Here is a 139,874-nt window from a genome sequence, read left to right as displayed (position 1 = left end):
GTACGTAATGATTTACTCTCCTGTTTTCATTGGACATAAAAGCTGAAAAAAAAAGAATTGTATTATGCTTTTTTTTCTGTTTCCACTTTTATTTGTATCCACAAATTGAAAATAGACATGAAAAAACAGATCTCGAAACACGTTTCCTTATCTAAACCTAAATATGACTGTGCCCTGATGCACAGTCATATAAAAAAAATCAACCGTGATGCTGTGATTGGTAGCAAAAGACACAATTAAATTAATTAGTATAATTTTTTTTAAGCTCTTATCATGTGTATTAAATGTTCGGCTTGGTATATCTCAAATATGTGTCATAGAAAGTATTTCCTATTAGCACCCCTCTCTCTTCTCATCCAGTAAAACATACAAAAATATATTCAATGGACTGAAGCGACCTGGACAAAATTTGGGTGAAACAATGATCAATGATCAATATGTATATCTTTTTTTAAAAACATGCTTGAAGGTGAGCTGCTTTAAGTAGTTTCACTCTGACCATAACTCCATACCTAGTCCTCAATGTGCACTGGGCACGACTCCTCGTCTGTCCGTCCGAAAGAAGGCGAAAGAGGGAAAAGAGACAGAGGAGAGAAAGAAAAAAAAAAGGAAGGAAAAGATCCAGGAAAAGACAGCAGAAGATGTGAAGAATGACAGGGTGAAAAATGAGGAGAGAAACAAGAGAGATGTGAACAGAAGACTTTTACGCCACACAAAGAGAAAACATATCACAACATCCACCGTCAAACAGCAAAGGAGTGAAACGGGTTTGAGGACGAGTTGGGGAATCAGGGTTTGAGAGAGGAGGAGACTTATAATTGACACCGAGCTAAAGGACGGGAAGGAAGTCTGAACCCAACTTTACCCAAATCTGTCGCGTTTGTGTTAAATTAACCCTCGGGAGTCCTTCTGCTATACGTCCTCTGCTTTATGTAGAGGAAAGGGGGAAAACTGAAAAGGCATAATATGTCTCCTTTAAGTTAGAGAACCATAATCAACATGGACTCCAGAGTATCAAATAACCTACATTTTTGCTGTGAATGAAGAACAAAACTGAGACCTTCAGCTCTCATCACAGTGACCCACTGAGCGTGGAGGAGGAAGAGGAGGAGGAGGAGGAGAGGAGGAGGAAGATGGCGGGGTGTACGAATGAGGAGCAGATGTTTGGCAAAGCGGCTCGGAGCTGGCAGACACTGAACATGAACTCTGGGGTGGACCAGATCCATTCTCTCACACACACACACACACACCCGCACACACACACACACACACATACACAAACACACACACCAGGGCTTCAGCTAAAAGGGAGAGGGGGAGACGGTGCGTAGCTAACCGGTACTGAAAAAGCAATGAAGCACCACAACACCAAAGGGGAGGAATGAACAGAAGAAGGACGGCTCCAGATCTCCATGCTGGGCAGAGATGCTACAAAATCTCCTAACTACTAAAAGTTTCAGAAACTACTAAAAGTTTCAGAAAAAGTTTGTAATGTGTCAGAGATTCTTCTGACTGTCGACTCATGCACTCCCTTCCCCCTCCTCGGTTCCTCAGCTCTCATCTGTCCATGTTCGAGAGGTTGCCACTCACCGGCGAATCGGCTGTCGGGAGCCTGCTCATTATCCAACCCCAAAGAGGGCGTGTCACAGAGGGCGACGCCCTGATTGTTATTGGCCATTTCTGGACACCTGCTCCGCCCACCTGCAAGCGAGGGGCAAAGGTCAAACAAGAGCAGCCAGGCACAGCAGGGGGGAGAGGGGGGAGTGGGGCAGGCAGGGTGGGGGGAGCGGGTGAGGGAGGGTGGAGGGTGGAGGTTGGCCATGCTGGAACAGGAGGGGTAAAATAATAAATGATGAAATATTTCTGCAGTTATCTGTGTGAGCTAAATAAACGGAGGTTTAAAGGGAGATTGGCTCAGTGTCGCCAAAGTGTTTTCCCTGAAAACTTGATCCCTCACTGTGTGGACTGAAGAGTGCCGTTTCGTTTTGTTCATAAATTCTGAGAAATGTATGATTTCATGATCCATAGATTCTCATACTGGAGGGCAACACAAGACCAGGGAGCCACATGTGGAGAGTTGAAACAATCTGCGTCATGAGGGAACAATAAGCAATCAGGGCGTTCTGATGCTGCTTTAGAGGAAATAATCAGACAGAACGAGTTGTACAAAATGTACAAAAACGGTTTGTTTACAGGGAAGAAAATAAACCGTTTCACTGTCAACACAGCAGGAGATTAAAAGAAAAAACCAGAGTGTCTGGTTTTTAATGTCATTTATTACCTGTCTGACAATCAAACAAGGAATATTTTTACCGGGTACTGGTAAATTTAAAAAAAAAAACCATTTTTGTCAGTGCTTTTCACCTGTATATCAGAATAATGTACTTAATTAATCATCAAAGATATGGAGTTGACTGGACATCAGAAAATGGATGGATGGATGGACGGACCCTTTCAAAATAATTAATGTAAGGAAAGTATGAATTTTATTTATGGCGAGGGTCTACAGTATTTGTCGACAAAATCAATACAGAAAATATTTAAGGTTTTGAAAATTAAATGTAAAATGTTTCATTACATTTGGGGGTTTTCTTTGAGGAAATAATAATAATAATTTAAAAAAAATTTCAGTTAAAATAGCACATACTGTAATATAAGAGTAATTTACATCATAATGATTATTTAATTCCCCAAATTTACCAATTTGTTTGCTGTTACAACAGTGTGTAACACACTGGGGCCAAATGATAATCAGATTTTTGGTGTCTGGTTTCTCATTAATAATCTGATAAATGTGACAGAAATATTAACTTGCCTGTTCCAGCATGGCCGGTTGATGAACACTGACATGTTCAATATGCGCAAGTGCCTCGTGCCTGCAGCAACAACGTGTGTGTGCAATTATACTGTATACGTGTGAGTGTGTGTGTGGAGCTAATGAGGAGGAACTGACAGAGATGACTGAATGATTGGCAGCCCAGCACAGAGACACAGACAGAAGCCGTCTGACAGCGCCGGTGCAGATGCTACACGTGAGGAGTGCAAACAGACATCCCAGAGTGCGTGTGCATATTCGCAGTGTGTCGGGCCGCACGGGTCCGACAGCCCGCCTCCTAAACAACTGACAGGTTCATCAGTAACTCACGGCTACTCAGAGATTGTTTCAGTCTGGCCCGAGGTGTTAAAACAAGCGCGCGAACACACACACACACACACACACACACACACACACACACACACACACACACACACACACACACACACACACACACACACACACACACACACACACACACACACACACACACACACACACACACACACACACACACACACACACACACACACACACAAAAAATCGCTCTCACGCAAGCACACACACTGCACAGAGAAAGTCATTTACTCTAATATGTTTCAAACTGGTGTCTAATGGAAAGAGGCATTGTTGTGTTGCTTCGAGCCTACTGGTCATGGACTCACTTTCACAACACTTATTCTCCATCTCTCCACCTCTACGCACACACAAACACACACACACACACATTAGAAGCTTTCAGCAACAGCGCAGATGGAGCACGAAGCAGCTTCATGACGCAGAAGTTTAAAGCAGCGGATACGGACTGCAGTGTGCTAAAGAAAAAAAAACTGACACACTTCATATTCATATACACAAACACTCGTACCGTACACACGACCATTAAAATTTACGTGCGCATCATGCAAATGCTAAAAGTCAGCCAGCCAGGTGTGCCGCAGAACCTCATGTATGACATCACACAGTCTGGTCAGCGCATCCTTAATGGATCAAATTTGGTCTGGAATTACTTTCAGTCTTTTCAATATTTCTTCAAATTTATTTAAGTGATTCTTCAGCAAAAGGTTCTGTTGCGCACAAATGTACGAGAAGCCGTTCACTCCAGCTGGGACGCTGCATGTTTTGGTGGTTTCAGCCGTTATCACGTGCATTTTGAAAGGGACTGCCCCATCTAGAGGAAGATGTCTGACATGGGGTTCCCTTTGTTTTTAAAAACGATTACCATTACTCCGCCGTCGTTCAAAAAAGATTAACTGACGGCGGCAATATATTAGATCGCCTACTCAGTCCACAAATGGCCTGAGAGGTCAACAAATGTAAAAGGTGAGGTGAGAGGTCAGGGGTGACAGGTGAAGTAAGGTCACCATAGTTACCTTTCCCATTAGACGGGGAAGAGCAGTCCTCTTCTGTCACATCGTTTCCCTGGAGAAAAGGGGTTTTAAAATTAAAGTGAGCATCAACTACACCATGTTCAGCAAACGTCAGTGTTGCGTAGTCACCTCTGAGTCCTGCTCCTCTGCCACTGAGTAATTTTGTTCCTTTGGCTCCTTGGAAAACTCCTGAATGAAAGAAACAAAGAGAGACAGAAGAGAAAGAAGAGGGACACACGCCAATGATGAAATGACACGTTCATGTCAAGTGACAGGATGATGCAGGCAGTTTCTCTCCCCTCTATATTCTCACCCCGTCTTGCTGCAACGGTCCTCGCCTCTCCATGGGTGTGTCCTGGTTCTCCTCGCCCTCCGCGTCGCCTCCCCCCTCCTGCCCGCCGGGCTCGCCTTCGGCCCCGGCCAGGTAGGACCCTGACATGGAGGACATGGTGTCAGTGCTGATGTGGGAGTGCTGCGAGTGGGACGAGGCCATGGACATCACTGACTGGGCCAGGCTGCTGCTCACTGGGTCTGACAGACAGACGGAGACACAAATCACGCTCGGGCTCGGGGGGTCGGGAGACTTTCTTTTTTGGTTGTCAGCCGAGATTTCCATCATTTTGAAAAATACAGTGATCACTGATCTCATAAAATTATCAACAGCAGAACAGTTGAATACATCATTGTACTTTCTGTGGGATACTGATACTTCCGTATCATATAAAAAAATTATAATTGTAATATTTAATAGTATAATAAAGTTCCACAGTTGGGAAAATATATTTATTCCCTAAGATTGACACTGCTTTCACAAAGAATGGAGCCTGGAGGTTGCTAGCTTAGCTGAGTTCAGAAAGCCACCAACCAGCTCCTCTGAAGCTCACAAATGAACATGTTGTAGCGTGTTTGTATAATCTATAAATAAACTGTACTGGGCAGAGTTATGTGCTGTAACTGTTTCTTGGCTAACGACAGACGAGCTGGAGGTTTGTTATCATGGTGAGGTTTCCAGATTTGTTATCATTGTTGTCCTGTCTAGTAATCTGAGCGACAGCCAAAGAACCTGCGCAGGAATATTAGACGGATGGAAAAACTGTAGCACAAATGCAACTACACCAAAATGAAATCTGTCATTTGTACATTTTTTACAAGATACACATGAGAGAACAATACTGAATGTTTCCTTCGATCACGACAGGTTTTTAGGATCTATTTCAATTTCTTTTTTAATTTCAGTTGCTTACTGTTTATAACAAATATTATTTCCAAACTGATTTCTACACAAGGGGGAGACTTGGCTACACTAAGGATTGTGTGATTAAACGAAGATAAAGAAGTTCGGTTATTGTTTCATTGAGCCTTTCGTTCCAGCTGAAACAACAGTCCTCTCTTCCTGTTTTGTGCCGAGGCTCAATCCAGCGGTCCTCCCATAAAATATGATCCATTGGCACCGACAGAAAATGCTTAGATGGTACCAGTGTATGATTTATTTATGTTAAAATGCTCCATGCGGCACCTGGAGCCCTTTCTGCTTTGCATCCTTGCTGAACAACACTTGGAGGAAAATGTTTTTGCCTGAATGGACAACGCTGCTTAATCTGACATTTTAAATTCATTTTATAAAAGATAAGATAAGTTAAGATAAGATATAAATAATTTGACCCTGAACGAAATTCTTGTGCCAGATTTAGCAGTAGAAAGGGTAAAAAGTATATTTTAAAAAACTGTATAAGAATTGAAGTAAACACAAAAATAAGTAAAGTAAAATATCAGATATTAGAGTGAAGTGAAACAAGGAGAAACTAACAGCATGTGAGCTGAAGTAAGGAATTACAATACTGACATATTTTCAAATATATTCTGCAGTTGAAGTCATAAATAGTGAGAATCATGAGCCCATGATTCTTCTTCTCTTCTAGCAAATCTCTCGTCAGGAGGACCAAGTGTTTCATTTCTCGCAGCTCACAAGACTTTTTGCCGGATTTCTATTTATTTAACCACGCAACTCTTTTGCCCCGGTCGTTTGCGTGGGAGGAAAAAATATATATTTTATAGGCCGATCTGACCAGAGGAGAATCCAGACAACCTGAAACTGGTCTGAATACCTTCTGAAGGCACCGTGAAAAGTGACTCAGGCACTTAATCAGGCATAAGACTGACATCTAAAATTAGCATCTCTTTCATGTAATAAGACGCCGGTCTGAAAGAGGCTTGTACTGTGATCTTTTGTAAGAACAAAGCCAACCATCGTGGGAAGGACATTTCTGCATTGTGAGGAAATTTTGGGACTGTGTGAAGGTTAAGATTTGGTTTTACGGCTATGGTAAGAATATGTTTTAAGTTGTGGTTGGGCCTGGACATTTATTCGTTATGGGAAATGTCAGCATCACGTGCCAAGGAATGCATTATGTTTCGATCGGACGGGAAGACGAGCTGGATCGAGTGCGTACCTTCAGGGGAGGTGATGGTGGAGGAGAGCGGGGTTCCTGTGCAGGACGACTGGTCGATGGCTCCAGACGAGGAGAGAGTCAGGTTCTCGCTGTCTGGAGTCACTCCACACTGAAACACAAGAAGGGCAGCAGAGGGAGAGAGGAGCTCACAACAGCACATCTTCCTTCACACACACAAACATGTACACATGCATTGCCTTTCTGTTTCACTCACACACACACACACACAGACACACAGACACACACACAAACCTCCTGCTGGTCCACAGCGAGTTTGTGGCGACAGGCCTCCGATTCACTGCACGACTTCTCGTCTTCCTCCTCGGGAAGCACAGAGGAATTCTGGGAAAGTGACCTGAAATAAACAAAACGATGGACAAGAATAGCTGGAGTGGGTTCGATGTACTTGAATGAAATAAACACTTGAATAAGAGCAAAGATGAACGATTAGGACAAATCTCAGGGGAATTAAAATGTGAGACGACAGTACATTTGAGTATTTTTGTAATTAGCATTCATTATTTTGTTTTGCTTGTCAATAATATAGATGTGAGTGTTTAAGAGATAATGCAGTTTATTTATCTTATAAATAAGTCTACTATTTATTTCAAAAGAAAAAAAATGTAATAATATTTTTGAAGGAACCTCTGACTTCCCTGAAATTTTGCAGGGTATGTGAGAATGCCAATGTTGCTTTGAACATTTTGATCGACTTTTTCTGACAGCCCCCTAGTAAAGTTTCCGAAAAATGTCACTGAGCCCATGTGAGAATACAGCAGGAAAATTCACCGCGAACGAGTGGGCGTGTTGATGACCGTAAATAAAAACTTTGCTTTACACAGGGGAATTATCGTCATGTCCTGCCTCCTGCACGCTCTACCCAGACGCCACAGAATGTTCTGGAAATGTTCCTGCTGTTGTGGACGCGTCTGACTCAGACAATCTCCTGCTGTGTTCCTTCAAAATGTCCAGACCCAATTTTCCAGAGTTCATGTATGAAAAAAGCTCACGAAATAAAATCCCAGAGAAGTAGAGATGAAAGAAATACATTCCTATGATTAGTCACATCGATGTCCCCCAGACCTCAGCTATTCTAAGAAGAAAAAAAAAGAACTGTCACTGATACTGGTTATCTGGCCCGAGGCCTGAGAGGCAGACTCACTTTGAACCACTCTTCTTGAGTTTGAGGCCCTGACTGGAGTTGGAGTGGTCCAGAGGGGAGAGGGAGCGCGCCGGCGTCGGGTGGGTCTCGTTGCTGTACGGCGGCAGCGCTCCGGAGACGTGGCTGGGGCCGGAGTGGAGAGGAGGGGGAACCACCGAGGACGTGTTGAGAGGCCCGTTCAACGCCTCCAGGAGAGACACTACTTCGTAGCCCGGAGGGATGTGCTCCGACGCCTGTACACGGAGTTAATGACACATAGGGTGTGAGTTTTCCGGGGGGACAGTGGATGATCATTTCATAAATATTGAGTTTTGTCGTCGGTTCTATCTCACCGAGTGTTCCTCCGAGTCTGAGGTCTGCGAAGTGATGACGGGGTTAAAGCTGGTAGGTGACAGAGGACTAAGTTTCTTCCTCATTGCCCGGATCTGCAGCAGAGCTCTGAACGCTGCGAAAACAAGATGAAAGCAAAAGAGAATATGATACATATATCTAATAATAACTGCACTGCCAGTCATATTAAAACTTCAGGGGGGAAAAAATGATATATGTCAAGGACAATTACTATTTTTGAAAAGGCCAAGGGGGAAAATGAAAAACTAATTCCAAAACTATCAATATTAGGGAAGCAAACAACACAGAGGCAATGATTTGACACCTTTAAGTCATCATTTATTTCTGCCGTTTTAAAACACCATGGGGAATTTTGTCAAAGCAGTGGTATGTGGGGAAATATCTGTTAATAACTGTCAGATGTTGCCAGCTCAACAAAAAAAGATCAGAGGCGTGCGGGAGGTTTTTGGTCAAACGTTTTCATTCCTTTACCGAGATTGTTGCTGTAAACAGATTGAAACATGATTCAGTGACCTTCTTAGCTACTATCAATGGCTGCTTCAGTCACATTGCATTGGACAGGACCTGAAACATTTAACATCAGTGAAAAGAAGCAGGAGGCAAAGAACAAATAACAAAGTAACCCTATGATGCAAACTGCAGTCTGTGTTTCTCTCTCTCTCTCTCTCTCTCTCTCTCTCTCCATCAGCTTCAGTCTCTTTGTCTCGCTCTCTGTTTGTGTCCGTAAAAAACAATGACGCAGGTTCTGCAGCTGCTTTCCCCAGACGTCAAATTCCAGCAAGTCAACGGTGATGAGTTCAGTTGGCTATTGATTTAAATTTCCATTCCCTCCTCCCATATTTCATGCTCGTGTACAAGGCGCATACATATTGCATGAGATCGAATGTGCAATTTTCCTCTATTGTACCAGTGTTAAAGTTCCGTGTGCTCCAATAGTAAATAGTGATGAATATAATTAAACTGTTAGGTGCTTTTAAAAGGGTTGAAAAAGGGTTGTAATATCTGCCTCCAAGGAACTCACAACTAGCTGCTGCCTTTGAAATTAAAACTGCAAACTGAATGATGTTTCTAATTAAACGACAACACACCTGAGTCTTGTTTGACTCCTCTGTTGCCAGCTGATGATCCAATTTGTGATCGTCTGTTTTTCCATTATAATGAAATTGGCGTTTTAACAAAGCGTTAAACGTGCTGTGAGCCCTTGTGTGCGGCAGCTTCCATCCGTTTAAATGTTTGATGAGGGAAAAGCACTTTAAGAAGACTCTCTGTCGTTGATGGGAGACTCACGCAGTCTGCAGATGGGGCAGCAGTTGGCCTGGTAGCGCAGCGTGTCTGCACAGGCGTTGCAGAGACACAGGTGTCTGCACGGCAGGATGAGGGTGTCCCTCACATCCGACAGACACACCACACACTCCGCGCTGTTGTCGCTGATCTCATCGTCAGCGACCTGGAGACGGAAAAGAAAAAAAATTGAGAACAAAGAGAATCTTGAAGTCGACACAAACACAAAATTATTTCACTACACAGACGTGCCGCTTTCTGATGCCCTCAAAGGAAGAGAAGACAGAGAGAAAAAAATCTCTTGTGTCATCTAGTATTTACCTTTGATTCTTGGCTGTTGTATTTGTTCTCTATCCCATAGATCTCCTGCAGTAGATAACTCACTCCATCCACCTGGGGAAAGGGAACATGTGGAAGCATTAAAGGCAGCAGGGAAAGCAGGCCTCTTTTTAGTGCATAAAACAAAATTGTTGCACAAAGGGAGGAAGGAAGGGAGAATGTGTTCACCACTTGTTTCTGCTTCAGAGGCTTCACACAGTAGCTCCCGTCCATGTGCTGCCAGAGAAAACAACATTTTCACATTAGAAATGTATTCTCAAATTTCATTAACTAACATGAACTACGGTTTGAATGTTTGACTAAATGTTGCCACCAAAGACTTGACTGTTTACAGTGATATAAAAGTGCGAAAAGCAGAAAATATCAACATTTTAGAGGCGGATACCAGCAAATACTTGCCATTTTGGCAGAAAAGGTGACTCAAACGATAATTTTAATGATCAAACTGATGGCTGAAAACACCCCTGGCAACATCCATATACAAATGCATATCCCTGCCACAGATAGTGTCTCTCTTACCTTTTCAAATGTGGCCAGGAGTATGTGGGAGTGTCCCAAATGTTCTGCAGAGATTAAAGACAGCGGACACATATTTGTTTAAAACCCTGCAGTCGTACATTCACCGCTACATCAATCTGATATGCACGGCAGTGACTCGCCTTCTCCCTCGTCCACCACAGCCTGCACCACCATCGGGAAAACCTCCTTGTCCATGTCGAACAGCAGCTGAACGAGGAAACAGTGAAGATTATTAACACAGTAGATAATTAGTCTGTGTGTCCTTGTATATAAGCTGGTTTCACACCACAGTGCAGGCTCACTCAGACTTGAGCCCCAGTATTCAGCCTACACACACGGACGACGACAACGACGACGACAGCCTACCTCCTCATCGGCCCATTCGCTGAGGTTGACAGTGTGTGAGGGCAGACAGAACTGCTGGCAAACGCCCCTCTTGAAGTGCACCGTCTCAGACTGCAGAGAGCTGTCCTGTGGCAGGTAACTGCAGAAAACACACACACAAACAAGGTCAATCAATGCGGTGTGCATTATGTGCATTATCCTTTATGCACACTGTACAGGATATGGGTGAACCATAGATCAGTCGGCTTATCTGTATCAGAGACAGCTACGCCAGTCCACGTTGGCGTTACATATGAGTGTCTGCATGAGTATTTATAGAACTCTTTTCTCTTCTGTACTGTACAGCCTGTATTTTTATTTTTAAAATAAGGACCAAAGGGAGCAGATGTCCCTCTTTTTTTATATCAACTAAAACATGTTTTTTCTCTCCTGGTACTGATTCAAATATCAGCTTGTGGACTCCAACGATACAGATTTTCAAATCCTCAACCGCTCTCTTTTTCTCCAGTTTAAAATCGACATACTTCAAATATAGAAAGGATCGACAACAAAAACATCACAAGGTGATTTTCCTTGGCATCATCATCAGAGTACTCCCATAACGTTGGTGGAGTCACAAAATCGATGCGGCAGAATGAGTCCTTTTTTTGACCACACATTATCCTCCTCAACGTGTCAGAACCTGATGTCTACATTACCCAGAATGCAACTCGATAATGTAGCTTGGAGCCTCAAACAGATGAGAGGAGCAGGCAACAGAGGTCTAGTAACCTCACATCTGTCTAACTCTCAACCAATTTTTTTTTTCATTTTCAAAAAATGCTAATTCTTCTGATTGAAACTAATGATATTCACTTCAATAAAAAAAAAAAACTATAGATTTTGACCAAAGTGCTCGGTTGTTTGATCTTATCAACCATGTGAACACTTACACTGGCACGCCATTGTGAAACTCCTCTATGGCCTGGTAGTAGATGGTGATGGCGACCTGTGTGTCAGCGTCGAAGGTGAACTCTACGTTGTAACAGGCCCTGTTCTTCCCCGTCGCCTCATCGCCCGGCAGCTTCAGGTCCTCGCTGCAGCTGGAGAGAGGATGACGGAGAACAGAGGCTGAGATGTTGAGAATGACTTAACATGTTTTTTTGTTTTTTTGTGTCTTCTGACTTCATGGTTCTGTTTTTAGCTTGAATGGTGTAGTTGGATTATGCCTGAAGATATTAAAAAGTCCAATTACAAGAAAAAAATGTGTATGATTTGTGCGATGGCACTATCCCTTCAATTACTTCTCGTGACTTATTCCCCAAAAATAGCTCTGGGAGTATAACATTAGGCACCGATGGTGAAATGAGGGGTTACGTGTATGATTGGGTGGATAAAGGTGCGTACCGTACGAGCCGCAGAGTGTCTTTGCGGATGTTTATAAGGCTTCGTAACGTCTTCACTGGTTCCTGAGGTGGAGGGGCCGCGTACGGGAACTGAAAAAACAAAGAGAATACAACAAATTATAGTTAGAAAATAAGGTATATGGATCTGAAGAGTAGTAGTATTCAGCTTTCCTCAACCGCCCCCAACATTCCTATCTTTACCACAGGGAATTCGGGGGTTACAAGATGACCATGGCTGCTCCTGGTTTAACCTTAACACAAAAGCGTCGTCAGCACCAGCCAGATCCGTGCTGACAAGTGCTGAGCTGTGGCAAAAAAAATAATGAAAAAAGAATCTGCTCAGACTGTGTCTTTCCAGGGATAGGGCTGACACTTCAGACACTGTTTGGCACATTTCTGCACACAAAGGCACCACAAGAGTGTAGAGCACAAGTCCAGGGTCAAACGGAGTCGGCCTACGTTTCAGGAGGTTCACCACACCAGGAGAGTTTTCATAATATCACCTCACAGACGTGGGATTGGATCAACTTTTCTGCTTTCTCGTCGACCGACCCCACCTCTCGCGATTAAAAAACAACATTTAAAATCCTGGCGCAAAACACTGACACACAACCTTTTAGAAAACCCGACCCGATCTGCGGTTCGCTCCTCAGCACTCTTTTTTCTTTTCTTTTTTTTTTCGTAGTGCGTTTGAAGCCAGAAGCTGCTGACTGAGCGTGAAAGGGAGAGCCGAGCTGGTTCGAGGATCTCTGGAGGAGAAACATGCAGGATGTGGTCGGATACCTCCGCACTACAACCCCTCATCTGTGTGTGCATGAGGGTGTTTGTGTGGCTCTTGAATGGCACCATATTCAGTATTATTACACATCTGGGCTCAGCAGGAGTCGCGCCTGTAAAGCACACAAACAAACACACACACACGGAGTAACAGATGCTGAAAAGAGCCACTCATTGGAAAACTCACCAGCGACACGAACAGTAGGTCTTACATTATGAAATCGCCCTGCATGTCCTCACACACATGCTCAGACTAAAATAAAAATATTCCACTGTTTTTCTTTTCAAACATAGGTGAGCCTCTTCCTAAGGAATTCTCAAGTTTCTTTTTAATCGTGAAAAATCGTACAGAGGCGGAAAAAAATATTTTTGAACGGCAGTTAACAAGCTAAATTAGCAACGTTCACTAATTCATGCTAAAGAAAAGCTTTGTCCCAAAATCATAACACAGTACACTAGACACCAACGGTCACACTTTAGAAGATAGCACAACTAATTTTACTTTTTACTAACATAGATTAAACTGCAATGTTTCTCATAGGATTTATTTCTTATGCGCTTCCCAACATTTTCCTTGAGCTGTTTTACCGCCATTAACTTTTATTTAACCTAGCTGTTTGCAGCTCCCTCAATTTCCTTTGTACGTACGCATTTTGTCCGGAATGACGATAATTTTATTCTGTCACTTTTCCGGAATGAACACTGGAATATTGGCGCTAGAGGAAGTTATATTTACATCCAGAAAAGGGGCATAAATTAAATGTAAGCACCAAATTTCACGACAATCCCTCTCTGAAAGCCAAAAATGTTAACTTCAGGAAAAGTCAATAAAGAGAGCAAATGTCATCCTCTCTGGGCCACGAATGTACAAACTTTCAAGACAATCAATCCAATAATAATTAGTTGATGAGTTTAGATTTAAAATTGGAAGATGTGAGATAGTTGAGATATCATCGTCTAAACCAAAATAGCCAAACCACTAGCATGGCTAAAAAAATAAAAAAAATCCATCTTGGATAACCCCGTGCTTTCAGACAGGAGTTTCTGAAAATCCCCAAACATAGCCCCAGCCATTATCATATTTGTCGAGCGGCGCAGGAGGCCGAGAACACAACAATTGTGGTGAGGTTTATGATTCCAGGGCACCATCTGCTCCGAAACCACCCAACATTATAATGCTGGTAAAGCTTCAGTCGCACACATACGAGAAGAAAAAAAACAACAACAAAAAAAAACATCATCACTAGCTGAATTCTGTGTCCACGGGAGGATTATAAACACCCACATAATCAGGGGGGGGGGGAAACTGCACTCCTAATTTTAGCCCCAGTCTAGACAGAATCAGCAAAGTGACAGAGATTAGGACAGAGAGAGATGGAGAGGAGTCTCTTCATATCTGCTTCACTTGATCAAATATTTTAACTCCCCCCTGTTCTGTGTGTGTGTGTGTGTGTGTGTGTGTGTGTGTGTGTGTGTGTCAAAGTCTCCATTTTCTCTCTGGACGTTTTTTCGATCTGCAGCTCTCATTAGCTCGACCTTCAGGCTCTTGATGAGGCTGAACGGACCCCCCCCCCCCCGGAGGAACCGTCCCTTTTAAACATCTCTGCATGGAAAGCCTGCAGACCGCCATTACATTTTTAATTAGTTTGACGGGATGAGACGTTGAAATAAATTTCAATCAGTGACAGTCTGAAAGCCCCGTTAATTGCCATTGCATGAGTCAAGGCTGCTGAAAGGTATCCGATCCTGTTTAATGACATAAGGAGACAGCTACAATTTCTGATGCTGAAACATTAGCGTGTTAATCGATTAGCTGGTCGACCAAAGGCCAAAAATGCGCTGTTTTTGTTTCTCAAGTGTGAGAATTTGCTGCTTTTCTGTTTTATATCATTGTAAATTATTATATTATTATAATATATTTGGGGTTTGGACATTAACGTGGCATTTAACACCATTTTCAAAACAATTACTTAAAAAAATAATCAACAAATATGTCAACAGTGAAAACAATTACCAGCTGAGAACCTTTCCTAGTTTTCCCAATTTTTATACTTATTCTAATTATATCAATCTAATTCTGAGACTTTATCCTTGTACTACAAAAGTTAACAAAAAGATTCAAACTTTTAATCTCAACTTTTAGGTCAACATGGGCAAATGCTTAGAGAACATGAAAATTTTTAACCTCTACAGTTTTCTTGACAACATGGCAAACCACATCCGCTGAGGAAGATCATGTGATGTGACAGAAAGCTCCAGAACAATCACTCACCGACGCATGCAGTGAGTTTCTTTGTGCTTTGTCTTTAACATTTGATCTGTAGCTGTTGGTGTGTGTGAGAATACCTACCGCTACAGGTCTGGTCCCCAGGAAATTAAGGTCTGTGTTTTCCCCGAACAGGTAACCCTCCGGGTGAGTGGAGTCAAACTTCTCTCCCCCCATGATGAAATGGCTGGCGAAGTAACTCCCTGCACAAAGAGAGATTCCCTTTGAAAACTCAAACTCAGAACACATGACTTTACAAGAAGAAACAAAACTGGAAAAACTGAAAACGGCATATTTGGCACAAAGCACCAAACAGCAGTGAAATATTCTTCAGACACTTTTTTTCTTAAACAAATAAAAAATGATTACAATTTTTTATTATTTTTCTATATTTTATCACTATCCATCACATTTAAGTATATTATTTGGTCTTTATAACTCTGGTTCTGGATATGAATTTTCAGTTACCCGAACCATAAAGCAAAATAAAAATGGCAATTCTGTAAAATAAATGAGAACTGCTGAAATTATTTTATTCTTTTATCCCTTATCAAAAGGAAAATAACATTTTAGGCCCCAAAAACTATTTTTAAAAAGTGGTAAAAAAAATAGGGGAGATATTTTGGCACAATTGCAGTCATTCCGTTTCAAGTCGCAAAGCCCATGCATCTGAACACGGCGCTGGCATGAAATGTTCCCATTTCTGTTTAATATTTGAGCCATTTAGCTGGCAATGTTCGTCAGCACTGAAACAGCCAAAGAATCTGAAACTGCTTGATCTCAAAGGCCAAGAACAAAACCGAGGGAGCTTTACAGGAATTTTGTCGAGTGCAGGCGGCAGATGAGACTAAATCTGGTGGGAATATTCAGAGCTGAAATGAAGGTCGGTATACTTTGAAGTTGGGCTGTTGTTGTTGAGCTGAGGCGCGTCCACCTGTTTACAGAGAGTTTGAGTTAAATGACAACAAGACTAAATAGATGTTCTGCCTCTTAATCACAGGGTGGGATAATATCATAAGACTGTAATCGTGGTTTGGAGAGTATTTAAATACATGCTGGACAGTCGGGTCACATTTCTGCCGGGAGGTCATCTATTCCGGCCTCGCTGATCCGGATCACAATCCACTTTCAATCACCTTTATTAATTCTGGAATATGCAGGGGTTAGGATGCTCTCGACCTTGAAGCTATTCACTCCGAAGGAGAGAAAAAAAATCCCTAATGGGGCAAATCATGTTCTAAAAAAAAGCTCCAATGACAAAGCTCTCTCTCTCTCTCTCTCTCTCTCTCTTCTCTCTCCTCTCTCTCTCCATTACCTTATTATTATTTACAGCAGGTGGGAGAAGAGAGCTGGGTCAAAGCTTTGTCACCAGATCCCACAGACAGGAACTGGGGCTGACGGATTGGTTTCACCGGCAGCCATCGCCGCCACCACCACCACTTTCATTCCCACCACCACCACCACCACCTTCCTTCCTTCCCTCCCTCAGGCTGCAACCATTCCAAATTCATACACCCTGTGACCAATACTGGATATAGTATAGAGGAGTGCTACTGGCAGCCACAAGTCAACCATTTTTCTCCCTTCAGTATATAATGTAACTATTTAGTAAATCTAAAATATCACTGCCATATTGGTATAGTACAATAAAACACTAATCAAATAACCTTATTTCTATTTCTAGATCTCCTTTTGTGGGGGGTTTTAATTTACTTTGTGACTGTGCTTTTGATTGAATTGGCCTGTGACCTGGCTGATAGCCGGTACGGGTTATCGGATGAAAACAAAACCCTTTTTATTTTAACTATAAACTGAAAAAACAATTCATCTCAAATCCATCATAGTGGCTTAAAAAGCTGTACAAGAACTGTGCCGTAATGATAAACAATATACATTTTTGTTCTGTTTTATAATCATTGTGAATATCTTTTCTGCAATTTGATTTGATTTTTAACTTTATCTCCGTATTTTAAATTGAAAAAAACTGAAAGGATTATGGGATGAATCATTGGTTTCAGTCCTATTTTTACAGATTAAAAAACAAACATATTACTTTCATGGTTACAGCATCTACGATTGATGGGTCTTTTCATTTGCCTCCACTTGGGATCCATCATAACTTATTTATTTTACAGGGCCAGACTGTGTGGCAGGCAGAGCAGCCACGAATCCATTAAGTCCAGATGCAAGCAAGAAGATAAGAGTTGAACCCAGTTCAGCAAATAGATGAAAATATTATAACGCATATAGGGAGTAGGGATGGCGTGGACAGCATGGTGGGATGCAGCTGAATGGCCCCTGTGTGTTGCTGTTAGTGGATGCAAAGCTGCAGTGGCAGAAATACATGCCAGTACATGATGGTATAATGTGTGAATGTGTCAAAGGGACGTTCAGACCCAAGCGGGTCTGGACCCCCCTCTCCCTCTACAGGTAGATATACCCCAGGTGAGAGGCCGAAATGCCCTGAAGGCCTGGCAGCAGCCACGAGGAGGAGGATGAGGAGGAGGAGGATGACGGGGATGAGGATGAGGACGAGGATGATGCCCATGTGTTTATTGCACAAAAACGCAGCGGTGAGTTGGAGCCATGTAGCGGACATCCTGGCCGACCTGTTGTTCGGCGACTTACCAGATTTCGGTGGATAGCGGTACACGGAGCTGGACGGGATGTCCACTTCTTCCACGCCGATGTTCTGTCGGCTCGTTAAAGCTCCCATTTCCACGCAGGTACAGAGCAACACGGGTCAACGGACATGTAGTGTTGTCGCTGCTGTTGCTGTTCTGCTCCTTATTCTTCCCGATCATTTAATCCACTTCGTGCCGCACACTGTCCGTTGTGTACGCCGGGTCCCGAGCCCCTCTCCTGTACGCGACCGTCCCCCGGGGATTAGCCGTCTTTCCTCTGGGGGGGGGCTGCTTATCTCTCCGACGGTTCGGCTCCTTTTTCTAATTTATATCTGAGGCAGAAAACAGCCGTTAACGACGGCGAGGCGCTCTCATGTCGACCGAAGAGAAATGCCCCCCGTCGCCCGCCTTGGCTTTTTACTTCTTTCTCTTCTACTTTACGGGCGCGTGTGTTGCGCGAACAGACAACAGCGGTGAGCTCGTTGACATCTCTCCGGTCTCCCCCGCTGCTGGCCCGCTGGACGTCGGTCGCTCGTGTGTCCTCGGCGGTCGTCGCTTCTGGATCCTGTCAAAGAGGGTCTGAGGCTCCCTGTGACGTCAGCCAGGCGCAAATCCGGACCGTGGTTTTTGCGCAGTCCCCCTCTCTCTCTCTCTCTCTCTCTCTCTGCCTCTCTCTCTCCCCCTCTCTCTCTCAATAGTAAATCTATGCTCTCTCTCCCTCTCTCTCATTTGTAAACCCTATGCTCCCTCTCTCTCTCTTTCTCTCTCTCTCTTTCTCTCTCTCTCTCTCTCTCTCAATAGTAAACCTATGCTCTCTCTCTCTCTCTCTCTCTCTCTCCCTATAGTTAACCTACGCTCTCTCTCTCAAATTCGTGAAGCGTTCCTCTCTATTTATTCTGTACATTCATTTATTTGATTTTTGTTTTTTTGTTTTTCAATTTATTTGTAGAGGACCGTGATGTTCTCTGGTAAATTTAATAAAAGTTGTTTTTAAAAAATCAAAAAAAATCTCTCTCTCTCTCTCCCTCCCTCTCTCTCTCTCTCTCAATAGTAAACCTATGCTCTCTCTCTGTCTCTCTCAATTCAATTTTTCAATTTAATTCAAAAAGCTTTATTGGCATGAAAAGTTTTAAAAAACGAGGTTGCCAAAGCATAAACAGACGATTGTACTAATATGTGGACGGAACACAACAAACAGTAACACAAACCTTAACACAACATTAAGATTGATTATATTCATTATATATATATACAGTATGAACAGTGTGTGTGTGTGTGTGTGTGTGTGTGTGTGTGTGTGTGTCGTTCATTCACTGTCCCTTAGGTTGTGGCATATTAAAACATATTGCGCAGCAACATTTGCTCTGTCTCCTTTTCCCATGAGTTTCTTTAATTTTGAGACGTCGTTGAGTTTTTTTATGAAATTTGAAGTCACAGACACGCAAATTCGTGAAGCGTTCCTCCTCTCTCAATGGTAAAGCTATGCTCTCTCTCTCTCTCAGCCACAGTGTCGACCAACCCGCTGACTGCAGTCCAGAGAAAATTTATATCCACTAAACATGAGAGAAAGTGCCTTAAAATGTTTTTAAAGGCTAGCAAATAAAATTTAAATAAATAAATTAGAAGCTAACTTTTATTTTTTTTGCAGTATTTCCACATATATCAAACCACGAGAGTTGTACTACGAGATGCAGCATTTTTTTAAAGAGCAAAACAACTGTTAACTCTTGATAAATGATGTGGTAAAATATAAATTTAATTATGATAATAAGGATAGAATAACGGCGCTACATTGTTGTCGATGCGACTCCCCGCCCACAGGGGGCAGTGTCGTGGTTGACGTGAAGGAGGTGAGCCGCCCCCCGCCGCCAATCAGAGGAGGCCAACACGGGCGCAAAGAAAGGGGAAAGGGAAGCGCCGTTGCCGCCATTTCATGTGAAAGCAGCGCGGTAGTAACTGCGTGCAGGCCCAAACAATTACGAAGAACGCGTGTAGAAATTGAATTTAAATACGCTGACGGGAGATTTTTGAAGCGAACGTGACCGTTTCGACATAGTGTAGGAGGAAGCAGTTCGCGTTTCAACTGGCTGGTGCTGTTGCTAGGGAGGAGGAGGAGAAGAAGATGAGTTACGGAAGGCCGCCGCCCGACGTCGAGGGGATGACCTCCCTCAAAGTGGACAACCTGACCTACCGAACGTCGCCGGAGACCTTGCGCCGGGTGTTCGAGAAGTACGGCCGCGTGGGAGACGTGTACATCCCGCGGGACCGGTACACGAAGGAGAGCCGCGGCTTCGCCTTTGTGCGGTTCCTCGACAAGCGCGACGCCGAGGACGCCATGGACGCCATGGACGGCGCGCTGCTCGACGGCCGCGAGCTTCGGGTGCAGATGGCCCGCTACGGACGACCACCAGACTCCATGTACAGCCGGAGAGGCGCCGCGCCACGCAGATACGGAGGGTACGTGCGGGGGAGTTCTTTCAACCAGAACCAAACGAAAGTGGTTTGAAAACTCTACCATGTTGCTTTAATTCATTATGTAACTTAGTAGGCTGCACTTGTTCAGATGCGCCATTTTGGTTTCTCGTTAACATATTAGAGAGGGTTGTGCTTCCAGTGTTGTTCAATTGATCTCTTTGTCCCCACAGCCGCTCAGACAGCCCCCGTCGCCGCAGACGAAGCCGCAGCCGCTCAAAGAGCAGGAGCCGGTCCCGGTCCAGGAGCCGCCACCACTACAGCCGCTCCAGGTCCCGCTCGTACTCCAGGTCAAGGTCGAAGTCCAAGTCCAAGTCGAGGACCCCCAGGCGGAGCAAGTCCAAGTCCCCCTCCAGGTCTCGCTCCCGCTCAAGGTCAAAGTCGAGGAGTAAAACTCCGCCTTCCAACAGGGGATCCAAGTCCAGGTCCAGGTCCAAGAGTAGGCCTAAGTCACCAGAGGACACCGGAGCTGAGCCGTAACCCACACGTGGACGCAGAATGACGGTATTCAGGGGGAAAGGGTGGATTTATTATTCTTACCTGTTATTACCCGGATTACTTCAAGTAAGATTAGATTACTTGTGGTAATCACCGTGGTATTCTGCAGCCTTGATGCTACATTACAGACATGTGCACAAAAGCACCAAAGTCTGCAGAATCCTTAATGTTGTTGTTTGGTTTTTTTGAAATTACAAATAGACTGGGGCTGATGTAGACGATGCTAGTTTGCTGTGTGTGTGTGCTTTACCTTGAATGTTCCGTCAAGCTAAAACACACACAGGGAGATTTGGCTTAATGTGATTACCACCTATAGCACGCATTTCAAATTGGGATACTGAGTGTGTATGGGAGGGGTTGGGACGTGGGGTGCTAAACTCAAAACGTTCACCTAAATGTGGAATTCTTTCCTCCAAGCTGCGGAGTCCTGTTTGCAAAGAGAGGAGGAGGAGGAGATGGGGGTGTGGCAGTGTGAGAGCAGTTAGTGTGTGACCCGCCCATGTGACCTGCCTTGTTGCTGAGAGCGATGGCAGTTGCAAAGGAGCAGGTCACCCAGGCAACGGTGGTTGCTATGGAGCAGGTCGTCATGGCGGTGGTTCGGGCTGTCAGTTGGTGTATGAGGTGGTGTGGTGAGGTACGTTCACGGGGATCACAGGCCAGATGCACTGAGCACTGTTCCCGCTCGTGCCTGTGGTTTCCACCGCTTCTCACAAAGGGAACGGACCCCCGAGGTTTGTTTTTCAAATATGCCCAAGTGTCGGAGACTTGTTAGAATTAATTTTTGGGGAGTGTGGGGCCAAGAAAGGTGTTAAAAAAAAAAAGACTACTAGAAATGTAAGCTATATTAAAAAATGGATGCACCAAAAAAGAAATCTGTTAGATAAATGTTAGTTTCTCAGGGGAAAAGATGAGACTGTATAAATATCCAGGGCAGCTGCAGAGGTTGAAATGTTCTTTTGTTTTTTTCTCTTGTCAACTGTCTTGTTTCTTTCCTTCCAGATCTCTGATGACGGAGTCTTTGCGGGGGACATCAGGAAGTCTCACATTGAGCAAGTGGACTCCCACTATTACCACTGAATGCAGACTGAAAGGTTAATTGGAGCTTGGTCTAAAATGTATTAAATGTTTAATTTGACTCAAACAAATGATGTAACTTTGATGTCATCACCTGTTAAGTTGAGCATATTGAAAGGGATTTGTAAGATGTTTTCCCCAGGTTCAAATTGTGTTTTGTTTTTTGTTTTTTAATTTGATTGAATTTGTACTTGTTAATAAATTCTTTTCATTATAAGTATATTTCTTTTATTGAAACCCCATGTTTAAAACTCTTTCCAGGTGGACTTGATGTAGAAAAGGGTCATGTTGGATGATACCGTCATGTTATATCACTTGTTGGTTAAAAAAAAAATTCTGTACAGTAACAGATGCAAAACTAAAAAAAAAAATCACAGTGCCACTTATTCTGTGACTTGCTAATCCGGCAGCATTGTGTTTTTCTTTTCTGTCAAATCTCTTCTGTCTGGTTTAAATTTTTTCCTATGACTCTAACCCTCTTTCTTGTGTATCTTTTGTGCACTAGGCGCAGTTGTGTAGCAGTTGAGTAATGCTGGTTAGCTGTTAAGATGCGGTGCAGTGCGGTGGTGACATGGTGTGGCGTGTTGCGGTGCTGAGTGCCCGGCGCTGTTCCGGCGCTCGACCCTCCGCTGCTGTTTGCCGGTTTGTAAGCTCACAGGTGTGGCAGATCATCCATCCTCTTCTTGTCTTGTGACCTCTCCTTCCCTCCCATGTACTGTACAGATTCTCTTCTTCCTTTTTCTCTTTCCTCCCTCCGTTCCTCCTTCCCCCACTCTGTGGTTGATCCACTGTTGAAAACTGGCCATGCTCGCTTTTTGAAATAGAGTCCAGTGTGGCTCCTAGTGAAGGGTTAAAAAAGCAGTTCCGACTGCTTAATAAATAATTTGTTTGTCTGTATATCATTCTTCAGTGAACCTTTCAAAATTCTTGTTATTGCTTCAGGTGAATGCTAATAAACATTTTTGTTGTAAATAAGTTGCCAGTGTGATTATTTGTGCTATTATGCACATTTTAAATATTGTGGTATTTGTTGTATAATTCTCAACTGTTTGGCTTTAATGTGACTACATTTGTCATCAGTATAAACTGTAAAGTCACCTGTTGCATGTCTTGTGCCGTGGCCTGAATTCAAAACTCTGAAGTATTGGAGGTTTTATTGTTGCATGTAACAGTATAGGAAAATGTAAGCAGTACACTACACTTTTGATGTTCACCAAGTTGTATAGCCTCACTTTGAGAAGCCATACTGACTTTTTTCAGAGGGAAGAGAAGGTGGTGAGGATTTTTTCTTTTTTAATTAAAATCAATTTAAACTACTGTAGTTGTAAGTACTACAAGATGGTGCTCACGGTTAAGTAATGTCAGCACTGTCGAACAAATTGGTGATTAATCAAACTGCCACAATCGATACACAAATTAAGGATCAATTAATACATTTTATAAAGAACTGACTAGGAAACTTCTATATAATTTTTAACAGATGTAGAAGCCTTGATGGTATTCCTCTGCCTACACAATGAGTATTTCAAATAGCATGAGAGAAAAAATGATGCCAATATATCATGTTTTAATTCAAGTGTTTATAATTGTAGGTATGCTTTTATTAATGAAATGTAATTCATAGTCTATAACATTGAAATTATTATTAAACCGCGTGTAATGTTCTAAGTCACTATCACTTGTATTTGAGATGCTAATGTTAGCGTTGCTTAGCTAGCTTCTCGTTAGCTAGTTACACCGCCTGGCAGGTAGAGGGTGTGGTTAGATGATTAGTATCAACTTACATGTAATAAATAGTTTGTTGCTTTAATATTAATGTGTAAAACAAACAAAAGTTAGAAAACAAAGGTTTAGTTTGAGCATTGATCTGTTTTGGATTCATGAGCAGCTACTGCAACCAGGAGGCGGTTGCCAGGTTGGTCAAACAAGCAGGTAAAATAATAATAAATATATCAGGAACGTTTTACAAACATTCTGTTGATTAAACTCTTTGCTTTTGGTCGTTCACTGTCCCCTTTGAGGCCCCAGGGCTCAGACAGGTGAGTCCTCGGCGTGACTGACGACACCTTTTCCCCTCATCATGCTGGTCAAACCCTGGTCGACTCCCAACGGCCCCGGGCTGGTCACAACCCCGTTTTAATCCCCCACTTTAGCGCCGCTCACTCGCCTCTTGATGGGATTAACCGCGAGCCGAGCACGTTGCAGCGTGCCGTGCCAGCCCACCTGACCTGCCCCGACAGTCTGGGGACAGATCGAGCGGCAGCGGCGAGAGGAGGGGCGGGGGGGGGGGTGGACCCGGAGGATGTGACGTCCAGCTCGGCCAGGGAGATGTGGCAACCACATCCCTTAAACGCCGCTCGTTAGCGCTGATGTCCGGTGGCGGATTACGTCAGGGATGAGGCGCTGAGTGGCTGAGAGCAGTCGACTCGCTCCCTCTCTCCGTCTCCGCACAGACAGATAGAGAACAGCCCCACAGCCATGGATCTAACTCTGGCGCTGTCTGCCGTCATATTCACGCTGCTCGCCATCGTGGTGGCGACGTCGCTCTTCGGCGGCTCGTCGCCGGTGGCGGACTTCGCACACGCGCGCGGCTATTTCGCGCAGCGCGGATTGGACGAGCCGGGGCCGAAGCAGAACGGCCACGCGCCCGAGGAGAAGGAGGCGGCGGCGACGACGACGACGGCGACGATGATGAAGAAGAAGAGGACGAAGAAGGCGGCGGAGGAGGGCGACTGGTGCGAGATCAGCGGCAGCTCACACGACCACTGGGACGTGGTGAAATCCGTGCTCTCAGTAAGTCCGTCTGCGACCGGACTGTCTCACCTGAGTGTCACGGCTCAGATCACTTCTGACAGGAGCTGCATGTTCGTGTTGCTGCTCCGAGCCGCAACAAGACGGTGTCCGAAGACATAAGTCTGCACTAATCTGCCTGTACCTGCCGCGCAGGTGCTGTTCACAGGTCAAAGGTGCAAGAAGTGCGCAAATCCTTTATTTAGACAAAGACAGTGATATAATGAAGAATGGGGGGGGGGGGGGGGGGGGGGGGGGATAACATGCACTCAAATTTTGAATTCACTAATGGAATTAAGGAGGAGGCAAGAAAATAAAAAAGTGGTATAATATTCTTTTTTATGTGACATTTTACTGAAAACCTGAATGTGCAAACTACATGATAAATTGGATTTGAATACTCTAACACACATTAACATGTGAAGAGGAGGCAAGAGAGGAAACATTTAAATGAAAACCAAACTAACTTGATACAACTGCATGATGACTTGGATTTTCATTGGTATAATGGAAAAAACACCTTAACAAGTAAAGATAATTGCAATAAATTTGGAATTTGCAGCAATGTGTTGTCACAAAAATTCAGACAATATATATTCAATATTGGGTAGAAATCTGCATTTCTATGATGAAATTACTGTAGGAAATATTTGGAGGAAATATTGGGGGGCAGGACATCAACGGCATTCATCTGTCATTACTGTCTTCTGTTGTGTCTTTTCAGCCTTTTCTGGACAACAGCTCATATCAAAAACTTTCATAGGCACTCTGCAATATAGCTGCTAAGTTTGAAGTCGATCGGATGAGTGGTCGAGAAAATGAAAAGCGTAGACAGACAGAGAGACAGAGGTTTCTCTATTTATTGGTCAGAGAAGTAACTCAATTTGAAAAAGGGCACTTTGACACCCAGGAGTGAATGGATAACCGGCAGGATGATCCACCTCCACGTACCCTACTCCTTGGCCTGTTTTTAGTCTGTCTGACATTTAGAGGGTCATCCAGTCTAATAAAGCAGCACAGGGGATAAAGTATGAGTGGTTAACCTTGTGTGACCTGTGTGAAGTGTAGGCCCTGATCAACACCCAGGAGCTTTGATGAATACAGGTTAACACACAGAGTTAAATTGATTTGTTTGGAGCTAAACATCTGTGCGGCTGCTTCCTGTCTGCGAGGAGGCACACACATACACAGAGAGGTACAAAAAAAAAAGCATTATTTTGGGTGAAGACCTGTGTTGCGGTCTCGTCTGACCCCTTTATTCCCCGACAGGAGGAGGCACATCCTCAGCTCCACAACGCAGAGCAGGAAACGGCAGCCGAAAACTCCCGCTCCACCACGTCCAGCCCGTCCGTCCCCTCGCCGGGATCTGGGAATATGAGTTTAGAGGCAGACTCGTCCTCCGAGGCCCCGTCGGGGAAGGGCCGCAGGTCGTTCATCGGGCTCTCTGAGAAGGAGATCCTAAAGTGTGCTTTCTCTTACCCCCAGACTGAGGGAGCCGCAGAGAGCCCGGAGGTCAACGGTGAGCACTTTTACCCACTTTGAAAGAGTTGTGAGTGAGATATTGAGATACAGAGATGTATGTATTTTTTGCGATGTTCTAATCTGTGTTTATTCTGTTTTATCAGATAACGCCTTGAAGTACGTTCCGGGAAAGTCGCGGTCCCACCACTTGCAAATGATGATGTCCAAAGAGGAGCTGGAGGAGGAGCAGAGGTCAGTAAAGGCTGCACGTACATGTGCATCTTTCTGATAAGACAGTCTCTATAAAGGGTTTATAGTCTTTTAATAAGAATAACTCACTAAGCTCTATAAATTATTCAGAAAGACCCCATTCAGCCGTTGGAGACTTTACGCCAAATGAACTGAAGAAATAGTTCAGAAAGACACAAGTGTTGTGCTGGAAACCCAATGGTTGTTACTAATGGATTATAACTAACCTTTAAAGAATGTGTACATTAATAATTACAGATATTAAAAAAAAAAGGTCCTGAAAAGTGTTATCCAAATATGTCACAATATATGAAATTCCAACTTTACTCATGCTTCGAGCATTCCCTAATTCGCTCAATTAGGCTTTGGCAAAATATTATTTACCAAGTATTTATTTAAAAAATCGAATGTCTTTACGAGTGTTCTGCCTCCTGTCCAGTGTGGACGCGTCTCCTTAGTCACCTCTAAACCTTCCCCCAACCCCCCTCCTTCACGCGTGTTTGTGAACAGTTGGTGTTTCTGTTCCATCACCTTCCACATTCACCCCTCGGCTTTAGGCTAGACTGAGTAAGGCCAGATTGAGTCTCTGCCAGGCATTAGCCAGAAAGGATGAGTGACGCGAGACTCAAAGCGCTCGGTGGCTGCTGCTGCTGCTGCCGGTTCAAAAATAATGAGATGTAAAAGGAACAGAAGGAGTAATGCGCCTGCGCGTCCCTGCTCTTATCATTGCAGGATACACTCCAACTGTGACTTTTAACTGTCTTTAAGCCTGAAAAGGGAGCAGATACGTGGTAAAGTATGAGTTCTTCTCACCCGCTTTGTCCCAGGGGAGTCACTTTCGGGCCCTTGTATGAAAACTACTTCCAAGCTGTTTGTTTTTTCAGGCCAATTTGCATCAGGCCCCTCATCAGCTCTTTATCCTCAAGTGGCCATGAAGCGACCGATGTAGCTGTGGGTGCTGCTTCTACCCGACCCCCACTCATCCACCTCCCCGCCCGCCGCCTCGTCATATTCCACATTAGATGTGTGATTCTCAAGTGTCACAGAGCAGGTGTTGATTGGTCATCACCTCCGACAAACAAAGTTGGAGGTGATGTTAATCCTCTCTGCACTATTCAGCAACAAGCAGGAGGTGTTTTTGAATCAACAACTGGGACCTGCTGCTGCTGACCAAGCAGAAGCTGGATGTTGAGGGCGAAATTCCAGTTTGTGCATTGAGGAGAAATGTTAAAACCTCCAATTTAACGTGCCTGCATGAGGAGGTATGATGACAAATTTCAAATACAGAACGGTAGCACTCACTTACGTGCAGCTCTTGTATAAGCTTCCACTGGAAGTCACAGCTCGTTTTGTTTTTCCAGTTCAAAATTATCATTTTTTAGGTCTGAATTGCTTTGAGAAATACTTTAGCTCATTCAATTTTTGGTTGAATGTTGTTTTAGAAGATTGATTTGTGTCTCATATCTATCTATTACATATGATTCACCCATAAAATGTAAATAAAAAATGGACGATGCGTCGCCACTTCCTCCCCAATGTGCAAAAAATTAAGCCCAAATATCGATACGGACGCCTCCATCTTGGTGACATGACAGTTCACCATGTTTTTATAGTTATCAAGTAACAAATTATAAAATATAGATCAAGGTGATAAGAATATAAGTTCCTAAAATGACAAAAAAATTATTAGACGTTCTTTGTTCTCTTTTGTTTTTGTCTGTGTACCATCTCCTAACATGGAGGGGGTGGGGTTTATGACTTATATTGCAACCAGCCACCAGGGGGCGATCCAGATATTTTTGGAGATGTTATGACGTCCATCTCGTCTTTGGATCCAAAATGGAACTTCCGTTTTCCACAAATTTTTATGGATTTGGAAAGATGGCTTATATACATTTATTTGCACTACCTGTTGTGTGTGTTTGTCAGAAAGACTTTTACGTTCTAAACATTGTCAAAGTGATCAACAAATTAGCAGGAATTTTTATTAACCAATATGTCTTTTTGGTATTTGTTTTCCCAGGGTGCAGCGGGAGCAGTTGGCCGCCATCTTCCAGCTGCTGAGTGACAACAAGGAGACGTTCGGCGAAACGTCAGAGGGAGACATGGAGGAGCAGCTCAGACTCTACTCCATCTGAGCCTTCTCCTCTCGGACTCTTTGTGCTCGACCTCGCTCTTCTTTTACCTGTGAGCGCTACTGAAGGACCAGTCCAATAAACCAAATACTCCAATACACCTGATCACAGTATTCAACACCTCTCTACAATCCACTCAACTGATACTCTCATTTGTGGATTAATTATGACATGCTTTTTGTTTTTGTTTTTGTTTTCGTGTACAGTTTTTTTATTTTATTTTATTTTTTCATGTTATTCAAACTGCAGTCCACAGGAAATGAAGACCAAAGGAAACAAAAAAACAGCTGGACCTTTTCCAGCAAGAGTTTATAGCTGACAAAGGACTAAAAGGGAATATTATTATGTCTACTAGTCTAATTATAATAATGTTAATTTAATACAATTTTGTAAAATTCTATGTCATCTTCATTCAATGTTTCACAGGTGTAAATCTCCCTGTATAACGTCCACTCTGTTGTGTAATAAACGACATTATATGTACTATTGCGATTGTGTGTGAGTATCTCTGTATCAGGAAAAGTTCATTAGCCCTGCCCCAATCACTATTGTTTGACAAGTTGTCTTTTCCACCTTGACTTAAGGAAGGAAAGAACATTGACAAAAAAATACACAACAGTGAAATAATAAGACTATATCAAGGAACGGACTCAACTGCATACTTTTATGTTTTGTAACAGTAAAAATGTCTCAGTTTAACCTTTGTAATTAGGTTCTAGACTTCTCTTTTTTGTGATGAGAAAATGGCCGCTACAGTGTGAAGTTGTTGAAAGTTTTGTAAATAAATGAAGACTCGATTTATGATGTTAAAAATATTTATTTAATTTCTATCACGCTTTATAGCATTCTGGACAATCCAATATAAAATAGTTAAAAATAATCTCCATCTCAAATAACTACAGCAATATAAAAACTGCTTGTATGTATGTAATGACATAATATAGTATCACAGGGGCCATTGACTTTTCCTTTTATATATATTTATATACTATTACTTAAGTTACACTCAACGCAGGGCTTTTACTTGTAATGGAAAATATTCATACTTTTTTAAACTAAGTTTTTCCTTGTTTTATTTTTAGTGATAATCATGTGTGGAATCACCACATGGGGGCGTTGTTCAGAATGAGTGTGTGTGTGTGTGTGTGTGTGTGTGTGTGTGTTTGTGTGTGTGTGTGAGGGGGCGGAGACATTGGAACGTTAACACTATTTATCTAAACTCATGGACATTAATACAACAGGAAATAAATCCGACAGTCGAAGCAGCAGCGCCTCTTCATGTCGAGTATATTCCACCGTTACATTTTACGATGCGACAACGAGGCAACTTTACAAAAACGTGCTTCGAGAGAAAACCCATATCCCAGCATGCACTGCGCCGCAACATTGAAGAACTTAAACCGTAAATAAAAGCACGATTTTCGCATCAAAAGTCGTCAGAGTTCACAACAACACGGTATTTTAATGTTATATCACACAAGTCGTACTAATTGTGGTGGAGTGACTTTGTAAACCGGCACCTAAAGTTGTGCCGTCGTCCTTCATATAGCTCGATGTTCCAGATTGAAGTCAGATCACTCTTGTTTCTCTTCAGATCGTATGAATCTTTCGCCTTTTACTAAAGATTTCCGTGGAGAGGAACAATAAGAGTTTTACCCAATTTTTTGATGCCCTGCGCAAGCGGGGCTTCCTTTACCTGTGAAATATAAAAATCAAATATGACTCTAAGAAGTATAAATCACCGTCACCGGGTGCACAACATTACTCTGATGCGGAAGTGCATAAATAATCCTTTGCTCTATATACCCTGGAATATCCAGCAGAGGGCGCCGTCAGTTTCTACAGAAGGCACTAACGGCGGTAAAAATTTTCTGGAGGAGTTTAATAAGTCAATAAGTCTTCTTCAATACAGCAATAGCAATGATGTTCATTTAGAAAAATGATGGTCCAACTAAGGGTCAAATAGACGATAGAGCACAGTATATATTGGAGGAATATTTAAATGATTGACAGCTAGTACCGTCCAATAGGTGTATGGTAGATTGATATTATAGACATATAGATAGAAAGATTTGTTATTTAACACCTGGTGCAGTAGTTTGAGTTGTATTTGGTGAGTCCTTGATTTTGAATCATGGCTTTTGTAAAGTTTTCAGCGAGGAGCTGAACATTTTTTAGAAAAAGTTGAATTTTGTGATTTTTCAGCTCATAATTAATAAAATAAACAACTGCAGTGTGAAATTGTTCTCTTTGGCCTGTGACACGTTTTAAACCTGTTTTCAGTGTCGAGTGTGATGTGGCTCTTTACATTTGAATGTTTACATCTGTATCTCAGATTGTGATTCAGATCGTTAACAGAAAAAAACAGTAGAAGAAGAAATGGAATCTTTAAGATTAAAGCCAACTTCAAAGGGATGCATCCATCATCAGCTCTCATGTGTATGTAGGACTACAGCTCTCCAGTAAAATCATTTATAGTCAAACCAGTGACTAACAACGTATCTAGGTTACTTAAATCCTGATACTATTAGAACATTCTACACCACGCCCAGAAGAAAGTAAAAACAGTAAGGAGGAAAAAGGTTCAGATGAGCCACATGACGGACTTTTGATGAGCTTTGTTCATGAAACTCTATTTGAATGCAACTGATGAATTTCAGCCTGAACTTGAATGCTGAAAACCTGAAAGCTAAACAGGACTCTCTCAGTCAAATGATGGCATAGAAGTTTTGTGTGAACAGGGACAAAACACAAATTCTCAAAGAAAAACTGGATTGAGCAAGAACTTCTTTCCGAGAACACATCCAAAGATATGACACTGACCTGCTCACAGTGAGGCAGTTGCCTGTCAATCTACAGCGTCATTTTGAGAAGCTGCAGATCCTCACAAATTCTTCCCCTGATCCCAAACCCATGCAGCATGAAGTGTCTGAGCAGATTCCCACAAAGCAAAAGGCTTCAAAGAGTCCAAGACTTTCAGGGACTGAGTAAACCACAGATATGGGAGAAGCCAAAGGACCCTGCACCCAGCAGCACCTCATTACAAGAGGATGGACAAAGGTATGAAGCTGATAGGCTCACCTTGACACACCAGGTTCACAACCTGCCCACGATGTTGTGCCAACCCAACAGGCTTTCGAACTCCCAAGCCACTGCAGGACAACTGATCAGTAACATACAGGACATCCCTGATAAGTCCTCTTTTAGACACTATTGTCCACGCCTGGAAATGTTGGTAAATGGGGTCAAAATCCTGTTTATGCTGGATACAGGTGCTAAAGTAACTCTTCTTAGCTACTCCCTTTTCCGAACAAGCTTTAACGATATTCAATTGAGAGACACAACTGAAATACCCTGGCTTAAAATTAGAGGAAGCAATGGACTCACTTTACCATTCCAAGGGTATGTAGTGCTAGATTTTCAGATTGGAGACATTGAATTGAAGGGGAAAGGAGTCTTGATAGTTAAGGATGTCTGCTTCGGCACCCAATATGGTTTGCTAGGGATGAATGTCATATCAGAAATCTGGAAGTTTGTTTCTAGTGTTGACAACCTTGAAGGTGAGCTTGACAATCTGCAGTCCCTTACGAATGCTCTCCCTGATCCCAAACACGTGGAGACTGAGGTCCCTGAGGAGCACCTCACAAAGCGAAAGGATTCAACCTGGAAGAGGGTCCGACACTTTCTGGGACTGAGGAAACCACAGAGATGGGAGAAGCCAAAGGACCCTGCAGCCAGCAGCACCTCATACCAAGAGGATAACCAAGGGTATGAAGGTCAGAGGCCCAGCATGAGACAGTGTGTTGACATCCTGCCCACCACGACATGTAAAACCCGTACGTTTTTGTTCTCCTCGGCCACTGCAGGGCCACTAGCCAGTGATGCAAAGAATGTCCCTGATAAGCCCTCTTTTGTAGGTTTCCATCCAATGGTGGAAATGGTGGTAAACAGGGTTAGAATTCCATTTATGCTGGATACCGGTTCTCCAGTAACTCTTCTTAGCCACTCCCTTTTCCAACAAAGCTTTCAGGATATTCAAATGAAGGACATATCTGACATAACCTGGCTTAAACTTGAAGCAGCCAACGGGCTCGAAATCCCATACCAAGGGTATGTAGTGCTAGATTTTCAGATTGGAGGTATTGAAATTATGGGGAAAGCAGTGTTGATAGTTAAGGATGAGGACTGTTGTCGCACCCAACGTGGTGTGCTAGGGATGAATGTCTTATCAGACATTTTGAAGCCGGTTTCTACTCTTGAGAAACTTTTGCGTGATCTTGACAAGCTGCAGTCCCTTCAGAATAGCCCCCCCTGATCCCAAACCCATGCACAACGAGGTCCCTGAGGAGATCCACACAAAGCCAAATGATTCAGGTTCCGACACTTTCTGGGACCGATGAAATCAGAGATGGAGGAAGCCAAATGACCCTCAACACCACAACTGAAACTGATCTGACTTTTCCTAATGTATTTATGTTACTACTACATGTCACTTACTTAGTTTTTCATCATTGACAACATCATTACATCAAGTGTCGGTACTGTTATTGCTTAGAAATAAATATGTAAAAAGGAAATTTAATATTAAGAAAGAATACATAAAGAATTTGTTATCTAAAACCTGGTGCACTAGTTTGACTTTTTTTTTTGTGAATCCTTGATTTTTAATCCAGGTTTTTGTAAATTTGTCAATGAGGAGCGTAACTTTTACTAGAAAATGTGCATTTTGTGATTTTCAGCTCATATTAATAAAAAACAAACAACTGCAGTGTGAAACCGTTCTGTTTGGCCTGTCCGTCAATTTGAGATCAATAAACCTTTAAACCTGTTTTCAGTGTTGAGAGTGACAACTTTTCACGTTTTACAATTGAATGTTTACATTTGAAATGTCAGTCTGTGATTTAGATGAGAAGAAAAAGTGGAATCTTTAAGATCAAAGCCAACTTCAAAAGGATTCCATCCACCATTGTGACATCATCAACTCTCATGTGTATGTGGGACTGCAGCTCTCCAGTAAAATCATTCAAACCCTTCCACCTTTTGACAAAACATCATGAGGAAGAAAACATTTTTGATCTGATAAGACAAACGACCCTTTTGTGGGACGCATAAAAGGAACTTCTCATCTGCTCAGCGACTTACAACTTAACACATCTAAATTACTTAAATCCTGATACTACCAAAACATTCTACACCATTCCCAAAATAAAGAAAAACAGTAAAGAGAACAAAGGTTCAGATGAGCCGCATGAAGGACTTTTGATGAGCTGTGTTTATAAAACTACATTGTGTACAACTGACAAAATTCAGTGAACTTGACAGTGAAAACAGACAGTGTGTCACAAAAAACCTGAGGGGTTAAACAGGACGCTGTCGGTCAAAAGATGGTGGAGGAGTTTCAGGCGGAGAGGGGGGAAAAGCAGATTCTCCAAAAAGAACAGGAGAAAGTTGGAACGTCTAACCAAGAGGACTGCCCAAGGTATGAAGTCAATATCCTCACAGTGAGGCAGAGGCCGGACCACCTACGGCGTGAGCTTGAGAAGCGGGAGATCACCACAAATGGTTCCCCTGATCCCAAACCTATGCAGAATGAAGTGTCTGAGGAGATTCCCACAAAGCAAAAGGATTCATCCTGGGAAAGAGTCAAACACTTTCAGGGATTAAGGAGACCACAGAGATGGGAGAAGTCAAAGGACCCTGCACCCAGCAGCACCTCATACCAAGAGGACAGCCAAAGGTATGAAGCTGATAGGCTCACCATGAAGCAGCGGGTTAACAACCTGCCTACGATGACGTGCCAACATGGTGGGATACCGACCTCCCCGGCAACTGAAGGGCGACTGACCAGTAACGTGCAAGATGTGCCTGATGGGCACTCCTTTTTAGGCAACTGTCCACGCCTGGAAATGGTGGTAAATGGGGTTAAAATCCCATTTATACTGGATACAGGTGCCAAAGTAACTCTTCTTAGCCACTCCCTTTTCCGTAAAAGCTTTAAGGATATTCAAATGAGAGACAGAACTGAAATACCCTGGCTCAAAATTAAAGCAGCCAATGGGCTCACAGTCCCATACCAAGGGTATGTGGTGCTAGATTTTCAGGCTGGGGACATTGAAATTATGGGGAAAGGAGTGTTGATAGTTAAGAATGACTGCTTTGGCACCCGTTATGGTTTGCTAGGGATGAATGTCATATTAGAAATCTGGAAATCTGTTTCTAGTGTTGACAACCTTGAGTGTGAGCTTGACAATCTGCAGTCCCTTACGAATGCCCTCCCTGATCCCAAACCCATGGAGACTGAGGAACCTGAGGAGATCCACACACATGCCTCCCCTGATCCCAAACCCATGCAGAAGGAGGTCCCTGAGGAGATCCCCACAAAGCAAAAGGATTTAACCTGGAAGAGGATCCGACACTTTCTGGGACTGAGGAAACCACAGAGATGGAAGAAGCCAAAGTGTTCAACGGCCCCAGCCACTGCAGGAAGACTGACCGCTGATGTAAAGAATGTCCCTAGTAAGCCCTCTTTTGTAGGTCCCTATACAATGGTGGAAATGGTGGTAAATGGGGTTAAAATCCCGTTTATGCTGGATACAGGTTCTCCAGTAACTCTTCTTAATCACTCCCTTTTCCGAAAAAGCTTTAAGGATATTCAAATGAGAGACAAAACTGAAATACCCTTTCGTAAAGTTAAAGCAGCCAATGGGCTCAAAACCCCAACTCAAGGGTATGTAGTGCTAGATTTTCAAAATGGAGACTTTGAATTCATGGGGAGGGCAGTGTTGATAGTTGAGGACGAGGACTGTTGTAGCACCCAATATGGTGTGCTAGGGATGAACGTCGTAGCGGAAATCTTCAAGCCTGTTTCGACTCTTGGGAAACTTTTGCGTGATCTTGACAAGCTGCAGTCCCCCACGAATGTTCCCCCGGCTCCAAAACCCATGGTGACCGAGGTGCAGGAGGAGATTCCACAAAAAGCAACAGACTTTAACCTGGAACAGAATCCGACTCTTTCAGGGTCTTTGACACAACAGCTGACACTGTTACAACATTTCCCTTTCTGTCACTAACACATCTAACTAACTTGGTTTTCTCTCTCCGTAGTTTGTATTATTCCTCTCTCTCTCTCTCTCTCTCTCTCTCTCTCTCTCTCCCTCCCTCTCTCTCTCTCTCTCTCTCTCTGTACTCTTTCTGAACGCATCTCTGACTCCAGATCTACCTTGAGATAATTTATGTTGTGATGATGTGAGGGTTTACGCCGGGTTCTCCAGTTTCCTCATGTATTCTTAAAAAAACAATTCTATTTGATATAATACTTAATGCTAATATTAACCGGTGCCATCATTATCATTGACAACATCATTACATCTATAAGTTTTAGTAGCATTATTGGCATCATAAGAATCAGTCTGACATTGTGTCATTCTTGTTAAAGACGACAGTGACACATCTGTTCCTGGTCTCTCTCTCCTCTCACCCCCTCTTTATTCCTTACCCTCCTTTTCCACTCACCTCTCCTCTCTCCCCCATTTCTCTTCTCTCACCTACAACTAAATCTGGTTTCTCTGTAATATTGTAAGGGTCACAACCTAACTCACTCAGCCAGGCTTACGTTGGTTTGCCACATTTTCCTTGCATATTAAACAAACAACAAAAAAATTAAATTTAAATATTTAATTCAAACATCTGCTTTAAGTTCTTTTCAGAGTCTGAGAGCCTTACCTCATCAGGCAGGTAGTTCCAAAGACGAGGGGCCCTAACGGTGAAAGCACGGATAGAAATCCCCAATAGAAATATCAGTGGGGGGGATTTAGATTTATGATGGGGTACAAGTGAATACAACTTAGAATGGACATAAAATAATAGAATCAACCGAAGATGTGGATTTTCAGTTAAAACAAATCGAAATATTACAAAAAAATATTGTTGTGACTTGTTTATTTACCGATTGAAACATTTTTTACGTGTGCCTTTCTGCTTTTGGTCCACTATGGAGTGACCACTGCCATTGACCCTTGTGTATTTTAGCTCTTTCTAATACACAAAATATATGTATATATATGTGTGTGTATATATATATATATATATATATATATATATATTTGTGCAGTCGAATATAAAATAGTTATAAACGTATCAAATAACTACAGTAATAAAAAACTGTGAGTATGTAATGACATCATATATAGTATCAAAGGTAATTTTGAAGTACTTAAACTTATATACTTTATCTTTACTTACACTGTCAATGCAGGGCTTTGACTTGTAATGGAGAATATTCATTTATTCATTTATCATAAATTCAGGACGTGGCCCCGACACCACAATATGTTTTTGGTTTTTTTAACTATTATTTTTTCTTAGTTTATTCTAACCAGTGATAATCATGTGTGGAATCTGCAGTCACCATCATCACCACATGGGGCGTGGTTCTGCATGTTGCAGCAGGACTTAGAAGACGTGTGTGTGTGAGGGGGCGGAGACATTGGAACGTTAACAGTATTTATTTAAACTGTTGGACATTAATACAACAGGAAATAAAACCGTCAGTCGAAGCAGCAGCGCCTCTTAACGTAGAGTTCATTCCACCGTTACATTTTACGATACGACAGCGAGGCAACTTTACAAAAACGTGCTTCGAGAGAAAACCCAACTCCCAGCATGCACTGCGCCGCAAAATAAAGGAACTAAAACCGAAAATAATAGCACGATTTTCGCATCAAAAGTCGTCAGAGTTCACAACAACACGGTATTTTAATGTTATATCACACAAGTCGTACTAATTGTGGTGGAGTGACTTTGTAAACCGGCACCTAAAGTTGTGCCGTCGTCCTTCATTTAACTCGATACTTCAGAATGAAGTCAGATCACTCTTGTTTCTCTTCAGATCGTATAAATCTTTCGCCTTTTACTAAAGATTTCCGTGGAGAGGAACAATAAGAGTTTTACCCAATTTTTTGATGCCCTGCGCAAGCGGGGCTTCCTGTACCTGTGAAAAATGAATAAAAATCGAAAGACAACAATACTGTAAGTTTTAGTCTCGATGTATGAAACTAGGGGTCATATTCTATGGTCGACAGAAGAGTTGCATTACTGTAGGTTCAACATATGAGCGGGTGCCTGTGAATTTGATGGAGATATAGATAAATAGACCACAGATGTGGATTTACTGGCTCTAAACCTTTATTTATTTATTTATTTAAAACTGTTTTATTAAAAAAAACAACTTTCAAAAGTGCAAAAATCCAAACAAGCCTTTGTCAATTGTCAATGAGAACTTGCACTTTTCCATTCCTGATCAGACCTCTATTTTATTTTATTGTATAATTTTAACTATATATACGATATAATATATTTAATTCAATTATTTGAAATTCTCAGTCGTTTTATTCTTCATTTATAAGTTAAAAAAGATTGTATCAGGCTGTTTTGGTTGGTACACAATAAAGATATGAGAAGAAAAAAGAAAAAAAACCTACTGTGTCCGGAACGTGAAGCCAATGCGGAAGTGCCTAAAGCCTGTATCTTCTGGAATGACCAGCAGAGGGCGCGGCAAAGGGATGCAAAAATAAGTCAGTTTCTCCAGAAGCCTTTTTGTGAAAGACTCTCACTTCCTGTAAACATTTTCCTGGGGACTTTACAGATCAATCTCTAGTTTCAAGTCTAATTTAATACCACATGATATTCATTTAGTAAATTATGGTTCAATTTAGAGTTTAAAAAAATAGACGAAAAAGCACCATCGGCAATGGGGCAAATGTCTATATCTATCTAACTATTTTATTGTGTTTTATTAAATAATTTTCCTGTTGGTCAACTAATAATTTAAGCAACGTCTTTATAATGAGCACTTTATTTAACTTAGTTTTTCACACTTAAAGTACATTTTGTGGTAATGTATGTTTATTTATTCGGGATTCCGGGAAGCTCTTATTTATTTCTAGCTCGCTTCCTTTTATCTCGTTAGTAACTGTTTTGATCATAAAAGTGATAAATCCAATCCCTGACCAGTATTAATATACTGCAGGCTTATGTCTACAGATTGCTCCTTTAACGTCAGAGGGAATATGACAGGATTATTACAGTTATATTTTCCTGCAAAACACACACACACACACACACACACACACACACACACACACACACACACACTCTGTGTGTTGTCCCACAGGAACATGATGAGCGGCCCGGGCCATTAACAGATGCAGTAAGCCCTTTAAGTATGAATCCCGGCCCTTCCTCCCAGGTTCATCCCTCAGCTCCTCCCGGTTAAAACGTGACACACATCAGTTGTGTGACAGGTCACGTGACGGCCATAGCGTTGATCCGGCAGGAGGGGGGGGGGGGAGTAGGAGGAGGAGATGGGGGAGGGGGGTGATGTTGCCGAGAAAAGTGCGTCAGGTCCGACGGAGACAGTCTGAATTATACAGGAAGCTCTGCGCGTCAAGCTTCAAAATAAAGCTTCCAATTAAAAAAAAAAAACAATCATGGCATTTTTTTTGAAAGTATGTTGACATGGAGGGTCATATCTGAGTCAAAAGCCATTGTTTTCCTACAAAGTATGCAGAGCACACTCGAACCAACCAGTAGGAAATCTCTAAATTCTCCTTGAATCTGCATTGATTAGTATGAGTTTGTATAATATTACAAGTGAAAGGAGTTTATATCCTATTGTTGTACTGAAAGTTATTTATTAACAAAGTCCAAACAGTTATTCTTCTGCCTCATCTGGCTCATGGTTTTGGTCTCCTCATCATTCCCAGCACCAAACTGCCTCCCAGTAACATTACATAACTGATACTATATCACTCTACATCATAAGTGCTTTTCCCTCTGGCAATTCAAAGTAGCCTATGTTTTGACGGAGGACTCGTAACCAGTGGTGCTGCACACCAATATCAGGGGTTTCGTACATATGCAACCTCAGTGGACCACCTTCTGCTTTTTATGTATCCATTGTCACATCCGCACAACGGCAACAGAGACACAAGACAACCGCAGAGACTCAACACGACCTCAGTGACACAACAGAGCGACCAGAGAGCCAACACAACCACAACGACTGCAAACTACCACAACGACACAAAAAGACCACATTGACACAAAACGACCGAAATGCCCCGGATTTAAAAGATGCACAAACTGAGCACAAGGACTCCAAATGACAAGAGAGACTCACAACGTCACATGGACTCACAACCACGAGTGGACTCAAAACCACCAGGACAAAACAACCACAAAGGCACAACAAAAAGACACACTTTTTCATAATCCCTCCATGCATGTTAAGGCCCTGGGTGTTTCCTTCAAATATCCCCCTCACCATGACACTCCAGCTTATTTCATACACTGTAATGGCCATACTCAGGGGTGTAGCACCAAATTCTAGGCCCTATACATGAGCAGTTTCTGTGGGGCCCCAGCAGCTATGATGCTGATTCATTTATGATACTGTGTTCTAATCGTAACTAGCTAGCTCACTTTTACTGTATTCAGGTGGTAAAAGTTACAGTAAGCTAACTAGCACTAGCAGCTGTGTCGATCTCAGCTAGGTAGCTGCTAGCTAGCTGTCGTAGTAGGAGTTTGCTAACAGCTAGCTAGCTCACTTTTACTGTATTCAGGTGGTAAAAGTTACAGTAAGCTAACTAGCACTAGCAGCTGTGTCGATCTCAGCTAGGTAGCTGCTAGCTAGCTGTCGTAGTAGGAGTTTGCTAACAGCTAGCTAGCTCACTTTTACTGCATTCAGGTGGTAAAAGTTACAGTAAGCTAACTAGCACTAGCAGCTGTGTTGATCTCAGCTAGGTAGCTGCTAGCTAGCTGTCGTAGTAGGAGTTTGCTAATAGCTAGCCACCTTTCTTTTGAAAGCTGCTAGCTGACTGTTCATTAATTTCTTTTGAAAATTAATTTACAGATGTTTTACCTTGGTTTGTTTTCTCGTCTCTCTTCTTGGACCCAGTCATCAGTGAGTAGATTAGCTAACAGATTATCGAGCTGAGTCGTGATGGGCGCACTACACCATTTTGCGCCTTTTGTTAGGTGTGAGAGGGAGAACCTCAGAGAAACTCCACTATGTTTTTGAGATACATAGTTCAGTCTCTCGACCAATGTATTCAGCAATTTTTTTTATTTATGTTATGACACTAATTGCTTAAAAAACACTACCCTTGGCCCTGGGTAGTCTGCCCCCCCCCCCCAGTGCTACGCCCGTGATGGCCACACTATTTCCTAACCTAAAGATATGTGTAAAACGGTGTTTTATTTTGAAAAACGAGAACCGGATGTGCCGTGTGACGCTGCCCGTCTTGCCTGTGGTGAGCGGTCCAGTCCAGCTCGCCTGCATTCCTCCTCTCTCCAGAGCCTGACCGACAGAGACAGAGAAAGAAAGGAGGTGGGGGGGAGAGAGAGAGAGAGAGAGAACACGAATTATTATTCACAACCGTGTTGGATTTTTATGAGCCACGGGAGTCGACTCTCACCGGGACACACCGACCGGATCAGGCCGCAACACAAACAAAAAAGACAAGAAAATAACGTCAAGTCAAGCCCGCTGCTTTGGATCTACGACGCCGTGTTTTATTTTTTTGATTTTTAAAAAGACGTGTTTTTATTGTTCACTGCGTTGACGTGCCTGCGTAGGTCAGCTATCGAGAAGAGAAGCCGAGAAAGCAGCCTCTCCTCGGCGGATATCTCCTTTTTTTCTTCTTCTTCTTCTTCTTAAATGAGGATTTACAAGATGGCTGATGACAGCTAGCCCCAACAAGGACAGAAAAGGCGAACGTCCCCTTTAAGATTAGCAGGGTGTATTTTTGTAAATTTTTTATCACTTGAATACATAAACATGGCCGCTTTATATATATATATATATTTAATAAATAATAATGACCACAGGCTCCATTAGCTTCGACCGTCCTTGTTCGGGAATAGGCGGCGACGACGGAGCGTTTTGTCTGCACCTGAGCGGCGGTAGAAAATGGTGAGGTGACGTCGGAGCTAATTTACGACGATTTAACCGAGATAAGGAAGTGGAAAGAAGAAAAAAATATGTTGTCGGCGAAGGGCTGAGGAGGCGACGACACGGTTGAATCGGGTGTAAAGTGAATACTAACGAAGACGGAGGCCATAGCTAAAAAAAAAAAAAAAAAAAAAAGCAAAACAAGTACACTAAAGATATTCGATAGATGTGTCGGAGGTGGGGAACCAGAAGGCTCGGCCAACATTCCTGCGGACCGTTTTAAAAAAAACACCACCCCAACAACCTTTGTTTGGTGCGCAGGGGGGCCGCGTTCGACTATTAAAAAGCGATCAACTATGCAGTGAGCGGCCCGGACGCGATGGGCCCGGTATGATTCTGCTGTTTAATGAGATTACGAGGCCTTTGTTCGTTCGACAGCGGAACCCGGCGGCGAGCGACGACAGGGCCGAGGCCTCGTGTACAGATATGCGAGCGGTGCCACATCGCGAGGCGGTGTTCGCATACGTCGCCTGCGTGGTTGTTTTTTCTGTTGCTCTAACGTCGGACTGAGGGAGCCCGAGCGGCGGAGGCTCTGACCTGTGTGCGCCAGTGTTTCCTGTCCCCGTGTGTGTCATTAAACCGCCGGCGGAGGATCCTCGGCCACTTTCTTGTGATCCGGCGGACAAAAGCCTGATTATCCTCCGAGGGGATTCACGCGTCCTTGAGCTCCTGATTTGAAAAAGAAAAAAAAAAAAAACTGATTCAGGTTTTATTGTTTAAAATATTCATTTTTGTGTTGTTGTTGCGCGTGGATAAATACATCAGGGTGTGGACTTCGAGGGGCTCATGCGTCGTGTGTGGCTCACAGTCCGGTGTTGGAAGTGGAGGAGGCTGTGAAGGTTTTACAAGAGGGCCCGAGCAGGAAGCAGCGGAACCGGATCAAGTGTCTTCATTATTCACGTCGAGATCGATCCACCTCGTGGTCGTGACGAGCAGTCGTGTGGACGTTTAGTTCTCTGTGCCTTGTTCGCATTTCACAGTTTACCTGTGATTGACAGGCGTTCCGCTTCCTGTAGGCATATAACACACCCCCCACACACACACACACAGGAACAGTTAAAGTGAAAGCAGGCCCAGTGTGAGTGTGTGTGTGTGTGAGTGAGTGAGTGTGATTTAGAGTAAATTAGAGCTCCAGTTACTGTAATCTGTATAACGTCAGCTCCTGCTGTGTGTGTGTGTGTGTGTGTGTGTGTGTGTGTGTGTTGACATCACCAAGGTGTTGTCACCCTCGCCCCCGAGGCCTTCTCTGGTCCCTTCTACTGTAATTTGCCTTCATGCTGCAGCAATAAGCAATACTCAGTCATTTGTCAGGGAGACGTCGCGCGATTTGGTCACAAGGGTTCGTACACGGTCTGATCTTTCAGGATCTTTTCTCAAGACTCACATTTTTTTGAGTGTCAGGTTTTCCCGTGAGGCCTAGAGGTGTGGAAGAAGTTGGGTGGGGGTGTGTGGGGCAAGTTAGTGTATGCCTGCCTGCACCATGATGGCCTCTGACATGGCTGAGACGTGGAGGAACTGTTTCGAGGAGGAGCTCATCTGCCCCATCTGCCTGCACGTGTTCTCAGATCCCATCCAGCTGCCCTGTAAGCACAACTTCTGCCGGGGCTGCATCAGCGAGGCCTGGGCCAAAGACTCCTCGCTGGCCCGCTGCCCCGAGTGCAATCATGCTTACACGCAGAAGCCCAGCCTGGAGAAGAACCACAAACTGTCCAACATCGTGGAGAAGTACAACGCCCTGAGCGTGGAGAAGGCCACCACGCCGGCGCTGCAGTGCATCCTGTGCCGCCGGGGCCCGCCGCTGCCCGCGGTGAAGGTCTGCCTGCGCTGCAACGCCCCGTGCTGCCAGTCCCACGTCCAGACACACCTGCAGCAGCCGTGCTCCGCCCTGGGGCACCTGCTGGTGGAGGCAGAGGCGGTGAAGGCCTGGACCTGCCCGCAGCACGACGAGTACCGGCTGTACCACTGCGAAGCCGAGCAGACGGCCGTGTGCCAGTACTGCTGCTTCGCCCGCTGCAACCCCAGCCACAGCCACGCCGTCACCGACGTGGAGCTGAGACGCAACGACATCCGAGTAAGAGGAATTCAATATTGTGCACATAATTCATGCATTTTCTTGTTGCTGCTCGGGGTGTGGTGGTCGCTAGCAAAAGTAGCAAAAATTCTCTGTTTCCAGCTTGTGATGTGAATATTTTCTGTTTTTCTTCATCCTCTCTCATGATTAACTAACTATTTTTTGGTTTTGGACTGGTGGTCAAACAAAACAGGATGTTCTGCGACGTCACGTTGGTCCCCAGGAAACTGTGATGGAAGCATTTCTTTCTATTAACTTATGTTCTAAAGACTACGCCATCAATTGATCAATCGAGAATATAATCGGTCGATTAATCAGTAGTATCCAGCCTTATATGCGATAATTTACTCGGGATACTGAAAGTTGTGAATTCGTAGCGTCACACAAGTCGGTGAGGAAAAGTTTATTCGTCAGGCAATCGTCAACTGGAACAAAGGACATATTTTACCCTCCTCCCTTTTCCACTTTTAAGACGTAAAGTGGAGGCTATTTTTGTGAACAAAGCTTTCAGCATCTTTTCTCTCTTGACTAAATCACCACACTCGATCAAAAACAGCATTTCAGGAGACAATTGCGTTTTGATTGTGTGTTTCAGCGCCTGTGTTAGTCTATCTCGGTGCATTTTTTCAGTTGTGATCCACTCCAACCCCCGTTCTCATCTGTTGGAATGACAAACAATGCAGTCGAGGGTGGAACAATGAGGGGCCCTCATAGGGCCTTATCTCCCCAGCACAGGTGCATCCTAGCTCAGGGATCGCCAGTTGTGAAGGGGGGTGGGGGGGGGTGAAGCTAGAGGAAGGGGGATTAAAGTGATTCGTCATTTGATTCTGCAGTCTACTTTTCTTTTTAAAATTAACCTCTTGTGTTCCTTGGGGGTTTTGGTGCTTTCTGTTGTCAGATCGAGCAGAAGCAGAATTTCCCAACCACCCCCACCCTCCTTTTAGGTATTTTTTTGTCAGACGTTTAGTCAGAGGTTGAACCGTGAAGGGCTCCACTTCCGACTGATTCACACAGTTCACCCCATCACCCTGTTTATGTGTCGACCGTGTCACGGAAGGGTGTGTTTCCCGTTGGCAATGCTATGACTCAGCTTTTATGATTAGTTAATCAGACACCTGGTGCACAGGGTGGGACCGGCCCAAATATATAAAAGCTGCATTATCAAAATCCTCCACATCTATGGCTTTTTACAACATTATCTATAATCGGGCTGGGCAATAAGTAGAGCCTGGTTTAGTTCTGGATCTCTGACCCTGATGCAGCCGTCGGTAGTAATATCTTTTGAAAAATCTGAGGTAATGTCACATTACATCATACTAACACGTTTGGCATAAACACATAGGATAAGAGTCCCTTGAATGTGTGTATATATATATATATATATATATATATATATATATATATATATATATGTATATATGTATGTGTGTGTGTAAAAGAATGTGGGACCATGACACGAGTCACATTGAGTCAGATATTTTACTGTGGGGGAAAAATGAGCAAAACACGTTATGGCAACTAAAGCCAGAGCAATAATTTAGCAGGGTTAATACTAGCCAGAGACTTTATGGTTGGAGACAAACCACTTAAAGAATCCCGAATAGAGTAGACCACCGAACACCAAAGCTGTCCCACCCCCTCCCCTGAAACAGCCAATCGTCCGCCGAACCGGGAAACGTACCGAACGCATAGTCGAGGTAGACGAGAGAATAAGCTGATGACGTGCAGAGGAAGAAGTAGATGTGTTGCATCAATTGTATTTATTCAAACATCAGACATTAAGTCTCACATTTGTCATTTAACCCTTTAAGGCTTTTTAATTTCATCAGATTTAACTGGTGATTCTGCACATGTAGTTTTTATGCAACGATCTCTCCTCATTGGTTTAGACGGGAGCCTAGTGGTTTTGTTACCCTGAAATAACTGCCCCGGGGGGCGTTAGGCAAAATGGCTGACAAGTGGCGAGACTTGCCTCTAAGCACTTTGTTATACGCTCATCACAGAGAAATGTCGGCCAATTAAATGACAAGAAAATGCAGCACAGAAAAGGCAGAGATGTGTGACGACATTACATGGACGGACACACACAAGTCTTAAAAAAAAAAAGGCATGGACGCAACCATCAATTTCTCTTCATCATATGTTTATCTGATTGTTATTTCACAATGGTGAAACATGCCTTTTATAACCAACCACATCCCGACCAACGGCCCAAAACTACAAAGCATAAAATCACATGAGATGTGAGAAGCCGAAATCAGCCGATTGGGTGACATGAAAAAAAATTGAATTAACAGAATGTGTCGTGTTCAAAACATTCTACGGCATCCATTTTGAGATTGTTTGATAGTGTTATTAACACAGCGACATTGATTTTTTTTTCTAGTCACATTAACTCTAATCCATAAACGTGTTTGAGGTTTTTGTCATGGTGATGACTTCTAATGCATCCTCCATGTTGACCGTGACAATGGAATTGGTCGACCCACCCCCTCTATACACACACACACACACACACCTTACAGCCACTCTCCGGCTCTTCACTTCCGTCCGTTCCCCCTCCTCCCACCTAATTCACCTCACCCGCTCACACCATCCACCAGCGCGCCCGACCCCCCCCCCCCTCGGCAAGGCCCGACCTTCCCTCTGGCCCCTGCTCTGGTGGCTCTGATGGAAAAGAGGCTGCGGTGAAATGACAGCTAAAGAGCACCCTCCAAGCTTAATATCCCCTCCCCCCTCTCCCTCTCCTCCCCCAAAGGTATCCCATACATTTCCTTTGCCCCCATCCCACGCAAACCCCACTGTCTGGGAAGCTCTGCCTCCTTCGACCCTGTTTTTTTCCCCTGGCTTCTGCTCAGCGCCTAACTCAATCAATCAGCACAACCAGGTCACAGTCCTGGATCTAACCATGCCAACCGCGTGCGTGCGTGCGTGCGTGCGTGCGTGCGTGCGTGCGTGCGTGCGTGCGCGACAGATATCTAGGGCAGTGGTTCCCAAACATGTGCCACTGAGGCCCAGGAGTACGCAGGTTTTTCATTCCTATCAGGCTCTAACAGCAGCTGATCACACTGGGAACTAATGATAAAATCAGCTGCTGTGTGGTTGGCATGATTGGATTGCCATGAGGATGATGATGATGATGATGATGATGGTATGTGATAAGACCTCCACCCCCGTGAAAAACAACTGATTATTGACTTGTGGTATTAATGACAGATCCCATTCATAAACCAAGCGAGCAGCTGTCGGTTTGCCCGTTCCACCACGTTGGTCCGAAATGGAACAGTCTCGGAACAACTGTGAAATGGATTGGCACAGAATTGTTTGCAGACGTTCATGGTCCCTAGAGGATGAATCCGCCTGACTTTGGTCATCCCCTGACTATTCATACACTAGCACCGAATGAGGGTTTTTAGTTTTGGAGTCAAATGTCTGTCGGATGGATTGCCTTGAATATATGGTACAGACGTGCATATTAAACTCTTTTGTTTATCATGTATGATTTTGGATTAAATATATTTGGGTTGTGACCGTTGGTTGGTCAGAACAAACCCTTTGAAGACATCACCGTAGAAAGTAATTGGTTGAATGATCAATAATGGATTAATCTTTAACAGTCAGTCCTACTTTTGCTTTCCACCTTCCTGCACGAATATTGACGTTGCTATCAGCCTGAGATTTACTGTGGTGCTGATTAGCACATTAGCATGCGCTCAAACCAAACTACAAAATGGAGAACATGGAAAACGTTACACTTGCTTAGCATCAGCATGTTAGCATCCTCATTGTTACCGTGTGAGCATGCTAATGTTAGCATTTAACTCAAAGCAGGATTACACGGAGAGAGAGAGAGAGAAAAATCTGGATCATACACATTAACACATCATTTTTGCTCTGTACCATTTAATCAGTATGACTAGCCAGCATTGTTCACATCTCACGTTAAATATTAATAAGATGAAGGATTAGCGAAGCACTGCTAATGACGTCCTTTACTCTCAGATGTGAAGTGAGCGACATAAAGGATTGACGATCTCATAGGAGGGGGACCATTAATTCCGGCCGCCGGCTGAGTCTGACGGGCATCTTCCGCCTTGGCTGTTGTTCACACGCCATCATCATCATCATCATCATCATCATCCTCCCAAAAATAACAAGTGTTGTTGCCACAACGTTGCCACAGCTCAGAGAGCAGCGTCCGCCCCGGTGAATACATGCGTGGCACAGAGGAGGGGAGGTGCACCGAGGGGGGGAGAGCTGCTGCCGGAGCTTTCTCTGCCTCCCCCCCACCACATTAGTCCTCACTCACTAAAAACACAAAATAGCTGTTGGTTGCTATGACAGCATCCCCCTCCCACCTCCCCCACAGGGATTGTGTGTTGGATGGAGACTAAATTAGCCGGCTCGCGGATCCTCATATCTCCGGCGTGGGGAGGGGATGTTAGCAGCTAAGCGAGGTCACACAACTTCACAAAACGCTCACGAGTTTCTCTCTTTCTTCTTCTCTTGTCTTTTTTCCCCTCACAGCAAAGCCTGTTGAGGCAGCAGGAGCGCGTGGAGGAACGAGTGCAGGAGATCGAAGAGCAGCTCTGCAAACTCGACTCAGACAAGTGTGTAGTGGAGGTATGTCTCTGCTCCCCCGCCTTGCCCACGGGCGTAAACGCAAAGACACATATTTGGAGACACTCTACATGGCGTTACATAATGCAAGATGAATTCTGGGTGGATTCATGTATGTGCGTCCGTGTTTGTTACCCCGCAGGACAGGGTGTGTGAGCTGAAGGAGGAGGTCCGCCTGCAGTACCAGCGAATGCACCAGCTCATGGAGGAGGACCTCGGTCGGACACTGGAGGCCCTGGACCGGGCTCAGGCTCGGTTCTGCCAGGAGAACGCCGCCCAGGTTCTGACTCTGGGGGAGCAGCGCCACGAGGCCCAGAAGCTGCTGAGCTCCATCCACACAGCCTTCAGTAAGGCCGAGGAGCTGAGCTTCATGAAAAACACCAAACCCGTTAAAATCCTCACAGACAGGTGAGAGATTCATAAAACTGACCTTTTTTAAAAAATCTGTTTGGTTCTTTTTGTCTGTTGTTCTGTGGAATGCAGGTGGTGTTTTTCCGAGCAGACGTCTTATGTTGAAATTTGCTTGTCTCTTGGCTGCAGGTCTCAGGCGTGTGTGGGCAGCAGTCTCCCTCCATACAAAGTCGGGAATCTTAACTCTAAACTATTCCTTTCTGAAATCTCAAAAAGAGAGAAGAGCTTGAAGAGAACGCTGGAAGGTAGGAGGTCAAATGCACTGGAAAACGTTTTTAATGCAGGCCATGACGGTAATGAATGTGTTTTTATTTTAATTACCAATTTAATCTCTTATTCCACACCTTGTCTCTCTCTCTCAGCTCCCCTTACCCCTCCCTCCACCTTCCTGCAGTCCGTTCCTGCGTATCCCAGCGGTCAGAGCTCCGGTGCTGGAGCGGAGAAACGGAAACATTCCACTGCCTTTCCAGAGGGAAACGGGAGCGTCGGAAAGAACGCTGCTCCGGGTTTCAAGGACTCCTCTTCGTCCTCCTCTTCCTCGGCGCTAGCCAAGCAGCCCTACCTGGGCTCCAGTTCTGCCTCTGGAGAGGGCCAGTCCACCAATCAGCAGCCACTCGGCCCCTGCGGCCCACCTCACATCGGCGAGGGCGGCGGGACAGGAAGTGGGAGTGGCTCGCTGGCCAACCACCACTCGGGCTCCGTGTTCGGCTCTTCGCACTTTGCCCCCGGGGGCAGCGGCTCCTCGCACGCCTCCCAGCAGGCGGTGCTGCCGCAGTACGGCGGCCGCAAGATCCTGGTGTGCACGATGGATAACTGCTACTGCTCCGGAGTGCCCTCTGTGTCGGGCCACCGCGGCCATCCCCCTTACACCCGCTCAGGCTCCTTCCCCTGGGTCAGCGCCCAGGACTACCCCCCTCCCCCAGGCCTGGCCTCTGGAGGTCCGTCCATGCAGGGCCTGGCAGTGAGGGACTGGATAGATGCCTCTCAGACACACAGACACGCCGATTTCTACGGGCTGTATGGGCAGCCCTCAACAAAGCACTATGTCACCAGCTAACAAGAGTGTACACACACACACACACACATACACACACACACACACACACACACACACTCACCTACACACACACACACACACCTACACACACACTTGGATATAGAGACAGGCACCTAAATAGCACATTATTACCGACTAACTTACTTGGGGGGGGGATGCAAAGCAGTTATACTATACACACATGAAAATAAAATGCTTATATCCACACACACACACGCACACACACCTAGAGCATGTACACACATTCGGGGGCAGGGTCGATCTCTTTGTGTTTTTACTTTTTCTTCCTCTGTTTATGTTTTTTTCGGTCAGTGTTTCATGTAGTGTATTATACGTGACAGCCGACCGCTCTCACTCTGGCACAACTCAGCTCAGCGTTTTTGCTTCTCGAAGCGAGAACCAAGAGGAGGCCTGAGAGGAGAGGATGAGCTGCATCCCGTTATTTATAGGAGGAGGAGGAAGATGGATTGTTAGAAAAACAAACTTTGAATAGATAAATCTTGTCGTACCTTCACGGCCTCGCACTGAGGCTGAAGGGAAAAAATGCAGTTGAGCTTTGCGAATTTCGCGCCTCACGTTTCTCTGATATAATCGTCCCTCCAGTCGTACTGAGGTCAGTTGCCTTATGTTATTAGCGTCATAGTTTCCTCTGCCCTGCTGACTTTGTTTGATTGAGTCCTTTAACGAGGGACTGCCGTCCGTTTGTGTGTCTTGATTTGTTCTTTTTTTTTCTCTTATCATCATGGCATTTCTTCGTTTTCTTTGCTGAGTTCAGGGATGGATTGTACGGCTTGAACACAAAAACGCTCTTCCATGGAACACCCACAATGCACTTGTGGACGCCTTGTTACGCCTGGACTACAGATGCTGACACGCAGAAGGACACTAGAGCTGCGTCCGAACGGCCCGGCTGTCCCCTCAGAGTTTTCTGGGAATTCAGCCCTTATTCTTAGCACTCCCTTCCTGCTGCCAGGCTTCCCACAGGACAGAAAAATCTTCTGACAAAGACTGTTTCCATTTAGTAATTACTATGACTTTGTGTTATTTGGTACAACCGTAGGCGCCGCGCTCGTCCAGAGAGACTCTTGATTTTAGAGGAGAAGGCGAGACTGGACAGACCAAACCAATCAAGCATCTGGAGGATCTGATGATGCTGTAATTGTACTTCCTGCAGGGCAAAGATGTCACTTCCTCTCAATAAGCACACAAGCTCTTGGCTTCCTGTTTGCAGCTGAAAGCATGCAAGGACGGGGTTGTTGTTTTTCTTCTAAAAGCACTCAAAAAGAAGAACAATGGTGGAGTGAAAAAATACTGTGTGAAAGAGAAAAAAAAAAGGGTGGGAGGAATTTTTTTCATGAACTTTTTCTAAAAGAATGAGACTGGACTGTGAGATGTAAGCAAATGTTGTTCATCATCCCTAAAGAGGAGCTGTTGGAACAGTCGACATACAGAGGAAAACAAACGACAACGACATAAAAAGTATCTTTTTTTGTAAATATTTTGTGAAATGGAAAAATTACAGACGTGATTTGGAGAAGGGTTCCAAATAAACAGACAAATTTAAAACCGGTCTCTGCTGTCAACTCTGTGTGATATCCCCTTTTCTCATTTTCATGAAAAGGATAATCGTGGTGATGTTACAGAGCCCATTGATTCCTACTGAATATATATAATTATAGAAAAGTAAACTATACTGTAATTTTTAAAAAATTTCAATTCAATTTCAATTCAAAGAGGAGTATAGCTCATCATATTTGGTGTATTGTGTACCCATGCAACAAATACATCCATATATAGTGGTTAATGTTTCTCTTCAATCCCCGGCCAGCTGCGGTGGATCCCAAGGGCCAAAGTTCACCTGCGTTAAACTTCGACCGAGCAGCTGTTCCCATTCGGCCAATAGGAACACTGCTGCACTGTGTAACTTTAGTATCACCGTCTCATGATCAGACTATGAACTGAGGGTGGCTTGTTGTGATCAATATTTATTAATGGCCTGCATTGATAATGTGGCCTCATGTTCCTGTTGACCCTTATGATGTATTCACGTCATAGAAGAGGTTTTTTTAAATCCCAGTTAAAGCTGACGTGGAAACCAAACAAACATGAATGCCTCTTGCAAACTGAAGTCCATTGTTAAATGTAAATAAGTTTTATGAAACTGATGTAGTGTTATATCGTCAGTATGGCCTTTGACCTCTGTCACAGGAATAAGCTACAGCAAATCAGGATGGAAATTTGAGGACCATATTATTTGGTTTTGGTGTTTAAATGGGCTTTATTTACAAAAACAACCATACGAATATCACCAAACTTATCCTATAATATTTTCCACAGACGTCACTTGTGCTCAGTGTTTATTTTCCGTTTCGTACAGTCATCTCCTTACTCTTTGTATGACTTCACCCACTTGACATCCACCCACTTGAACCCTACAGTATCAGACAATCTCTACTGCTCCTTCTTAACCATGGAAATGATCTGCCAAGTTTGACATTTCATCTAACAGTGTGTTTATTCATCTTAAAAGACACATTAAGGGAAGGGTAAAACCCATTTACACCAAATGTTTAATATCTCTGTGTCCACCCTGCACAAACAGGGCTCATGAGTATGTGTGGGTGGAGGCCTGCAGAGAGAAAACCGGATGGAGAGAACAAATCTTGAGATGAGTGGTGTGTGTGTGTGTGTTTCCGTGCTCCCCTCAGCCTGATTAAGATGTTGCATTGCTTCTTCTTTCCCCCACCCAGCTCCCACTCAGCCTGTAGGGATGATCGGGCTGAGAATTAAAATGTAGTTTAGGTGATTAAAGCTCAGGTTCGTGGATGAATATTTAAAAGAAGATATGATATTTGTTTGTGTGGACAACAAGAACATCTACACTTCCAGCTGCTGAAGAAGATCGTGTTCTATGAATGAAACTTACCACACAGCAAAGGGCTTCTGGTTCCAAAGAATTCTATTTCAATCTCAAGTTTTTATTTGTTTGTTTTTTTGTGGTTGGCCATCTCTCACACGAAACCAGTGGTTAATATACATATAAAACCAAAACATTTGAACCATATTGCCTCCTCCCCGCCTTCCTCCTCTCGAGCTGGTGGAAGCAGAGGTCTGATCTGCTGCCTTGTTTCTCACGTCAGCAAACCTCAGCAGAGTCACAGGCAGCCAAGAACCATGAGGTCGGAGGTGCAGCATAAATTACAGGGCTACTTTTCTATCTTTCGCTCTCCGAAACACACACACACACACACACACACACACACACACATTAACAAACACTCCCTCCTTTTCTCCTGACACACACATTTTCTCACACTTGCGCACACAGCTGCTGAACAGCTGTCTGATCCATGAGAAGAGAGCAAGAGGCAGTAATCTGGTCGCCTACGCCTCAGATATGTATCTCACAAACACACACTGTCTGGTTCTTGAAATTGCCCACACAACCACACACACACACACACACACACACACACGCACACAGGAAAGGGGGAAAAAAGTTTTTACTAACTGATAAAACAACCACAGAACTTTGTGTCTCTCATTTAGAGCGTTTCAACGAAACACATGCAAATAAAATTAAAAAAGACTTTGGCCTTTTATCTTTTACGCTTCTATAACCTCTAATTCATTACAGGAATAATAATAATAATTCTGACAGAGGTAGTTGAGAAAGCACTCAAATCTAATACCAGTATGAAAAATACAAAAAGTACAAATGGCTGTCATCAAGTGACACGTGCATCAGTGAGTGTTAGGGTCATTAGTTATGTTTGGGCACCTCAATGTACATCGCAAATAATGATAAATATTACATAAAAATTGCTAATAGGGAAAAAATAATGCTGGCAAAAATGAACTTTTAACCTCAGGCTTTCTGAAGGCCCTGCCCATGTTGCGGCGCCTGCATGCATGCTGCCAGCGGCTGGCTACTTTAGCTTAGCATGAAAAGAATTGGCCTGCTAACATCTCTAATGTTATGATTCTGACATAGAAATGCAAACGTCCTGTCGAGAACTCCACAATGAAATTGCGCCTTTTAAACCGGAATGAATTAGCAAAGACGTAACATGTTAACTCATCAGCTTTGCCGTTGGTTAGCAGCCGTCGTATCTGGTGGAGCTACAGCTAGCTGTAGCATTTGACCCACGGTGCCACGTCGGCTCAAACTGACACTGAGCGTTAACTCTTGGGAACAGCGGACAAAGCGATCTCGCCCCCGCTAAGCCCATTCAAAGTTGACCTCTTGAGGGCGACACTTATTATTTGCTTTCTTGGTACCACTTGTCTGTCTGAACGCTATATTGAAATTACAGCTAGTGGCCTTTTAGCTAAAATGGGGGAGCCGCTAGCTTGATTTTTCTGTCTGTGGTAAAAACAAATCACGTGGAATTCCTAAGTTCTCTAATCGACACTTTTTAAAAATATATATTTCTATTTCATTTATTTTTGCAGCATATGCATAAACCAGCATAAACACAATGGGGTTTTGTGGGGGTTACGGCTTCAAAGCTAGCATATTTCCCGCTGAACAGCCGATTAGCCTAGCTCTGCTGCTAAACTATGCTAACCAGCTGCTAGCTGCAGCGTCAAACTGGAGACAGGATTTGTGTCGATCTTTTCACCCAACATGTCCTCCGGAGAGCAAACAAGCCCTTTTCCCCCCGAAACGTACGAACCTGTCCCTCCGACTGCCGCTCACGTCTTTACGGACGCGACTGCCCATCCCGGGCCGCACCGCGTTTTTTCCACAGTGACTTGAGTCAAGAGCCACATACGAGGAAGAGTGCGAGAACATTCTGTCTCCGAGGAGAGGAGAGCGCGGACAATGACGAGCTTTGTGAAAAGAAGACCAAGAGGCGGTTAAGCGAGTCTCCGGGGCCCCTCTGAATCAGCCACATAGGATGTTACACAGCGGGAACACACTCTGAGACATGTGACGCCTCCAAATCCCTTCTTTCGGGCAATTATTACGACCCGGAAGTCGCCTGGAGTTCAGTGATGAACCAGCTGCATGAGATAGGACGACTCCATGCTGCCTCCAGAAGCCTTAAAATTATTTTTCATCTGTCACAGTAAACAAATACAGAACACACGGCGGGGAGAAAGTCATTCCAAGTCATGTAATTAAGTATGTTTTGCGGTATAATCTTTAATTAATAAGGTATCAGTTTAGTACTTTTAAGTTAAGTAGATATTTAATTGAAAAATAAATTGAAAAATTGAAAAAAGTCATTGCGGAATGAATGAATTATGCATTAACTGTCAATAAAGCCAATAATTACAGATTACAAACTCTCTATCAGAGGGCAAGTGGAACCCGTAACTCCAATCTGAGAAGATCTTATTCACCATAGCACTTGTTTGGGTATGCAGGGCCGTCGATGCGGTGGAGTAAAAAGTGTAATATCCCCCTGATATGTCGTGGAATAAAAAGTGTACGGTAATGTGAAATGTTAATACAAGTGGAGTGATTTGTACTTATGTAAAGTGAACTCAGTGACACCGAAAGTCTCACTCTCATGTGAACCTGCAGTCGTCTTTGCCTCTGGAGCTGGAGGAGTTTGGTTCATTCCAGATATTTTTGTCAGTTCTGCCTGGGGAGAAAGGATTGACACTGCAGCAGTTTCTCCTGCTCAGGCCCCAGGCCCCAGGCCCCAGGCCACGAGGCCACGAGGGCCCTCACCCCGACAGGAGGATACAGCACCACCTGCCTGAAACTCCTGCCTGCCAGAACAACAAACCGAGTCTTATTTTAAATATGTTACTATCTGGCAACTCGTGTTCGCTTTACAGCCAACTTGGAAAGATATCACGCTCACAATACTTAATATGAATCATAAATCTTTTCTGGCGCTGTCAAATGGTTTTTTGCATCGTTGATGAAATGACACAGTGTGTTCCTGAGGCAAGAAAACTAAACTGTTCTATGTATTGAGCCTGTACTTTAATAACTGACCTCACTAGAAGTTAAATTCTTAGCACAAGATCCACTCAGAGGAAAAAAAATTAAGTTTTTAGTCGGCATGCCACTGTGGCCTTTTCACTTTGGCCATGTGTAACTACATAGCTGTTTTCAAGTCACATTACTTCTATTTATGTGGATGTTTAATGTCTTTTTTTTCTTGTGTTACACTGCAGTACTTCATGTATTTATTTGCAAACATTTCTAAGAGAAAGATGTATAAGATGTTTTGTGGGTCAGAGGTAAAAAGGCCAAAAGAAAGGCACCAAAAAATAAAAAGAAAACAGTAACACTACTTCACTGTTGTAGTTTATAGTATACATATACATATATATAGTGTAGGACTTAGCCTTTAATTACATGTTTTTTATAAACCTACCTCACTGTTTTTGTAATTTATGTGAGGTGGCTGCTGTAACACTGTAATTTTCCTTTGGGATTACATAAGTGCTCTCTCTCTCTCTCTCTCTCCCCAACCATCATTATGAACACCAGTACATTTTAATACTGAGTTCGATGCTGGTCTGCACCCCCCCCCAGCTGCTGTCTCCAACAGAGGCCTCTCCACAGGCTTGGCTGCTGTCATGAACAGCTGACTCCACCTGCTACGGATGTGTGACTACCAGAGCCTGGTTAGATTAACACACACACACACAACACCACCCCCCATCCCCCATCCCTGCATGATCGGAGTGAACCAAAGCCACGTTTTCTGAGACATTTTTTTATTCACATACAGTACCTTCAATTCTGGACAGATTACATTCAAGAATATCAAAAGGAAAAAAAATGCCTAAAAGAGTGAATTCCCTCACTAACCATAAGAGCACAAAGAAATGCATTGGGAAATACATTACATACAGTATAACTCTGTTAAAAATCTGCCAGCATATATTAGAAATGCAAACATTATGGACTACAAAGTAGAGCAAGGTAACAATTCCTCTATAACATGTGCACAACGTAACATGTGAACACAGGGCCACGCTATTTACAGTTGATCCAAAAATGTAGTTTCCCTAATAATCTTTTTTATTTATACATATTAACATGTACAGTAATATTATTTAGTGGGGAGAGTTGGACAGTTTCTCAAACATCCTTGAAATCACACAGACACACACACCACACCAGTTTTAAAAAGCACTCTACGCTCTACTTTACCATAAATAAAAACCATTACAAAAATATACCTCACTTCAAACAGAGCCATAGCAGGAAAAGCGCTTACAGCTATCGTGGAATGATGAAAAAAAAAAAAAAAGTGAGAGGAAAGAGAGGGAGAAAAAGATGGACGTGAGTTTGGGCGGGTGGGGTGGGGAGCTGGTTTCCAGGACAGCGTGCAAAAGAGTTTAAAAGAAAAAAAGCAGGAATTCCAATGAAAGACAGCAGTTTAATGGGAACGTTTGAGGTCGTGACAGGCTGTGGCTGGTGGCTGGGATCGGCTGGGACACTGATGGTGGCGTAGGTGGACTGTGGAGGAGCGGAGGGGGGGTTGATTTCCGAGCACGGGGTGCTGCTGTCGTGGAAATTTGGTGAATTTCCGCTGTGAGAAAATAAATGTGTTGACAAAGATCTGTCTTTGCGAGATCGGATGTTCAGAGCGTACGTTTCCAACAGGGAAAAGCCAGAGTCTGCACCCAGAAGTTGGTAACAGAGTCTGACCAAGAGCAGCTTCGACAGCTGGATCTTAAAGGCATCGGGACGCTGGGGAGGATTTACAAAATGCATATGATCAAAGGATTACTGTAGTTAAACGGATCAAATGTGAAATGGAATAATTGACGGAGTGGATGCTGATTCAGGAAGACGGAAACCGTGGATGTCTTAAGCAGAAATATTTATTATAAGAGCTCAATAGTGAGGAGACTTCTGGTTCGCAACACAGATCAATAGGTTCACAGTGTTCGGCGTCTGAAGATAGTCGGCCCATCCCCAGTCTCTGTAGCGTATTTAGCTTTGAGTAATGTCGTCATCTCCCCGCGACTATGACACCTCGAGTGAGACTTCAGCTGCTCAATGATTGTTTCGGCTTGCCATAGATAAGATGACCTTCGTTGGTGCCTGAGAAGACTCATCTTTAGAGTCTTTCAGGAAGGATGGATGAAAATTCCTCAACAAAAAGGACCGCCGGTGAGAGCATCTTAGAAGCAGCTGTGGCGTGCACTGAATAAATGAGTGGACTGCCAAACAATGGAAAGGAAGTCCCGATTGAGTAGTGAAACAAAATGGTGGTTAATCTAAGGAAAGAAAATGAAGAAGTGTGAGAAGACGAACGGGGGCAAGAGGACGAGATATAAGAACACAGATAGGTCATATGATGAATTGCTCCTCTTTGTGCAGCCCAGCGTAGAAAGATGTGTTGCCATAAGTAAATCAGCGATTTACACAGGGGGTAAAAAAAACTCCAAGTCCATGTTGGATTAGTAGTGTGTTTACATTCACAGGTACATCCCATCGTACTAAGGCTCAGGAGGGTGCATTGTGTGTCAGTGTATGTGTGTGTGTGTGTGTGTGTGCTGATGCTGCTGTTCCTCCTGAGGAAATATAAGACTAGAAGCAAAAGCTACTTTTTCTTGGAGTTGACGCTCTTGCAGACCCAATTCATGCCCTCCTGAAAGTGGACGTGAGAGAAACAGGAAACATGGTGAGACGAAGCAAATAAAAAAACAATATCAACAACCACAAAACCAGGAAAAGGTCCACTCACCTGAATCCCCTCACCGGTGAGGGCGGAGCAGGACTGGATCTGCCACATGCGATCGCGGATGGTGTGCAGGTTGAGTCCCTCTGCGATCTCAGAGGCCGGAGCGGCGGTCAGCAGATCCTGTTTGTTCGCAAAGATCAGAACAGGAACGCCGCTCAACTTCTCCTCGTCCAACAGCTCAGCCAGCTCCTGTAAGACACACAAACACGTCAGGTTATACATAAAGACACAAACACTCTAAAAGACAAAGAAGAGATTAAAAAACTGTTGACGACTTGAGATTTGAAACTCTGGACTCTGGTCTAGGGTAATTAACAAAAATTAAAGTCTTGCAACTCTCTGGTTCCAGATTCTTAAATGTCTGGTTTTATTGGTAAACGACAGGCTTTAATTCACAATAATATATTTGTAAATTAAATGTAAAAGATTAAAGTTTTAAAGGCTTTTCTTGGGAGAACTGAAATCATTGTATTTTTCCTCAAACAAGCAATTTGAAGACGTCACCTTGTGCTCGGGATAAATATGATTAATAGATAATGAAAACAAGCCCTGCTGTACATATACGCATAACGCACACTGACACAAAAGCACACCAGTACATACCTGACCCGTTTCCTCAAACCTCTTTCTGTCGGCGCTGTCGATGACATAGATCTGAAAAACAAAATGGACGTGTTCCCAGTCAGCCCTCTGCACTCGTGGTTTGAAACTGTGACTTCAACGCGCGTTAAAATGAACTCACCAGCACGTCCGTGTTTTCAAAGTAGTTCCTCCAGTACGGCCTGATCTTCCTCTGGCCCCCAATGTCCCAGACATTGAGTTTAAAGCCCTGAGACTGGACACTCTTAATGTTGAATCCCTGGAGAGGACACAAAAGGGGGGGATTAGACCGGGGATGCAGCAGATGCCGTTCCTGATTTTCAAAAACTGCGTATATCTCATAAAGAGCACAGCCCCACACATCTTTGTCGTGTCATATTTCGCTCCAATTACAATACTGTGCAATAGTGTTAAGGCAGTCTGGATGGTCGGATAGAGATATTCTGCAGCCATGACAACAGGTCCAAACTGTGGCTAGGTCCCCAAGAGGCTCGGAACAACCTGCTTGCAAAATTCGAAACTCTAGGCACAACACAGCGTCTAAGAGAACTGTTTTAAACAGTAATCGCACCAAATACACTTTTATCCATTCGAATGCTATTCAAGTATTAGTTGTTTGTTTTTTTTAAGCATCCTCACTTTACCCTTAGCCCCTAAATCTGTTTCTGGGTGAGCCCCTTGGCCGTCGCACCTGTGTGGGGGTGATGTGGCTGATGTCCTCGGACGCCAGCTGTTTGAGCAAGGTGGTCTTGCCGCCGTTGTCCAGGCCCAGCAGCAGTATCCTCACCTCCTGGTCCGGTGTGCTCTTTAGCTTACGCAGAATGGACAGCAATCCCTGCGGGAGACATGTGATGTTAATTTGTTGCAGGTAAGTCTTCCTCACTCACAGGCCCGTGCAAGTACATGTTCTTCGTCCCCCACAATGGCTTTTTGATGACGAGCAAGCAGCCACATGACGGTGCTCACACACGAGGGCAACAGCAGCTCGCGTCTCATCATCTTTTGTGTGCATTGTTTTTGTGTTGTGTTTTTTTGTTGTTGTTGTGTGCATAGGGTTTAGCTAAACGCAGCTAACGTGCTAAGCTAATCTCCCCTGATAACTGAGCGAAGCAACAAGGCAGCTTCAGCAGCTTTGAATGCTTTTTTTTCTCGGCGATCGGTGATGAAAGTGTAGACGAATACGAGCGCGCAACAATTAGCACGTTTGCGCCTCGGTGGTTTTTTTTCTCCTTTTCTTTCTTCCAGTTTACAGATAATTTACTGGGGATAAATGAAAAACTCACCATCTTGTTGCCTTCGCTCCTGGAGACGCCGCCGAGGGTTACTAAGGGGGGTGACGTCAGACGCACAGGTTACGTACCCTACTCGATCTCGTGCTGCGTTCGCGGCACCGCTGGCAAAATGGGAAGAACTGGGGGGGGGCAGAAGAGGAAAAAATGTCATGAGTGTTTACTCATTATTCTGTGTGGCTGGTGTCAACATTGTAGTCACAGAAGAAATACCGACATTAGCTCTTTTCTTTATCAATAATGTAATCATTTCAGTTATTAGTCAGGCCAAAAAAATTACATTTTTTAAATTCTGAATTCTGGTTTGCAGAGTTCAGCTTCTCAGAAGAGGGCGAGGGCTGAGTGGAATTCCAAACGACATATTCATTATTTACATTCTTATGATTGTATGCCTAAGGTGATACTACTTTAGTGGTTTTTGTTTTTTGTTTTAGTGTAACGTGACCACCTTGGACTAATGCCAAACTCGGGTGTTTTCTCGTGCTCGTCTTCTCATTTGAGCGACGTTACGTTAATGCAGCATGAGCCTGGCGGTAACGTTTTTTGTTTGTTTTTTTGCTCATACTAACTCTAATATCTATATAGCTGCGTGACGTATGTTTAAAAATGTTGGGCCAAGTATGCTCCACGTTACTAAGTCACTGCTCTCACGTCTGTCGGGACGTGGGAAGCGGTAACGCGGTGTCATAGAGCTACTTTGCTAGCTAGTTAGCATCGAGCTGGCTAGTTAGCATCGAGCTAGCTAGTGCAAAGCCTCTGCGGGGTCCCCGTGACCACCGGTAGTGAGGGAGCCGCCCCGGCCCCTGATTGGAGGAGTGGCTGCCACGTGCACATTTCTTTACTATGTCCTCCTGAGCCACGCCGCCGGGACACGTTCAGTGTTCGGGGCTACCTGTCCGGAAGCGTCTCGTCGAGGTAAGAAGACTCGAGGTGTTTGCACAGTTCGCAGCCGGTGTGTGTGAGTGTGAGTGTGTGTGTGTGTGTGTGTCTCGAGGCTTTTTTTGTTATGTCCCCCATTTGCTCCTTCTCGCTGCTTTTCTGCAAGTACAACTCCAGAGATGTTGCATCACTCTGCGTGCTCCGACCCTGGGGTGTCTCAACCCTCCTCCTCCTTCTTCACACACACACACACACACACACACACACACACACACACACACACCTGTCACATCTGTCACATTAAGATCCACACCTGATTTAGCCCCACGCGAGCTTGTAGCCGCTGTCAACGTGATCCAGTTGTGTAGATGAACTCTAGATGTTAGCTGAGCTCTGGCCTGCAGATCCAGTTTGTCAACCTCACAGGAAGCTGCTGTTAGCAACGTGCTGAGCTCGAGTACTGAACTCAAGTACAACTTCAGCTGTTTCATTCTTACTTTTAACTCTCAGCTCCACTTTTATCTGACAGCCGGTGTTATTAGAGCTGCAACCGTTAATCGACTACTTAATCAAATGGCAGCTGTTTTGATAATAATTGATTATTCTAAAACTCTCTAAAATACTCTAAAATAATTCACCGATACACTTAAAGTGTAATAACTAACTGTGCAATATTTATATTTAGTCTCCAAGTGCAACTATTGCTACTGCTCTGTATATAGTATTTAAATACCTTTTTTTTTATTTAATGTTATTATTTTGTTATGTTTTGTACATACTAAAACTTTTTTGTAAATTTCTTTATAGATTACTCTGTCCACTTTGCTGCTGTAATGCCCAAATGTCCTCATTGTGGGACGAATAAAGGTGTATCTTATTTTTATCTTATCTTATCTTACTAATTTCAAGTAGTTTTTATGGGGGGGGGTCAAAATTCTCTGATGTCAGCTTCTTAAATGTGAATATTTTCTGGTTTATATTTACTATGACAGTAAATTGAATATCTTTGGTGTGTGGACAAAAAATGGTGGAAAATGCAGCTCCAGAAACAATCCACTTCATCAGGCTGAGCCGCAGGGCAGGTTACCATTGCCGTGAGATTTCCTACAGCAAATTATGAAGTAATGGAATGCTGAAGATGTACAGTGGGGATGTTTTTTTTAAGCTGCAGTCAGCAGATTCTGGTTCCTCTATTTGGATAATGGACAGTTAACTGCTGCGGCTGCAAAAAAACACAAATGACAACCTGTGAAACCATTTACCAGGAGGTGGTCAATGATTTCTAGTGGAAATTCAGGCCATGAAAACTTTTAGGGGAGAAAAGTGAGTTTATGTTTGCCCAGGGATGTGTTGGGTTTGAACCCAAGGGCGCATGTTGGCAACCAGCTTCGGAGGCGGCTACAGTCAATAAACTGCAACTTGGTGCAATGTATATGTAATATATAAACCTTCACAAACCTTAAACCTTCACAGGGACCTTCACATAATAATACCATGGATAATTTAACCAATGTTCTTCATTATTGTTTAATCTGCCTGTTCAGTTAATAAAATGCCCCCTAGAAATGTGAAAACTATATTTTTCCAAAAAGGTCCACAACCCCCTAAGTATTTCAGAAATCCCGCTTGTGCCGTTAAATCATCCATAAAGTCATAGTTTTATGTTGTCATTTCTTAAAGTTCAAAGTTCAGTCAGTTAAATTTCCTATCCCCCTCTTTTTTTCCCACAGGTTTCGACTGCGCTGCCCACCAAGCTCCTGCAGAGTGAACAGAGGCCAGCCGCACACCTGTAACTTTTTTTTCTCCACGCATTAAGTCGGGACTCTTTCTTTTAAAAAAAAAAAAAAAAACCCTCCACAATGGCTTTGAGCTCCTTCGACATCGACGCGCCGCGATGGGATCAGTCCACGTTCATGGGCCGACTGAAACACTTCTTCAACATCACCGACTGCCGAACGGCGCTCCTGCCTGACTCGCGCTTGGACGAGGCCAAAGCTTTAGTAGAAAGCTGCAGGTAAGAGAACGGGCAAAAAACCAACAACAACTGCAACAAAATGTCTCATGTAACTGTTTATAGTACGATGATCCTCAGGAACATGACAATATTTCATGTTAGTGGAAGATCTAATTACAACTCCCAAAGAACAATTCCCCCTCCACTCAAAAAAGGGGTTTTCTTCTGTTTCTGTCCTCTAAAATGTCGCTCTAGAGAGAAGCGTTAAATGGGGCACCTTATATAAGTTCTATTTTAGTGTGGACTTTCCCTGTAACATGTGCCTCGTATCCTGCGGTCAGCATTTTAACTTTGTCTCTCTGCAAGTATCAACATGAAAAATGAGCCAAAACTCAAAAAAAAGGCTACGCAAGAATGTCTCTGCAGGCATCCGATTGCGAGAACATGAGTTATTGTGGTTGAATGTCTTCCTCTGCGTTTGTTTTTTCTCGACACTCTCAAGGGCGGGATCACTGCCTCCCGGCACCACAGAGGAGCAGCTCCACTATGCTAAGAAGCTGTACGACTCCGCCTTCCACCCGGACACAGGAGACCGCATGAACATCATTGGCCGCATGTCCTTCCAGGTGCCCGGAGGCATGGCCATCACCGGCTTCATGCTGCAGTTCTACAGGTAAGGAAGAGCAAGACAGGATGAGCTGCATTTTCACCACATGCTACAGATTCACAGAGGACGCTTTTAAAGTGTGTAACTGTGTGTTTTCTAGGACAGTTCCTGCCGTGGTGTTCTGGCAGTGGGTGAATCAGTCCTTCAACGCTCTGGTCAACTATACGAACCGTAACGCTGCGTCCCCAATCACTCCCAAGTAAGTTCTGGTGAAAACCCCCGTAACATTCGTCAAGTGTCTCGAATCTAGCCCAGTGTAGCCAGACTAATACTCAAATACATATTAGTCTGGGACCTCTCAACAGATGCAGACGAATCATCCGACGTCTATTTAGTGACGCAAAAATGTCAACGGACTAGAGCAGAGAGGAGATGTCTGTGAAAGAGTGTTGCCGATTTTGTGGGAGAAATGTGAAGATATCGGATACTTTTAGTCAAATGCTTAGCATTTGGTATTTTGGCCAGCACCATCTTATCTGCGGATATTTTCATTCTCGCATACAGTCCCTCCAAAAAACATTCAGGACATGTCTAGGAGCATCTGCTCATTGTTATGCTATGTGTTTACATGTATTGAATGTGAGGTTATGGAAAAAACAAACCAACACACAGTATGTAAACAGCTGATCTTGTGTGTCACTACTGTGTCTCTCAGGCAGATCGGAGTCGCCTACATCACAGCAACCAGCACAGCGTTGGCAACAGCAGTCGGACTCAACCTCTACACAAAGGTAGAAACACCCACTTACTGTTGGTTTACTGAGAGTTTTATGTTTTAATGGTTCATTATCTATACCTAATTATCACCTTGCAAATGATAGAGAGTAATTGCATTTTCCATCTGGTCTTTGACTATTTAGTCATTTTACTCCATCTACAAATTTACTGATATAAACAAAATAAAAATTGTGATAATATTAAAAATCAACCTTCTTCACAGCTGATAATAATAAATATATTGAATGTATAAAGTGCTTTTCAGGAACCCAAAGCACTGATGTTGTGACTTGTCAGACCAGGAAAACCCCACGTTTCGATGATAACATCAACGTCATGAACAAGGCTTGAACTGACGAACTAAATGGGAGGCAGCGATAACTGTTACATCAAAATGTCTGTTTTGAAAAAAAGGGCGGGATGTGGGAGAGATGTTTTTTCTGGGCTATAATTTTTTATCCACAATGTGTATCAGTGATTGTGTATCTTTAACGCCGTCTTTTTCACCTCCCCGCTCTCCTGTAGACAGCTCCTCCTCTAGTGGCTCGCTGGGTTCCCTTTGCAGCGGTGGCAGCTGCCAACTGTGTTAATATTCCTATGATGAGGCAACAGTGAGTCCACTGGCGAAATCAAAGTGCCATTTTCAGAGCAGACATCCCACGAAGCCCCAAACGCAGCACACAGTTACATTCCCTGTGTTAAGATGATGTAATGAGGTGTTCCCACAGCATGTTCATGAAAATACACGATATTTACATAAAGTCATGCATGAACCTTTTTTTACATTTGAGATTGCAGTAGTTCGTGGGCGATATATAAGCGACACCACGTCTCATTTTTCTCTCCGTATCTCAGGGAAATTCTGAACGGCATCGCTGTCACAGATGAAAATGGGAACAAGCTGGGCCACTCTACGGTCAGAACTCTGGACACACGTTAAAAAACACACTTTATTTACAATAGTACAATTTTTTTTTTTGTCTTCACAACTAAATGTCTTTAAATCCTTTTCTGGTCTCCTCTGTAGAAAGCAGCTGTGAAAGGCATCACGCAGGTAGTCGTCTCTCGGATCACCATGGCCGCACCAGGAATGAGTACGCAAAGAAGTTTTATTACAGGAACATTTGACTGAATTCACTCCCGTTCCTGTCTTAAATTTGTTCTCTTTCCTTTTGTCAGTTATCCTCCCCATCGTCATGCAGAGGCTGGAGAAGCACAAGTTCATGCAGGTTAGACCTTTCGTCTTCACTGCCGGGTCCCGTCCACAGCATGAATGTGTGCGTCTGTTATCACGTCTTCTGTCTTTTCACAGAGAATCACGTATCTCCACGGACCAATCCAAGTGATGATGGTGGGCGTGTTGTAAGTAGAAAGGGTTCACAGGGTTCACAGGAATTTTGAAGTATAAATGACTCATGTTCTATTCTTTGTTTTTCTTTTTAAAGTTTAATCTTCATGGTGCCAGCTGCCTGCTCCCTGTTCCCTCAGAGATGGTAATGAACATTTTTTTCCTGTTCTTTCTCCTGCTGACACAGTCACTTATAAAATTAAGCTTATGAACTTACTGGTGCATTTAAAGGGACAGTTTTGGAGAAGGATTGTTTGTTGGTGTTTTTTATGGGAGAGTGACACAGAACCGACAGCTAGCGGACCATGAGGAAACATTCACCGAATTTTACAAAAAGTGTATTGGATTAAAATCGCCCACTGCCCCTTTAAGTCATGTTGGTTTTCATGTGAGTTTGAGTGGCACAAGTTAAAATTAATCGAACACAGAAATTGGGAAAAACCTCCCACCCTGGCTTATTTATTACCTCGACCTGAATAACTTTATCGGAGCTCACATTGCTGGTCGATAACTTTTTGTCGTGGATGGATATTTCTACATTTATCGTCACAATCGCCACATAACAAAAGATAAAAGTATTTGCTCCCACGAAAACTTTACAAAGTTTTAAAATCCTGTCTCACAGTTTTGTAAACTTAGTGTTAAGATGTCTGGGTTGTACCTCATCACCTCACCGGTCTAAAACAACAACAAAATGACGTTGAAGATTTCTCTCTGAATATAATCTTGTATTGAAAATGACACATCAAAATAAGCCGATGGGGTACAGAAATTTGCTTTGCGACCCCTTAAAATGGTTTTTAAAGGGGGGTTGAAGAAATGGCGCTCGGGTCACAATGTCTTTCCTGAGTGGATTTTGTTTTGAGAAAATCACTCTTATTTGTTATGATTAGGACAGTTTAGTTTAGTCTGCATAAGCAAACAAACTGGCATCAGTTTGTTTAATCAAACTAATGCTGACCGAGCTTCTCCTCTTCCTCCCACCTCTCCATTTCCCCCCTTTCGTCACCATCCTTCTCCAACAGCTCCATGGCTGTGTCGAAGCTGGAGCCCGAGCTGAGAGACTCCATCGTGTCTCAGTACGGAGACAAAGTACAACAAGTCTACTTCAACAAAGGCCTCTGAGGCTGCGAGCACTGATTACTGTCACCTCAGACTGTATGTATGTGTACGTCTTCATTTTCCACTTCGTTATTATTAAATTACGTAATGCGGATTTAGCTTTGACGTCCTCAAATCGGTGCTTAACTGTGTGGGAACACGCTTTTGGATTATTTTGATCAATGGTGTCTTTCTTCAGGGTCTTTAATCTCTAATACTGTCCACTGAACACGGCAGATAAAAGGGGGCGCAGTGTTCTCCTGTCATGAAACCAAATGAGGAACTTTGCTTTGCCTCAACAAATCTCTGTGTTGGTTCATCTGTCACATTGCGACTCATCTGTAATGGTTTTCTTTGCTTTTTTTCTTTTTGTAGCATCTGTATGTCAACCCTCTTTACAGCCTGTGCCTTCTACAAAGTGGCAGAAGCAACAACACTGCTGGACCTTTTTTTTTTTTTTTTACTGATACTGAACTGGCTTTACTGTGGAACTAAAGCAATACTTCTGTGCATGGGTTTAGTCTGGTGTGGTAGAGAATGCTGCCCCCTTCTGCCAGAACAAAGGTACTTGTCGTTTTGCATGATTTTTCTTTATCTAGGAGATTTTGTTGCCAGTTGGATCATGTCACAGTGTAAAACTCTGAATAAATCCACATCAATATTTGGGATACAGTACTCTGCAGTGTTCTGTATTTTAATGCTGTTATTAGAATGTACTATATATTAAGTTTTGTGTATAAATATATAAATGGATGTAGGTCCTAGTAACTCACCACAAAGACGTACTGAAACGAATTTAAAGCAGATATTTAAATTTGACTGATTTTATTCAATTTGAATTTCCTTTCTTTTTTATATATGCGAAGGAACTGGAGAACCCGGCGCAAAAAAACCTGCACAACATAAATGATCTCAATGAGAGAGACAAAGGGAGAGAGGAAAAACAAACTATTGTACTGGAGAGAGAAACAGAAAATGACATGTGGTTGTAACATAAATAGATGAGGAAAAGTCGGATGAGTTTCCGTTGTTTTGTTATTAAGGGTCATTTGGTTTCTCCTCCTGCACCTCAGGATCAGGGAGGAACATTCGTGAGGGACTGTAGCTTGTCAAGATCACACAAAAAATTCTTAAGGGTAGAAACAGGTTTTAAGATTTCTGAAAGTTATCGTGACAGGCCTTCTAATTGCATCTACTGAACTCAAATAGTCTTTAATATTAAGCAGTGGGGGTTTTTTTCAGATCGATTTCAGTTATTTATAGTCAATTACAAACCTGTGCTACAGGTGAAAGAGCCGGAGCTCTCTGAAGGCCCTGTGCGGAGGTGTGTCTGGGCAGTCTGGGATCGGGAAGCGGGATCCATCCCGATCCGGTGAACCCCCGTGCGGCCGTGAGCTTTTCCTCGTGAAGTCCTTAAATATGAAAGCTGATGATGTCACGATGATGGATCAGAGTCCTGTGAAGTTGTCTTTGATCTGAAGCATTGCATTTCATTAATGATTGTTGCTGCAGCATTAATACTCCAACAAAAAATGTTCTCCCATTTGCAGTTAGACCTGTTGTCCTTGAACCAATTTGAATTTACTTCCCACAGAGGAGCTGAGCACATTGAATAAACACTGTAGCCAATGACATCAAATTCGAGTGCAGCACGTCCAGATGTGCCCTGGACATTTGCAGAGTGTCAGGCTATTAGAGTTTGTCCTCTGGAGGTCATGAATCATGATCACAGGGGCTTATTTGCAGAAAATTTACATCTAAATTCACACATGACGTCGTTAATGTAAAACACGAATTAGCAACTCAAACTTCACATTGCAACAATTCGCAGTAGACAAACGCATTTTGAGTAGAAGCAAATGGCAGAAGAATAGAAAGTAGAAAAGCAAGTCATGCTGCCAATTTATCATTCCAAAATTTCAGGAATGTTTGTATGTATGTATGTCTGTCGAGAGCTCATGAGGGCTGATGATGTCTGAAGCCATTAAGACAGACAGAAGTTAAACTACTAAATGAATGTGATGGTAGAGACGGAATACTTTGAGTCAAAGTTGAACAGATTAACAGTTTGAAAGTTGGGATCTTGTTTGGACTGATGGAAAGCCTGCTGAGATTTTAAGCATGTCTTCAAAACTTGACTAAAAATACAAATTGTATTTCATAAAGGAAAATTACTATATGTAATTATGTGTATATAAATATAGAAATGGGTATAGGTCCTTTTAACTGACCACAAAAAAGTACTAAAAAGAACTTTAAGCAGATATTTGAATTGTAATACTTTAATTCAATTTAAATGTAATCAAAATAAAGATTATTATTTTAATATACAAGGAAACTGGAGAACTCAGCAAAAACCTGAGCCACCTCATCACAACATACACTATCTCAAGGCACGTTAGGTTGAGCCCTTACAATATTACAGAGAAACCCAACAGTTCCCACAATGAGCGAGCTCTCGGCGACCGTGGAGAGAGAAAAAAATCCCCTTTAACTGGAAGAAACCTCTCGCAGAGCCAGACTCGGTTGTAGGTGAGAAGAGAAATGGGGGAGATGAGAAGAAGGGGGAGAGAGGAGGGACCAGGAACTGTTGTGTAACTGTCGTCTTTAAGCAATGTCAGCCTCATTCTCATGATGGCAATAATGATACTGACACGTATAGATGTAATGATGTTGTTAATGATAATGATGTCCAGTTAATAATAGCGTTACTTTTAATAATAATGCTGGTATTATTGTTATTATTGATAATAATAATATTAATCATATAAAAATAATTTAATTTTAATAGATTTTTTTTTTATTTTGTGAGATCACCACAACATAAATTATCTAAAGGCACCTCTGGAGTCAGTAATGAGGACAGCGAGAGACAGAGAGAGATGGTGGCAAAACCAAACAGTTGCAGAGAGAAAACACAAAGTTAGTTACATGTAGTGGAGACAACAATACATGGGGAAATTGAGTTTCAGTTGTTTTGTTGCCAAGGGTCATTTGGTTTCCTCCATCTCTGTGGTTTCTTCAGACCCTGAAAGTGTCGGATTCTGTTCCAGGTTAAAGCCTGTGGCTTTTTGTGGATCTCCTCCTGCACCTCAGTCTCCATGGGTTTGGGATCAGGGGAAATGTCCGTGAGGTACTGCAGCTTGTCAAGATCACGCAAAAGCTTCTCAAGGGTAGAAACAGGCTTTAAGATTTCTGCTATGACATTCATCCCTAGCACACCATGTTGGGTGCTACAACAGTCCTCATCCTGAACTATCAACACTGCTTTCCCTATAATTTCAAAGCCTCCATTCTGAAAATCTAGCACTACATACCCTTGGTATGGGACTTCGAGTCCATTGGCTGCTTTAATTTTAAGCCAGGGTATTTTAGTTTTGTCTCTCATTTGAATATCCTTAAAGCTGTTTTGGAAAAGGGAGTAGCTAAGAAGAGTGACCCTAGAACCTGTATCCAACTTGAATAGGATTTTAACCCCATTTACCACCATTTCCACCATTGTATAGGGACCTACAAAAGAGGACTTATCAGGGACATCCTTTACATCACCGGATAGTCGGCCTGCAGTGGCCGGGGACGTGGAAAACCTACCAGTTTTAGGTTTGGGATCAGTGAGAGCATCTTGCAGCTTGTCAAGCTCAGACTCAAAGTTGTCAAAACTAGCAACAGACTTCCAGATTTCTGATATGACATTCGTCCCCAGCAATCCATATTGGGTTCCAAAGTAGTCATCCTTAACTATCAAGACTCCTTTCCCCATAATTTCAATGTCTCCAGCCTGAAAATCTAGCTCTAGATACCCTTTGAATGGGAAACGGAGCCCATTGCCTCCTCTAATTTTGAGCCAGGGTATTTCAGTTGTGTCTCTCATTTGAATATCGCTAAAGCTTTTTAGAAAAAGGGAATGGCTAAGAAGAGTTACTTTAGCACCTGTATCCAGCACAAATGGGATTTTTACCCCATTTACCACCATCTCCAGGCACGGACTGCTGCGTGTAAAAGAGGACTTATCAGGGACATCCTGCACATTACTGGTCAGTTGTCCTGCAGTGGCTGGGGAGGTAGAAAACCCACAGGGTTGGCACATCATCGAGGGCAGGTTGTCAACCTGCTGTCTAATGGGAAGCCTATCAGCTCCAAAGCTTTGGCTGTCCTCTTGGTATGAGGTGCTTCTGGATGCAGGGTACTTTGGCTTCTCCCATATCTGTGGTTTATTCAGCTCGTGAAAGTGTTGGTCTCTTTCCCTTTGCTTCATAGGAATTTCCTCAGACACCTCATCCTGAATAGGTTTGGGATCAGGGGAAGCATTTGTGAGGATCTGCAGCTTCTCAAAATGATGCTGTAGGTCAACAGCCAACTGCCTCACTCTGAGCATGTCAGCTTCATACCTTTGGATGTCCTCTTCGTATGAGGTGGCGATGGGTGCAGGGTCCTTTGGCTTCTCCCATCTTTGTGATTTATTCAGCTCCTGAATGTGTTGGACTCTTTCCCGTGTTGAAGCCTTTTGCCCTGTGGGGCTATGCCCCGACAGCTCATTGTGCATAGGTTTGGGATCTGGGGAAACATTTGTGAGGTTCTGCAGCTTCTCAAAATTATGCTGTAGGTCGACAGCCAACTGCCTCACTGTGAGCATGTCAGCTTCATATCTTTGGATGTCCTCTTCATATGAAGTCCTGACTTTATCCAGTTCTTCTTGGAGAATCTTTGTTTTCTCCCTCCCCACCTGAAACTCCTCTGCCATCATTTGACTGAGGGCGTCCTCTTTAGCCTTCAGGTTTTTCAACAACAGCTGGTCTTGCGACACACTGTCTGTATGAGATTTGCTTTCACTGTCAAGTCCGCGCTGAATTTCATCAGTTGCATATAATTGACTTTTATGAACACAGCTCATCAAAAGTCCCTTATGCGGTTCATCTGAACCTTTGTCCTCTTTACTGTTTTTCCTTCTTTTGGGCATGGTGGAGAATGTGGTGGTAGTATAAGGATTTAAGTAACCTAGATGTGGTAAGTTGGTAGTCGGTGAGCTGACGTTGTCCAAAGTGTTTTCTTCCTCACTTATTTTGTCACTTGGTTGAAAGGTTTAAAATGATTTTACTGGAGGGCTGGAGTCGTAGATATACATGAGAGCCGATGATGGATGTTATCCCTTTGAAGTTGTCTTTGATCTTTAAGATTCCATTTCTTCTTCTACTGTTTTTTTCTGCGTGTTTACTATCTAAATCATAATATGACATTTCAAATGTAAACATTCAAATGTAAAATGTGAGGACCTGCCTCACTCTCAATACTGAAAACTGGTTCAAACCTGTAATTGTGATAAAGCCCATCAGCTGTTTTAATTTTTTAATCTTTTATTTCGGTTCTGAATCTCATTTGAATATCCGTAAAGCTTTCATGGAAAAGAGAGTGGCTAAGAAGAGTTACTTTAGCACCTGTATCCAGTATGAAGGGGATTTTAACCCAATTAACCACCATTTCCAGGTGTGGACATTAGCCTAAAAAGAGGGCTCATCAGGGACATCACCAGTTATCCTCCTCCAGGATGAATCATTTTGCTTTGTGAGGATCGCCTCAGGTTCCTCAGTCTCCATGGGTTTGGGATCGGGGAGGGCATTCGTAAAGGACTGCAGCTTGTCAAGCTCACGCTCAGGGTTGTCAACACTAGGAACATACTTCAAGGTTTCTGATATGACATTGATCCCAACACTCCTTTTCCCATAATCTCAACATCTCCAGCTTGAAAATCTAGCACTACATACCCTTGGTATGGGACTGTGAGCCCTATCATTTTAAGCCAGGATATTTTAAGTTGTGTCTCTCATTTGAATATCGTTATAGCTTTTTCAAACAAGAGAAAGGCTAAGAAAAGTTACTGGAGAACCTCTATCCAGCACAAATGGGACATTAACCATAACTTAGCACCATTTACAGGTGTGGACAATAGTGTCTGAAAGAGGTCATTCCATTGCATTGGCCAGGGAGGTCAAAAGCCTGCCGAGTTGGCACGTCATCGTGGGCATGTTGTCAGTCCACTGCCTCATCGTGAGCCTTTCAGCTTCGTACCTTTTGCTGTCCTCTTGGTATGAGGTGCTGCTGGGTGCAGGGTCCTTTGGCTTCTCCCATCTCTGTGGTTTCCTCCATCCCAGAAAGTGTTGGACTCTTTCCCAGGTTGAGGCCTTTTGCTTTGTGGGAACCTCCTCAGACACCACATTCTGCATGGGTTTGGGATCAGGGGAAGCATTTTTGTGAGGATTTGCAGCTTCTCAAAAAGATGCTGTAGGTCAACTTCCTCACTGTGAGCATGTTAGCTTCAGACCTGATCCAGTTCTTTTTGGAGAATCTGTTTTCTCCCTTTCCCCACCTGAATCTCCTCTGTCATCTTTTGACAGGCAGTATCCTGCTCAGCCCTCAGGTTTTGCAGCAAGAGCTGGTTCTGTGACACACTGTCTGCATGACACTTGCTTTCACTGTCAAGTTCACGCTGAATTTGATCAGTTGCATATAATTGAGTTTTATGAAGACAGTTCATCGAAAGTCCCTCATGTGGCTCATCTGAACCATTGTCCTCTTTCCAGTTGATCCATTCTTTTGTGCACAATGTAGAAATTCCTGGTAATTTCAGGATTTAAGTAACCTATATAAGTTGGTAGTCCCTGAGCAGATGTTGTCTTATTGGATCCAACGATTTTTCTTCCTCACAATGTTTGTCCCTAGGTTGAAGGGTTGAAATGATTTTACTGGAGAGCTGGAGTCCTATATACACATGAGAGCTGATGATGTCACGGTGATGGATGGAATCCCTTTGAAGTTGGCTTTGATCTTAAGGTTTCCATTTCTTTTTCTACTCTTTTTTCAGTGTTTACTATTGAAATCACAGACTGAGATTCAAATGTAAAATGTAAAGAGCGGCCCACTTTCAAAACTGAAAACAGGTTTAAAACCTGTTATTTGATCACAAATCGACTAACGGGCCAAACAACTTCCCCTTTCCTTTACAACCTTTGCCTAACACCCAGCAGGTCAGTTGGTATGTTTGCCTTGAGATCCAGAGACCAGACTGGAAACTAAAGGGGACCAATCCGGTCGGGGCCCTGAAGGTCAGAAACGTCTTACCCAAGGAAATTAGGCTGTCAGAGTCAAAGCAGACTTTTAAATTTCTCTATTATTCTAATTATTTAAAGCCCCAGTGTGCAATTTTTGGTTCTCTTCTTGCAAACTGCAACTGACCGAGCACCCGACAGGGACACTATATGGTGGCGCACCGCTAATTCCAGCGCTGAAAATTCAATGTGAATGCGACATATTCTGGACCGTTTTGTGCAACAAGCATATACAACACGACGTAGCAAACATGGCGACTCACACGGAGGTCGGTCCACTTCATGTAACTATATTTAACTCATTCAAAATTGACGAAGAACAACAGTTCTTTGTCGCAGGTGATTATACATATATGACCAAAGTTATAGCAACAATATTTTCAATTTCTGTGAATAAGTTATTCTAAATATTACACACTGTAGCTTTAACTGTTTGTTTCATTGATTTGTTATCTTTCTTATTGTGAAGCCTGTGTAACTGTGATTTGTGCTATATAAATAAATGTATTCTGATTATTATCATCATTATTATTAATACTACAGAAAACAAAGAGCCTCCACAAATAAAAACAAAAGCAGTCTACCAGAGGTAGGCCTGTCACCATAATTACGTTATCGACTTATCGTATGATACATGATGATGAACTCAATCATTTTTCTTTACCTCGATAACAGCCATTGTGTCTACATGCGTGTTTGTTGACATAAGACATAAGAATGAATGTCAACTTCTCATCGTATGATTAGTCAATTACTAATAAAATGTCCGAAAATAAATGATTTCTTAATATTTTTTTAAGTCACTTTTCAAAACCGATTTCCATAGACTTGCTCTTATGTGATGTCGTCATTTTATATATTTTTTATACAGATATTTGACCTGAAAATGATTACCTGGCTGGTAACTGTATTATTGTTGGAATGCTGATTTTAATTATCTGTGATTTGTATGTTTTTGTGAAGACACTTTGTGAAGCTACTTCTGAAAGTTGCCGTATAAATAAACGTATTATTATTATTATTATTATTATTATTATTATTATAAGATGATTCATCCTCGTGGCCCCGTGGCCCTCAGATCTCCGGTTGTTCCAGCCCGACAGCGGAAGGAGGACGCAGCGCCCTCTGCCGGTTCAGGCCGTCACCGCCGGTGGGAGGAGTCGCCGCTGGCAGCTTTTATAAAATCCAGCTCGACCCCAACGAGGAAACACATTCTGAACAGACAGACGCAGCAGCTGACTCTGTCCGGGACGTTTCCGGGGCCCTCCGTACATCGCCGTGTAACCTCACCCCTGCGCACCGGAGCGGACCGAGCGCACGGTCCGGTGGTGGTGGTGTTGTTGTTGTTGTTGTTGTTGTTGTTGTTGTTGACGTCGTCAGGTCTCTGTCGGTAAAGAAAAAAAAAAAAAAAAAAGGTGGGGGAAGCAGTTGCCTGCCGCTGGATCTTGACTGCAACGTATCTGCGCACGAAGGGGCTGGACGGAAAAGAGGAAGAGAAAAAAAAAACCCTCGCACCACATCAGTGTTTCAACCAAAATGCCGTTTTCCGTTAACGGCATCCTTTGCACGCTCGCGCTGCTGGTCCTCTGGCGGCCGGAGGAGCTCGCCGATGCGTGCAGCTGCGCCCCGGTGCACCCGCAACAGGCGTTCTGCAACGCCGATGTAGGTGAGTACAGCACCGGGGACTGACTGCTGCGTGTGTTGTTGTTGTTGTTGTTGTTGTTGTTGTTGTTTGCCTAGCCCCGTGTTGTTGCACCAGACCTCCGGGGCACGGACGACGGGAGCCACAAGCGGTGGTTTGCAGCCGCCCTATCCCGCCTCCGGTGCGTGTTGCACGGGCGCACAGAGGCGCCTGGAACCCGCCGGTGAAGCCTGAAGGTGGAGGGTGCTGCTCCACAAGGCCATGGCCCCCACGCAGTTCACATCGCGTGCAGGCTGCACACTTGCAGACACATTTTTTTCTTCTTCTTTCTGTCATGTCATGTTGACAACAATAGGCCTCCTATAATTCCCTAAGCAGCCTTTTGGGAAACGTTGGCAAAAGGATATTTGCATGCACACACACACATACAAATACTTGATGTGTACAAGGAGTTGACATTTGCACCCATGGTTTTCACTGATGAGTTAACAATGACAACCTGAATGAACTTCATGGTTATTATCTCATCTGATTTCACTGCTATGTGTCAGCTGAGGCCTCGGAAATCCACAAATAGTGTGTGAGTGCACTTTGTTTGTGTAAGGCGACTTAATATCCAGGAAGGATTCAGCTACCATCAGTGTACATAATTTCTCGTGTGTGTGTGTGTGTGTGTGTGTGTGCGCGCGCGCGCGCGTGTGTGCGCGTGTGTGTGTTTACAAGGTTTCACCCTCGGCAGCTCCAAGATGAAGTAGCAGCGTCTCCGGGCTTTTGCAGGGCAACGTGGCACAAGAGAGAGGGAAAGAGACAAGGAGGGAAAGAGCAGAGAGGAGGACAAGGGATGGAGAGAGGGGGAAGAGAAATTTCAGGGGGGCAGGGGGGTTGAATCTCGATCCACAGACTATGTCCTCCGCCTTTTTTTTATTTTCTAAATTTCCATTCCTGCCTGCTTGTTTCTTCCTGCGAAGGGTGGCGCAGGGAGGAATTGCAGGAATGCAGCCGGGATTTTCCCAACTTTGCTCCGGTGTGATACAGGGACACACTCTCACACACTTTTACAACCCACATAGTCAACATGCACAGCCTGCTGCCAGTGGACTCTCTCTCTCTCACACACACACACACACACAGACACAGACACACACTGACATCTGGCTGTCAGTTCAGGGCAAGTTTCAGGGGAAAAAACAATAAAAGTCACGGTTGAAGTTTAAAATATGCATGGTATCCTTGAGAATTGAGAAAGTTTCAAGACCGCACTACTCTGGCTGCATCTTTTCTTCCTCCTTAGAATGACTGTGTGTGTGTGTGTGTGTGTGTGTGTGTGTGTGTGTGTGTGTGTGTGTGTGTGTGTGTGTGTGTGTGTGTGTGTGTGTGTGTGTGTGTGTGTGTGTGTGTGTGTGTGTGTGTGTGTGTGTGTGTGTTTGCTGATGAGAAGTATATCAAAGCAATTTCATATTGCACAATGACAGCTCTATTTCCAGGTGTGACTCAACCTCGGCCACACCACAGCAGAGGTGTATTTTTGCTTCGTGTGTGCTCATGTTGCTTTTTAAGAGTGCGTGAGTCAAGTTTCTAGCAGTGGGGGGGGGGGGGGGTGTCTGGGTTGGTAGACCTATATACAGCAGCAATAATGGCAGATGCCATTGTCTGGTGATAATTTCAGGGCCCATCTGAGATTGAAACTGTGGCTTTGGTGGTTTGCCGAGTTGGCTGTCGAGTCGCCAAGAATGTAGGCAAGTGTGTGTGTGTGTGTTAAAGTGTTTGCTGTGGTGAAATGGGATCTCTGCTTGTTCACACACATACTGTACTTGCAGAAACCAGCAACATGCGTGTGTCACCTTCTGCTTTTCCAATGCTAAATGATGCTCTAGGTCCGACCACGGGCCGTATAAATATAGTGACACACACACACACACACACGCACACGCATACACATAGAGAGGCAAACATCCTCTTTTCATAAAAATCTGTTGCCCACAAAAGGGAACTTCCCCACAGCCCTGCCCAGACAGACTGTCCTGAGACTGGGCAGTGTGGAAGACCAGCGTCACCAGCCAGGGAGACCGGAGTGGACATGCATCAACACTCACTGACCCGACATTTCTGGTAATATAGACAACGTTTTTCTTCATGCATCCATCACAAGACGCACAAAACCAAAACCTCCAGTTTATCCAGGGAAAATGAATAGGGAGCTTGATAACTTGAGATCAGCCAGTGTGTAAATAAACGTGCTATCCACCTTGTTCCCAGGCCCCACGATGCCTTCCGTTGCTGTACTGGAATCTGTGACTTCCATGGAATGGTCATAAACAGTACATGCTAACTATATGCTATTCACAAGCAAAGAATGATCTGAAAGCAGACACACGGAGCCTATAGTCAGAGCCTTAAAGCCCCATAGCAACCGGCCTAGGCAACTATGAAAATGTTGTTGTGGACAAAAAGACTATATACTCCATATCTACAAAGCCCGAAAATCAATGCGTTTTGAGAAAAGGTTGATATTATCCTGTGAATGTCGTCTTCGATTGTTGACGTAAGACATAAGAACGAATGTCAACTTCTCATCGTGTGATTAATCAATTACTGGGTCGGTCTATAAAATGTCAGAAAATAAACGATTTCTCTATATTTTTTTTAAAGGCGCCATGTCTTCAAATTGCTTCGTTTTGTCTTAGGCCCAAACTCAGGTCTAAACTTTTGACAACATTTCTCTCAGCAGCAACACAAATCGCAGAAGACATTGCAATAAGGTCCTAAAATGACGGTTATCGCAATAATTTCTGGGACAATATATCGTGCAACAAAACGTAGCTCTCGTGACTGACCGGGCCGCAGGCTGACTTGTAGCTTGAGGGGCGACTCGTCTCTGTTTAGATGACGGGTCAAGCAGAAGGCCAACGGACGTCTGGAGCTGAGGGAGAGTCAGGGATGATCTGGCGGTCGCTGGAGTGTGAGAAAAAGAAGCGGGTAGTCATGCGGTGGACTGAACGGTGTGTGTGTGTGTGTGTGTGTGTGTGTGTGTGTGTGTGTGTGTGTGTGTGTGTGTGTGTGTGTGTGTGTGTGTGTGTGTGTGTGTGTGTGTGTGTGTGTGTGTGTGTGTGTGTGTGTGTGTGTGTGTGTGTGTGTGTGTGTGTGTGTGTGTGTGTGTGTGTGTTCATATGGGGTGTGCATGGAAAACATTGCGCAGTGCTACTGATATGTACTGCATGTATAAGTCATCAAGCGTCATCCTGGTGGGGAGCGTTGGGGATGCAGGCGAAATGTGGGTCACTTGGTGGTTTAAAGAGGTGGGGGGGGGGCGTCCCGGGTTGCTGATTGACTGCTTCTGATCAAACGACTTGTAGGATCGATCTGCGGCGAGGCCCCTGGTAGTCGTGCCCATTTTAGCATCACGCCCGGTCGTCTGCTGCCTCCGCAACAGGCTGTTGTTATAGACTGCACAGAATCCTCCGCTCTGGCTCTATTGCAGGGGGCGAAACGGAGAAGTTAAACAGGTCTGCAACACCGAGCCAGACAGATAAGCTCCCATAATAGCAATCCATTGTGAGTAACGGTGTAATTCCCCCCCCCCCCCCCCAGCGGGGTGCGCTGCTGCTGATTCTTCGCTCATTAGCTTGTGGCTGCGAATGAGGTCAGGAAGTGTGAGTGGAAAAACTGCGAGGAATGCGGGAGAGAGCAGCCAGCCAGGTATACTGCTGCATGTGTGTGTTTGTGTGTGTACTCTGGCGGCTGCCGCGTATTTGCGTAAGCGAGTCGAACCCTAAATGCAGAGGTTTGCTTGTGAGGAGCTGGGATCAGTCGCCCTGAAGCACTGATACATTATCATCTAAAGGCGTTTATCAGTTATGATTGTGGCTCCATTTGCATCTCACCTCCACTGAGGTGCTTAAGAAAACCCTGGATGTGTTAATGTTTTGCCTCCTTTTTGCTCTTAAACGTCAAGCTTATTTGGAACTTTTGTCAATTAAACCGATGCGTTTCTATACAAATGTCACCACCAGCAGAATCGATGTAATAGAAGCATTTTTCTTTGGACGTGTTTTTGTATCCACCTCTTGAATTATGAGACCAATAATCTGCATCTTATCCAAATCGCACACTTTTCCAGGAGAGTGCCGGCGTGAGGGAAAAATGTGCATTTTGTGATTTCCAGCTTACAATGAATAGAAACACTACTGCAGTGTGAAACTGTTCTGCTACAGGTGTTTTCAGTGTTGAAGAGTGGGGAAGCTGCTCTGCACATTTTACATTTGAATGTTCACATTTGAATCTCCAAATGTGATTTACATCCATGGGTGTGTAGTGCTAGATTTTCCGAATGGAGGCCTTTGCAATTGTGGGGCAAGGAGGGTCTAATGGTTAAGGATGAGGACCGTTGTTGTAGCACCCAACGCGGCGTGTGCTCGGGATGAGCAAGAGGAGTATTAATAGTGGTGCTATGCGATCAGTATTTGACTTTTTCTGAACCTGGACTATGTGTTTTGCCAGTTTTTTCATACTAGTTTGGTAAAAGTTTGATATCGTGACAGACTCATCAATAATGGGAATAATCGTTAGTTGCAGTCCGACACGCTTCCTTGGTCAGAAAATCAATAACAATTTTGGTTTGTTTTATAAATCATTTTAAGTCATTTATCAAACGCAAAATGCCAAGCATCCACTGCTTCCAGCCCCTAAAAATCGGTTTTATGTCGATATTAAAATTAATTATCTTTGTTGTTTTGGTTTGTGAGAATGAAACTGAAGTAACGAGGGGAAGGAGCGGAAAAACGAGGGACGTTATTAACTCGAGGAGCCACGAACCTCCATATTTGTGTCTGCTCCAAAACCATAAACTGAAACCAGTGTGAGTGTGTGTGTTCATGTCCTCTGTTCCTGCTTATTTTATGTTTTGTTTTTTTCTCTCTCTCTCTCTCTATTGCTCATATTTTCCATTCTGAATGAATGCCATAAGCATAGCTGAAGCTTGATGCAGTCCGTCAGACTGTTAAAACGCACTACACACACACACGGTGAGAAACAAGTCTTTCTCTTGCATACATCAGCTTCCAGGTTCTTATTCATATTCTGGTCCTGTGACGGTTCCCTGCTCTTGTTTGGAGCCAGGAGTTTGTTTGTTTCGCAGAACCAAAGACCGATGGAAGCCGCTCAGTATGGTTTTCATTGACTGGACCTTTTTTTGAATACTGACGCTCACATTGTAAGTGAGGTGGCGGATGAGAGTCTGATGAGGCGCGGCTGACGGTTGGGTATCTACACATGCGTGTCCTCTGTTTCTCTCCCAACAGTGATCCGAGCGAAGGTGGTGGGAGAGCGAGAGGTGGATTCAGGGAATGACATTTATGGCAACCCCATCAAGAGAATCCAGTATGAGATCAAACAGATCAAGGTAAGAACAGTCACCAGCGGAGTGTCAAGGCGTTTAATGCTCAGACGTTTGACTCCTTCCTCCTGACCTTTTTGATCCGCACCATCCTCCGTGGTTTTGGTTCCAGATGTTCAAGGGTCCTAACCAGGACATCGAAGCTGTCTTCACCGCTCAGGTGTCTGCTGTCTGTGGCGTGAACTTGGATGCCACCGGCAAGAAGGAGTACCTGATCTCAGGTCTGTATTCTCTTCCATTTAGGTTTTCCTTAGTCTTGTCTGTCATAAAAGTTGTCAGCCTTAATGGATGTGTTTGAGAGTAAGCGATTTTAAACCGAAATCTATGTTTTCATGGTAAATTAATTTGCAGAAAAGCCTGTATTGTATTTCTTTTAGACACACTGCTGCTGTTTTGCACAAGTAAAAAAACAAACAACGTATGATTTCCTTTTCACAACGTTCAACATACAGACAAAACGTGAAAGAATAGACCTGCAGTTGTAAAACAGCCAGACAGACAAACAGGAGTTTGGACGAAGACCAGCGGGACGTTTTGTGTGTCAGAGGAGGAACTGTTTATGTTATTATGGGTAATGACACGCTGCTGACTAAACCGTGGAGACTGGGAGTGACCTCGTCTGTCGTCTCTGGGGCTCCTGGGAGATGTAAATGTTCGCACTGTTGAGCTCGTCCTCCCCAGCTCAAGGTGAGATGAGCGTGAAATGAAAATCAAACATTTCACTCTGCAAAATAACAAACCTGAAGGGAGCATTTTGTTCCAGCTGACTGGAATTTTTGTGTCTTGTTGACTCGCTATGACCTTGCATTTACATTTACTTTCACCGGTTGCATTTTCATTTGTGCATAGCCTTAAATTCCACTCTAGTGTGACTAGTTGTCATTATTTTTCTTGACTAGAAAACCTTGTAGCAGCTTTAATCTTATATCAACCATGGATCACATGACGACTTGTGAGTGGGACCTGCCTCTGCAGCTCCCTTCGGCTCGACAGCTTTATTGTCAAGAAATGAAATTTCATTGCTCAAATTAATTAACTGTCTTAAAAGTATCAAGCTATTCCTTCAGTGTGTGCATGCTAAAATCTGCCCTTTATTGTGATTGAAGGCAGCAGGTCGGCAGCAGCGTACGTACGGACACAAAGTGCCGGGAGTGGAGGAGACACGGGGGATCATGATGTCATGCACGCTCTGGTTTCCTCGTCGCAGTCAGAAATGCGGCCGCGGAACACTCGCCCCTAATTACACAGAAAAAAAGGGCAGGAAATGCTGGCTTCAGCAGTTCCTCTCCGTACAACTCTTTTTCTTGGCCTTGAGCAGTGGGAAAGAAAGTTCCTGCCGACCGGGGCATCTATTTTTTTTTTTAAAATGACCCATCCCTTCTTCAGTTTAAGGGGTTAAAAGTCGGAGGAGGGTCACCGTGAATTGTGAGTCGGGCCCGACAGACTTGCGAAGATCTCTGCAGGCAGATAGCGGCGGGTTGGAGAGGACACGGCCTCAGCAGATCTGTGAACGCCACTTGAACTATTTGTCCTGTTTTGTCTGGTGCGACTCGCGCGTGAAACACAGAGCTCCCGCTCTCCATGACGGGTGGTCCGTGTCGACGCCTGCACGCACCGGCCTGAGGACGAGCAACAGATTTTGAAATCTTTGAAATCAGCGGCTCATAGTTGGTGATGCGTCAGGAGCCGGGTGTCCGCCTCCAAGTAGTATGTTATGTCTGAAATTATTTCTGTCGCGCGTCCGTCATTGTTAACGCTCTTGTTCCCCCACAGGCAAGGCTGAGGCCGACGGGAGCATGCACGTGACCCTGTGTGACTACATCATGCCCTGGGACTCCTTGAGCGCCACCCAGAAGAAGAGCCTGAGCCAGCGCTACCAGATGGGCTGCGAGTGCAAGGTAAGAGGCGGCCGAGAGCCGCCTGTGTGTACGGTTTGTCCTCCGGCGCTACACAGCACAAAGAAGGACGAAAGGAGGAAAAAAAAAGACTTCAGTTATCTCCCCCCCCGGAGTTCAAAACCAGACATAACAGACAAAACCAGGCGAGACACAAGCCTCAACAACAGCTACGACAACAAACAACCATCCTGTTTTTCTTTCCATCCTCTTGACTATTTCTTGAGCCAGACTTCAGGAAGATTCTGACTCGTCTAATACGCTTAAAACAAGTTGTTGTTTTTGTGTATATGTCACAAACCTGAGATTTAACGTGTTAATTAATTCCTGCTTATACACGTGTGAGTGTGAACTCAATCTTCTCATCTAAATCTGGAGCATTTTTTCAAAATGATAACGGTTTTCCCAAAATCACTTTCCTGTCATTTGATGATTGTATTTTATGCAGACAGACAGAAAGACAGATTTGAAAACTTTGGCCTCTTCTGTTGAAACATGTTATTTATTAAAATCATAATCCTTAAGATTTCACTCAGGGCGCTTTCACTTCTACCTTGTTTGGTCCGAACCAACATTGCAGGTGGGAACGGTTCCTCGGACCACGGTCCGCACCAATGGGCCGAGGTGGTCTCGGTCCGGTTTCGGCTCGGGGGCTGATTTGTGTGTTTTTTCCGCAGATCGTGCGCTGCCCCTCTCTGCCCTGCGAGATCTCGGCCCCGGAGGAATGTCTGTGGACGGACCTGATGATCGAGAAGCAGGTGCACGGTCGCCAGGCCAACCACTACGCCTGCGTGAAGAGGGCGGACGGCTCCTGCTCCTGGTACCGCGGCGTCGCACTGCCCAAGAAGGAGTTCCTGGACGCCGAGGACCCTTAAAGTCCCTCGGCAGCGCCCCGACTGCCCACTGCACAGCCTGACGAAAACAAATGTAAAAACCGCTTCCATTGAAATAAAATATAACCACATCAGGCAACGTGATTTTTGGATATTATAAGAAAGCTAATGTGACTGAAATGACTTGCTTGGTCTGAGAACAATCTTAGGCCCCTCGGACGGACTCTGCAGAGGCTCCGAGGTTGTTCTCAGACACAGCTCCTGTTACAAACAAATGAGATAAAGCATCACGAGACATAGACTGGTCGAGTGATGATGTAACTTCCTCCTGAGGCTGGCGTCAGGAGGAAGTGTATTAATTCTCGTTGAGACAGAGCACTTCCTGCCCGACAAAAGTCTTTTAACGGCCCTGCTCTCTGCCTCCGAAATAAATCCCCCCATCAACGGACGATCATTGGTTACCCATTGTGTTTCTACTTTTTTATTACCTCATTCTCCGTTCTCATTCCAAAGCCAAATTCCAAGTTGCCTTTTCTTTTTAAAATGATTGTCTCCCCCTCTCCGAACACTTATTAGTTACTTGCTTCTGTCACTCTTCTTCGCTGGGAACTGTTTGGCCACCGGGTGACCTCGTACGACCAGAGGCACGCTTATCATCGGTTCTTCCAAAAAGGACACGAACACGATTCATCTCGCTCGGCTGATTACGTTGCGGTTCGGTTACGTTTTTCGTCTTTTCTCCTAGAGATTCTTAACAGCAGCCGGTGACCGTCGCAGGCCTCACTGGACCAGTCTATGCTGTGGGAAGATGAGCGCTCTAAATTGACTGCCCCCACAGTCCAATCGGAAACATCCTAAACTTCTCACTCTTCCTCCTCCTCCTCCTCCTCCTTTCTTCTTCTTCTTCTTCAGATCCACTCCTCTCTCCCTCCCTCGTTGCCCCCCACCACGTAGCTGTACAGTACCTATGCATACCCTTTTGTTGTTACTTGATAACTATTGGTTTACTGCAGTAGAACTAGATTTGCACTTTTCGAGGATGAGTCCCAGTAAAGACGAGAGCCTGAGCACTCTGATGTGACGGTTGTAACCTTTTCGCCCGGGCCGACGGATCCAGCTCAGGTGCAGATTTTTGCAGCTTATTTTTCAGTGCTTTCGCTGAATCCCCACTCGGACACGCACAGATCATTTCTTCTGCGGCCTTTGCGTCATGACAGATAAAAAATGGTACTTTGCAGTGACGGAGAAGAAAAAACTTAAAACAAAAAAACCCCCAAAAAAACCGTGGCGTGGGAGAGGCCTCGGGTACAAAGGGATCTTCTCTGCCGATTTTACGTGTGAATAAGAGAAACAAAAAGAGTGTGCGGGATTATTACTTCAGTGTCTTTGTATTTCTCTGTTGGTTGTAAAATGCCAATATAGTTCATCTCACGAGTCATGACGCCGCCACACGCTTAACGTCCTGCCCCTTCCACCTATTAATGACAAAGCTTTACCGCAAGTCCTAGAAAGCAAGTTACTCGATTGAAGTTGACAGTGCTGTTCTATACACCTCGAGCTACACTAGCAAAAAAAATAAATAAATATATATATATATATATATATATATATATATATATATATATATATATATATATATATATATATATATATATATATATATATGTATGACGGGAGTATTAGAGGCATAATTTAAAAGCAAACTCTTTCCATTTCTTTGTGTTTTGCCAGTGTTCTGACTATAGCCGTCATGATTGTTGTGTGTCTCATGTCTACGATGTCTGTAGCTGTAGTGTCGAGTGGAGAAGGCTCCTCTTGCGCGGGAATAACGTGAGAGGGAGAGAGAGAGATTATTCCTTTTTCGGAGAGACATGAGAAATGGGTACCTTGTGTGAATAGAGGACTGTGCATGTGTTTGATGCTCTGTGTGAGGACACAAAAATATTCAGTATTATCAAATAAAAAAACCACCTGTTTGAAAGAATCATCGCCGCCCGTGTGAGTCACTTTTTTGCCGACACTTCACATTTTTGCGTTTTGATGGAAGGATTTCCGTCTACTTGACTAATCCACTAAAGTACAGTCTATGAACACCGTAGTTATTTATGGGATTATTTCATAATGTCTTGTTCATTTTCAACCTGTAGAACCACTAGAATTAACGCCGGGAATAAAATATTTCCTGCCCTCTCTCCAAAGGGAAAACCTAATTCAGGGGCCTGTTTCTCAACTCTTCACATTTCAGTGACCTCCACGCTTTTAGGAAAACTGGCGTGTTGTTTTTCTCTCCCACTTGAGATGTGAGAGTGGAGTGGGAGAGGCTGTGTTGGGAGAACGGCAGACAAATGCGCTCGGATAGATGTGGTCCATCGACTCAACTTGGAAAATATTTGAGAAATGTGCAGGCGGATCCCAGAACATTCTCTCCTCGGTAATGTCGAACGGGAACGTGCTAATCATCCGGTGTCAGAGAGGCTGTCACGCCTTCCAGCGCATGGACACTGGGGTCAGGTCATTGTTCATGAGTGTCAATTTAATCATCAGGTATATTGACTTATTCTGCTCACCTCACATGATTTGGTTTTATGACGTGCGGTGACAATAAGAATGTTTTTCATATCAGATGAATGCACTTTCTTTGCTTTTCAACTCTTCTGCTGGTGCAACAGTGTTTTCTTGCACTGCTTGCACTGCAGCATACTTTGACAATACTTTGGTAAGTTTTCCTTCAGGATTTGTAAAGTCCGTTCTGCAATGATGAGAAATATCAACGGCAAATAAGCCGACCACCAATGACCAGCAGGTGTCGCACTGTGAACCTGCCCATCAAAAGGTTTGTACACTCAATTGTCTCAAACATAAATAGAAATATGGATATGCTGCAAGCCACATTGGAAAAAAAAAAATGCAAAAACAGATAAGCATCAATAAATGGGCATTGAGTATCTGTACGTAATTATGTGTTCGAATACAGGCCCATTTAAATAAATGTAAGAATTTCAGATCTTCAAGATTTTTTAATGCGCACCCTGGCTGGACTCAAAAAGAAAGATGATAAGCTTTTGCTATTTCCTCGTCCAATATTGGCATTGCATGGAACTCAGAGACATTTTGTAAAGCACTCTTACGGGACTTATCAAATCTGTGTGGGTTCGATCCAACCAAGCTGCATTGCCATGTACCTGCTGTAAACAATTCCTACATTTCCACATAAGGGCACCGTCCCTTGTAGTTGTGACGCCACCCAGTGGCCACCAGAGGCCACAGCAGCTTCTTCAGATATCCAAGAGAGCCAATGTTTCTTCAACTTATCTGATCCCGTTCCAGTCAAATGGGAAAGTATGGCAATTGTATTTATGTACTGTAGCACATTTAATTATGAATGAACGAATGAATTCATTACATGTTTCCATCCACTGCTGTTGGTTCAAAGAGATAAAGAGCTGTTTATCAGCCGGCAAGATGCCCTATCTATAGGAGCACCGGTCAAACCTCAAACGCTGAAAAACAATGTAGAAAATATGCGTTTCTAAGTTGCAGTCTCCTCATCATCAGGCTCTACTTTTAGTTTCTTCAATAGACGTTTGAGCCCCATGCTTTATATATCCTCTGGTTTATTCGCTAAGCCTTTTATTGACACCTTGTCTGTTAAAAAACACCCTGAAGCTCGTCTTACAAACAGGAAATAAAACAGTCATATGTGGAACATGTGCATCATCCCCACCCGCATCTTCTCCAGCTCTCAGGGGTTAAAACAAGGAGCACAGTCATTCTTATCAGATCTTACTGACGTGGATCATGATGAAAAAAGAAAAAAAAAAGCAGCTGTCAGGGAAATCGTATGAGTTTCCAGTCAACTTTTTGTCTGACTGTGGAGAGAGCAGTCATAGCTCCGAGATGCAATCTCACAGCAGTTTCTTCAGAGATTGCATTTTCTAGTTTCTCTAACTGTGTCATATTCGCACCCGGTATATCTAAAATTACCTGTACATATTAATTATATTTTGTATAACTGTCATTGTTAAGTGTTATCACGAGAGAGAGAACGGATGGAGTATCGGGCGGAGGGAGGGAGGGAGGGAGAAAAATGAAAACACAGTGGAGTGAAAAGTGGCAGAACAAAGTTCAAGTGGGGACGAGGTCAAGTGCAACAGAAAGAGGTCGACTCTCCAGAGAGGACACGAATAGATTTGATGAGCGAAAGAGAACAGAGAGAATGCTCATTGGAAATGTAGCTGGGATAAATGTTTAAAATCTGAATTTTTTGAAAGAACGTTTCCACTTTCAACTTGTTTACCTGAATAGTGGCACTCGTCCTTTATGGCCCATGCCATAAAGGACATGGGCCATAAAGGATTTATCAGCATGCTGTGTGCATGCTGATAAATACGTAGGGGAGAGTCTCCAACAAGCAAACTTTTTTTCTTTTCAGTAAATATTTCACAATATTCTCCAACAAATAGACTTTTTTTGTTGTTGTTTTTTTTCATCTTCTTCACCCATCAGTGGCTATCAGCCACCCCCCAGACGAAGACGAGTTGAATAAGGCATGGTGTACTGGAGAAGAGCTGCGTGAGATGTTTTAAATTTGATGTTCCGTTTTTGATGTGCGCTCACACTATTCTGCACCTTGCTGTGCGTGGATTCTGAAAGTAAGAAATAACTAGAAAGAAGAAAAAGAGAGACGGACCATATGCTGCTGCTGCCACGGTTGAATAAACCTGCTGAGTTTAACTAGAGGATCAAATTTACCAAAACCCTTCCGTGTCTCTGATGCTGCCGGATTGCTGGTAATCCATATTTCCAAGAAATTACTTTTTACTATTTCCACTTTTTGCAAACGTGAACATGTGTGAGTCACACTGTAAATGAAGTATCTGCATTTCTGTGTGTTTTGAACACTCAGCTCTGACTAAATTAAACTGCAGCCTCTGATGTGTTTGTGTGTGGGTGTGAAGCAGAAGGATACGAGGTTGTGTGCATGTGTGTGCGTGTGTGTGTGTGTGTGTGTGTGTGTGTGTGCATTTGTCATCACTTCCAAGAATACTTTAACAACTGTTCAAAGTGGCACAGCAGTGGGTGTGGCTGTGTCTATGTACAGTAGGTTGTTTGTTTTTTTGAAGTAATCGGCTCTCTGAAATCCAACTGCATGTGCAGTGAAGTGACAGGTTCTTGTGCAGCGGAAGTGTGTGAGGTGTGCAAGGCTGGATTCAGGAGTGAGGTCAAGTGTGCGAATGTGCGGGAGGAGGGAGGAGAGAGAGGAGAGCGAGAGGGGAGACTGCTTTTCTGAGAGTCCGTCAGAGTCTGGTGGCGGTCGAGGGGAGACAAACACTAAAGCTCAGCGATGCTGAAGGGCTTTCACTGCTTTGTCACAAACTGGTGTTGTGATGGGGACGGTCAGTGAGCTGTGTGCCTCCAGCTTCCAGGCTTTCCTCTGTCCCACTGTGCGACCTGCTGCAGCCACAGGTAAGAGCTCTCCAGACAAAACACTCTGTGATCTCGGAAGATATTCACCAGCCTCGGAACAATTCCTGTGCTCTTTTCATATGTCAACAACATTCATTTTGAGCCCTCCCTCACATTTGTATGAATTGCCCCCTCTGGAGTCGGTCTATTCTGTATTCACGTTCAATCTGAAGTATCAGTAGAGAAAAAGCTGCAACACAGTGACACAGTGACACAGTTTGTGTCTTTAAAAAAAAAGGAAATCATTTTTAAACGGTCAGTTATTAATATTTTCAGTCATTTACAGGCATAAACATTATAGTCGTTCAATGAAAAGGACCCAAAAAAACACTTTTGTGAAAATACTCTGTATCATAATTTATTTCTCATGTATTTTCTGCTGTGTCTCTGTGTATAAACAGTGAAATGATATTTACTTATTTTGTTTAACAATGTTTAGCTGCTCTGTACAAAATATTTTGAGTTATTGGGATGAAAGATTTGTAAAATTCCTACAGGCGCATGCGTTAAAATGTGCATGTTTTTGGTTCCTGGCATGAGCTTTGTGCTTTGTCAAATTAAATAAATGAGAAGTCCGACTTACAGCTGAGTTTGTGCTGAAAACGTGGACATCATCACGCGTGTGTGGGGGTGAGGACGGATTAAACACTGTCAACGATGAACCAAAAATCATTGTTAATGTAACAGGTCTGCGTCGGATTGATGTTGATGCTTTTTGTGCGACTCCTGATTGCCCGTACACGACAGACAAACACGGCGAGGGACGCCGAGAGCGAGACTACCACAAAGTGCTATCAGTGTGCAGTTGCCGTGGTGATCTGTTGTTAGGTTATCAAGACACAGAGCGCTGTGGAGTGCGTGTGTGTGTGTGTGTGTGTATGCACGTGTGTGTGTGCACGCGCCATGCTGTGATTTTGACATTTATATGGTCATGTGCACAGATGAGTCAGGCAATCTGTGTGTGTGTGTGTGTGTGTGTGTGTGTGTGTGTGTGTGTGTGTGTGTGTGAGATGGTGGGCTTGATTTGAATGATGACGCACACCCATCATCCTCAGGTCCAGGATCCACCTCTCCAGTGGGTGCTGCGGTGACATAATCTCCATCGCTGCCCACTGTTCTCCCTCTGAGCAGGTGCTTTCATATACTGAGTCTCACCAGGCTCGTTCTCGCACGACGAAAGCAGCGTGGCTCTCGCCCGGGTCAATTCCATTTGCCTCACAGCCTTCATGACTTTTCCTTCTGCAGCTCAACGTCCCCCTTCCTCCTCCTCTTCTTCTTCTTCTTCTCCTTCTTCCTCCTCCTCCTCCTCCATGTCATTTCCTCTGCTGTCTTTGTTATGTATTTTTTTACACCATGAGCCCCAAGGCCTCTGCAAGTGTGATGTTTTATACCACAGATAAACCCCCTTTTTATCCGTGAAGCAGAGACAATCAACTGTAGCTTCTTCTTCTTTTGGGAATGATTAACGGCTTTGCGCTCCACCATTTTATCTGCCAGGAATATAAAGAGGAGCCTGTTCGTGTTCTCGGTCATCTTTGTGAGAGCACGGCTAAAGTTTGATGTGGACAGATTTTCAGATACAGACTTTGTTCCCAACTTTCTTTTTCCATCAGCAACAGTCCGTGTTGCTCCACAGATGATCCACGGCCCTGTCGCTTGTCAACCGTTTTCATCTGTGATGCTTTCTGCCAGAGGTAATCGGTCCCCGCGAAAAACTGTTCACAGGTGGATTCTTGCTAAAAAGAGGAGAGAATTGATCTGACCCATGAAACTGTTAAATCGCAGCAGCTCCTCCTCACCCCGCCTGAACACATCCTGTTTTTTGGCGTGTCCAACCTCGGAATAAAGCGCTGATTCAAGCTGCACAGCTGCAATCCTCTGCCCTCCTTTCCTCTATCCTTCCCTGCATCCTCTCCTCACCCTTCCTCTTTCCTTCACACACACACTCACACACACACACACACACACACACACACACACACACACACACACACACAAGCCATCAACTGCTGACATCAGACCTGCTTCCTCTCAGTCTTCACACCCTTTTGTACAAACACGTCTCCCTTCTTCAGTGGGTGGAGGGGGAAATTATTTTAAAGTTTAATCAGTCTTTACTTCATCCTTGTGTCGTGTATCCTCTTCCTGCTTGAATGGAAAGGAACTTTCACGATTGCCAAGTCTTTCATCATTTCCACAGGGTGGAGAGTCTAAACTGAAAAATTTACACATACTCTCAATTATAAAAGGGATTTTATGAGCAGAAACACATAAATACACGGAGATGTATTTTCTCCTTTTTTTGTGTGCTTTCGCCAAAGTATGAAAATGACAAACAGTGTGAAAGTGTGAAATACTACTCAAAATTATGACTTGGTATCACATTAATTAAAAGACATGCCGTCTGCAGCAGGTATCGCTCTAATGACGAGATATTCACACGATCATAATTATCATAGAACGTTACTGAGTCAAAGATAGTACAAATCTTCCATATCTGTATAGCTGGTTCATTTTGAGTTCAAAACATAATCATGGATGAAACTGATAAATAATTTGAAAATTAGTTTTCCCCCAATCTTCTAGAGATATTAATACACTTGTACACTAAGATACATCCACATGTTTCAAATGAGTTTGTGGGTTTGAGTCTGCTTTGGATCATTGTCCTATCTCTTCATTTTCACTTGCTTGATTGTGTGCAGGACATTTGCATTAAGAATGTGGAGGAAACCCATCGTTTCATTTCCTGTGCCAGTGACTGCCACATGGCCAAAAAGCAGAATATTTCCAGCTCCATGATTAGAAATGTATTCATTACTGTAATGTAGGATAAGTCCCTTGATAAGTCATATCTCATTTTCGAGGGGATTCTAAAGACCTATGGGAAAAGGAACAATACAAGGCACAAGAGGAACATTACAGAGACAAGAACAAGACAACGACCAACGACAAAACCGAACCGAAAATGTCTACATAGCAAAACTGAAAAAGCAAAAGACAAGAGTTACAACAACCGTAGGCTATAGACACAATCTATATATATATATATACAGACAGACAGACAGATAAATAGATAGATAGATAGATAGATAGATAGACAGATAGGTGGGTATATACAAAGGTAGATAGATAGATAATAGATAGATAGATAGATAGATAGATAGATAGATAGATAATAGATAGATAGATAGATAGATAGATAGATAATAGATAGATAGATAGATAGATAGATAGATAGATAGATAATAGATAGATAGATAGATAGATAGATAGATAGATAGATAGATAGCTAGATAGGTGGGTATATACAAAGGTAGATAGATAGATAGATAGATAGATAATAGATAGATAGATAGATAATAGATAGATAGATAGATAGAATGATAGATAGCTAGATAGAGATTGAGGCTCAGTAGCCGCTCTCTGATTGGCTGCTGCAGTCGAAGCCACGCCTGCTTCATCCTGCTCCAGCACCGGCTGGCTCCACACGCACACTCACACGCGCGCGCGCAGACAGTTGTCATTAGCTGCCAGTCTAACGGTGAACGACAGACAACCTACACGCGACACACTCCGACCTTTTAAAGTTACTTTAAAGTTAAAAAATAAATTAAAAAGTCGGGTGTTTGTTCTTCTCGTGGCCGTCGTTCGCCAGCAGCACAGTCATGGTGTTGAAGTCTGAAGACGGAGTCGGTGAGTAGTCTGAGTCGCTTTTATAGTTTGCAGTTATCGGGGCTAATTCGGAGGCTAACCTGCTAGCACAACTTTATCTTACATAACTCAGTTTAACATGTAGTTTAACGTGTTTTTGGTGTTGAAGAAGCGAACGCACCAAGTCGTCACCCGGACTCATGTGTTAATACTCTTTGGCACAAGGGGCTCCAGTGTCACTCGTCTGGACCGGGGCCAGACCTCACGGGGCTTCGTGCTCATTGTGCAGCGCTTCATAAATTCATGTGTCTATAAATACAGTCAATGCGCCCATTGATCGGCGGGAAGGGAAACTGTTGCCCTCGAAAACAATTCGGCTTTTTTTTTTTAAGTTGACTCGGCCGCCAACGTGACCCACTGTGAGCTGGAGCAGTGTGGAGGGACGAGGGAGGAACCGCGGTGAAGTCAGTTTCAAGTTGGATGTTCGACGGATGTTCAGTCCGGTCCGAGCCGCGACTTCTGACCCGGTGTCGGCTGCAGGAGGACGGTCAGCTCACCTCCAGAGCCTCGCGCTAAACCGCTGGACGCTTATTTAGGGACCGTCAATAAATTACAGTTCGTGAAGGTTATGAGGGAAAAAAAAACAACTAAACGAATTTATTTGAATTTCTTATGTGTTATTTATTTATTTTACATAAATATATTAATATAAAAATATGCTTTTCTCTCAAAAGCGTCAAAGTCATGTGAGCCAGTGACTCCAAACAGCATCAAATTGTATTATTGGACTGGACTCATGAGACACATCTTCTTTTACTGTATTTGAGCACTGCCACTATTTTATATGAATATTAATATGGAAAAATTATGGTTTTCTTTCAATAGCTTCCATGTCATGTGACCCAGTGACTCAAAACCATCGTCAAATTGTGGTATTGGACTGGACGAATAGGATTTGTCCTCAAAGGACCCCAAAAACTTTGGTTTGACTGCCTCCTTCCTCGCAGCTGCACTGGTGTTTCCTCCGCAACACTTTGAGCCACGCTCTCTAACAGGATGTGCTTTTACAGTTACAGGGAAATATCTGCTGCAGCAGATTACAAAATGTGCCATCAAGCCATCAATATGGGTTATTATCACAAACACAGACGGTCGACTCTGTCAAATTGGAACTAGCAGAACTAACAGTAGCTAAAACTACTTTTTGTTGCACGATATATTGTCCCAGAAATTATTGCGATAAACGATATTATCGTCATTTTTCAAGTCTTACACGATTTGTGCTCCTGCTGAGAGAAATGTGACCCAAAGTTTAAACTTTGCTTTTAGGCCTCAGTCAAACAAGCAATTTGAAGATATGGTGCCTTTCGAAAAATAATAGAAATACGTGTTTTCTAACATTTTATAGACCAATTAAGTAATGGATTGTGACGAGATCGGATGTTAGACACAATGGCTGTTATTGAGGTCAATTAAAAATGATTGATTATTGAAATTCATGTATCTTACGATAAGTCGATAATGTAATTATAGTGTTGGGCCTTACAGTAGTAACAGATCCCCTTTTCCCCATTTGACATAATGAGTGCTTATTTTTAAGCATATACTTGGTGATACTTTCTCCTTTTACCGCTCTGTAATGTAAATATGTTTAACTTTTCCGTGTCAGGGCACACATTTTTTCTTCCCTTCATTTATCCTTTGCTGATTGATTTGTTTCTGCTCTCGTACTTGTTGGGACTTTACAGCCTCATAATAATGCTGCATGAATGCGATCATTCACCGGGGAGGGAGTTTACCATAATTACCACAGGGTTATATCGCTCTCCATCCCCACGGCAGGCCGAGGGAACGTTGAAACGGGGACAATCGCAGCCTTGTGAGCAGCGCTGCAGTGGGTCAGTTGTTGCCTCGTGAACTGTACCAGACACTGAAAAGAAAACTCTCAATCTTTAAAAGTACAGATCGTTGTTTCGCCCGCTGGGTCCTGAGGTCAACTGCCCTTCGACTGTTTCATTTCTACGAGCGGAAACACACAGGAGATTTACTTCTGCCAGAACAGAGACCTGTTGTTTTAATCATATTAATATTGTGTTATTTGTTATTGTGTATGTGAGTGGATGTGTGTGCACCCTCCTCGTTTCTTGACAGCACATCGCACCCCCCCTACCCGGGCACCGGTGTCCACGTGGGGGAGCCTGTGTTTGATGCTCATTGAAGGAGGGAGGAGTTAACGGAGGGTGGGGGAGAGAGAGATGGGAGTTCAAGTGTCCCCCCCCTACTCACACACACTCACACACATACATACTTGTCATCCTTGTCCTCATCCTCATTTAGCTGCCGGCCTCCTCTCTCCTCTCTCCTCTGCTGGAACGAGTGCCTGAGGGATTAGAGAGAGGCTGGGCTAGAGGACCACAGGATTGGGATTGGAGGAGATCAGAAGGGGCTGGATTATTATATCTGTGCTGTTTGGGAGCTGTTTTTGGCAGTTTTATTCTGAAACTGGTGGCTAATCTAATTCTGGAGTCAGAATCAAACCACGACCTCTAAAACCAAAAGAGAAAACAACATGGATTGAGTGTTTTCGGCTGCACTGGGACCACTGGGACCTCTGGGACCACTGGGAGCGGTGGTGAAGCCATTCAGGAGCACACAGGCAGCTTTCTCTGGTATGAACCCTCAGGATTATGACACAAATGTGTAGGTGTTAAGTGCGTCATTGGTACTTCTGCATTAGTGAGTTCCTCTGAAAACCTCATGAGAGCCAGAAACACAGTCACGCCGTGTGTTTGGTAACTGCCGGTTGATGAATGTGGGATTGTTTTTTTTCTTTTTCGTATTTCGTCATTGCATCTGCACAGGATGTGATGTCGAGAGCTGAAGTAAATAATGGAGTGAATTTAAAGTTTGGACATTAGTTTGGTCGTCCTGGGCAACTGGTCGTGTGTGTGCGTGTGTGTGTGCGTGTGTGTGTGCGTGTGTGTGCGTGTGTGTGTGTGCGTGTGTGTGTGCGTGTGTGTGTGCGTGTGTGTGTGCGTGTGTGCGTGTGTGTGTGTGTGTGTGTGTGTGTGTGTGTGTGTGTGTGTGTGTGTGTGTGTGTGTGTGTGTGTGTGTGTGTGTGTGTGTGTGTGTGTGTGTGTGTGTGTGTGTGTGTGTGTGTTGGTCAGTAATGGGACACCTTGTCGTAGCACACAAACACACACACACACACACACACACACACACACACACACACACACACACACACACACACACACACACTGTGACCTCAGAGCAGCTGGTTGAGGAACCTGGAGACAAGTGTTGCTATTTACATAAGAATGTGTGTGTGTGTGTGTGTGTGTGTGTGTGTGTGTGTGTGTGGGGAGGGTTTGTGTTTGTTTGCTTTAGAGAAATGATGATTATGACAGCGTCTCATAATCCGTGATTGATCCACTTGCTTGTTATTTCCTCTCTCAATAAAAAAGCAGATAGAGAGAGGGAGGAAGTGTGTGTGTGTGTGTGTGTGTGTGTGTGTGTGTGTGTGTGTGTGTGTGTGTGTGTGTGTGTGTGTGTGTGTGTGTGTGTGTGTGTGTGTGTGTGTGTGTGTGTGTGTGTGTGTGTGTGTGTGTGTGTGTGTGTGTGTGTGTGTGTGTGTGAATGGCACTTTCGCAGCCTCGCCGCTCACCATTGTGTGTTATTCTTGTCCTCAGGTTTATAACAGGAGCCACCGCAGCCTCGTTGACATGAAACTCTATTATGAGCGTGTGCGTCACTGTCTGTGTTTTTGCAGTATGTAAATAATACCAGTATCCAAGGCCGCAGCACCTGTCACACCACACGGCACTTTACTTTACTTCATTTGTCTCTAGTATGAGGTGGAGTTTGTTTGGAATTTTTTCATTTTCTTAACTTATAACTCTCAATTTCTGCTTATATATGAATCGATGCTAACCAGGAGACCAACTGGAAATCTTTACTTTGTTTAAACGCTGCTTCTAGAGGTTGTTTCTCATTATCAAATCACATCTTCTTCATTTTGTCAGAAATGTCAGAAATGACAGGAAAACCCCTTCACAATTTCCCAGAGTTGAGGTTTATGTCTCCAAGTTTCTTATTTTGTGTGAAAAAATTGTCCACAACCTCAAAATATATTGATGTCCTCTCGCAGACGACAAAGAAAAACAGCAGATTCTTTCATTGAAGGAACCAGTAATAGTGACATTTTGGAATTTTTGCATGAAAAATTCTAATGGATTAGACGATTATCAAAATACTTGTCTAGTCAGTATTGTAATTTTTCTGTATATGGGATTTTACCTTTGGGATTTTTACTCGAATTCTATAAAACACTGTGTTCATGATTTCAACCTCTTCTTCTTCGATCGCTCTGTTTGTCCGAGTTGGACCGGAGGTTGGACACTGAGCAGCTTGGTCGTGGTGGTCAAAGTGCAAACAACGCGGTTCCCTTGAATCCCCCCAGCGTGACTCCGCTAATGAGGCCGACGAACAGCCGCAGCAGCACAGCTTGACTCGTCCTCTGTGGCTCCTCGTCGCTCGGCATAAAACTCCTTTTCTTCACGTCGGTCGCTGGTTCGAGCTCCAGAGAGCAGACGCTGTTGTTGGGGGGGGGCCTGGTGGAGACGAGCAGCAGTTGTAGTCGACGGTGCAGAGAATTGGATTAGAAAATCAATAACGTGAAACACGCACAGTAATTCTTTTCGAGCTGCTTCCTCATTTCTTATCGTTCTCTCAGGTTTTTTTCCCCTCCCTTGTGTTTTCATAAGAAAAACCACAAGTCGGTCACTGATAGATTTACATTTCCCTCCTCTCTTTATCGCTCCGCTGCAGTGTGTGTGTGTGTGTGTGTGTGTGTGTGTGTGTGTGTGTGTGTGTGTGTGTGTGTGTGTGTGTGTGTGTGTGTGTGTGTGTGTGTGTGTGTGTGTGTGTGTGTGTGTGTGTGTGTGTGTGTGTGTGTGTGTGTGTGTGTGTGTGTGTGTGTGTGTGTGTGTGTGTGGGCACATGGACTTCTGTTCTGTTCTATCTGTGAACACACTCGTCATGTACAGTTCAGGGTGTGTTTTATATGGAGGATGGCATTGGACATTTGAGATATCATTCCTGTCCTGATGCACTGTTTTTAATATTGTCATTCATTTTGTGTTTCTTTTGGTTATTGAAACCAATGAAATCTGAAATGAAAGCTGCTGTGATTAGACAATCAATGGATTAGTCAAACAAACTACTAACGAACTAGTTTTTTTTCAATAAATATACAAAGAAATATGTTTTTAAAAGCTACATTCATTTCAGACTTTCAGCACACTACACCTACACATGTCCTGTCATTAATCTGAAGTGTTTAAATTACCATCGGAAGCTGCCTCTATTTTTAGAATCCCTACTCAGTGCTGGCAAATATAATAGTTTTTTAATATCAGTCATAAAATGGAGGAGAGAAGATATTCATTACCGTTACTGTTTTGTCCTCTTATGGCCATGTGTGTGTGTTGGGGGGTTGATTCCATCCTATAGTTTTGGGGTTCGGTTGGGGGGGTTAATGGTAGATGGATCAAAGTGCGTTGCCATAGTGACCGAGCCACAGCAGTGGGACTCTCAGGTCTTTATCTTCTTTTGTACGTGTGTGTTTGCGCAGTGTATCTATTGTGTGTGTGTGAGAATAGTTGATATTAATTTTTGAGGACCACTTGTACTTGTCTGTCTCCTCAGTGCCTGATGACCTCAGTCCAGAGGAGAGACAGGAGCTGGAGAGCATCCGCCGCAGAAAACAAGAGCTGCTGCAGGACATTCAAGTAAGAACACTCTCACTCTGCGGATGATGTCCTGAGGCCTCCACTCCAGAATCCAGATCCGAAATCCTCCCGTCAAATCCAAATCCTTTAATTAACCCAATTAAGTAGTTTGTTTGGTGGGAATTAGTTTGATTTAGGAGCAAAATAACACTTATACAATCTACAGTACTTATATCTTAAATTTGACATCAATCATTCAGTGAATATCAATTACATAAATCACGAGCAATTCACTTAAAGTAGACATCTTATGCCTTTTCAGTTTTCCTCTTCCCTCTAGTGTGTTATAGGTCTGGTGGATGTGCACGCGGTAGAGATACATATTCAAATGTATTACTTTTTTGTTTCTCTGTACAAATTTTGCATTATGGAGTTGTTTTGTTGCGTTTGAGCTGGTCTACCATGTTTGTTGAAATGAAAGATTCAATATCAATAGTTTAATCTCAAAGCCCCAGTGTGTCATTTTTTGTAATTTTCTGGCGGCATCTGATGGTAAAATTGCAAACCGCAACCAACTGAGCAGCCGACGGGGGACACTTTATGGTGGCGTACACACACAGAGGTCGGGTCCACCTCATGTAACTGTATTTAACTAATTCGAGGTTGACAAAAAAAACATTGGTTCTTTGCTGCAGGTGATTATACATATATGAACACATAGTTATGGACAATATATTCATTTCTATTCAAGTTCTTCTAAATATTACACACTGTAGCTTTAAATTCATGGATTTGAACCAGGACCCTGAGTAATTGGATCAAGTAAGTCAACATTTATCAGACGAGACTGTAATCTGGGCCCAGCTGTGGACCTCCCCACCTCAAACCTTTTCACCCTTGAATCGGTTTGTTAAACGAGACTCGAGCAGAATTCATCTGCTGTTCAGCTTTGCGACCGTCGGTCTATTTCTGTTTTCTGTCCTCAGTGATTACTGCTTGGACAAAATACTTTCTCAGCGGGGCGAACCATGAAAGGGAGTTTGTTTTTTGTCCTTGAAGTGAACCCTGTGGTTATCTGCACGGTCACGAGTCTCTTTCTCTTCAACATTACATTTTTTTAAACAATAGGTTCACAGTTTAAACATTGATGATCATGGTTATGTCCTCATCGTGTATTTAAAGGTTGATCTGAAGTTCATGTGATGTTTCTGTCGTCTGAGTTAGACAAATCAAAAAGGGAACTTCCCACATTAAAGTGACTTTTTATTCTAAAAGTTCCACTTCCTGGATAGTTGTCAATGTCGCAATGAAAGAAAGGAATCTGGTACTGAAAACACTTTGGAAGATATCAACTTGATGCGTTGACATTAAGAAGGGATATTTTAATGGTCGGCCTGACCGGGAGGAGGAAGGATTACAGCAAGAGAAAAATAAGTTTCAGTTGTTCATATGGGCGCCAGGCCGACTTGAGAAATTTTGTGAATCTATCCTTTAATCCATTTGTTCCTTTTGTCCTCGGTGAGCAAGATGAGACATCCAAAACACACACACACACACACACACACACACACACACACACACACACACACACACACACACACACACACACACACACACACACACACACACACACACACGCACACACACACACACACAAAAGAAAACAGCAGCGACGCTCTCAGTATATTGATGCTTATTAGCGAGGTCGGCGCATCGTTCTGCTCCTCTCTCTCCTCTAAGACCCGCCCACGTCTTGCCCTGGGGGGGGTGTGAAATGGGTAATGAGCCATGAGATATTCTAGTAATGGAGACCAGGAAGATGCTTTTTCGTTTACACGGGAGGTTGTAACCATGGAAACGCACATGGAGGAATCCAGACAAACTGAAGTTATTTACCGAAAGGCGAGTGGGTGATGCGGCCTGGTTCTCTCTCCCCTGGGGGGTTTATTAATGATAATAACTCTAATCTGAGGCTCCGGCCTCTCGTCCACTCGTGTGTTTCTCTTCTATTATTATCTTTTGTGCTCAGAGTTTCTCCATCTGTCTCTCTCCTCCTCTGTTCTGTCCGGCCCTTAAACCTCCACCTCTGATCAGCTCTGCTAAGCCAGTCAAAGTCTTTGATCCTGCATACCCCTGCCGCCAATGTGACACTCAAACAGACCGGGGAGGGTGTCGGAGGGGAGGGGGGGTGGAGAGTAGCCCGACAAATCTAGGTCAGCTCAGGGGAGAGAGGAGGAGCGGTGAGAGGGGAGCAGGGGAAGGGGTGGTCGGCTCTGACCCCAGAACAGGTGCTACGGCTCCGACAGGGAGGATTTTCCGTAGAGGGGCGGCTGTTCCACATAGCTCCCGCCGAGCGAGAGGAGGAACGAGTCGGACCGAGGCAGAGAGAGTGAATCACGCCTGAGCTTTTTAAGTTGTTTTTTTTTTTTTTTTTCTGGGTCATCTCGTCAGTGAGAATTGCTTGTCTGGATGTGTCGGTCAGTCAGACGTGGCCGGAACAGACAACCGCGCATAATGAGTTTTTCCGCCGATGCCGAGATCAAAGCCTCTCTGGAGGTAAAAGGTCGGACATCACACAAAATAGAGTAATAGTGTGTGTGAGAGTCTGTGCTTGTTTTTGTTTACACTTTCTGTTTCATCCCTCTCCTCCGTTCTCTCCCACCTCTCCGTCCGCTCTCAGAGACTGAAGGATGAGATAACAGAGGTGACCAATGAGATCGAAAACCTGGGCCTGACTGAAGAGAGGTAAAGTATCTCTCAACAGCCGCTTGTGTGTGTGTGTGTGTGTGTGTGTGTGTGTGTGTGTGTGTGTGTGTGTGTGTGTGTGTGTGTGTGTGTGTGTGTGTGTGTGTGTGTGTGTGTGTGTGTGTGTGTGTGTGTGTGTGTGTGTGTGTGTGTGTGTGTGTGTGTGTGTGTGTGTGTGTGCATGCATGGGTGCGTGCGTGAGTGTGTGGGCGTCTAGGGTCCACTCCGTCTTTGTTTTACTGGAAGTGCATTCATTTGCGAAATGATCAGAAACATCAGCCCGACACTCTCTAATAAACTTGTAGTCTCTGTGAAATGTCAGGAAACAGGGAAAAGAACATCTTTGCGTTTTTCCCGGAGCCCAAGGTGAAATCTTCACAAAGATATTCAGTCAATGCACAAGGTCCCATTTACTTTGTTAGCTGTCGACCGTATCGCAGGTTTCACCGTCTACAGCTGAGATAAGGCTTCACCTCGTCTCCAAGGTGAACCGTCTCCACTCAAACATGTTCAGTCGACTACGACATGAAAACGGATGAAAGAAGCAAAAAAAAATTCCACATCTGAGAATTTAGAAACAGCGATGGTTTCTATTTTCTCATAAATCGATGTCCTTTTATTTCCTGTCTATTAACTAATCGATGATTCAATAATCCTCTCTGTGGGGTCGTTGATATGATGATATGACCACTGGTATTGTGTTTTGCATTTAAACTGTTTATTTGTCTGTAGGAAAAGCATGCAGAGGAATAAACAGATGGCCATGGGCCGGAAGAAGTTCAACATGGACCCCAAGAAGGTGAGAGGGGATCGTGGAGCAGATGAACGAAGGGCGGAAACTGATAATCAAATTCAGTATTCATATTAAAAAAAATAACGTCCAAGATGATAAAATACTCACTTTACAATGATGAAATGATGAAAACAGAAAAAAAGAACTCACAAAAGCCAAAACCAGAGAATTTGGTAATTTTTTTAATTTTTAAAAATATTTTTTGCTAAAAAATGACTATTAAATGAGCGCGTTCACATATGTTCTCAAATTCAGGTCATATTCTGGTTTGTGGAGTTTTACAGGTTATGTTTTTTAGAACCTGTCTCGTTGTCTCTTCACCTGCTCGGATCTTTTGAGGATCTTCATATTCACTGCATTTGTTTTGTTTCAGTTTTTGACATTCAAGATGTTTGTTTTCCTCCCCTCAGGGGATCCGTTTCTTGGTGGACAGCTCGCTGCTGAAGAACACCAGTGATGACATCGCCCAGTTTCTCTACAAGGGCGAGGGGCTGAACAAGACGGCCATCGGCGACTACCTCGGCGAGAGGTGAGCGTGACGGCATGTGCAAAAACCAGGACTGTAAAACTCAGTCATTCATTTTTATCATTTGTACTGTTCCCCTCTGTACATCTCAAAACGTTGTATACGTATAATCCTGTTATTATCTATATTTTCCCTAACTCTAAATATTTCCGTGTGTGAAAGGGCAAATCAGGCCTCGTCAGTGAACTATAATAACCCACACATATGAGCTTATGTTGCATTAGCAGTTCTAAAAGATCATCCATTAATCTGTTTCTATCTGATTCGTCACATCTCATCCGTCGCTCAGCTGCCGACTCAAAACCGCCCGTTCAGCCCTTGATCATGTTTCTGTTGTTATCTTTATCTCTTCCCTCCTCCTCCTCCTCCCCCGTGTGCATGTGGGTGCGTGTTTTTTTTCTTCTTTTCATGTGTGTGGGATTTTTTCTTTTTTACTTCCTTGCGTCGTGCAGAGATGACTTCAACATCGAGGTTCTGCACGCCTTCCTGGACCTACACGAGTTCACCGACCTGAACCTGGTCCAGGCTCTCAGGCAGTTCCTGTGGAGCTTCCGGCTGCCGGGCGAGGCCCAAAAGATCGACCGCATGATGGAGGCGTTCGCCCAGCGATACTGTCACTGTAACCCCGGAGTGTTCCAGAGCACAGGTAAAAGAGAGTGTGTGTTTGTGTGTGTTAGAGAAAGAGAGGGAGAGAGAGAGAGAAGGGGGAAGAGGAGGTGACATGATGGCAAAAAAACAACAACATACACACAATGTATTGTAGCAACAAAAATACATCACATACAATTTTATCTCCTGTTGTTGAATTTTTAATTCATATTTATTGGATATTTCTGTCTCGGCATCCACTACCTCGTGATAATAATAAAAAAGAATAATATTCAACTTTAATAACAGAGGGTAATTAATGCAACGTTACAAGGTGATTTATATGGTTGAACCAAACAAATAAAATTAATATAAAAGTAAAATGGAAGGAAATACTTAAAAAATTATTTAAGATTCAAAACATAAGAATCATGAAAGAGATGAGACATTTGTGCTGAGATTTTAAGAAAGCCTTTTTTTAAATAAAGGTTTTAAGAAGTGACATTGACTCTGTCAGATATCGACTGAGCTTTTCACTTATAATAAGATAAATGTCTAAATGGTCAAGAATAAATGAATAAGAAATCATCTGAGAACAAAAAGTTATAGTTTGACGTCTTATTTTCTTCAGGTCATGTACACATAGTTTTTTTCTTTGTATGTTTTTTCCAGATACCTGTTACGTGTTGTCGTTCGCCGTGATCATGTTGAACACCAGCCTGCACAACCCCAACGTGAAGGACAAACCCCCGGTTCAGAGATTCACTGCGATGAACCGAGGGATCAACGACGGAGGAGACCTGCCAGAGGAGCTGCTCAGGGTGAGAGACCATCATTTCATCAAAACAACACAGAATGTTCTTTGAGCAATATTTCTCTGAAGTTGGACTTTGGCAGACATCCGGTCTTACATATATTAATACTCAGTCGTGCATATTATTTCCACCTCCTTCGTCCTCTCTCCTTCTCTGCAGAACCTGTACGACAGCATCAAGAACGAACCCTTCAAGATCCCGGAGGACGACGGGAACGACCTCACACACACCTTCTTCAACCCCGACAGAGAAGGATGGCTCCTCAAACTGGGTATGTCCATTTTCAATTCTGATTCGTTCTGTCGGAGTGCCCTCTGGTGGACTGGATCCGCAACGACATCTTTAACATGAAGATAAAATCTTGTTGAATCTCTGATATAAAAAAATGTTCTTCTGCTGACATTATTTGTGTTTGTTTGTGTTTCATGGGTATTGACTCCAGGAGGTATGTACCTTTAACAACTCCCCACTGTAACGCACTGCTTTGCTTCTGAGCTGCCCCCCCTCCCCTTTGTTTTTACCCTGCACTGCTTGCGTGCATTCACCCTCTCAACCTATCAAAAGTCTAGAGACCAAATTATTAATTTTTAAATCGCGCTCGATGTGAAAAAAGCCTATGAAGTTGTTTCACATCTGCACATCTTTTCACATCCGGACTCTGACCCGACTTTTTAACCTGACCCGCCCGGCCGGCTGCGTCTCACCTGCTGATTTGTGTCGTCAGTGTGCGTCAGTGTGTCGCTGTCGTCGTCGTCATCCACTCACCTGTGATCTCTCTCCTCAGGTGGACGAGTCAAGACGTGGAAGAGACGCTGGTTCATCCTCACAGATAACTGCCTCTACTACTTTGAATACACCACAGTGAGTCATTCCACTTCTAACTGAACAGACAGATACTCTAAAGTGGAGGCCTTTTTTTCAAGTTTTACTTTAGAGCTCAACCATTCTACTTGATTTTTCTCTTTGCTGTGTTTTACCAGGATAAGGAACCCAGAGGAATTATTCCACTTGAAAATCTGAGCATCAGAGAAGTCGAGGAATCCAAGAAACCGGTAAAACACTTTCATGGTCAGCAGTAGGGTTTCGTGTCTGGAAGGAGACAAATAAAACCGCAGGATTCGATGTAAAATATCCAAAAAACTATAAAACCTGACTCATTCTGTTTGTGCCGCTCTCGCCACCAGAACTGCTTCGAGCTCTTCATCCCCAACCACAGAGATCAGGTGATCAAGGCCTGTAAGACGGAGGCGGACGGCCGCGTCGTCGAGGGGAACCACACCTTCTACCGAATCTCCGCCCCGACCGCCGAGGAGAAGGACGAGTGGATCAACAGCATCAAGTGAGTCACGTATTAAACTCTGTGTGTGTGTGTGTGTGTGTGTGTGTGTGTGTGTGTGTGTGTGTGTGTGTGTGTGTGTGTGTGTGTGTGTGTGTGTGTGTGTGTGTGTGTGTGTGTGTGTGTGTGTGTGTGTGTGTGTGTGTGTGTGTGTGTGTGTGTGTGTGTGTGTGTGTGATGAAGATCACCTCCTGACGTTTAACCCCCCCCCCTCCTTCCGTCTTCCGCCCGCAGAGCTGCCATCAGCAAGGACCCGTTCTACGAGATGCTGGCCGCTCGGAAGAAGAAGGTCTCCACTCTGAAGGGGCTGTAGAGGAAGAAGCGTGGAACCGACGAGCACAGGTTGCACTTCTCCGAAGCATCAAACTGGACGTGGACCTGAGATTCCTGCTGCTGCAGCAGAGACACTTGGACCTGGTGCAAAGGATCCAGCTCTTAAAGAGGTTCTTCCTTTGGCACCGACATTATTTTATTATTTAATCCTCAAGCATCTCCTTTTGAAGACCAGACTCCTGCAGTACTGTAACTCTGGATGCGACTCCCACTCCTCCTTGTTCAAACGATTCATCTCAAAGTGACTTCTTACGAGACTTTGTGTTTGTTGAAACTGAGCCTCGGCTTCTGGAATGTTTTTCAGTCAGACTGTGTGACACCGAGGCTTCGTCCACACTGCTACGTTCACACCACTCCGGAGTTCGTAAACAGTTACTGTGAGTAACATTTCCACCTCGTCGACATCGGACCAAGAAAAAAAAAAAATCCCTGCGCTTACTTTTCACCATTGTCGTTTCGCGTTCGCAGTCATTTTCTGTAACTAAGCAGCCGACAATCTGCTTCCTGTTTACATCGGCACAATGATGCGCGTTTTTCAGGGTGTGTTGACATGGACGGGGATTGTTTTAGTTTTCAAATGTTTTGGTGCGGGTGTAGCCTGAAACTGAAGTAATGAGACAGAGCATCGCAGTGGAGAGAAGAGTTTTGATAAAATGCTGGACCGTTACAGTATGAATCATATATTGTACACTATTGTGATTCAGATACTTCACTGAAGTTGTACACTTCACTAAGTTTACAATCAGTTGAGGCCTTGGACTGAACTCTGATGAAGATCATCGTGGTCTCTGGTCGTCAGTGTTTTAGTTTGATGACATATAAATGTTTTCTTTTGTTTGTTTTCTAAGTCTGTTTTTCTTACTGCTGTTGCTCTTTTGTCCAAGCACTGTCCATGAAAATGAAGGCAATGCATAAAATACCCTTAATATTTATTTATCCTGATTTCTTGTAATTTATTTGCAGGGTTTTTTTTGTCTCATTAAAACTTTGCAAAACAATATTTGACTTGAATATTTGTTTTTTACATTGGAATTGTGTGAAGAAAATAAAAATGTTGCCGCTTTTTGGCCACTTGGGGGCAGCAGAAACATCTTGTAAACACTCCCGTCATATTTAAAGTTATTATGGTGATTTTGTTTGGAAACAGTTACTTATTGACACATCCAGAAAACACAGCAATATTTAAACTATCAATTTGGATTTTAGAGCTTTTTTTAAAATAAAAAAACTGAAAAAAGACCTGTGGGACTTGAGTCCCACAGACGTTGGGTAAAACAAAAACATGAGCTGAAAGATGCTAAAAAGCCGAGAGGAACTTTGAGCGAGTCACTTTAAAATCTCAACCCTGTGCTGATATTTTCCCTCCAAAATAAAATATTTCTACTACGTCGAGGGTCAAAATTGCCCTGTTGCACCAAATCAAAAAAGTCACAGTTGAGAGGGATTTAAAAACTCATCACTTCATCCTTTAATGTACAAATAATCACCCACACAGACACTGTACAGTTGACGTTGATTACTGCTGCGGGCAAACACACGGCAAGAAATCTCAAAAACTATGATTAAGGCTCCTCGAGGACTCGTTACGCTTCACCACACCCGTCTGTTCACCAGGGACACTCGCTGGTGAAGTCTATTGCTTTCTTCTTATTACATGCAACATGTAGAGATCCACAGTATGATGAGGATGACGCCGGGTGTTAATGTATAAACTAACAGAGTGAACGATATGCAGGATCTGGAGCTTGAATTAAAAAAACAAAAACAAGGATTCACCTCCTGACTCCACCACGTCTGTCCGCTGATGTGAGTCACCGACGAGGGTTTGTGGCTGAGGTGAAGCCGAAGAAGCAGATTCCCCAGCGCTCGTTCTGGAGCGGGCCGACCTCCACAGAGACCTTCGACCTTCAACCTCAGGGTCCGAGATGATCCGAAGACGAGTTTGCCTCCTGCACAACAGGAAAAAACAGACAAAAAGAAATGTTAATGTAGGGATGTCGTGTCTTCATTTGTGGTAAGACGATGTCTGGCATGTTGTGGTTGCCGTTATCACGAAGGACGCCATGTGAAGGCCGAGGACAAAGACGACGCAACGTGGCACCAGAATGTTCCGTTATCGTCTTGCAGGAGCTCATCATTTTTTCCCCCCTGAATGACCGTGATCTTTCAAACAGCCCGGGCGTCCGTAAGAGCTGCAGCTAACCATCGTTTTCTCGATTAAATGTGAAGGATGGTTGGTCTGTAGCTTGGCAACACAGATTTCTAACCCGTTTGCAAAAGTGTCTTTTTCTTCTTGATCCAAACAACTTTCGTACAACACACGGGAAAAAAAGAAGGAAAACACAAACTAATGGTAAAATAACATTCCTTTAGACAAATTGTTTGAAAAGTATTATCATTACTGCAAGTCATTTTCTTTTTTTGTTTCATATATTTTCATTGAGGCATGCAAAATTTTCCAAATAAATAGAAAATTCAATTAAAAAACTGTTCGTATATAAGCAGGCATATGAACTCTTCCATATAGAAATAGATACAATTATAAATTAGATTAATTCCTTCAACAAATGAAATCATTGTTTTGTTAAATCTTCCGATTTCAAATGTCATTTAATTAACAAATTCAGTTTCCCAGAACCTAGAGTTATTTAACCCAAAATCAAAAAGAGATTCAGGATCAGTTTACAGCCAATTTCAGATCAATAAATACCTCAGACCTGATCCACCACATTGGCGGCACCACGCATCAGGACTAGTTCAATGTATGAAATGACAGTGGGAGATCACAGTTTTGCCAATAGAGGGCGATCAGGTCCGTCCCGACCACACGAGTCTGAGGAACCAGGACCTGGATGATGCTGCGGCTCAGAGCTGTTGTCACTGGCATCAAACAATATTCGACCTGCGCTGCCAAAAAATACTTTGTATCCTTTTAAACAGGGAAGCGATTTGTTGAAGTTCTGGTTTGTTTGTTTTTTCCTTTTTGAATTAAACAATAGAGATAAGCTGTGAACAACCTGCTCTACAAACACTACTACTATTCATTTCTCTTCCCATGAATGTTGAATGGATTGTTGTTTTAAAGCCTGACGTCACTAACATGTGATGGAGTTTTGCCACTTCAATTAAAACAAAACAATAAATGAAAACTAATCTGGTGTGAACATCAGGGGCTCGTTTGTTAATTCTGAAGTGAAAAGTGTCAGTTAAAACAAAAGAAAAAAAAAAAGAATCTTTACAAGATGATCCGATAAACATTAAATGATAAACTACGCTAATGACTCTAATAAAATAGAAAATAAACTATTGTGTGTTCAGAGGTTAAATCAGGAACTCATCCTGGTCCTTCTGCTTCCAGCCGAGTGAAAATACAACTTGGGATTTTCCAACATAAATTATATTAATGAAGAAATATGTGCTACAACTGCTGGAACCGATTCGTACAGGATCAGAGCCTATTTTTTATTTTTTTATTATAGTCCATTAAAAAGAGTAAAAAACCAACAGTGCTCCGGTCCGTCTGTCAATACTGTTGAACTCAGCCGCCGGTCTGTGGCACTCGGCCCAAAAACCTATTAAGCTTCAATATGAACCTTTGAAATCAGGTCACAGACTTTAGTTTTTTTCTTAAAGGCTTCCGTAATTTTCCTAAAACAAAAGGACACTTTAGTTTTTTCAGTTTTACCGATTAAACGATGCAATTGTTAGGGTCTTTTTTCAGAGGTGGATTAATGCACATTGAGTTGAGTTTTTCCTGCAGCATACATCAGTGGAATATATATATATATATATATATATATATGGATGTACAGATAGACAGATAAATACTTTATTGATACCAAACTGTGAAAAAGCAGTGATTCCTAAACTGTCATTATCAAACCCTCATGGAAAAACCCATTTGAGATATTTTACAGTTTAACTTTAAACTTTATAATAAGACATAAACATAAATGTAATGGGCTCCAGCCCCGTCCGCGACCCTTAATGGATAAATCGGTATTGAAAATGGATGGATGGATGAATGCACTTCTTTTCTGCATTATCCTGTGAAAAAAAAAAAAGCTTTCACATCGGCAAACGCAGATATCAATGTTCTTTAAAGTCTCATGATGAATCGATCAAGTTTTTTTTTTCCAGTGGAGATCAGTGGAGATTTGTGGCACAGAAGAAACACTATTCATCGGTGGTTTGGTGTTTTTGTGAGATTTGTTCAGAATACGGAAAATCACCATCCTTGTTCTATAAATGTCTTCAAACCGTCACCTCTCAAACAAACTTCCTCCCCCGAATGATTTCTTCACCAGAGTTCACTATTCAGCTACAAGCCGTTCGTATCAGTAACACTTTTCTGTAATTCCAGAGCACAGTCTTTGTATCGCTGACACATTTCTGAGGTCGACGCGCCTTTCAGCACAAGATCGCCGTGTCGTCCGACCGACCGACCTCCCCCCCGCGTGTCTGTGTCATCCTGCCAGTAACAAGAGGATTTCCCTTCCAACTCTGTTGAAACACGAATTGTTCCAGAGGTATTTTCACATTTTGTCGCTTGCATATTTGTGAATCATCCTCAAAGCCGTAAAAACAAAAGAGATCATCAGTTCATCAGAAACGGCTTGTTTCCCTCTGGCAACAGATCACTCGCGTTTGTTTTCTTCCCCCTCGACTCTCTCCAGGTAGTGATAAGACGCCACCCATTTACCGGCACTATCCAGCCTGTGACACTTCCTGTTCTCAGAAACTGAAAAACAAACAAAAGAGAGAACAACAACAACCGAGTGGCTTTCGCTCAATCTTCGGCAGAGATCTTGACAGTTTCCCCTTCGGCTCGAGCTGATAAAACCAGTTAATCTTTATCTTTGTGAATAGTTTCATGAGTCTGTTTCTTTTATTATTTTCCTTTTGTCAATTCCACTTTATACAAAGTTGCCAAAGTTGCTTCTCCAACTCTGACGAACCGACCGACTTTCACCTCGCCAAGTCCCGACAGGACTGCGGGGCGGCGCAGACCACACTGACGGATCGTCGTCATAACAACGCGCTGACTCACTTCTTGACGGGAGTGAATCAGCCGACGCGCTGTCCCCGCTCTGACTTCTGTGATTTCGGCTGCTGGGAAGACGAGGACGGGACCTGTGATTTGGGACCCGCCACAATGACTGCAGACATTTCTGAGAAGCCACAGCCTGTTTTACTGTGTGAAAGTGTGTGTGTGTGTGTGTGTGTGTATGAAAGACTGTGTGTGTGTGTTTGTGTGTGTTATTCAAGGCTTTGTTTTGTCTACTAGGCAAAAATCACTGACGAAAACTGAATAAAAACAGTGAAAACGAAGCAGAAATACTCCTCCTTGGATCTTGTATTTATGTATTAATTTTTAATCGTCATGGTAACTGTGACATCCTGTTAAACACATTCACATACACACACACACACACACATATATATATATATATATATGCACGTGTGCTTGTGTGTACTTTTTGGAGGGAAACGATTAGCCGATTAAGTAATCAGTCAATTAGTTTTCGATATATAACTTAAAATTTTTACTTTTTCCATTCTAAAATAATCACACACTGGAGGATGTGTAGAATTTTACATTAGAACTGAATATGTTTGTGTTTGGACTGTTGGTCGAATAAAACAAGATATTTAAATGTGTAACTGTGTGATATATTACAGACTTAACAAGTAATAAATCAAACAAGAAATACATGAATAGAAGTAATTTTAAGTGTGTATCGTGCTAAAATTATGATTAAATTATGTTTTAATCTTCCCTATTGTGCAACACAGAAATGATCAGAAAGGAGATAGTGCAGTAGGGCTGCTACCAACGATTATTGTTCACTTAATCGATTAATCGTTTTTGTCTATAAAATGACAGTGAAATAAATACTCATAATTTCCCAACGTGACATCTTCAGATGTCTTGTTTCTCTCGAGGGAGAAACTGTGTGAAGCTCTGTGGGACAAAGTTAAAGTAAACAGCAGTAAACCTGTAAACACACGGTCTGAGTGATCATTACAAAGTTTACTTTTATTGCTTGTTTTTTAATGTTTGACTAACCTCGAGGCTCATAAGGGAGCAGGTAAAGTCTTCCAATCATTGTTCACCATATTTCTGGTTTGGTAAGTGAGTCAAACTGTCGCTTGTATGAATAAACATGATATAAAAGTGTTCCCCTGAGGCCACAGGGCGTAACAGCTGCTGATTTAACTATGTTCACAGGCCAGTTGCCAACTGTGTCAAATTTGCATCTTTTTTTTTACTGCTACGGGAAACGACTGCGAGCTCGTCCAATACACGGCAATTATTTACTTAATTAACATCGTGCTGTACTGACAAAGACTTGAAACTAGAGATTGAAACATAAACTCCGCTGGAAAATGTTTACTCACGTTATGAATCAAGTGGGAAGTCGAGTCATTTTCTCATAGACTTCAATTATAAATACACGGCCATTATTTACTTAATGAACATCGTGCTGTACTGACAAAGACTTGAAACCAGAGATTGAAACATAAACTCTGCAGGAAAATGTTTACTGACGTTATGAATCAAGTGGGAAGTCGAGTCATTTTTCTCATTGACTTCTATAGAAACTGACCTCATTTTTGCAACAAGTGGAGTCGCCCCCTGCTGGTCTTTTGAGAGAAAACAGGTTTTAGGCACTTCTGCATTGGCTTCACTTTCACGTCCATTTTTATGTACAGTCTATGACGGGGAAGTCAAATGGAAAATTGTAATTACGACAATCCCACCTGTAAGGGGACCGCGAGTGTAGCAAGAGCTTTACAATTTGTCTCTTTAACAAAAAAACAAAAAACAAAAAAGTTTATTTCAAGTTAAAGGGGCAGTAAGCATTTCTAAAGCAATACAGGATTTGTAAAAGATCTGTGAATATTTCCCCAAGGTCCGCTAGCTGTCGGTTCTTAGTGTGCGCCGGAAAAAAATCTGGGTTTTCGGCTCAGCCCTGGCTCTGTAAATTAAAAAAACAAAAAAATGGTGCGGACCGCACATCAGAACCCTGAGAGTGCAGTTTTTAAGAGACTTTCTAGCGGGTGGAGCTGCAACTCCGTGGTTTTGGCCTAGTGGTTAACGTGTCGGTCTCCCATACCTGAGGTCACGGGTTCACTGCCCCGGCTCAGAGCAGTAAAATCACAACAACAAAGAGAAAAACAAGCTTTCTTCAAAACCTCTTACTGCCCCTTTACGTGAGTGTGCGCATGATCTGTGTGTTTGCACCTGATGGTATCTCAGAAGAAATTCTTGATGAGGGGCGTGACCAGTTTCACCCACAGCCTGACGTGGCGGTCCGGCCGCTCGAACGTGGCGCTGGACACCTCGGTGGAGCGCTGGTACAACATCTCCTGCTCCTGGGAGTTTCAAAAACACAGGTGTACGTTCAGTTACGATTAACTCAGTCATTAATCATCATCACTGCTGTGACAGCCCAAAAAAAAAAAAAGAGAAGGTTCTACCTCCTGCAGCTGGCTCTGCAGCTCCTCGTTCTCCGTTACTATGGCGATCTGGGCCTCCAGGTCACGGTGAACCGAGCGGTAACCAAAATTAGGGGAGCCAATTAGCGTGAGGCATGGCCGATCCTGCCCCTGGAGGTAAAACCACAGACCTGTCGGAGAGGGGAAAGCGGCGTGAGCCCCGTGAGGAGGTAATGCTTCATGAGAGGGAGACGCTTCCAGCAGGGAGTTCTGTCGGCCCAAACCACAACTAAAAGGAAGCACATGCAGAAAATCCCCAGCATGGATCCAAAACCCCAGAGTATGAGGGAGACTGAGTGTACATCCTCGTCCCGAGGCTACGACAGAATGACTGTACACGCCGCCTCCTCTCACGCTACATACCGCCGTGACCACAAGAAGAGCAGCGGAGCAGGCAGGAGAGGGAGCAGTGGGAGTAACGCGCCTTTCATTGTTTCCACCGAGACGAACACACTAATCTGGACGCCATGTTCGTTCAGACGTGTCGAATAATCGAAAGTTATTTAAAGTCAAAGTTAAAGTCAAACACAAAGTTTATGCGTAAGAAAACAATGACGCTGTGCAAATGTTTATATTCTTCTGAAGAGGATACAATCAGTTTTGGCTGTATTTGAGGAAACAGGAAAACGTTGGCACTCCTGAGCTATTTCAATGTACCGTCTGTTTATAGCAGCCAAACTTTGGAAGGAACCACATGTAATTCACATTTGTATTGAACAACATTGTGATCCCTGAAGATTTATTACTACTACTACATGTGTCACAGCTTTAAATCATTGTAAATTAATCTTTTGTCAATCAAAGTCTGTTGCTCATACATAATTAGCGATGTAAAGATGTCACCTAGGGATCTGAGACACTGCAGTGGAGGTTATATCTGACATTTCAAGCATTAATTGAAAATCATAAAACGGGTAGCTCAAATCAAGCGATCAAAGCCGTGGTATAATCACAGTTTACCACAAGCTATGACGTCGAGTCAGTTTGCATGGGGCCGTATCACTCCGCGACTGAGGAAGTAACGACGTAAGTAGACGTGAGTAGCAACGTTGAGGAAACTCAGAGAGCTCAAATCACACGGTGAAGGTTGAATTGGTTGAGTGGCTCGTAGCCTTCTTTCTGAGGAACGCTACAGTGCGGCGGTTGCTATGCAGGCGGCCAGGAGGGACTACTTTTTTGTATTCGTTCAAACAAAGTTTTAAAAATTGTAGTTTGTCGATTACTTTCATATCGCCATACTTTATAAAAGCAATAGCTCACTTCAGGCCGTGGTATACACTCACTATGTCACATCTTGGCCCGAAGCGAACAGAAGAATATGATACAAGCTGAGCGTTGACCTTGACAGGTATGTGTGCGTTTTTGTCTCATCCCACCTTTGGCGTGGAAGGTCCACTGGTTCCTGTGGTACTCGTGCAGGTGCACCCTCTCCTGCTGGCCCAGCTGGCACACCCGGTTGTAGAACTGCCGGGCGATGTGGACGTACGCCGCAGGAATTGCGCCGGCGACGCCCTTGGCGCCGAAGAAGCCGTTGACCTCCGGCGAGGCGGTGAGGATGCGGTAGTTGGCGCCGGCGCCAAGCACCAGCCGCATGTACGCCTGCGTCAGGTTGAAGTAACCCGACGTCAGGAACACGGTGGAGTCCGGCCCGGCGTCCGTCAGCAAACGCTGGAGGTTCAGAGGGAAACAGGGAGCCATTATACGCCCTTTCTAATATTGAACTTTTTGTCTGAAATAATAACTGATGATTGGTAATTTAGAATTATGGATTTCTTGACTGGAGTTTGGGCCGACTGAACACCGGTTTAGATGTCACTGGTTCTTGATGCCATTCTCAGTTAAATATGATATTCAGGGCATTTCATTTTTGCAAATTGAGTAGATTTAGGTCTGTCAGGATCATAATTGTTTGTGTTTTTATTGTCGTTATTTTTGTTTTTTTATATAAAAAAATACCAAATCTGACTAACCTGTGTGACCTGCTCGTCCACCTGGATGCCCAGAGGCTTCATCTGGACCAGAGGGAAGACCCAAGTGTCCTCCTCCCCCTCACTCATTCCCCCATCGTCCTCCGAGTCCTCTGACGGGTTCAGAAGACGCTGCCTGGTGTGAGCCGTGCTCACGACCTCCATGATCCGCTGCCTCGCCACCGCCGAGAATTCCTGTCTGTTGCCTGGTTGCCGTGGAGATTACAAAGCACTAGTGGGAGACGGTCAAACTGATCTCTGGGTCACAGTGTTCTGGGCTCTGAGTCAGTGTGTCTGTGTGTGTGTGTGTGCGCGTGTGTGTGTGTGCGTGCGTGTGTGTGCGCGTGTGTGCGCGTGTGTGTGTGCGCGTGTGTGTGTGCGTGGCTTGTATCTTTGTGAGGACCAGATTCAGTTCTAAACCATGGATAGTGAGGACCTTTCTTGGCCAGTCCCCGCTTGCTACGGCAGTTGTTGTCTTTTACTTTGTTATCCATAAAAAAGTAAAATGATAACTCTATTATTTAAAAGGGTTATTACTTGTAAAGGTTTACATGATCTAATGTTCAGTGAACACATCATTTTCCTGCAGCTCCTTTTTTCAGCCTCTGTCTGAAACACTTTTTAGCTCCTGTCTCTTTAAGGCCCCTCCCATCCCGATAAAGACCTGTTTGCTCTGATTAGCCAGCTGGCCCACTCTGCTGTGATTGGTCAACTGCTTCCAGTGCGTGTAGGAAGTGCTGGTCTCCCATTCACTTTATTTGGGGGAGTAGAGGATAGCCGTTGCCTTATGCACTTCCGTAACATTGTGACATCATGTTGTTACGGAAGTATTTGACAGAGAAGCTCCCTTTTCGCTATACCGCAGACTTTGGGGTTTTAAATTTGCAGACCTTTTACATACACACAAAAAACACAATATAACACACTAGAGGAAAGGGGAAAAACTGAAGAAAAAAGAAAAACATAATATGTCTCCTTTAAATTATGTTTTTCAACGTGAACCCCGCAAATGAAACTGAATTCCTCTCCAGTGTATTGGGGTTAGGGTTTGTGCAATCTCAGACCAAAACTATGTTCATGTCTAGATACCAATTAGCCTCAGACCGCTGACTCGGTGCCCACATCTCGGATTTGCTCAGAAATGTCATCCAAAAAATGAATAGCAACAGAAAAATCGTGGTTGAGATTGACACAGCTTTTTCTACTAGTTGTTGTTTTGTTTTTTTTGGGTATTTTATCCTTACTGGTGATAACAACATGACAAAGACAGACAGAAAATGTAGGTAGAGAAAGACGACATGCAACCACACGCACCTCGCCCCAAGAAACAACAACTCTTATAAAATCAACACATTTCAATGTCAACTAAAAATGTATCCCGCAGGACGGATCCAGCTCTCTCCTGATTGGTTGGGACACATACAAAACTAAATATATAGTTTTGTTTTTCTGGCTTTTTAAAGTTTTTCTGGTGTGCAGGTTTGGAACACGTTCATGTGCGCACAACCACCGACTGTAAGCACGTGCACGTTCTTTCGACGGGATGCAGGAACCATTAATTGGGCTTAACCTATCAGTATATTTTCTATCATACTAATGAGTTAGATTTCACTTTTACTAGTGTGTGTGTGTGTGTGTGTGTGTGTGTGTAGTTCCCACTCCATATCATCTTCCAGCAAGACAGTGACATCACAACCCTATTCCTGGTGTTCGTTACCACGCCGGTGCAGTCCTGCAGACATGATGTCATTCATCCCTCAAACTAACATCCTGGCAGACTGCGCTCGTGTTACGGACACACTGTACTAGTGTGTATGTGTATATCTGTGTGTATGTGTATATCTGTGTATATAAGTGTGTGTGTGTGTGTATACAGAGAAAATCCTGACAATTTCACATCCGGCTGCATGGCTAGCCAACCGCAAGAGCTCTCTACAGCTGTCTTTACTGCAAACACACACTCACTCACACACACGCACGCACTCAAGCACGCACGCACGCACGCACGCACGCACGCACGCACGCACGCACACCATCATTTATTCGCCTGTCTAAGCTTCTATGCTCCATTAGCAAAATCCTTCAGCTCCTCTTGCTGAAAACCTGACCCCTGCCACCGTAACCGAGCATGAAGTGTCAAAACATGTTGAGGGGTAAACAAGTGTCTGTGTGTACACACATGAAACACACACACAAACTCACTCGTGTTCCGTTCCTCACCTTTGTACGGGTGCACCATGCCGTCCAGCATGTTGACCGTGTCGTCGGGCTGCAGCTGCAGGGAGACGTCTCCCACTGCCTCCACCAGGTCGTAGAAGAAGTCGGCAACCTCCCGGCAGTTCTCTAGCAGCACGTAGCGGTCCTGTCGGTTTGTGAAGTAGGAGTCGCTCAGGTTGGCCCTGAAAAATGGCAGAGAGAGAAGGGGACAGATTTTAAGAGAGTATTTTGGGGAAAGGAAGAAAAGAGCACAAAGATAGACATTGGGTACGTTTTATGAAACTCTGAGAGGTTCATCTGAAGTGTCACAAAACGGCACTGTGCCCATTTGGCACATGCTGTTCTCGGTATGTTGAAATGGGTGTTGAGAACATTTCCCAGCAGTGACACTTAACACCTTCGCTTTTGATTATGCAATTGTACCAAGGACCGGAGCAAGATTTAACAAGGGTGAAAGGGAGGACGCAAGGACTGGACACGCAAGGACTGAAGCTTTCTGTCCCTGAATCAACAAACCCGCTGATGATGATGCTGTCGTCGAACAGGTAGACCTTGATATGCTGGACTCCGATGGTCTCGTTGAAGCGCTGCGGGACCAGCAGCCGCAGCAGCCCCCGCAGGTCCGGAGTGTGGTACAGAGACACGCGCATCTGAGAGGTAAAGCGCTGCAACAACGGCAGCAGCATGGTCCTCGAGTTAATCTGCCCTGCGCGAGAAAAAAAAACAAAAAACCAACAACCCCGAGACACAATCAGGAAGGGGTGAGAGTGGTGCTCTGAGATGACTAGCTACCAAGAAAAACAAACAAAACAAATGGAAAGTGCCGACAACCTCGTGATCCGCGAGTGTAGTCGAGCAATATGGAGACCTTCAGGTCTGGAGAGTGACTGTGGTCCTGTGAGTGTTGAAGAGCGTCCTCGATACAGTCAACCTGAGGGAAAACAACAAGACACCAACACGTGATTAAAATAGAACTGCACCAATTTCCCGTGAGCCTCGTGATGTACAAGTTACAAAAAAAAAAAGGATCAAAAATCGATGCTGCAGAACCAGAGACATTTTAAACACTATACTAGAGCCGCAACAGTTAATCGATCAGTAATCAACGACTTAATTAATTGCCAACTATTTTGATAATCGTTTAATCGGTTCAAGTAGTTTTTAAGAAAAGAAAAAAAAAAGATTCTTAAATGTGAATATTTTCTGGTTTCTTTGCTCGTCTACGACAGTAAAACTAAGTATCTTTGGTGAGTGGACAAAACAAATCATCATCTTGGGGTTTTGGGAAACGCAATTGGATTTCGCAGCTTCCCCTAGAGCCACAAGGGACTTAATACTTTTTTTTTTCTCTCCACAATTTCAGCAGAACTATCAATGACCTGTAAACAGACTTGGACATGTAAAATTGTTGGAGTTCCCCCCGTTTAAACCAAATCAAATCTCTGCATTGTGGAAAACTTTCTCAATGAGACAACTTGATTACAGCTTCCGTCTGACAGATTAGCGTTCAACCGTCCACTGCACAAAGTGGTCCTGAGCTGAACTAAATGTTGCAAGAAACGAAACCACTCCTGCATTTGACGGATGATTAATCTGCGGCTGTTCCAGTCTATAATTTCTGTCATTCTGTCTTTTTTGGGGGGGGGGGGGATTTTCTTGTTTTCTCCGTTTAAAAATCATTGAATATCTTCAGGTTAAGTACAATTGGTTGGACTAAACAAGAACTTTAAAAGCAGTCATCTTGGGTTCTAGGAAATGATCATGAGCATGATTTTCTGACGTTTTATAGCCAAAACATCAAACAGACAAAAAGAAAAAAAATAATAATGTCAATGAGCAATTTATTATGAAAAACCCTTCAGCCTCAAAAAGTGGGGATTTCCGTTTTTTGCTTGTTTCATAAAATTGTTACAAAGAAGAGCAGATAAATAGTCCATTAATTGAAGGCCTGATCTGAATTTTGGGTAAATTAAACACAATTAGACAAAAAAGGTTCAGGCTACTCATTGTATTTTCGAATTTTTGCATTAATTTTGATAAACTCCGACAGGAACTGCCGCGCAGTATGTACCCTAACCGTGGCATGTTCAAGACAAACATTACATTTCAAGATTTCAGATTATTCTCACTGCCTGCACCTTCAATTGGGTAAACACACTGCGCAGGTGTGACTGTCAGTATCGGGCAGGTCCCTGTGGTGCTGAGCCTGGGGATCCAGGCACTGGGGTGAAATCGTACCTGCTGTTTGCGTTTCTTCAGCCCAAACCACACACACACCGCGCTCGCATTCTTCCGCCGAAACGGAGATCGGAGTTCATTGTGTCCGATTACGAGCAAACCTGGGCTCGAAAACAACGTGGACTCATTGCACCTTTTTTTTTTTCTGACTCGCATTTCTGGTAATCCATCATCCTGCGAGGTCACGGAGTTTGGCAGCGAATCGCAGCCCGATTCAAATGCTTTTAGGTGTAATTAAGCATGTTTGACTTGTCTCTGCCTTTTTTCTGTAATTTTCCCTCCCTGCTGCTGCTGCTGCTCGTACCAGTTAGAAAAAAAAAAAAGAAAAACATGAAAAACGGCTGAACATGAGCATCAGTCCAGACGGCGGTTTGTTCTGGGTTAACATTGTTATGCTAGGCTTCCCAAGCATGAAGAACAGCGGGCTATCACATGCCAACACTGCTCTCCTTATACCCATAAACCCTCCTTGCATTTTGAGGTCTTTCCCTGTGACTGGCCCGGTGAACATTTTTTTATTCTGAACAAACCACGCTGCGGTTTTCTCGGAGGAGAACTCTGACTCACAGTTTCTGGCATCTCTGACCAGTTATTTGGCACGTGGCTGTGTTTCGATGGCACCGCTCTCACCTGCCCCAAAAACTGTCTAGAGTTGTAAAACCGTGAATCTGCTTCACACACACACACACACACACACACACACACACACACACACACACACACACACACACACACACACACACACACACACACACACACACACACACACACACACACACACACACACACACACACACACACACACACACACACACACACACACACACACACACACACACACACACACCAAGTTTCTCACCAGCTCCTGCTCCAGCTGACCTGTTCCCAGATACAGCGAGGCCATCACCACTCGCCTCTTCGCAGTCTTGATTCGTGCCTGTGGTGTTAGGGACAAAGAAAAAAAAAAACACAGAATCAAAAGGACTACATGTGGGTGTTGGGAATGTGGTCACAAAGGTGAGAGCAGAAAGCACATTTCCTGCCAGGAAAAGCACAAGACTTAAACAAAAGTACGCTGACTTTTCGGGTCACCAAGGGGCCCCACAAATCTGGAGAATAACAAATCCCTATTTTTTTCTTTTATTAGGTTGAAAGTAAATGTCTTCAGCTTTTCAAAGACGAAGAAAATGTCCTTGTGTCTTTGTTACATGACAGACACTCTCATCATTCCGTTGGATACATATTCATTACTGGGATTTCTGCCACCACTCCGAAATTCACAGCGATGACTACGTTGAGACCAGATGTTGGATACATTTTATATATATATATATATATATATATATATATATCTCAACCTCTGGCGATGTCCAGGTTTATGTTTGCAGAGAAAAGTGTGTTAGGGTTAATTAAATAAAGTAATTTTTCAAAAACTACAAACTACAACTACTAAAACATAAATGTCCTTGAGTATCCTGAAAGGCGCCCATAAATAAAATGTATTATTATTATTATGAAAAAAAGCATACATGCAACATGAAATCTTGAACACCCAAACTAAATTCCATGTATATTTAAATTTTAGATTGCAAATTGAGAAGCTGCATCAATCAAATCAAATGTTCTGCAGTTTTGCTTGACAAATTACTGAAGCAACCAATTTTCCAAATTTGACTTGATTTGTTTGAGCACAAAAAATAAAAATTCCATTCACCTCTGCTGTCCTGAAGTCTAAAATGTGGACCAAACATGTCTGCATGGCTTGATGCTCTACATTTGAAACGTAATTTGACCTTTTTTGGATTTGAAATTCCTCTTAATTCTGTGAAAGTTTTTCCACCAAAATTATATGTTCAGAAATAAGCTTTTTCCTATTTGTTTTGGTTAAGCTTAACTGCCTCCTCTTGCAAAGAACGTAATCACATGAATTCCTTTTCATTGCGCCTCGGGCGGAACAAATGTTTTGGTCAACTGCACACGCAAGTGTTAACATGATTTACAATCATCAAAACAGCCCAGTGACAGCTAGTAACAAAAAAGAAAGTGTGTTTGTGAGTGTGTGTGTGGGTGTGTGTGTCACGAGTCTAAAAATCTTAAAATACAACAATGTTCAACCTCAGCAGGTTTCCTTGTTATGGGAAAATGTCAATGAAACAAATGTCTTTGTGGAACACGCCCACACAAAGTGTAAAAACTTTTTACGAAACTACTTTATGGTTCATTTGAACATAAAAATAAATTATTACACTAAAGCCAGTCGTCTGTAGTGATACAAATACATCAGGGTTAAATATGCTTCATCACTGCTACGTCTACACCGGCCGCTGTCCACACTACACCAGTTTTCGAGCGCCTAAAGCGGAGAAGTTTGGAAACGCAGATCGCTCCCTTTTGGTTTGAAAACTCCGGGGCAGCGTTTGTTGTATGGACGGGCAGAATCTGAGACGATTGTTAGCGATGACGCAGTCGCCAGCATTCACTTCCTGATTCTTCAGTCACGACTCGACTACCGGCAGTGTAGGCCAAGCGCTGTAGATACTTACTTTAAGTACAAATCCTTGTTACTTGTAACCATTGTTGTTTCTCGTTCATAGTAACTTTTCTGTAACTAAGCGAACCGACTGCAGAGTAGACTATCTGCTTTCTGTTTACACCAGTACGCACATGTACAGTGTTCGTGAATGGGTCACGTGATCTGAGTTTTCAGGTATGTTAGTGTGGACGGAGATAATCACTGATAGAGAGCTAAAACACTCGTGTGGGCGAAAGATTGTTTTAGTTAAAAACACAATTTGACTAGTAAAAATACATTTCAAGGTGTTAATTGCACCAAGACATGTTAATAAACATGTTAATGATTTTGCATACATCACAAAAAAGAAAGAAGGGTAAATGTGTGGTGCGGTGACATAAACTCATCTCAGGTGTTTGAGAGTCAACGATCGAAGTCTGCTGGGAAAATAATACTTCAATTTAATCGAGAACAGTGGCACTGACCTTCATGGCCTGGTAGAACTGGTCGGGTGAGGTGAGAATGTGGATGTGGGTTCCCGGCACCCTGAAGGCGGGTACGTGCTCCGCCATCCATCGGAAGCGCGAGCAGAGGCCGTCGGCGCTGCCCTGATCTCCAGCTGAGCCGGCGGGCCTGGTGACGCAACGCGGGGCCGGGTCGGCTTCGGCCAGCAGGGGGGCCAGCAGCAGCACAGAGGAGCTGGGGGGGAAAGACAGAGTTTAGATGAGAATTAAGAGCCAATACTACCCGAGGGAGGCAATGTCGAGCTGTCCTCATATAAAATGTGTATATCTTTTAGATATATCTTTTTTTATTCATTCTCACTTTATTTCTTCCCTTTAAAAGTCTCCACGGAAAACCGAGCAGTTGGTGTGGGGTTGACTCACGGTCCTCCAGAATAACAAATTTGTGTCAAATGCTGGGCTCTTCAGTGGACAACAACACATCACTATGGATGTGTCTTCGTTTCCTAGGAAGGGAGACCAGGTCAGACTAAACGGGGTCAGCTGTGCCGTGTATCACAGGAAAACAATAGTTCATAATAGTTTTCACGGGTATTGGGTTTTTTGTGCTCGTCCCGCAGGTGCCAGCAGCCTCGAATGTCAAGACGTCAGAGCTGACAAACCAGCACATGAACACACAATGGGAATGTACACCCAATAATGATAATGATAACAATAATACACACCTAGAGCTAAAAAAACAGATCTGTAAATCATCAATCGTGAAGCTCTGCAATTACTTTGCCGAATTGGCAGAGTGGTTTTCTATGCCACTGTGTTAGTGCATGAAACTGAGCGAATCATGTCATGAGTTGAAACAAATAAATGTTGAATTACAGAAATTTGTGGAAAAGAGGGAAGACGTCAGAGGAGATGATGTGTACGACTATTGAAATGATTGAAGCCAAAGAATCACAGACTTTTGTGTTTTGCTAATACAGTGTCTGAGAGACATGGACGAGACATTACCGGAAACATTTTCATGCGATTCAATGTTGACCGTAGGAGACAAGACATTTTATTTAACCTTTAAGAACTTTAAGATTCAACTGTTCGTCTGGTTTTAATTTGTCAGTATCCTAAAATCCACCCCAACGCCACAGTCGTCTCTGACATAAAATCACATAATTTGGTCTGCCAATGCAAGCCACATTAAATAAAGACAGGGTGGAGCAGTGTTTACCTCAAACATCACAAGCTGATTGTCAGAAGTCATTCTGCTGCCTCCCTTTGTATTCATTACAACCAAACTTCATGAAAACGAAAACACACACACACACACACACACACACACACACACACACACACACACACACACACACACACACACACACACACACACACACACACACACACACACACACACACACACACACACACACACACACACACACACACACACACACACACACACACACACACGGTTTATGTTTGGGTTTTGGATTTGAACCACAGAGGCGACTCACAATAAGTCGGAGGAAACAAGAGTCGCATGTAAAAACAAAAAAACAGCTCAGGGCTTCTCTCCAAAGCCACTGTGCTGAGTTAGATGTTCTGCTGCAAACACGCACTCACACACACACAAAGAAGGGATTTCCCCGTTATTTGTGATTTGAATCAATAACACACGTTTTAGTCACTGAGCCCCCCCCCCCCCCCCCAAAAAGAATTGCATTATCAAAGAGAACTTCATCACATCCCGTCTTTTACGACGGCGCAAATTACACACTTTATGTAACCTTTATGTACGAGCACACAGAGCTTATATAAAGTGAAGGTCCTCAACTCGTCTCGACGCCTTTAGAGATAAGGAACGCTGTTTGACATTGTGTTACCTTGGCAACATTTCAGTCCAGGACTGTGACGAACGACAGTAAAGTTAAGAGTGGAATAAACTTGATTTTAGCCAATCCTAAAGTTGCTCCCTCCTCCATCAACGCGCTGCGATGTGGCCTCTGTGGGCGCCCTTTAAAATAAAACCTCAGAGGAGAGCGATTTGACGTTTGTAGCCGAGATGTAGTTAACTTCCTCAGATGTGATGAAGTCAGAGAGTTAAGTTGATAAGCCGAGGCTTCGGCTGGTAATTTTCGATGAATAGAAGGAGCTGTTTTACTTGTGTGTCTGCGCCACATCCCCCTCCTGATTTCAAGCATGTGACGGGAGAAAACGTCTTCTGGGAATCTCTCTTTACCCTTAAAGGATTCAGATCTAAATCTGGAACACTACATGGCCTAAAGTTTGTGGACACCTGAAAATTACTACCGTGTGTGTCCATTGAAAAATATATAATTTGAAAACAGCCTCCAAGTCCACAAAAGACAGGGCTGTCCACATACTTTTAGCTATACACTCCATCATAACGCAATATAAGTTATCATTATCAATGAAAAGCAGCAGGGGGCACGTGTGCTGTACATACCCCAATCAGGCAAAATTATTTTATTCTTTTCATATTGTAATAATGCAGCAGCTCTTGCTCACTGTTGAGCTTCTTATATTTTGTACATACTAACCCTTTTTGTAAATTTGTTTCTATATTCTTGTCCACTTTGCTGCTGTAATGTCCAAATTTCCCCATTGTGGGATGAATAAAGGTTTATCTTATCTTTTTAATCTGTACTCAAGAGTGCATTTTTTAAAACTATGTACGACGTCATGTTCTGAAACACACACACACACACACACACACACACACACACACACACACACACACACACACACACACACACACACACACACACACACAGTGTAATAACTTTGCTTTGTACTATATTTGAACTTGAGGAGGAAATGACGCAGAAACAATTACAGGAACTTAAACTTCACACTAAATTTCCCCCAGTGAAAACAATGTCCTCTGTTCTCAACAGGCCTGTTTTTTTTATCGAGACTGGTAAAGTCTCTGTGATTTGAAACAAAAGGTTTATTCTTCACGTGGTGAATTGAATTTAGAAAATGACAAATTTCTGCTCAGTTGAAGCAGGACGGTGATACATCTTGTAAAACGCTCTACCACTCACCAAGGGTTGCAGCCGTGCAAACCTTCTCTTACAATATAAAACTTAAAAAATGTATTCATATTAAATAAATACAATAACACGTATCAAACAGAACATCTGAACCAGTTATCTTATGAAGCTGATTTTTAGATAGTGAATTGGATGAAAAATGACAGATGATGAAAACAGTGGGTTTAGCTGGAGCCCTAGATTAAAAATAAATAAATAAATGCTGTTCCTCCTCTTGTCCAGAACATTCTGGTAACTTTCGATGAATTCTACGTCTCTTGAATGTACAGAGGTGAAATTTCGAGTGAAGAGCTGCAACAGTTAATCGATTAATCGAATAGTAATTGATTACTTAATTAATTGCCGACTATTTCGATAATCGACTAATCGGATCAAGTATTTTTTATGGGGGAAAAAAAATTCTAAATTCTCTGATTTCAGCTTCTTAAATATGAATATTTTCTGGTTTCTTTGCTCCTCTGTGACAGTGAACTAAATATCTTTGGTGTGTGGACAAAAACAAAAAGACCATCTTGGAATTTGGGGAAACACGATCGTAATTTTTCACAATTTTATGACTTTTTATGGACCAATCGAATAATCGAGAAAATAATCTTCAGATCGATGGATTATGAAAATAATCATTAGTTGAAGCCCTGGTGGAGTGCAACCGTCCATGTTCTTTTTCTGCATCAACAGAACAAAACTTAAATTACAAACAGGAAAGACGGATCATTAATGCTGTCAAGACTGACGTGTCCTCGGTGGAGCAGGACAACCATCACCTGTTTATCCGACCTGAGACATCACCTGTCCGGGGCAGCCTCCTCCAGGAAGAGCCTCACTCTGGTGTCACACTATGGGGCAGCATGATAGAAAACAAACCCTAAAGTGACATCCACGGTTACATAACCCCCCCCCCCCCCCCCCGAAGGTGAGCTGCTGTTAGCTCGACTGGCAGCCACCACAGGCAGGTGCATCACTTTACTACACTTTGGCGACGACTTACGTGAAGTGTTTTGCTGTAGTTTCACACACACACGCTACGAGTCGTTTGGCCGAACGTGCTAACGCGTCAACAACACGCGTCGAGTCGACTCCGAGTCAAAACACGGCGACGAGAGGACGAGTGTCCGATAACGGACGCATTAGCCTGAGGCTATGTGTGGGGGTGAAGATATTGGAGTGGTGGGGGGGGGGCTGACCGTCGTGTCCGTGTCCCCCGCGGGTGAACCGCGTCTCTTACCCGCCTCGTCTGTCCCGTGCGCGGAAGAGCCGGTCAGATATGCGGGTGAACACCCCGGCGATGGCCGGTGAGTACACGGAGTGCACCAGCCTCCTCCAGGACATGGGAGCCGCCATTGGTGCTGCGCCGAGTCTTTGAATCAACTTTATTGACACCGCCGCGGAGTTCACAGACAGAAGTAGTTACAGCACTGCAGCCTGCTCAAGTACACATTTCAGGTACTTGTACTTCACTTCAGTGTATTTAGTATGTCTTTTATGATACGTTTACTACCCCACTACATTTTATAAGGAAATATTTGTACTCCACTACATTTATTTCAAAGCTTTAATCACAATTTACTTTACAAATTAAGACAAAAAAGCACAATAACAGCTTATTAGTACATAAGTAACCTTTTAATCAGTTAATCGATTTGTTGGGGGAAAAAATGCCAACTGTTTTATTAATTATTTAATATATTTTTATGCAAAAAAATGCCAAACATTTCAGATTTCCAGATTTTGTAATGTTAGTATTTTGTTTGTTTTTGTTGTTTTGTCTATATATATATATATATATATATATATTTATGTATGTATTTATTTGTTTTTGAGGGTTTTGACTCTTTATTGGACAAAATAAGTAATGTGATGCTGCCTTTCGGCATAACTGTGTTACAATTTTCTGAATTTGTACAAATCCAGGATTTTCATTTAAATTTTTTCACTTTCTTTAACATTGCAATCTTTTTATTATTCATTCATTCATTCATTCATTGTCTACCGCTTTATCCATTTAAGGGTCGCGGGGGGTCGCTGGAGCCAATCCCAGCTAACCTTGGGCGAGAGGCGGGGTACACCCTGGACAGGACGCCAGACTATCACAGGGCCACATACAGAGACAGACAACCATTCACTCTCACATTCACACCTACGGTCAATTTATAGTCTCCAATGAACCTAACCCCATTCTGCATGTCTTTGGACATTATTATTATTATTATTATTATTATTATTATTATTATTATTATTCTTTTTGACATTTTCCCCAATTTTCCATGAACAAGGTATGACCTCAGCAGCTTTTCCGTCACGCAACACAAAGCATGTCGCCTATGTCGTCGGTTGTTTTCGTTTGTCAACAGGTGCTTTTTTTTTCTTGGTGCATGAGACTCTGCTCTCCTTGACATGTGAGGAAGTAAAAAACCCACAAAAACCAGTCCTTCCTCATTATTACACTGAAATGACACGACTGCTTGACTGGCAGTGGTGGTTAGTTACGTGGGGCGAGGTCAATTAGTGCTGCTCATTGTAGTCTTTATGTTGTTGGTGTTTGATTGTTTGTTTAATTGCTAGTTTTTATTTCTCACTGGATAAAGAGAACAACAACAACAGCCCTCGTATCCCATAGTGGTGGAAAGTGCTTGCATGTTCTTGTACTTATTAATATTGTGGTTTTCATTCCACTGCATTTCAGCGTTTGACTACGGAGCTACTCTCAACATTTTAATGGCCTGTAATGGGCTTATAAAATGCAATTATGTATTTAGGATAATTAAATACTTTAAGATAATAACTTCACGCCAGTAATTATCTACCTACCTCCCTAATAATAGCTTGAGTGACCGCAAAACATTAAATGCTGCGTGCACATGAGTGCACTAATAATAATAATTATTATTATGCTACACTATGAAACATGATAATACAACACTGACAGAAGCCACTTTTGCTTTTTTAAAAACACACACTCACAGACACACACACCGAGAGAGGGAAAGAGAGAGAGGGGGAGAGAGAGGGAGCTGTTTATTTCAGAAAGACAGAATTTCTGGTCAGAGTATTTCAGGTCAGGCTCATTGGCAGAGCAGCTCGGCGGGTTGTTGCTCAAGAGCACTTCCAATAAGTCAGATGCTTCCCGACACGACACAACAAAGGCCTGAGGCACTTAATCATTAAACATTAGCCGGTTTGTAGCAGGTCGGGTTTTAATCATCTCTGATGTTGTCAAAGGGAGTGAAAAGACAATGAAGTTTTAAGCCTTACCTGACATTTGATGTATTTTTCTTTGTGAAGCTAAGTCTTTATCAATACAGCAGCACAAAAGCCAACATACTAATTCAATGATATGACAAACTACTAAAAACACATTATATACTTTACAACAGATGCCACTGAGTTAATATTTGTGAAAGGTAGAAAGTAACATTTACTCACGCACTGTGCTTCTACATTTAGGAGGGACTTGACTGTTTTCTTTTTATGCCACTTGAGGCTTTTTAATCTAACCACATTTCCAGTGGGAAATATTGAACTTTTTAACTCCACTATATTTATTTGGCAGCCTATAGTCACAGCCAAGTTACTTTGCAGATTAAGATTCGACATTTACAAAAACAAATATAAAACACGTCGCATTGTTATAGAAAAAATAAATAAACCATAAAGCAATAAAGCAGTCCAGATTACTGCAGCTCCACCTTGGCCAGCTGCGACATGAAATTGCTGTTTACACATTAATGCATCGGTGCTAGTATTAACACTGCAAAGAAAAAAAGAGTAGCGATACAAATGTTCGTTTTTACTTCTCCAAAACTGCTCAAATCTCTAATGGTCAAAGAGACCAAATAATTATTACCAACCCATGTTATTTTGGTTGTAAGTTTATCGGACCGCATTTCAGCACCATGTTCAAACAGCCTGTTTGTGCAGTCTGGATGTGACACAAGCTCATACTTTGTGGGATTTACATGAGGTGTATGTGTTTGTGTGTTTATATTGGTATTTCCAGACGATTTGATGTAAACTATGAACAGCATGACTTCAGCTCAGATTAGGGGACCAAACGGCCTAATCTCAGAGAAGCAGATTTGACCTATCACTTCTCTGGAGGTCTTAATTCTCTCAATGTTGACTCCTCCACCCAAGGGCACAGATCTCATTACAACTTAGGGGTTATGGACCACAAACATGGAAATTTTTCTCAAGAGTATTTTTTCCCCTCAGGGAGACATGAATAATATACCGACAATGTATATTTCAAATTATCTGCTGCAACAGACACGGACATTAATATAAGTGTACAAGTAAAACACTGCTTTCTGCAGCAGAATTCTCATCGTGTCCTCCCGCCTCCTCCACGCTCTTCTATACCCTGACGCCATAGAATGTGCCGGAAATGTCCCTTCACTGTTGCGAAACGCGTCTGACTCGGAACAATCTCTCACATGTGGACGGCAAACTAGGGAAAATGCAATTTTTTCCGCACAATTTTGTGGACGTCTGAAAACATCTATAGTTTATCATATGCAACAGTTCAGACCACTGAGCTGGATAAACGGTTGGAGGGGGGGGGGGTAGACAAAACCTTTAAAAAGAAGGCTATTTTGCAAACTATGTATTTTCAATTGTATAAATCATTTTGATTTCATTTTCCATTTTTTTGAGAGTTGTTTCATGTTTTTTTAGAAGTTAGGGGGCAAGTCCCCCTCCCCAGGACCTGTGCCCATGCCTCCACCCCTTACATCTGTCTCTCAAAACACACACACACACACACACACACACGCACGCCACGATTTCACCGAGTGTTATTTTTTTATAATGTTCCATATGCGGAGCTTTTAACTTTTTCACCTTGTCGAGAAGGGAACCCAGCAGTACCAGGAAACGGGCCCGGCAAAGATCACGCTGATTATGTACTGGCGACCTGCCAAGACGAAAAAGAAAAGAAAAGAAGAAAAAAAAAAAAAAAAAAGCGCGAGCACGTGTTCTTGTTCTTTTTTTTTTTTTTTTTTTTTTTTTACTGGCGTGCGTGCGCGCGCGCGCGAGCGTGCGTGCGTGCACGCGTGTGTTTACTGGAAGAGCCTCCTGAGCGGAGGGAGGCGGAGCCTTACGGCTTCACTCACTGGAACAACCTCCAGTAACCTTCCTCCACACACGGACGGGACTCCTCCGGCGGGATACCACCGCCGCCGCATTCCTCCGCTCGGGAGAGACAAGACCTTTAACACACGCTCTTTCCCGCCGCCCGCCCCCCCCCCCCCCCTATATTTTTATTATTTTATTTTTTTTTAAAAGGATATTTTCTATTTTGTTTTAATTTTCTTTTCGGGGCACTTTAATGCCTGAGTTAATCATTCATCTAGCACTACTCTCGGGTAGTTTGCATATATTCGACGAGAGGCTGCGGCGCGGGGCTCCACAGATCCGCAAGGTACGTTGACAGAGACGCGTCGCTCCGAGTGGGAACGGAGACCGGGGAGAGGGCGACCCGGCGCCGGGGGCCCCTGGTGCAGTGCAGCCGGCGGCGCTGCAAGTGGACTTCTACGGGGTAGATATAGTGGAGCGACCTCACCAACCGGCGGCTCTGAGCCGCCATGGCGCCTCCACCGTCCCCGTGTGTGTCCCCGACCTCCGGCCCCCCCCCCTGCAGCCGTCCGAGGGACCGGAGCAGAGGAAAACCCAGACCGGCACGGGGACACCTTTTTTTTTTTCATTTTTTTTTTCAAGCCACAATGAAACCGGAGACCGGGCCCCTCGGCTGAGTCACAGAGAATAAAAGGCGTTTATTTAGTGGGGCAGAGAGAAGGGGGGAACACAAAAAAAAAAAAAAAAAAAAGCGCGCCGGACTCCTTCACTACATGTGACCCCGTTTTCTGAAATCCCTTGTTGCGGTGCGCCCGATCGAAGGCAATTGAAAGCAATCAGGATCCAGTTGCCGTCGGGCTGCACGGTGCAGCAGCAGCAGCAGCAGCAGCAGCGTCGTGAACAAGCGAGGGTTCCTTTAAACTCAGTACAACCTGGCTGCTCGCTGCACAGTCCCACCTCATGCATGTGTCCGAGTCGCCATAGCTGCATTTTATGGTCGTGAACCGAGCAACTTTCAATGCAGCCTGTGTTGCATGTCTGTGTGAGTGTGTGTGTGAAGGAAATACCTCACCTGTGCCCCCTCCCTCCCAGGTGTGTTTAGGTGCTCTCTCCCAGCCCCTCTCTGGATGCATCGGACTCCTCTGCCCCGGGGCCCTGGACCCGGTGTGTGACCCCGCCGCCCTCGCCTCACCCGCCGCCGCCAGCGCCCTCTCCTTCCACTGCCCCGGCTCCCGGCTCGCTTCCACCTGTCCGCCCCGGCGCTCCCGTTCTGGGCCCCCTGCCTCTCGACCAGCAGGCGGAGGCAGGGGGCCATGGCGCCATGGTGACCTCCGGCGGCCGCAGCCCCCTCGCCATGAGCAGCGTGCCCCCTCCAGAGGGCAGGGTTCAGGGGTCCAACTTTACCCCACATCACTACAAGCCCTTCAGTTCACATGCGCACTACCAACAGGTGAGTCTCACCTGTGTCTTTAGCGAAACTAACTGTACTGTTGAAGTGTAAAAGTTCAGTTTGGCTGAAGACACATAATGATTAAACTTTCCCTCTGTCTGTTTCAGGTGATGCGTGCATTGCATAAGCTCAAGGAGAGTGGGTTTTACTGGGGGGCTGTTGGCGGACGAGAGGCCAGCTCCCTGCTGCGCTCCGAACCACCAGGCACCTTCCTGATCCGAGACTCCTCGGACCACCACCACTTCTTCACCCTGTCAGTCCAGACGGCCCGAGGAACCAAGAACCTGCGAATCCACAGCGAGGGCGGCGGATTCTTTTTACAGCCCGATCCCCAAAACACCCAAGTGCCCCCACAGTTCGACTGCGTGGTGAAACTCATAGCGCACTACATGGGGAAAGGGCTGGACGCCGGGCGGAGCAGAGGCGGCGGGGCGTGTGGCGGCAATTCGGGAGAGGCGGAAATCAAAGGGCGCAACGTTTATCTGATACACAACGGCGGGGAGCGGATCCCCCTGGAGCTGCGGCGACCCCTCATAACGTCTCTCTCGTCCTTGCAGCACATGTGCAGGAGGACCTTGAACAACCAGGGCCTGGGCCTGGAGCGAGCGGAGCAGCTGCCTCACACACTTCGAGACTTTCTGGAGGAGTACGATGCTCCTATATGACTGACAGGAACTGCACAAGCTCCCACCACAGGGACCAGCAGCCCGGGTCTTGGTGCTCCATCAGAGACTGACCAGAATTAGCCTTAGATGCCAATGTGAGGTTAGTTTTTTTTCCCCGTAGAATCAGCTGATCCCCCATATCTGTTTCAACACTGACGGAAACCAACGACCTGGGGTCTGGGATGAGGAGTGCAATTTGGGTGACCAATGATTACCTCGTCCATCTTGCCTTGCAAAAAAAAACAAAAAACTGGCCGCTAATGTGAGTGGCAGATGAAGGCCAAGGTCAAAGGTCGGCGTTTCTTATGACTGCCTCGGACGCAGAGCAGAGCCTCGCAGAAGATTAACCCCCGAAAATGGTCGATATTAACGATGACAGCGGAGTGGCATGATCAATACCGCCGCCGGTGGCCACTCTTCTTCTCCCATGACATTCACAACACTCTGGATCACTGGACTGAGATAAAGAAAGGAGGCGCAGAACAGAGAGGAGCGGAAAAAGGACGAGTTACAGAGAAAAAAGGCAAAGTTCAAACAAGGGGCTCAAAGTAGAGAACTCACAGTATTTGTTTGTCTGGGCATGTGTGTGTGTGTGTGTGTGTGTGTGTGTGTGTTTGTGTGTGTGTTTGTGTGTGTGTGTGTGTGTGTGTTTGTGTGTGTGCGTGTGTTGTGGTTGCGCACACATTTCCATTGCTGCTTCCCGCAAATGTTGCCTCATTGAGGGGAGTGGGGCATTCATGCACGATAGCTCAACTCACACACACACGCACACACACACAGGTATTGACATGTAGGTTTTGTTAGCGTGGGAACAAAGGATGAAAACCCATTACAAAGCATCTTCTCCCTTCTCCTGTTTGTTTCTGGTCTCTCCTCCATAACCCCCCCCCCCCCCCCTTAATTTTTTTGTGGGAGTTGCATGTGCGCTTTTGACAATGACAGAAAACAGACCGCCGTTGCTGAGACAAAGGCTCGTTACGGAGACAAAAGCCTCGGCACGGGACCAAACCCAACATCAGAACTTATTTTTATCCGGGCTGGCTGGAAATATGTCAGCGACACTGTAAAGCTCCTCGGGGAATCAAGACGGGGGGGGGGGGGGGGGGGGGGGATTGAGTGAAGGAGGATTGAGTGAAGGAGAGAGGAGAGCGGGAAAAGGGATTAGGAAAAGGAAATTGAGGAGGACAGAGAAGTGGGGAGGGGGAGAAGGGGGAGGAGACATACTGGTATACAGCTAAACAAAAACACTGACTGGATTGATGTCCCAGACTTAGGGGAAATGATACAGCTCAACAGGACGCTGCTCCTGTGTGTGTGTGTGTGTGTGTGTGTGTGTGTGTATATATATATATATATATATATATATATATCCAGGTTTGCCAAGAAGCCCCATGTGAAAAAGAAAGTTCTGGCTGAGTCTTAACTCTGTTATCTAGACACTCACTGTAATTTCTCCTTTACGTCATTGTCTCTTGTTTTGCTTTTGTGAAAATGTGTGTGTGTGTGTGTGTGTGTGTGTGTGTGTGTGTGTGTGTGTGTGTGTGTGTGTGTGCGCGCCTGGAGATCTCAAATCCCCATTCATGAAGGACAACAATAGAGGAAATGGAAATGTTTTTTGTTTAACTCCTGTAACTTTGGAAAAGTCTCTCGCCCCCAATCTCCCTTCCAATCGTTCCAATCGTTACCTCTGAAGCAGGAGTGGGCACTTGGGTTTGTCTGTCTGTATGTCAAGGGGAACACAAGACTAAAGAAAAAGAAAAAAGGCCTTTTGTAAAACAAAGTGTGAGGGACTCAGATCTCGATCAAAATTGCTGTTTTTCTGTGTTCGACCAGCGCTCGTACCTACCTGTGATCCATATTGGAGCGGTGGCCTTTTTTCTCCACATCGTCTCGTGTGTTGATCTCACTGTGGCCACTTGAGACGAGAGCGCTGACGTCCACCGCAGCGATACACAATTTTGGTCGGATCGCCGTCTTATTTTCTCTCCCATCGACACCCAAGTTTGCACACGGGTCGCGGCGGCGCGCCGCGCGTGTGTGAATCATTTGTCTTTTATAAAGACTCTCTTGCAAAAGGCTGGCCACTAGTCTGGCAAAAATACAAGCTGTACTATCTGAAATAACAAAGCATTACAAGGAAAAAAAAAATAAATGAAAAGGAACGTTGCACATATTTATATTTCTAAAATATTTCAATAATTTATATTAAAGAGCACTATTTTTACAAAAGTCGATGCATTTGCCCTTGTGTGTTACTTCACTTTGTGTTTCTTTGCCTTCTGCACTGCTTCTCTTTTTTCTTCTTCTTTTTTTTTTCCTCTCTTACTTCACTGAGTCAATATTGACTGGATCAACTCTAACTTACCGTAATGTATTGTGAGTCAGTCTGTATTCCAGCATTTGCTGGGCCTCAACAACATCATTTATTGACAAATGGGATTTCCTAGTTCAACTAAGCAGTGTTGATTCTGTCTCGCACCGGGCTGCGAGCTGCTGCGCCAGGCGGACACACACACACACACACACACACACACACACACACACTCATCATGGGGTTAAAAATTACTGCAATCGCCACTTCTTATTTTCTCTGCTGGAGCATCATGGGTAACATTCCATAGGCACCAGAGAACGTATAGCAATGGGAGGGGGCAAGATTTTGTCAGTCATGCCCTGCAGATGTACACAACGCGGTAACAAAGGGATTCTCAGAAGCACACGGTCGAGTTAACACCATCACACATGCGCGCGCACACACACACACTTTGACACAGCAGTTACTGTGTAGAAAGCTCACTTTGGGCTGGACCTAACTGGAAAGGAATGCAGTGGGGCTTTATACATCCTGCCTGAGGGTCTGAGTGAGGATGGTGTCCTCTAGAGAGTGTGTGGTTATACGTATATGTGCATGTGTGCATATGTGTGTGTGTGTGTGTGTGTGTGTGTGTGTGTGAGAGAGAGGTCAAATAGGTGAAAGGGTCCATGTGGAGGAGATTTATGATGCTCTGTGGTTTTAGTGTGCAGCCAATGTAAAGTGTGTGTGTGTAAGAGGTTGGTCTAGCTAGATTGCTGTTGGTAAAATTAAGCAAGAGGTGACTTTCTTCATGTCAATTTTCTCCTCACAGATGCGTGCACACATACACACAGAGTTCCCATTTTCTGCATACCTAGTGTTCTGTCTGAGGCTGGCTTCCAGGAAAGAGGCACTTTAATTGGGTTGAGATTTTACGGCTTGCCTGGTGTTAGTGTGTGTACGAGAAAGAGCGAATGAGGTGTGTGCGCGTGTGTGTTGGGGGACTCCATCTGAAGGAAACTGAATTTAAAACAAAGCAAATGAATGAAGCCAGAGCATCAGGTTCAGGTTAAATGTGATACTGATTGGGTAATATTTTTCCACACTAGGTAGAAAAAAGTCACTGAGATAATAATGCAGACATAGTCCACAAAAATGTTCATACAAGTTTTCATACTATACACACACACACGCACACACACACACACACACACACACACGCAGTCTCTGGATATAAGCCCAGTCAAAGAGTGACACCAGGACTGAGAGGACGATGTGTAATAACTGTTTTTACATCTTCGCTCGGTTCAGGTAATTACAATGATTCCAAAGAACTCAGTCCCACAGTAACTTATTTTGCAATGACCCTTACAGGAAAAAATGTATTGAGTTGTGTGTGTGTGTGTGTGTGCGCGTGTGAGTGTGAGTGTGAGTGTGTGTGTGTGTGTGTGTGTGTGTGAGTGTGAGTGTGAGTGTGTGGGCATTTACTGAAAATATGACGTAGTTCAGGAGACAAACAGAAACAAATGAGTCTTCTTCCCAAAATCCAACCAGAATAATCCAGTTTCTCACACACACACACACACACACACCACACATTGTCTAAATAAGCCAGCTCAGCTCACTGTGACTCACTCTGTGTTCCCCATAGTTGCCTGGTTAGCGGGACTGGAATATTTTGCCTGTATCCTTCGCTCCTCTTGTGAATCTCACACACTCATAGAAAGTCTTTCCACCATGATTCATTTTTTCGGGTAATGACTTGCTGTGTCCAGCTCAACAGTTGTCAACAGTGTCCCGGGCCAAGCACAACACCCAGCTCTAAAACAACTGAGCTCGGTTTGGAGCAGCTTTTTATTTTTTTTTCAACAATCAAAACATTTACAGTAAAGTTTGGGCGCTGCCCTTGATAGTTCTAATTTTGTGTGTTTAATGCAACATGAGGAAATGTGAAGTGACTCTAGGTGGGGCGAATGTTTAAAAGTGATCTGGTCCGACCGATAACGTTCCTGGAGTATAATTAAAAATCCAAGTGTTATTAAAAGTTGTTTCATTCCATATTTGAGCCGAGGCCAACGTCAACCGTGTCAAGCGCGGAAGGTGGAAAGAATATTAAAAGGTCTAGAATATGCCCTGCGTCGAGCGGTCCGCAGTGGTCTTCCAGGAAGGGCCTCCGGTTTGCTGATTATTCCTTCCAGGAAGGCTTTTTGTTGGCTGATCGGCAGTCGTAGGAAAGACGTTCGGTTGGCCCATCAGCTGGAGTATTGTCACAGCCGCTTCTGATAAAGCCAGACCAGCTTCCAGGAAACCGGAGATTTACCCTCCAGCATTCCATCATTCCTTCGCCATCAACGCACACAGAGACCGAGAGAAAGAGAGGCAGCATGAGGGGCATAACAGGGACGCGGATCAATAAAAACCATATGGGAAGCATACAGATTGTCCGATGCACTCAAAAACGTGCATGTGCATGTGTTGTGTGTGCGAAAGCCTGTCGAGACCAGCGCAGTCTTGACCTGCACTCATCGACCAGCTCACTGTGACACACACATACTCAAACCACAATATTTTTCTAGGCTGACTATTAACCAGCCCCCCTTACACACACATACACACACAGACACACTCTCTCTCTCTCTCTCTCTCTCTCTCTCTCTCTCTCTCCCCACAGCATTTGAAAGTCATTGTGACTAACTTTATATTCGCCTAAATCATCACTAAAAATCTTTTTTCCCGTAACACCAGGTCAGACCAATAGAGGAAGCGTGCGTGCAAACTGCCTGAGATGACTTGAAATGTAGAAAACAGGTTTTCAAAGAGCAGTCCGGAGGAATGCTGCAGTTGACGCAGTTGCACTCTTTCATCCGAAGTGGGGTTTTTGTGACTGTGTGTGTGTGTGTGTGTGTGTGTGTGTGTGTGTGTGTGTGTGTGTTGTTTTCATTCTCCTTTCACAGCTGTGTGAGCGCGTATAGCAGGAGAGAGGCGCGCAGATGCCAAATGGCTTACTGTAACGCCATGGACTCGGACCAACGCCTCCAACACTCTCAGGTGTCACCGTGTCCCCTCGGCAAAGTGAGATAGGGCTGCGTAATATTTGAGGCTGCAGCAGACACACACACGCATGAGTTTGAGCACATGCACATACATATGTGGTGAGTAAGGGGGGGGGGGGTCATGAATGAATGACAACGCCCATGATTTACATCTACATCACAGCGGTGGAGGAAATGCTCCGTTTATAATGCAACAAGCAAGCAATAAGTTATGGAATGAAGAAGAGGAAATAAAAAGGAATTGATTCTCAACTTTTTACGCATCGTAAAACAAGGCATATTTATCATGCTTCGCTTAGTAGCTTTTTCTAAAGAACCGTCAATCCTTCACAGCTTGTGAGTACGGTCGACCTTGGTTGAGGTTTTTTTTTGTTGACATATATTTAGTAGTTTTTTAATTATGAGTTGGGAAAAAAATGTAAAGTTGACTGGACGTAGATCTGCTCTGCGACAGTCAATAACAACCCTCGGAAACCAAAAATGAACTGGTTCCAGGTTCCAGAACCATTCACAGATGCAAAATGGTCCTGCAACGCCAGACTAGACATCGGGAGTATGAACGTGAAATCCATCTTCTAAATGTTGATACGTTTCACTGAAGATTTTGACCTGCTGATGGTGTTATAGTAAAAGTTAGGGGGTCAACAAAGTCATTGAATTTTATCCTCTGGGGAGCATGAATCCATCCACACGGCTTGTTTGACTAAAAGTCCTCATAGTCCTGCAAGTACAGTAGTTATTTACAGTCTGTTCCATTCACAGACACACACACGCACAACATCACTGCTGAGTGCATAAATTGACAGCGGTAGTAAATGTGTGTGTGTGTGTGGGGGGGGGTGACTAATATCAGAGAGACTCCACATTCTTCAGTGTTTTTTTTGTTTTTTTTTATCATTACTACACTACCAGCTGGAATATCAGTGTCAGATAAAAACAGTGAGTTAAGGACAAAAACAGCTTTCTGGATTATGTTTCAAATTACACGCTCACTCTTGCAGGGTTCTCACTGCAAATGCAACTCAACAGGAGCCTTCAGTCCAAGGCCGGGGGAATCTGAATGTGAACAACAGCACATTTCTGCCAATAACTGACAGGCTCCTCCACTCCGCTTCCTCTCCACGAGGATCCAGTTGGGATTAAAACAACCCCTCAATGCTTAGCCCTCAGCGCCGAGTCCATTCAGCCATTGACCTGCCACAGCGCGCATTTCCCCCAACATGAAACAAAAGGCACCGCTCGGGCTTCAGTGTGTAGTACGTGTGTGCATATTTAAGTGAATTCACCTTCGGAGAACAGCCCACTCATTGTAGACTAATAAACATCACTTTATTTGAATAAGGTGGCATTTAAACACACACATACACACACACACACACACACACACACAGACTCTTTCTCTCTCGACCTCCTTTCTGTTTTGTTTTTTTTTAATTGAAGGAGCACATTTGTTCCTGAAAGAAGAAAACAAGGGGTCCGCTGTGAGTGTGTGTGAGTGTGTGTGTGTGTGTGTGTGTGTGTGTGTGTGTGTGTGTGTGTGTGCACCCAGCATTTGAATGCAAGGGCCAACCAGAGCGCTGTATAGACACTGAGCCCCCCAAGTACTGCTGGTTTATAGGGCTCAGCTTCAGAGAAGTCACATGACTTCCCAGAGAGAAGGGGGAGAGGGAGAGAGAGAGAGAGAGAGAGAGAGAGAGAGAGAGAGAGAGGGAGAGAGAGAGAGAGAGGGCAATGTGGGAGAGAGGGATGAAGAGGAAGAG

The 139,874-nt window shown here is 43.7% G+C and overlaps 10 protein-coding genes, 1 long non-coding RNA gene and 2 other non-coding genes across 39 annotated transcripts in view; 9 read left to right on the top strand and 4 right to left on the bottom strand.

Moving 5' to 3' along the window:
• rnf157 (ring finger protein 157) overlaps positions 1-18,391 on the bottom strand; it is a 20,763-nt gene extending 2,372 nt beyond the window's left edge. The window contains exons 1-19 of one of the 7 annotated variants that reach the window (XM_035613145.2): positions 17,689-18,389; positions 15,145-15,263; positions 12,019-12,107; positions 11,565-11,714; positions 10,654-10,771; positions 10,428-10,494; positions 10,288-10,331; positions 9,937-9,984; positions 9,751-9,822; positions 9,436-9,595; positions 8,130-8,242; positions 7,798-8,030; positions 6,882-6,990; positions 6,636-6,744; positions 4,499-4,716; positions 4,315-4,374; positions 4,189-4,237; positions 1,591-1,701; positions 513-547 (exon numbers count right to left, since the gene is read on the bottom strand). In XM_035613145.2, the coding sequence (XP_035469038.1) occupies positions 513-547; positions 1,591-1,701; positions 4,189-4,237; positions 4,315-4,374; positions 4,499-4,716; positions 6,636-6,744; positions 6,882-6,990; positions 7,798-8,030; positions 8,130-8,242; positions 9,436-9,595; positions 9,751-9,822; positions 9,937-9,984; positions 10,288-10,331; positions 10,428-10,494; positions 10,654-10,771; positions 11,565-11,714; positions 12,019-12,107; positions 15,145-15,263; positions 17,689-17,776 (1,992 nt within the window). In that variant the 5' untranslated portion in view covers positions 17,777-18,389. Of the gene's footprint in view, positions 1-512; positions 548-1,590; positions 1,702-4,188; positions 4,238-4,314; positions 4,375-4,498; positions 4,717-6,635; positions 6,745-6,881; positions 6,991-7,797; positions 8,031-8,129; positions 8,243-9,435; positions 9,596-9,750; positions 9,823-9,936; positions 9,985-10,287; positions 10,332-10,427; positions 10,495-10,653; positions 10,772-11,564; positions 11,715-12,018; positions 12,108-15,144; positions 15,264-17,688 lie in introns of all 7 variants that reach the window. The other 6 variants (XM_035613142.2, XM_035613146.2, XM_035613137.2 and 3 more) reach the window with 6 other exon arrangements.
• Positions 18,392-19,584: 1,193 nt separating this feature from the next.
• srsf2a (serine and arginine rich splicing factor 2a) lies at positions 19,585-22,700 on the top strand. 6 transcript variants are annotated; one of them, XR_004785692.2, is made up of 4 exons: positions 19,585-20,141; positions 20,330-20,660; positions 21,654-21,745; positions 22,234-22,700. XR_004785692.2 is itself a non-coding variant. In XM_035612951.2 (3 exons), the coding sequence occupies exons 1-2, from the start codon at positions 19,807-19,809 to the stop codon at positions 20,634-20,636; spliced, it is 642 nt and encodes a 213-aa protein (XP_035468844.1). In that variant the 5' UTR covers positions 19,585-19,806; the 3' UTR covers positions 20,637-20,660; positions 21,654-22,700. The 6 variants fall into 6 exon arrangements, 3 of the variants coding, with proteins under 3 accessions (XP_035468844.1, XP_035468843.1, XP_035468842.1); XR_004785691.2 differs by having other exon boundaries at positions 20,330-21,288; XR_004785690.2 differs by having other exon boundaries at positions 20,330-21,288; positions 21,654-22,700.
• A 1,331-nt stretch (positions 22,701-24,031) lies between these two features.
• LOC118287004 (matrix-remodeling-associated protein 7) lies at positions 24,032-28,846 on the top strand. 3 transcript variants are annotated; one of them, XM_035611691.2, is made up of 5 exons: positions 24,032-24,521; positions 25,788-26,037; positions 26,144-26,231; positions 26,961-27,019; positions 28,252-28,846. In XM_035611691.2, the coding sequence occupies exons 1-4, from the start codon at positions 24,207-24,209 to the stop codon at positions 26,983-26,985; spliced, it is 678 nt and encodes a 225-aa protein (XP_035467584.2). In that variant the 5' UTR covers positions 24,032-24,206; the 3' UTR covers positions 26,986-27,019; positions 28,252-28,846. The 3 variants fall into 3 exon arrangements, with proteins under 3 accessions (XP_035467584.2, XP_035467585.2, XP_035467583.2); XM_035611692.2 differs by lacking the exon at positions 26,961-27,019 and having other exon boundaries at positions 26,004-26,037; XM_035611690.2 differs by lacking the exon at positions 26,961-27,019.
• Positions 28,847-29,937: 1,091 nt separating this feature from the next.
• LOC118288151 lies at positions 29,938-30,051 on the top strand. Its single transcript, XR_004785808.2, has one exon. It is a non-coding gene; the product is annotated as a U5 spliceosomal RNA (small nuclear RNA).
• A 2,951-nt stretch (positions 30,052-33,002) lies between these two features.
• Positions 33,003-42,278, bottom strand: LOC118287006. The gene is made up of 2 exons (XR_004785558.2): positions 42,136-42,278; positions 33,003-42,044 (listed from the first exon to the last, which is right to left on the bottom strand). It is a non-coding gene; the product is annotated as an uncharacterized LOC118287006 (long non-coding RNA).
• On the top strand, positions 37,231-37,344 carry LOC118288162. The gene has a single exon (XR_004785819.1). It is a non-coding gene; the product is annotated as a U5 spliceosomal RNA (small nuclear RNA).
• trim8b (tripartite motif containing 8b) lies at positions 42,039-51,100 on the top strand. Its single transcript, XM_035611689.2, has 5 exons — positions 42,039-43,446; positions 47,974-48,069; positions 48,209-48,474; positions 48,607-48,722; positions 48,840-51,100. Exons 1-5 carry the CDS (start codon positions 42,841-42,843, stop codon positions 49,532-49,534), a joined length of 1,779 nt encoding a protein of 592 aa, XP_035467582.1. The 5' UTR covers positions 42,039-42,840; the 3' UTR covers positions 49,535-51,100.
• Positions 51,101-56,207: 5,107 nt separating this feature from the next.
• arl3b (ADP ribosylation factor like GTPase 3b) lies at positions 56,208-61,417 on the bottom strand. The gene is made up of 7 exons (XM_035611659.2): positions 61,288-61,417; positions 60,090-60,217; positions 59,498-59,641; positions 58,949-59,065; positions 58,810-58,860; positions 58,210-58,395; positions 56,208-58,113 (listed from the first exon to the last, which is right to left on the bottom strand). The coding sequence occupies exons 2-7, from the start codon at positions 60,090-60,092 to the stop codon at positions 58,066-58,068; spliced, it is 549 nt and encodes a 182-aa protein (XP_035467552.1). The 5' UTR covers positions 60,093-60,217; positions 61,288-61,417; the 3' UTR covers positions 56,208-58,065.
• sfxn2 (sideroflexin 2) lies at positions 60,291-75,410 on the top strand. 5 transcript variants are annotated; one of them, XM_047327381.1, is made up of 13 exons: positions 60,291-61,010; positions 62,705-62,988; positions 63,431-63,601; positions 63,696-63,794; positions 64,251-64,326; positions 64,838-64,923; positions 65,168-65,228; positions 65,340-65,406; positions 65,492-65,541; positions 65,625-65,674; positions 65,758-65,805; positions 66,686-66,818; positions 67,137-67,436. In XM_047327381.1, the coding sequence occupies exons 2-12, from the start codon at positions 62,834-62,836 to the stop codon at positions 66,783-66,785; spliced, it is 963 nt and encodes a 320-aa protein (XP_047183337.1). In that variant the 5' UTR covers positions 60,291-61,010; positions 62,705-62,833; the 3' UTR covers positions 66,786-66,818; positions 67,137-67,436. The 5 variants fall into 5 exon arrangements, 4 of the variants coding, with proteins under 4 accessions (XP_047183337.1, XP_047183336.1, XP_047183335.1 ...); XM_047327380.1 differs by having other exon boundaries at positions 66,686-66,822; XR_007029808.1 differs by adding an exon at positions 67,628-75,410 and having other exon boundaries at positions 60,292-61,010; positions 66,686-67,325.
• timp2a (TIMP metallopeptidase inhibitor 2a) lies at positions 75,392-83,757 on the top strand. Its single transcript, XM_035611658.2, has 5 exons — positions 75,392-75,527; positions 80,801-80,901; positions 81,008-81,116; positions 82,669-82,793; positions 83,468-83,757. Exons 1-5 carry the CDS (start codon positions 75,398-75,400, stop codon positions 83,663-83,665), a joined length of 663 nt encoding a protein of 220 aa, XP_035467551.1. The 5' UTR covers positions 75,392-75,397; the 3' UTR covers positions 83,666-83,757.
• Positions 83,758-88,995: 5,238 nt separating this feature from the next.
• On the top strand, positions 88,996-106,609 carry LOC118287879 (cytohesin-1). 6 transcript variants are annotated; one of them, XM_035613501.2, is made up of 13 exons: positions 92,594-92,785; positions 93,136-93,290; positions 98,453-98,535; positions 101,156-101,220; positions 101,953-102,019; positions 102,424-102,542; positions 102,992-103,185; positions 103,800-103,948; positions 104,102-104,214; positions 104,725-104,803; positions 104,923-104,994; positions 105,127-105,281; positions 105,513-106,609. In XM_035613501.2, exons 2-13 carry the CDS (start codon positions 93,224-93,226, stop codon positions 105,589-105,591), a joined length of 1,242 nt encoding a protein of 413 aa, XP_035469394.1. In that variant the 5' UTR covers positions 92,594-92,785; positions 93,136-93,223; the 3' UTR covers positions 105,592-106,609. The 6 variants fall into 6 exon arrangements, with proteins under 6 accessions (XP_035469393.1, XP_035469395.1, XP_035469394.1 ...); XM_035613504.2 differs by lacking the exon at positions 93,136-93,290 and adding an exon at positions 100,927-101,031 and having other exon boundaries at positions 92,595-92,785; XM_035613503.2 differs by lacking the exons at positions 92,594-92,785; positions 93,136-93,290 and adding exons at positions 93,657-95,412; positions 100,927-101,031.
• Positions 106,610-107,055: 446 nt separating this feature from the next.
• Positions 107,056-131,860, bottom strand: LOC118287874 (CDP-diacylglycerol--glycerol-3-phosphate 3-phosphatidyltransferase, mitochondrial). Of its 5 annotated transcripts, XM_035613492.2 has the most exons (12): positions 126,806-126,936; positions 122,874-123,018; positions 122,534-122,747; positions 120,384-120,473; positions 118,130-118,229; positions 117,815-118,004; positions 117,302-117,480; positions 115,085-115,287; positions 114,491-114,782; positions 113,097-113,245; positions 112,861-112,991; positions 107,056-107,560 (listed from the first exon to the last, which is right to left on the bottom strand). In XM_035613492.2, the coding sequence occupies exons 3-11, from the start codon at positions 122,618-122,620 to the stop codon at positions 112,872-112,874; spliced, it is 1,410 nt and encodes a 469-aa protein (XP_035469385.1). In that variant the 5' UTR covers positions 122,621-122,747; positions 122,874-123,018; positions 126,806-126,936; the 3' UTR covers positions 107,056-107,560; positions 112,861-112,871. The 5 variants fall into 5 exon arrangements, with proteins under 5 accessions (XP_035469385.1, XP_035469387.1, XP_047183526.1 ...); XM_035613494.2 differs by lacking the exons at positions 122,874-123,018; positions 126,806-126,936 and adding an exon at positions 131,726-131,860; XM_047327570.1 differs by lacking the exon at positions 122,874-123,018 and having other exon boundaries at positions 126,806-126,962.
• A 107-nt stretch (positions 131,861-131,967) lies between these two features.
• Positions 131,968-135,000, top strand: LOC118287880 (suppressor of cytokine signaling 3-like). The gene is made up of 2 exons (XM_035613506.2): positions 131,968-132,103; positions 132,211-135,000. The coding sequence occupies exons 1-2, from the start codon at positions 131,975-131,977 to the stop codon at positions 132,766-132,768; spliced, it is 687 nt and encodes a 228-aa protein (XP_035469399.1). The 5' UTR covers positions 131,968-131,974; the 3' UTR covers positions 132,769-135,000.
• Positions 135,001-139,874: the final 4,874 nt, after the last annotated feature.

The sequence above is a fragment of the Scophthalmus maximus genome, chromosome 16, assembly GCF_022379125.1.
Source record: "Scophthalmus maximus strain ysfricsl-2021 chromosome 16, ASM2237912v1, whole genome shotgun sequence".
Lineage (NCBI taxonomy): Eukaryota > Metazoa > Chordata > Actinopteri > Pleuronectiformes > Scophthalmidae > Scophthalmus > Scophthalmus maximus.
This window is presented reverse-complemented; position numbering and strand designations above follow the sequence as displayed.

Excerpts from the sequence above, each read along its gene's own strand:
- srsf2a (XM_035612951.2), top strand. The coding sequence starts at position 19,807 with ATGAGTTACGGAAGGCCGCCGCCCGACGTCGAGGGGATGACCTCCCTC. Across the intron at positions 20,142-20,329 it reads GCGCCACGCAGATACGGAGG|CCGCTCAGACAGCCCCCGTC; the intron begins GTACGTGCGGGG and ends TTGTCCCCACAG.
- LOC118287004 (XM_035611690.2), top strand. The coding sequence starts at position 24,207 with ATGGATCTAACTCTGGCGCTGTCTGCCGTCATATTCACGCTGCTCGCC. Across the intron at positions 24,522-25,787 it reads TGGTGAAATCCGTGCTCTCA|GAGGAGGCACATCCTCAGCT; the intron begins GTAAGTCCGTCT and ends ATTCCCCGACAG. Across the intron at positions 26,038-26,143 it reads AGAGAGCCCGGAGGTCAACG|ATAACGCCTTGAAGTACGTT; the intron begins GTGAGCACTTTT and ends CTGTTTTATCAG.
- trim8b (XM_035611689.2), top strand. The coding sequence starts at position 42,841 with ATGCCTGCCTGCACCATGATGGCCTCTGACATGGCTGAGACGTGGAGG. Across the intron at positions 48,070-48,208 it reads CAGACAAGTGTGTAGTGGAG|GACAGGGTGTGTGAGCTGAA; the intron begins GTATGTCTCTGC and ends GTTACCCCGCAG. Across the intron at positions 48,723-48,839 it reads CTTGAAGAGAACGCTGGAAG|CTCCCCTTACCCCTCCCTCC; the intron begins GTAGGAGGTCAA and ends TCTCTCTCTCAG.
- arl3b (XM_035611659.2), bottom strand. Across the intron at positions 58,396-58,809 it reads GGTTTGAGGAAACGGGTCAG|GAGCTGGCTGAGCTGTTGGA; the intron begins GTATGTACTGGT and ends TGTGTCTTACAG. Across the intron at positions 58,114-58,209 it reads TCACCGGTGAGGGGATTCAG|GAGGGCATGAATTGGGTCTG; the intron begins GTGAGTGGACCT and ends GTCCACTTTCAG.
- sfxn2 (XM_047327381.1), top strand. The coding sequence starts at position 62,834 with ATGGCTTTGAGCTCCTTCGACATCGACGCGCCGCGATGGGATCAGTCC. Across the intron at positions 62,989-63,430 it reads GCTTTAGTAGAAAGCTGCAG|GGCGGGATCACTGCCTCCCG; the intron begins GTAAGAGAACGG and ends GACACTCTCAAG. Across the intron at positions 65,542-65,624 it reads AGAAGCACAAGTTCATGCAG|AGAATCACGTATCTCCACGG; the intron begins GTTAGACCTTTC and ends GTCTTTTCACAG.
- timp2a (XM_035611658.2), top strand. The coding sequence starts at position 75,398 with ATGCCGTTTTCCGTTAACGGCATCCTTTGCACGCTCGCGCTGCTGGTC. Across the intron at positions 81,117-82,668 it reads GAAGGAGTACCTGATCTCAG|GCAAGGCTGAGGCCGACGGG; the intron begins GTCTGTATTCTC and ends GTTCCCCCACAG. Across the intron at positions 82,794-83,467 it reads AGATGGGCTGCGAGTGCAAG|ATCGTGCGCTGCCCCTCTCT; the intron begins GTAAGAGGCGGC and ends TTTTTTCCGCAG.
- LOC118287879 (XM_035613500.2), top strand. The coding sequence starts at position 89,011 with ATGGGGACGGTCAGTGAGCTGTGTGCCTCCAGCTTCCAGGCTTTCCTC. Across the intron at positions 89,090-98,452 it reads GCGACCTGCTGCAGCCACAG|TGCCTGATGACCTCAGTCCA; the intron begins GTAAGAGCTCTC and ends CTGTCTCCTCAG. Across the intron at positions 104,214-104,726 it reads AGGATGGCTCCTCAAACTGG|GTGGACGAGTCAAGACGTGG; the intron begins GTATGTCCATTT and ends CTCTCTCCTCAG.
- LOC118287874 (XM_047327570.1), bottom strand. The coding sequence starts at position 126,921 with ATGGCGGCTCCCATGTCCTGGAGGAGGCTGGTGCACTCCGTGTACTCA. Across the intron at positions 120,474-122,533 it reads AGTTCTACCAGGCCATGAAG|GCACGAATCAAGACTGCGAA; the intron begins GTCAGTGCCACT and ends CTAACACCACAG. Across the intron at positions 118,005-118,129 it reads CTACACTCGCGGATCACGAG|GGCAGATTAACTCGAGGACC; the intron begins GTTGTCGGCACT and ends TTTCTCGCGCAG.
- LOC118287880 (XM_035613506.2), top strand. The coding sequence starts at position 131,975 with ATGGTGACCTCCGGCGGCCGCAGCCCCCTCGCCATGAGCAGCGTGCCC. Across the intron at positions 132,104-132,210 it reads CACATGCGCACTACCAACAG|GTGATGCGTGCATTGCATAA; the intron begins GTGAGTCTCACC and ends TGTCTGTTTCAG.